The sequence below is a fragment of the Dama dama genome, chromosome 28, assembly GCF_033118175.1.
Source record: "Dama dama isolate Ldn47 chromosome 28, ASM3311817v1, whole genome shotgun sequence".
In the NCBI taxonomy this organism is placed as follows: Eukaryota; Metazoa; Chordata; class Mammalia; order Artiodactyla; family Cervidae; genus Dama; species Dama dama.
In genome coordinates, this window is record NC_083708.1 from 52,254,325 (window position 1) to 52,398,503 (window position 144,179).

At 38.0% G+C, this 144,179-nt stretch overlaps 1 protein-coding gene across 1 annotated transcript; it reads right to left on the reverse strand.

Annotated features, from left to right (window-relative positions):
* Positions 1-36,786: 36,786 nt before the first annotated feature.
* MANEA (mannosidase endo-alpha) lies at positions 36,787-97,714 on the reverse strand. The gene is made up of 5 exons (XM_061131905.1): positions 97,577-97,714; positions 89,012-89,593; positions 64,375-64,484; positions 40,120-40,196; positions 36,787-39,260 (listed from the first exon to the last, which is right to left on the reverse strand). Exons 2-5 carry the CDS (start codon positions 89,553-89,555, stop codon positions 38,591-38,593), a joined length of 1,401 nt encoding a protein of 466 aa, XP_060987888.1. The 5' UTR covers positions 89,556-89,593; positions 97,577-97,714; the 3' UTR covers positions 36,787-38,590.
* Between the last annotated feature and the right edge of the window lie 46,465 nt (positions 97,715-144,179).

Here is a 144,179-nt window from a genome sequence, read left to right on the forward strand (position 1 = left end):
TATGTGCATGTATCTATAAATACTTCTGTATGTCAACACCTATATCTATTTTAAACTGAATAAAAATTAACACAGATATCTCAAACTCAAATCCATTACTCCATGGATTCCTCTAGTGTCTGCCCCTTGCTTATTTGTAATTTCCCACTCCAACAATGAGAAATCTGGTTCTCACTGTATGCCATTCATTAATTTAATTGTTCAATTCCAGTACATAGTTGATCCTCCATATCCATGAATTCAAAATATTTCTCACACAAAAACATTTGAAAAAATTACTCCAGAAAGCTTAAAAAAAAAAACCACAAAACCTGAAATTGCCATGTGCCAGTAACTATTGGTATAGCATTCACATTGTATTTTGTACTATTTATTGGGTTGGCCAAAAAGTCTGTTAGAATGAACTTTTTGGCCAATCCTGTACATAGAGTTACATTGTATTAGATTTTACAAGTAATCTAGAGGTGATTTAAAACATATGGGAAAATATGCATAGGTTATATGCAAATACTATGCCATTTTATGTAAGGAACTTCAGCGTTCACAGATTTTGGTATCCACAGGGGATCTTGGAATCAATACCCCCATGGATACAGAGGGACAAATGTACATGTAAAGCATTATGAGGATAACCAATTCTTCTATGTAAAACAATTTTATCAACCAGGGGACAGTGCTTATATGCAATTCCTTTTGCCTTAGTCATACAGATTCCCCCATTTCCAGAATTATTGCAGTCAGAACCTATCACCCCATCCCCTTCAGTGAGGTTGTTTTGTACATTTAGATCATTTTGGCCACACTTGGCATTCTATCCTGTGGTATCATTTTAAATCTTTTAAATGATTTTTTTAAATTGCACACATGAAGGCTTATTCTCTGCTGTTAAGTTCTGTGGGTTCTGACAAATACCTGTTTTCACCTGTCCCCATTATAGTATGATACTGAAAAGTTTTACCTTCTCAATATTCCCATTCTCTGTATATCAAAGATTCATCCTTCCCCTGCCTCCACTGAATCACCCCTCTCCAAGCCACTGATCTGCTTATTGTCTCTATAGTTTTGCCCTTTCCAGAGTGCCATATAATGGGAGGCGCGCGCACACACACACACACACACACACACACACATGTGTATATACACACACACACACATATAGAAAGAAAGGAAATATATATGTAGAATTTTCAGACTGACTTCTTTAGCAATATGCATTTGCGATACATTCATGTATTTGTGTGACAAGATCCTTCATTTCATTCTAAATTGCTTAATAAAATTCCATCTTACGGATGTAAAACATCTTTGTGTGTGTGTGTGTCTGTATATGTTAATCACGCACACACACATAAGACTGTAGCCCACCAGGCTCCTCTGTCCATGGGATTCTTCAGGCAAGAATACTGGAGTGGGTTGCCACTTCCCCCTCCCGGGGAATCTTCCCAACCCAGGGATCGAGCCCAGGTCTCCTGTATTGCAAGCAGATTCTTTACCACATTATCTATCCTTTTACCTATTGAAGGCCATCTTAGTTGCTTCTAGTCTTTGGTAATTATGAATAAATCTGCTAAAAAAATTTGTGTGTGGCATTTTTTTTTCTTTTATGGACATGTCTTTAAGTCATTTGGGTGAAATCTAAGAACTTGATGGATGAATCATATGTTACGATTATGTTCAACTTTGTAAGAAACTGCCAAACTGTTTTCCAAAGTAGCTGTATCATTTGCATTCCCTCCAGTGATGAATAAGTGTTCTTATTGCTTTATGTCCTCACTAGCTTTTTTAAATGTCACTGTTTCTATTTTATTGATTTTAATGTGTGTATAGTGGTATCTCATTGTAGCTTTAATTTTCATTTCCTTAATGACATATTAAAAAGAAGAGACATGACTTTGCCCACAAAGATCCATGTGCTTTTTCCAGTAGTCATGTATGGATGTGGGAGTTGGACTATAAAGAAAGCTGAGCGCCGAAGAATTGATGCTTTTGAACTGTGGTGTTGGAGAAAACTCTTGAGAATCCCTTGGACTGCAAGGAGATCCAACCAGTCCATCCTAAAGGAAATCAATCCTGAATATCCATTGCAAGGATTGATGCTGAAGCTAAAGCTCCAATACTTTGACTACCTGATGCAAAGAGCAGACTCATTCGAAAAGACCCTGATGCTGGGCAAGATTGAAGGCAGGAGGTGAAAGGGATGACAGAGGATGAGATGGTTGGAAGGCATCACCGACTCAATGGACCTGAGTTTGAGCAAGCTCTGGGAGATGATGAAGGACAGGGAAGCCTGGTGTGCTGCAGGCCATGGGGTCACAAAGAGTCAGACAGGACTGAATGACTGAACAACGACATATGATATTGAGCATCTCTTCACATGCTTATTTGCTATCACTGTATCTTCCTTGATGAGGTTCTCAGCTCTGTGCCCATTATTTACTGATTTAACTTATTTTTGGGTTTTAACAGTTCTCTGTGTGTTTTGGATATATCCTTTATCGTATATGTGTTTTGCAAATGTTTTCTTGCAGCCTGTGTCTTCCCTATCATTTTCTTAACAGTATTTTTTTTTTTTCAGAAAGGTTTTTAATTGTATTAAAAACCAAGTCACCAATTGTTTTGTTTTATGGTTGATTTTTTGTGAGAAGATAGCATGGAGATGAAAGGCAGAAGATGGGGGTAGATGGTGCATGCGCACTCTCTAACCCTTAAGTCATGGTGTTTGAGGCTCAATCCTGCAACTGGGTTTTATGCTAAAGGAAAGACAACATGACTTGCTTATATAAAATTACTTTGTTCCTGTGTAAGTCTTCAACAATTGTTACTAGGAGGCCAGACTGATAGACAACTCCTTGGAAACCATAGCACAGTTATCAAAAAGGCAGGCAGGTGGGCGTGGCGGACGTTTTAAAAACTGGATTCATTATACAGCTAATTCTAAGGTTGAGATACTCTCCTTTGGGTTGGAATTCAGTTTTTGTTGGTTAAAAACCCATCTATCTACATTGTATTAGGTTTCCCTTAAACATAAAATGTGAACACCTGCAAGTGATATTGACATTCTAAAACCCAGGCTGCATAGGAATTGGTGTTATTTTTCATTGTCAGAAATGCCCTTGATCCAGATCTCTCTATGAAGAAAATAGTATATAACAGAGTGAAAAATAAAGCCCACCATTGATGTCTGAGCATGAGAGTACTTTTTAGAAGCAATGAAATGTCACTGTATTGGTAATTCCTTATTGTAAATTATTTTGCAGTAGATATTTGGAAGCTGTAAAATACTGTGATAAATGAAAGCTCCCAGAATACATGGGCTTGTATCCCAGCTCCAAAGCTAATGGGATAGTGATCTTGCACAAGTTATTTAATCTCAGTTTCTTAATCTATATGTAATCATAGTGGGGGCCTAATGTTAACTATGCTCACAGGGAAATACCCAGCTGGTTTAATCCAGTGCTGCTCTGGCCAGAAGTGAGGTTCTTACTTCAGCCCTATGTCTAGCAGGATGCTTAGATTTCCTACCATCTCTTTAAGGGAGGGGCGGGTGGCTTATGAATGTCAGAACAGTGGAAGACTAGGTTGGTGAGGAATTCATGACCCATTGCAGTTCCATCTTGGAGATCTCTCCAAACTATCCAGTTCTTTCTTTAGGTTTTAGATATTATATCATTTCTTCCTCTCATTTAATTTTTATTTTATACTAGACTGTAGCTGATTTACAATGTTGTATTAATTTCAGGTGTGTAGCAAAGTAATTCAGTTATACATATATATGCATACATTCTCTTTCAGATTCTTTCCCCATACAGGGTTATTACAGAATATTGAAAAGAGTTCCTGGTACTATACAGCACGTTCTTATTGACTGTATATTTTATATATAGTAGTGTGTACATGTTAATCCCAAACTCCTAATTTTCCCTCCCCTCTATCACATTTCTGTTTTGGGCACCATAAGCTTGTTTTTGAAGACTGGGAGTCTGTTTCTGTTTTGTAAATAAGTTCATTTGTATTATATTTTTAGATGCCACATGTAAAAATAAAGTGATATCATGACATTTGTCTTTCTCTGTCTGTGTGACTTAGTTCACTTAGTATGATCATCTCGAAGTTCATCCATTTTGTTGCAATTGACAATTATTTCATTATTATTTTTTATTGCTGAGTAATATTCCATTGTATATATGTACCATATCTTCTTTATCCACTTTTTTGCTGTTGGTGGACATTTAAGTTGCTTCCGTGTCTTGGCTACACCAAGTAGTGCTGCAGTGAACGCTGAGGTCATGTATATTTTCAAATTATGGTTTTCTCCAGATACATGCCCAGTAGTAGAACTGTTGGATCCTATAGTAATTCTAGTTTTAGGTTTTTAAGGAACCTTCATACTATTCTCCATAGTACCATGCATCAATTAACATTCCCACCAATAGGGTAGGAGAGTTCTCTTCTCCACACTCTCTCCAGCATTCATCGTAGATTTTTTGATGGTGGCCATTCTGACTGGTATGAAAGGGTATCTCACTGTAGTTTTGATTTTCACTTCTGTAGTAATTAGTAGTGTTGATCATCTTTTCATGTGCTTTTTGACCATCTGTATGTCTTTCTAGAAATGTCTATTTAAATCTTCTGCCCATTTTTTGATTGAGTTTGTTTTTGATAATGAATTGCATGAGCTCTTTGTATATTTTGGAGCTTAAGCCCTTGTCAGTTTTATTTCCAAATATTTTCTCCCATTCTCTGGATTGTCTTTTTGTTTTATTTATGGTTTCCTTTGCTGTGCAAAAGCTTTTAAGTTTATTAGATCTCATTTGTTTGTTTCTGTTTTTATTTTCATTATTCTAGGAGGTGAATCCAAAAAGATATTGCTGTGATTTATGCCAAAGAGTGTTCTGCCTATGGTTTCCTCTAAGAATTTTATAGTATCTGGCCTTACATTTATGTCTGTAATCCATTTTTAGTTTATTCTGTATATGGTTTTAGAGAATGTTCTAATTTCATTCTTCTACCTGTAGCTGTCATTTTCCCAGCACCACTTATTGAAGAGACTGTCTTTTCTGCATTGTATATTCTTGCCTCTTTGAGTAATGGATCATAGGTGTTTGAGCTAATTTCTGGGCTTTGTATCCTATCCATTCATCTATATTTCTGTTTTGTGCCAATAGTATACTATTTTGGCTATAGTACTTTGTAGTGTGGTCTGAAGTGAGGGAGCCTGATTCCTCCAATTCCATTCTTCTTTTTCAACATTGTTTTGTCTTTTGTGTTTCCATACAAATTTTAATAAAGCTTATCTCCGAAAAAAAAAATCATTTTCCCCCATAGGTTGGCTCTTTCTTTCAATATTTCTTTTTTCTTTAGTGTAAAGTGGATGGAAGGGAAACAGCCCCTGGATTACAAATGTGAGAATAGAGGATAGAGAATGAAAGAATTAACTGGATTAATTCATACTTCAGGATATAATTCCTTGATATATGTAATACCATAGGTCCGTTAGTATGGAAACAGACTGGTTACTGTCCAAAATTAATCACCACTATTATGATGAATGACTTAGTTCAAGCTTCTGTAACAAAATGCCAATGACAGAGTAGCTTATAAATAACAGAAATTTATTTCTATAGTTCTGAACTGGAAGTTGGAGATAAAAGTACCTCCATTGTTGGGTGAGGGCTCTCTTTTAGGTCACAGACTTGTCACGTGTCCTCATGTGGCAGAGTGTCAAGGAGCTCTCTGGAAACTTATGAAAACATTGTGTCCTTCAGAAGGACTCCACCTGCATTGCCCAAGCACTTCCCAAGAACCCCACTTCCTAATGCCCTCATTTTGGGGCACTAGGTTTTCAACAATTTGTGGGGTAGGAGGAACACAAACATTCAGACCTTTTAAATGACCCAGAAATTTTCCCTTATTTGGAGTTTGGGAAAGATTACAAATAAAAATTTCTGACTAGAGAGACAAGAAAAAAATAAAAGGGAAAGCCACTCTGACCACTTGAAATAGCAACAAATTATAATAGAGACTGAAAGGAAGAGTGAACCAAGAGATAAAGAAAAGGAATCACAATTTTCCTGAATGCTTTCTTTGGCTCATATTTCATTCTCGATAGCAGCACTTGACCTCAGATCCAGGAAAGACAAAATCAGTCCTGCTCAGAAACCCATATATTTTTGGCAAGTTCCAACAGAAAGTTGCTTAATGAACAGCATGATTAGGTAACACACACCTCTCTTGCATCAGTCGTGACTCTGGGTGTTGGTCTCTTCCAGAACATCATGGCTCCAGAAGGGCCCAGGACAAGCGCTACTGCAGGAACCAGGCTAGGTGACTTCTAACTTATTTCCTTTTCTGTTCAGCAGAAAACAAACTTAACAAATAGGCAGGAAACTCTCACATTTATTAACCAGAACAATAATGTAGTTAAGATATTGATTCCAACCTAAGGATTTAATCAATTTGAGAAATCACTATTTTTAAGCCATACTTGTCAGTTTTATATATTATATCCAGAAGTTACTACTTTTATTAAAATAAGTCAGCAAGTCCACTCCTTTTCCTTCTATTTATTTGAACTTCTAGGATATTTTCTGAAGCTACTCTGAGACTACAGTAACATAATTTTTATTTGTTTTCACTAAACAATCAGATTTTTCACTGAACCTTAGCTTGATTTTTAACGTAATAGTCTATTTGCAGATGCTCTGCATTATGGTGCTGTTCTCTTTGCTATAATGTTGGCACTTCATTATCAAATCCTATATTTTAGGTTTTATAGCATATCAGTGAATATTCCCTGAAGCTAATACTAACCTCAATTATTTATATTTCCTTTTTATATATAGATATATACATGTGTATGTGACTCTGTATTTGTCTGTGTTTGTGTGTTTCCAAAGTTTGGAAATGGTAAAAAGTTCAGGAAGTTTTATATTTTGGTTTTGTTTTCATGTCTTAGTCTCAATTTGAAGTTTACTTCAGTTTTACAATGACTGAGGTTAATGAAACTTCATCAACACTTGTTTTATCATCGCTAGCGGTAGTTTGTGTTATGTATATCCGAAGCTACATTTTCTACATCAAAACCTTCATGTTAAATCATCTCTACCATCTTGTGATTTCTGTGAGTTCTGAATAATGCAACTATTTCTGAGTGGGTTTCTTGCAATCCAAACTGACCTTACCAGAACTATGCTCAGGGCTACCACCGTATAGACTCAACCAGTTTTACTAAATTTAAGAACTGAAGGAGAACATCAAAGCTCCGACATCACTTACTTTCCGAGACATAAAACATGTCTAGTTTCTCTTCTAAATTCAACTTTACTAACTTTGAAGAAAATATTCTAAAAAAGCAATTGTGACAATATGGATTGGTTGTCAAGAGACCCAAGTTCTACCTGGCAGTTTGACAGGTAGAAGTCTCTTAGATTTTTTGGTATTTGGTTCATAGCATAAGGGTTTTGATGAGATCATTCATAGGGTCTTCTCTTAAAATTCTGAGGTTCTAAGAACTCAAATTTCAATGTCAAAAGACCCATGTCCATATCCCAAATATACTCTCACAAACTATCAATTGGCTATTAACCTCCCTCAAGTTAGGCTTTTCATCTGTGAAACAAAAGAGAGTATCTGATCTCCATAGGCTTTCCTTGGTATAACATTTTCCTCAGTATAAATCTAACATAGGTTACTAGATTCATGTGTACTAGCAGCAAAATAAATAATAAAACTTCATGACATGTTGAACACACACATTAAGTTCTGTCCCTTCCTATAATCCCATTACATGACACCAAAATAATGTTCATAAGGTAGAAAATGGCAAAACAATGAGAATGGGCAACAAGATTTGGAAGCTGGAAAGCAGAGGCATATAGAGGAATTGACTGACTCCATGTGCCTGAGAAAACTGAACCTAAAGTCAACAGTGGGAAAAGCAGAGGGACAACTGTATTTATATCATGGAAGCTTCAAAGGGCTCCAGAATTTCATAGTTGACTCTGGAAATGGAGTGAAAATAGGGCTATACAAGGCTGACTGAAAATCCCTTTAAGGTACTGGTACAGACCTCCACATACCAGTTGGAGTTGTGAAAGTTGCTCAGTTGTGTCCGACTCTGTGACCAGGCAGGAATACTGGAGCGGATAGCCTATGCCTTCTCCAGCAGATCTTCCTGACCCAGGAATTGAACCAGGGTCTCCTGCATTGCCGGTGGATTCTTGGCCACCTGAGCAGCCACATACCTCACTGCTCTGCAAACAGGCAATGGCTCTTCCTCTATCCAGCGACTGAAGCTCTACGTTTTAGGATTGGGTCTAACTGACGGTTTCTGGACTAGGGGGCAGCAGACCAAGATGAAAGTGGGGATCCATACAGAAAAGAGAGAGGAAGTGCAAGTGTATGTACTGATTGTTGAGTCCTTGAACTTTTTCACACTTGGCCCCTAGAATGCTAGTATCCAGGCCGGTGATTGAAAGAGTCTTCTCCAAGTAGCCTGGATCATAGGAAAAATAATGATGCTGACGGGAAGTTTCTCAATAAATGGTTCAGATGAATATTTCACATTAAAATGGCACTCAATAAATCCTACCCAGATGTTCTGATCTGGTCTTTATCATTCACTCTGAAATATAAGTGGACAGCCAAAGGTAATCTAACATTTGAGGAATGGATTTAATATGAAAGACATGGCCAAAACTGAACAAAAAAACTGGGTGAAAACATATCTTGGAGGACACAGAGGCTAGACATGAACGGGAAAAAAAAAAAAAAAAAAAAAACTTCAAAATACTTTTTCATGCTCAACTTCTAAAAATATTAAATATTATTAAAAAAGCCAAGTTAAAAAAAAAAAAAACAAGTTAGCAAAGAATGAACAAAAAGATTTGGAAACATGAGGAGGAAGTATAGGGATGGAAGAATGTGAAGGAGAAAGGAGAGGAATAGGAGACCACTCTCTGGGTAATGGATGTAGTGAACTGAACCAAATTTCAATCAGCCAGTGCCCAGAAAGAAAACTTTCTGTGCTAATTGAGCAGTTCATTTTTTTTTTTTTTCTTCAATATGAAGAAATCAAACAAACAAGATAAAAAAGCAGGTAAATTTTAGGTTCAAGGAATATTCAAAGAAACTTCAAAAGTAAGAATTGATAATGAACTTTTATGTAAACACTTGTTTTGCTCATGGTTATTTGGCTTTATGGCCTCAATTTGTTAACAGAATTCTGGCTACAGTGAAACGAACATGCTAAATTCTGTTTTGTTTTGTTTTTTTTTATTGTCTATTTTGGAACTGACCCAGAAGAAAGCCCCAAACAATCCTTTCATATACCTAGAGGTCTTCCAGGGGACCTGCAGGGATAATTATAAAGGCCAGAGTTACACCTATATTGGGAAAAACACCTATATTGGGAAGGCCCATTGGCCTTCCTAGGGCTCTGTGGTGCAGGGCATGTTGGATGTGTAAAGCGGAAGGATCATGGCAAATCTGTCTGAGGCAACAGCAGAGTCAACAGATGGAGAGAACAGAACCACTCTGTGGTCCGGGACCCCAGTGAGGAGCTTCTGGTGGTGCTCCGGAAAGGAAATACAGGTGTACACACACCCATGCGCTTGACCTTCTTCCTTGGGGCATTACCATCCAGCAGAGAGAAACCAGAGCCTGCCCAGTGTGTGACATCCTCAGGCCCAGCTGCTGGCCTTGCAGGGCTCGGTTTCCTGATTTTAACACAGCGCTTGTCCAGACTCAGGAGCTCCCACCTCGAGGAGGAACCTGTACTTTGCGAGGTAGATTGGAGAGCCAGTCAAGGAGGCAGAACATCGCTCTTCTGATATATTTTGCGGAAAAGGAAATCCATATGCTTCCTGTGTTTGTTCCTCGGGTGCTGACTTTTGATGCATAGGCAGGAGGGTAATTATTCTTTCACCAGACACCAATTTTTAATCGATGGGATTTTACCTTGTAACTTCTATGTATGGAAATACTATTTAATTGTATAGTCATCCCTAGTATCTCTTCTTGTTCCAGTATTGTCTACCTGCTTCACAGAGGTGGAAGCGACTGCCACACTTCAGCGGAGGCTGCTTCGTAAGCTGAAAGTGCCAGTTTGAGAAAAGCTGACATTTGAGAAGTCATGCTGTGTTTCCATGGAAACGGCTTGCAGTTTTAAGAAAAACTCAGGTTTTAATCGCAAATGCAAGAAGCACAGAACTATGCATTCTAAATGAAGAAGAGGAATGGGAGAAATGCTAATCTGAAGGCACAAAGTGTTTTCTGCAAATTTAAAACTTTATACAAAAGTTATATTTGTTGTATGTATACAGTTTACCAATACTGTGTCTAGATTTGGTTTTGTCAGCAGTCCAGGCACATTGTAAGTGAAGCATTTTTAGTAAGAGACTCTCATCTTCATTTTTAGGGGGAATTTTAGAATACCATTTAAGAGGGAAAATATAATGAAGGGACAGTTTTGTGATTATGTACAATGGGGTTATGGCACTTTGCATTGACTCATCTCTGTGGAAGCATAACACTATTCTTAGGCACTAAATGACAAATTGGTTGTGTGTTAAAACTTATAAGGATGGGCAGGAGTGTGAGAAGTGTGTTCAACAAATGAAGTCTCAGAATAAGTGAGTAGAACTCTTTTGCAATATTTATAATGAAAAAATGGAGAAGGAAATGGCAACCCACTCCAGTCTTGCCTAGAGAATCCCGTGGGCAGAGGAGCCTGGTGGGCTGCTGTCCATAGGGTCGCACAGAGCTGGACACGACTGAAGCGATTTAGCATAATGAAAAAGAAATGGGGAAAAAAGGGAAAAGCTTTGTGACAATTTCAAAAACATTCATGGGTATGTTGGCACGTACAAAGAATAAGTTGGAAGGAAGTAAGAAGCATTGCCAGCCAGGACAAAGAAAAGGTCTTTAAAAAGTTTTGAAAAATCTTTTTGATGTTTTCTCCATCTGCTAAAGATCAAAGCTAACTAGAGGATTACTGATTAGGTAATGAATCTTACAAAATGCTCTAACCAATTATTTTTCCTTAGTGAAACTGTTGGAACAGAAAAGGATCAATTGATGAGAATTTCTTAAAAGCTTGGGTAAATGCTGCTATGTTACTTTAAATGAATCGTGATGGTCAGGAACAAGGAGAATGGAGACAAAACTCCTTATTTTCCCAGAAGAAAAAATAAACCTATCAGAAATGTGATAAGACCATCTCTACACTAAATAGCTACAAATAAATTGTAGCACATAGGTGATGGATCTATTGCATAACAGCAAACATTTTGATGGAAACCTGCCTTTTCCATAACTCAGCAAATGGTGATATCTTGATACTTTCATTTTCATGATTTGCTGCTGCGCTCATGTTTCACCTACCCCCAGGAACTTGTCTGTGTCGTGAAACAGCAATTAGTTAAACATCCACTAGGACAGGGAACTTACATTCCAGAAAGGAGGCCAGACTCTAAATTTAGCTGTAGAACATTGTCTTTTAGTAAAAGGGCCTTGAAGATGAATGAGGTTGTGCAGGGAGAAGAAGGTGATATGGCTGCTGGTTTACATAGTATACCTGATACCCGGGGAAAGGATTTTGAAACTTTGTGGATAGAGATGTTATTGTGAGGCTGCCAGGGTTTATACCATGACGGGCGGCCTGGACCTAAGTTTTAGCTTCCCCCGAAATGGTAAGATTCCCTACCCCCATCAGGTAACCTGGAGCCAGCCAATCAATATGCGCCCAGTAAGAACAAAGGGAGAGCTGAAAAGCCCGCGAAAGTCTGTACCAATAGAATTGCTTTGCAAACATGTAACCAATCCGCTTAAGCCAGCTACTAATCGCTTTTGCATATCTTATAAATTTGTGTAACAAGCTTGAGCTCGGCGCTTTCTGACCCTGCACCATCGTGATGTTTGTGGCAGAAAGCCCTGGCTCGAGACAGTAATAAACTTCCCTTTTTGCGAGTTGCATTGTCTTGGAAGCCTTCTCTCTCTTCCCGCTCGGGGATTCGGACATCGGGCATAACAGTTATATAAACTGTGGGTAGCAGTGAGCCTTGCAGATATCTTGAGGAGCATCATTCTATGATGGGGAAACAATAAGGGCAAGGGAAGAGGAGGCATGTACCTGCACAGAGTACTCCAGAGAGAGCCAGAGGTCTGTGTAACTGGGGTGGAGGGAACAAGGGAAGGGTGAGGAAGAATGGTCAGGCCAGAAGCAAGGGCTAGATCATGCAGGCTTACATGCCTACTGTATATACTTGGGATTTTATTCCCAGTGCTGAAAGGAGTCACCAGATGGTTTTAAGAAATAAAATATCATAATATAATTTAACATATTATAAAGGGACATTCAGCTACAAAGGGTGGATAAACTGTAAGTTTCCGAAAATAAAAACTCCATGGGAATGTACAGCCAGGGAAGAAAAGGTGGTGGCTTGAACCAAAATGACTTAGGTAATGGAATGAGAAAGGTTCATATTGAGAACACTTTTTGATGATAGAATTAACAGATTATCAGCAAAGGAATGGGTGTGGGGTGGGAAATAAAGAGAAGAATCAAGATTGATTCCAAGGATTGTCCCATGAGAAAGAGAAAGTATGCTGGTGTCACTTTCTGTAAAGTAAATATTTACGGGATACAAGAAATTTAGAGTTCAGCTTTTAAAAAGTTAAGTTCTAAAAGTTACCTGTTAGAAATCCAAATGCAGATTAGATATATGAGCTTAGAGTTCACATGAAAAGTCAGGGCTATAGATATATTTTGGGAAGTGATATACATATCCATGAGACTTATTAAAGCCATAAAACTAGAAAAGACTGCCTAGGAAGGGAATGTCAATAGAGCAGAGAAGATATGCAAGAACACAGCCCAGGGCACAGTGACTTTTAGTGGTTAAGAAAGGCAGAAGGATACAGCAAGGTAGTGAAAAGAAGCAGTCAGTGTTTGAAGGAAAACCGGAAGTGGAGGATGTCACCAAAACTAAAAGGGTGCTTCAAGGACTAGGAAGTAATCAACTATGTCACTGCTGAGAATTTGAATAAGATGGAGACTGGGAATTACCTTTTCAATTGTCAATTTGGAGGTTATTAGGGACCCAAATAAGGGCACTTTGTAGTTGGCTGGTAGGAAAGAAAGATGAATTGAATCAAGGAGAATAGGAGAAGTAGATAAGAAAGTATAAACAACTCTTCTGAAATATTTGGTATATCAGGGAATGAGGGTCTGTAACTGGTGAGAGATGAATTCCAGGGAAATTTTTGTTGTCATTTTATGATGGAGATATTGTACATGCTTCTATGAACATAAGAGCTATCCAATAGAAAGGAAAAATGATGGCAAGGGAAAAATAATTACAGGAGCAGAGTCTTTGAGATGGAGAAAGGTAATTGAATCAAATGCACAATTCAGAAGATGGTTTTAGGAGTATGGAAAGTTCATTCATTTTAACAGAAGAGAAAGTTGAATTATCAAGAAAAAAAATGTAGGTAGATTGGAATACTTGATGATGGAGGTAGGAATTCTCTTCTGATGACCCCTATTTCCCCAGTGACCTCCTGAAGGCACAGACAAGGAATTGGGGTTTTAAGTGTCAATTTGTGGCTCAGCTGGCAAAGAATTCGCCTACAATGTGGGAAACGTGGGTTCAATCCCTGGGTTGGGAAGAGCCCCTGGAGAAGGGAAAGGCTACCCACTCCAGTATTCTGGCCTGGAGAATTCCATGGACTGTGTGGTCCATGGGGTTTCAAAGAGTTGGACATGATTGAGCAACTTTTCGCTTTCACTAGTTGCTTAATGCTGGGAAACATCATCATAATTTAGCAGCTTTAAACAATGAATATTTATCATCTTCCAATTTCTGAGGGTCAGGAGTCTAAGCATGGTTAATATGATTCTCTGAAAGGCAGCAATCAAGGTGGCAGCCAAAACTATGTTCTGTTCTTATGACTTGACAGGGGAAGGATTCTTTTCCAAACTCCTGTGATTGTTGGCAGAATTCAGACTTAGAGACCAATGGATTCAGAGCCTTCATTTCTTGCTGCCTGGTAACCTGAGGTCACCCTCAGCTCTTTGCCATATATTCCAAATGAAGCAGCTTGCTTTATCAAAACCAGCAAGGGGACTTCCCTGGCAGTTCAGTGATTAAGAATTCACCTGGCAGTGCGGGGGGGCACTGGTCTGATACCTGGTCCAGGAAGATTCTACATGCTTAGTGGGGCGAAGAAGCCCATGTGCCACAACTTCTGAGCCTGAGATCTAGAGCCTGTGCTCTGCAACAAGGGAAGTCACTGCAATGAAAAGCCCACACACTGAAATTAGAGAGTAGCCCCTGCTCCTTGCAACTGAAGAAAGCCCACGTGTAGCAACAAAGAACCAGCAAAGCCAAAAATATATAAATAAGTAAAATCACAGAATGGGATAAAATTTTAACAGACAGAATAACAAGCAAGGGAGAGAGTCTTCTAGCAAAACAGACAATACAATCTTGTATATCAAATTCACAGATGTACTATTTAGTCACTCTTGTAGATGTGATACTTAGTCACTATGTATAATCAAGTCACAGGCCCCATCCACACTCAGGGCGAACAGACTATAGGACAACTTGAGTACCAAGAGGTTGGGAAAACTGAAGTTGTCTTAGAGTCTGTCAACTACAGGAAAGAATGGGAGCTTGAATAAGAAGAGTGAGTGCCATATGAATTGAGAAAGGCTAATGGAATTTGGACTTACTATCAGAAGGACTCACATAAACAGGATTATAGCACACAATGTCTCTCATAATGCTAGTATCTTATGGAGAGATGGATGATTAAATTGAAATGTAAACCCTTCTTGGATCTGGTTTAAGGTAAGGCGGGGGTGATTAGAGCTTGGAAAGTCATGGTCAAAGTGAAAGTAAGCCAAGCTCTGTCACCCTCCTCACAATTCAGTTGAGAGGGAGAGTAACGGAGCTAGTGGAAGGTGCTCTTTCCAGCCTCAGTTAGCTTATAGTATGTCATTACAGCACAATTAAGTATACAAGCTCTAGAGTTTTATAAGTCTGGGTTTAAATCCTGGTCCTATCCCTCGTGAGCTTTGCAACCCTAATTAGGTTACTGTTAATATCACGTACTTTAACTAATAGCACATAATTTCAGGAAGTAAGTGCTACAATAATTTGCATTTTATAGATGAGGAAACTAAAGGTGGAGTTAAAATTAGCTCCTTTACCCTACAAGGATGTTCTGAAGGTTTATGAAATGATGAAGTTAAAGCAAAACCATAGACGCTCAGAAAATATTAACCAGAAATATCATCCTCATCTATGATGAATTAGCATTCTCTAATCAAAAATATATTTAGGGAGTGATGCAATTTCAACTATTCTTATTTAGCACTTGTAATTCATGAAAATATGTAGTGGACTATTCATAGTCCATAAAGTTCAAAGCCTATTATAAAATGTAAAATATGAAAATTATTGTAGTGTTTAGATTTAAGATTTGAAAAGAGACTTTTATTTCTCTTCTACTTTTAATTTTTCTATTAATTTCTTTTTAAATTAATTTTTATTGGATTCTTGTTGCTTTACAATGCTTTGTTAGTTTCTTCTGTACGGTGAAGTGAATCCCCCAGGCGTGTGCATACACATATCCCCTCCCTCTTGGGCTTCCCCCCTTCAGGTCACCACTGTGCATTGAGACGCGTTCCCTGTGCTAGGCAGTATGTTCTCGTTAGTTATCCATTTTATACTTAGTACCAACGCTGTATATGCATCAATGCCAGTCTCCCAGTTACTCCCCCCTTTCCCTTTTGGTATCCATACCTTTGTTCTCTACATCTGTCTCTATTTGTATAGAGATCATCTATACATTTTTTGCAAGTAAGATCATCTATACCATTTTTTCCCTAGATTCCACAACTGCGTTAACATATGATACACACACACACGCACACACAATTTGTCTTTCTCTTTCTTCATTCCGTATGACACTCTTTAAAACCATCCACATCTCTACTGATGATTCAGTTTTGTTCCTTTTAATGGCTGAACAATATTCCATTGTATATATGCACTAACTCTTCTTTATACATTCCTCTGTTGATGGACTTTTAGGTTGCTTCCAAGTCCTGATTACTGTAAACAGTGCCGCAATGAACATTGGGGTGCATGTATCTTTTTGAATTATGGTTTTCTCCAGGCATATGCCCAGTAGTGGAACTTCTGGGTCATAGGATAGTTCTATTTTTAGTTTTTTAAGGAACTTCCATACTGTTGCCCATTCTGGATGGATCAGTTTACATTCCCAACAACAGTGCATGAGGGTTCCCCTTTCTCCACACCCTCTCCAGCATTTACTGTTTGTAGATTTTTTGATTTTGGCCATTCTGACTGGTATGAGGTAATACCTCACTGTAGTTTTGATTTGCACTTCTCTAATAACTAGTGATGTTGAGTACCATTTCATGTGTTCGTTGTATGTCTTTGTATGTCTGTAAGTCTTTGGAGAAATGTCTATTTAGGTCTTCCACTGTTTTCACTTATTTATTTATTTTTTTGTTTTTGATTAGGTTTGTTATTTTGATATTGAGCTGCATGAGCTGCTTGTATATTTTGGATATTAATCCCTTGTCAGTTGCTTTGTTTGCAGATATTTTCTCCCATTCCAATGGTTGTCTTTTTGTGTTATCTATGGTTTTCTTTGTTGTGCTAAAGCTTTTAAGTAGGTCCCATTTGTTTTTATTTTCATTACACTAGGAGGTGGGTCAAGAAAGATCTTGCTAAAATTTATGTCAAAGAGTGTTCTGCCTATATTTTCCTCTAAGAGTTTTATAGTGTCTGGCCTTACATTCAGGCTTAATCCTTTTGTGTGTGTGTGTGTGTAGCAGAATTTTATTAAAGTATGAAAAGGGACAGAGAAAGCTTCTGACATAGACATCAGAAGGGGGGTGGAGAGTGCCCCAAGGCTTAATCCACTTTGATTTTACTTTTGTGCATGGTGTTATGGAGTGTTAAAAAAGATATGTCATCCTGCTTTTTTTAAATTGAAGCATAGTTGATTTACAATGTTGTATTAATTTCTGCTGTACACCAAAGTGATTCAGTTATACATACATACATAAATATACATAAGTGTTCTTTTTTATATTTTTTATTATGATTTATCACAGGATATCAAATATAGTCCCCTATGCTAAATAGTAAGACCTTGTTGTTTATCTGTTCTATATGTAACAGTTTGTATCTGTTCACCCCAAACATCTCAATCCATCCTTCCTCTGCCTCCTTCTCCAGGAACCACAGCTCCGTTTTACATGTCTGTGGGTCTGTTTCTGTTTTGTAGGCAGATTCACTTGTATAATTTTTTTTAGATTCCACATATGAGTGATATCATATAATATTTGTCTTCCTCTTTCTGACTTCAGTTAGTCTGATAATCTCTTGGTCCATGCATGTTGCTGTCAGTGGCACTATTGTGTTCTTTTTATGGCTGAGTAATCTGTCATTGCATGTATGCACCACATCCTCTCTATCCATTCATCTGTCAGGGGACATTAATGTTGCTTGTGTCTTGGCTATTGTGAATAGTGCCACTGTGAACCCTATTTCATTTTTTTAAAAATTATAGTTTTGTCCAGATATATGTGCAGGAGTGGTACTGCTGGATCATATGGCAACTCTAGTTTTAGTCTTTTGAGGAACCTCCATACTGCTTTCCATAGTGCCTGTACCAACTTACATTCCCAGCATCAGTGTAGGAGGGTTCCCTTTTATGTATACTCTCCCCAGGATTTTTATTTGTAGACATCTTAATGATGGCCATTCTGACCAGTAGGAGGTAGTACCTCATTGTAGTTCTGATGATGTCCACTTTGGATTCTGATAGTTCTGCCTATAAAAAAATCTGATCTGTAGAAATGTCGTTTGCACACTAAGCTTTTTTTTTAAAAAAGAAGGGAAAAGAGGGAAACTAGGAAGAGAGGGAGGGAAAAGAAGGGGAAAAAGCATAAAGCAAGGAAGAGATAGAGAAAGAAAGTAAAGTATAAAAAGATAAAATTTTTAAAGTTTGAAAATACATTTAGGCTTATTTCCAAAGTGCTTATTATTTTTTTTTAAAGTGTTAGTGCCACTAATGAATTGTTAGCTCACTTGAAGCTAGTTAGGTAAAATACATTTCTCATATTCAGAGTAGAAAATATTTTATTTCCTAGAGCACAGTAATTATCATTAAGAAGGCATGAGGCTTCTAAATGGTGAATAAAAACACATTTTCTGGAGTTCTTGGAAATCTGTGCACAATAAAGAAGAATTATTTCAGCTTATGAATTCTTGGATTTATGCCTACGAAAGTTAAAAATTCAAAAAGACTGAAGTGTTGCGGGGTATCATTAAAGAAAATCAGTATTTTCTCAGCTATTATAATAATATATGATGCCATAATGCTAAGAAACAAAAGAACACTGTCAATTAAAGAGAGATATCTTAATTAGAGAAAAGTTTTGGGAGTTTCATTAATGATAGAGATGACTGAAATCAGTCTACATGGCATTATAATCACGTCTGCAGAAAAGCAGATATTATTTAAATAAAATGAATATTTTATAAGGGCTATGTAGGAGAGAAAAAGTTTAAGAAGCTGTTGCACATAGGGAAAAAAAAAAAACCTATATCAATCGGTATTAGATTTTACTAGATTCTGTGAGCAAATTAATCTGAAGCTCTCTCAAAACTGTCAGCTTTTATAAGACCAAAAGACATCTGCAGAAATACTCACTTTTCTCCATAGAAATTAAAGTTGTAAAACACCTACTACTAGTCAGACATACAGCATTTGAAAATATCACACTACTGTGTCTCAGTTTATTTTCCTTTGCTTGACTAAATTGCATTCATGGATAGAACGCCTGCAATCCAAGCAGTTGTCATGAGTACCATCTGATTCCATGGTTCAGCCACAGTAGGGGAAATCCTTGATTCTCATAAGAAACTGTACAAAATTGTATGTTTTGTTGTGCAGTTGCTCAGTCATGTCTGACTCTTTGTGATTCCATAGACTGCAGCACGTTAGGCTTGCCTGTCCTTCACCATCTCCCGGAGCATGCTCAAGCTCCTGTCCTTTGAGTCGGTGATGCCATTCAACCATCTCATCTTCTGTCATCCCCTTCTCCAGTCTTCTATATTTCCCAGCATCAGGGTCTTTTCCAATGAATCGGCTCTTCACATCAGGTGGCCAAAGAATTGGAGCTTCAGCTTCAGCATCAGTCCTTCCAATGAATATTCAGGATTGATCTCCTTCAGGATTGACTAGTTTAATCTCCTTGCAATCCAAGGGACTCTCAAGAGTCTTCTCCACAACTATAATTTGAGCATCAGTTCTTTGGTGCTCAGCCTTCTTTATGGTCCAACTCTCATATCCATACATGACTACTGGAAAAACATAGCTTTGACTACAGGGACCTCTGTCAGCAGAGTAATGTCTCTGCTTTTCAATATGCTGTCTAGGTTTGTCATAGCTTTTCTTCCAAGGAGTAAAGGTCTTTTAATTTCATGGCTGCAGTCACCACCCACAGTGATTTTGGAGCTCAAGAAAATGGAGTCTGTCACTGTTTCCATCGTTTCTCCATCTATATGCCATGAAGTGATGGGATGGGATGCCAAGATCTTAGTTTTTTGAATGTTGAGTTTTAAGCCAGCTTTTTCACTCTCCTCTCTTTCACCTTCAAAAAAAGCCTTTTTAGTTCCTCTTTACTTTCTGCCAGAGAGTGGTGTCATCTGCATATCTGAGGTTATTGTATGTACTCAGCAATAATAGTTCCACTCAGGCATTAGCAGCCCATAGATAGTAGACTTACAGTCTTATAAAAGTTTATAGTTAATTTTCTCAAGCCACATTTCTGTTTTACCCATTGCTCTCTGGTATATTGTTCATCTTAATTAAACCAAAGTTAGATGATTTCAGGCCCCAAATTGTACCCCTTTATAAGGAAACCCGGGCTTCCCAGGAGGTGCTAGTAAAGAACCCGCCTGCCAAGCCAGGAGACACAGGAGACAGGGATTCAATCTCTGGGTCGGGAAGATCTCCTGGAGAAGGAAATGGAAACCTACTCGTGTTCCTGCCTGGAGAATCTCATGGACGGAGGAGCCTGGCGGGCTATAGTCTCAAGGAGTTAGAAACAACTGAAGCGACTTAGGACACACGCATAAAGAAATCCAATCCACAATGAATAAACTGTGTATTAGTTTGAGTTCTCAGAACACATGGCAAAAATTTCAAGACCTATGTATCATTAAACTTGTTTTCCTGGAATGAAAAAAAAAAGCATACTGTGGAATTTACAGCTGATGTAAACTTGGGCAAGGTATTGCTTTCTATCTCAAAACTGGTGAAAATACTAGAATCTGTTTCATAATATATGCAATGTACTTAAAATAGTGCTTGGCACATAGTGAGAACTCTGTTTGCCTGTATGTTGAGCCCTGAGACTTTGAAACTTCAGTGACTCCTCTGTGAATGTTTCTGTGACCCTTCAGAAGGGACTGAACTTCCTCTTCCTAATGCCTTCTTCATGCGTACATGAGTGCTAAGTCACTTTAGTCCTGTCCGACTCTTTGCTACCCGATGGACTGTAGTCAGTCAGGCTCCTCTGTCCATAGGATTCTCCAGGGAAGAGTACTGAATGGGTTACCATGTCCGCCTCCAGGGGATCTTCCCAAATCAGGGATCAAACCCGGGCCTCTTAAGTCTCCCGCAATGGCAGGTGGGTTCTTTACCACCAGTGGCACCTGGGAAGCCCAGGCCTTCTTCATATCAACCTCTATTTTGAGACTTATGTGACTATATGCAGTTATATTAATCAGGACTCTTTCTGTTCCATGAAATAAACCTAACTAAAATTAACTTGATAAAAAAGATTTACTGGCTAATGGAGTGGAGCCAAAAGGCAGGCAAGGTTCAGGGTAGAACTTGAGGGTTCAAAACACACTCTCAAGGCTTCATTTCTTTACCTGTTGCTTCTGTTTTCTTCCATGTGTTACCTTTATGCTCAGACAGAAACGTTCCATGTCAGACAAAATACATCTATGAAATGTTCCCCGCCTGTATTACTAGAGCTCAACTGAGCTTGGTTCACATGCCTAGCCCTGGAGCTATCACTTAGCAAAGGGAGGAGACTCATTTGCCAGTTGATACCCCATGTCCAACTCCAAAATAGATTAATAATCCTATGAGGGACACAGAGTGGTTCTTCAAATATAAAGGGCAGAGTTGTTATCAGTGGGGTTAAGGGACACTGGGCAATCAGGAACAACTGATAACTTGTGAAGAAATGATTCTTTCAAGTTTGTGAACTCCTTCGACATGGACATATCACATTAATTTCATTCCTCATCATCCAGAAGTAAGCACACTCTGTGTATGTTAAATGGAAATGGGGGGGGGGGGGACATAATCTAAAGTAAAATGGTCAAAAGAGGCTTCATTGGGAAGATAATATTTGAGCAAAGATGTCAAGAAGGTGAGGAATCACCATGGTATATGTATCAAAGCCAGGAACTAAAGTGGGTTGCTTCTGACTTTATTCAGATTTCAACAGTTGTTTCCTTAATGTCTTCTACTCTTCCAGGATCCATCCTAGATACCATTTTCTTTTTTTTTCCACATTTATTTTTATTAGTTGGAGGCTAGTTACTTTACAATATTGTAGTGGTTTTTGCCATACATTGACATGAATCAGCCATGGATTTACATGTGTTCCCCCATCCCGATCCCCCCTCCCACCTCCCTCTCCACCCGATCCCTCTGGGTCTTCCCAGTGCACCAAGCCCGAGCACTTGTCTCATGCATCCAACCTGGGCTGGTGATCTGTTTCACCCTAGACAATATACATGTTTCGATGCTGTTCTCTCGAAACATCCCACCCTCGCCTCCAAAAGTCTCTTCTGTACATCTGTGTCTCTTCTTCTGTTTTGCATGTAGGGTTATCATTATCATCTTTCTAAATTCCATATATATGCATTAGTATACTGTATTGGTCTTTATCTTTCTGGCTTACTTCACTCTGTATAATGGGCTCCAGTTTCATCCATCTCATTAGAACTGATTCAAATGAATTCTTTTTAATGGCTGAGTAATATTCCATGGTGTACATGTACCACAGCTTCCTTATCCATTCGTCTGCTGATGGGCACTAGATACCATTTTCATTTCATATCTATGTTGTCTTAGTCTTCCCTGGTCTATGACAGTTTCTCAGTCTTCCTTTGTTTCATGACCTTGATCGTTTTGTGGAGTTCTGGTTATTTTTCAGAACGCTCCTCATTTAGAGTGAGTCTGTTATGGTTTCTCATGGCTAGACTCGGATTATATATTTGGAAAGAATAATACAGAGGGAGCATGCTTTTGGAAGTTGGAAGAAAATGGATCCTGTTTGGTGATGGGAATCATTCACTAGGAGAGGGTAGATTTAATGACGTAGAAGTGAAAGGGGAACATTGTCAGAGGAATGCCTTTGAGCAAACAAGAGGAAATAGATTTTAGAAGATTACTCATAGTTAAAAGAAGGGTTGACAGAACTTCTGAGCAGATGATAAAAGTAAGAGTGTAGTGTTGGAAGATTGGGCTTATTTTCCTTTGACCAGGTATTAATTTTCTATTGCCGTGTAACAAATTATCACAAATTTAGCAGTTTAAGACAACATACATTTTATTATCTTGGTTTCCATGAGTTAGGATACCTGACATGGCTTAATCTGCTTCTCTGCTCAGGGTCTCGCTTGCTGTAATTGAGGTGTCAACTGGTGCTGAAGACTCGTGTAAAGTTCAGAGCCCTCTTCCCAGCTCCTGTGGTCATTGGGGAATTTCATTTCCTTGAAGCTCTACACTCATGGTGGTTTGCTTCTTTAGGCCAGCAAGAGAATCTCTCTGTCTTCTGTCTTTAACCTCTGGACTTTACTTTAAAGGTCTCAAGTGATCAGGTAGGTCCACCAAGGATTATCTACTGTTCGATTAACTTAAACTCAACTGATTAGCGATCTCAAATTATCCTCCTCAAAAGCTCTTCACCTTTGCCATTTAATAATCACAGGAATGATAACCCATTAACTTTGCCTTCTTCTTTTAGAGGTAAATTATAGATCTTACCCATATCAAAGGAAAGGTGATTCTATAAGGGCATGGCTCACTGGAATCATCTTCAAAAGCTTCTACTTTTAGTTAAGCAAGAAGCAAGATCACACATCTTTTGGATGGAGGAGAAAGTAGTGGAGGTTTGAGGAAATGGAAAAAGGATGAAATACATCTAAGAATGTATGTACTCTGACTCTAAACAATCTCTTCAAGATTTGTAGGGCTTCTCCAGCATGTAGTTTTCTAGTGTAACTGCTTATCCAACCCAATCCTCATACTGTAGCCAGCTACTAAATATTCAAAAAGATATTTGTGGGGCTTTGTCATAAATAGTAAGAATTAATTTTACTGTCCCTAAGGTTTAGTGATCTAGGAGGGATTATGATTAATGGAGAAATGAGGTTAATAGTCAACTCATGGTCTTCTAAATCTTAATACTGATTGATATGCATGTCAATATTTACTTTTAAAAAATTTGTGGTCCATGCTGTTTTAATAGCTGTGTTAAATTTAGCAAAATGTTTGGTGGAAGGAGCCCAGGGATTATGCAAATAACCCAGAAACTATGACTCTCTCAAGCATTATACTGTTAAAGTAAATGACGGATTAAAAGTCTGTTTAACTAGGACACTTCTAGAATCTGTCCCACTAATATGTTAAATCAATACAATAGCCTTACTTTTATGGAAGGAGTGGAGTCTTTGTGTATTGCTTCTGTTTGCTTTATCAAACTTCCCTAAAATTGACTTTGTATAAAAAGTTCATTAAAAATAACATATGGAATAGAGCTACAGTTTTATTTTTAATATCTTAGTTAATGAATAAAATAAAATTACATATGCCAATCTTATTTGCCTAAAACAATCAAATATGGAATGCATTTACAATCTTCTTACAAGAAGCCCAAGAGGAATAGAAAAACATAGGAAATGTTTATCAACACAAACCTTGTGTGAATACCATGTTTTGTATATGCAGAGCTTCATATGAATCTATCTTCAGTTCAACAGACATCTAATTCACGCCTACTCTATGTCAAGCACTGGGACTGTAATGGTGGAAAAGGCCAGTTTTCAAAGCTCCAGGGAATGCTGCATTTTATTAAACTTAGCATTGAATCAATGACTGTATTTTTTAACTTCTATTTTATTATGTTCCGTTTTCTGCATTATGTATTTTTTAGAGATTTATTCTATTTTTCCCCCAATTATTTTTATTAGTTGGAGGCTAATTACTTTACAATATTTAGTGGTTTTTGCCACAGAATTGAAATCAAAGATATTTTCTACCCTCAAGGTGCTTATGGTAAGAGACACACAGGTATGAAACTTCTTTCAAAACACAGTAGCAGAAGTTAGAGAAGTGTACTCTGAGTGCGGAGCCTGGTGCATGTAGGAGAAAGGCTGGGTGTAGGGAAATAATACCACTAAAATTGAATGACAGAGTTTGTTCAGCTCTGTCTCTACTCAACTGTGGGACAAGGGCAACTTCGGTACATATGTTTTCTTAATTATGAAATAAAAGCCAACTGAGAATGTTGGATGAATTATTGTTCAGTCACTCAGTCGTGTCCGACTCTTTGCAACCCCATGGACGGCAGCACATAAGGCTTTCCTGTCCTTCACCATCTCCTGGAGTTTCCTCCAACTCATGTCCATTGAGTCAGTGATGCCATCCAACCATCTTGTCCTGTCAGCCCCTTCTCCTCCTGCCTTTAATCTTTCCCAGCAGCAGGGTCTTTTCTAAAGAATCAGCTCTTCACAGCAGGTGGCCAAAGTATTGGAGCTTCAGCATCGTTCCTTCCAATGACTATTAGGATTGATTTCTTTTAGGATTGACTGGTTTGATCTCCTTGTAGTCCAAGGGACTCTCAAGGGTCTTCTCCAACACCACAATTCGAAAGCATCAATTCTTTGGTGCTCAGACTTCTTTATGGTCAAACTCTCACATCCATACATGACTAGAGGAAAAACCATAGCTTTGACTAAACACACTTTTGTTGGCAAAGTAATCTCTCTGCTTTTTAATATGCTCTCCAAATTTGTCATAGCTTTTCTTCCAAGGAGCAAGCCTCTTTTAATTTCATGGCTGTAGTCACTGTCCACAGTGATTTTGGAGCCCAGGAAAATAGAGTCTGTCATTGTTCCCATTTTCCCCCATCTATCTGCCATGAAGTGGTAGGACCGGCTGCCACGATCTTAGGTTTTTTAATGTTTTAAACCAGCTTTTTCATTCTCCTCTTTCACTTTCATCACAAGGCTCTTTAGTTGCTCTTCCCTTTCTGCCATAAGGGTGGTGGTATCTGCATATCTGAGGTTATTAATATTTCTCCCAGTAATCTTGCTTCCAGTTTGCGCTTCATCCAGCCTGGCATTTCACGTGGTGCACTCTGCATATAAGTTAAATAAGGGTGACAATACACAACCTTGATGTGCCCCTTTCCCAATCTGGAACCAGTCTGTTGTTCCATGTCCCTTTCTAATGGCTGCTTTGTGACCTGCATATACAGATTTCTCAGGAGGCAGGTCAGGTGGTCTGGTATTCCTCTCTCTTGAAGAGTGTTCCACAGTTTGTTCTGATCCACACAGTCAAAGGCTTTAGCACTGTCAATGAAGCAAGTGTTTTTTTCTGGAATTCTCTTGCTTTTTCAATGATCCAATAGATGTTGGCAATTTGATCTCTGGTTCCTCTGCCTTTTCTAAATCCAGCTTGAATATCTGGAAGTTCATAGTTCATGTACTGTTGAAGCCTGGCTTGGAGAAGTTTGAGTATTACTTTGCTAGCATGTGAAATGAGTGCAACTGTGTAGTAGTCTGAACATTCTTTGGCATTGCCCTTCTTTTGCGATTGGAATGAAACTGACCTTTTCCAGTTCTGTAGCTACTGCTGAGTTTTCCAAATTTGTTGGCATACTGAGTGCAGCACTTTCACAGCATCATCATGTAGGATTTGAAATAGCTCATCTGGAATTCGATCACCTCCACTAGCTTTGTAGTGATGCTTCCAAAGGTCCACTTGACTTTGCATTCCAGGATGTCTGGCTCTAGGTGAGTGATCACTCCATTGTGATTATCTGGGTCATGAAGATCTTTTTTGTACAGTTCTCTGTGTATTCTTGCCACCTCTTCTAAATATCTTCTGCTTCTGTTAGGTCCATACCATTTCTGTCCTTTATTTTGCCCATCTTTGCATGCAATGTTCCCTTGGTATCTCTAATTTTCTTGAAGAGATCTCTAGTCTTTCCCATTCTATTATTTCCCTCTATTTCTTTGCATTGTTCACTGAGGAAGGCTTTCTTATGTCTCCCTTCTATGCTTTGGAACTCTGCATTCAGATGGGTGTATCTGTCCTTTTCTCCCTTGCCTTTTGCTTCTCTTTTCTCAGCCATTTGTAAGGCCTCCTCAGACAACCATTTTGCCTTTTTACATTTCTTTATCTTAGGGATGGTTTTGATCACTGCCTCCTGTACGATGTCATGAACCTCTGTCCATAGTTTTCAGGCATTCTATCAGGTCTAACCCCTTGAATCTATTTGTTACTTCTACTGTACAATTGTAAGGGATTTGATTAGGTCATGCCTCAATGTTCTAGTGGGGTTTTTTCCTACTTTCTTCAATTTAAGTCTGAATTTGGCAATAAGGAGTTTAGGATCTGAGCCACAGTCTTGTTTTTGCTAACTGTATAGACCTTCTCCATCTTCAGCTGCAAAGAATATATTCAATCTGATTTCTGTATTGGCCATCTTGTGATTTCCATTATAGAGTAGTCTCTTGTGCTGTCGGAAGAGGGTATTTGGTATGACCAAATTTCTCTTGGCAAAACTATGTTAGCTTTTGTCCTGCCTCATTTTGTACTCTAAGGCCAAACTTGCCTGTTACTCCAGGTATTTCTTGACTTCCTACTTTTGCATTCCAGTCCCCTATAATGAAAAGGACTTCTTTTTTGGGTGTTAGTTCTAGAAGGTCTTATAGGTCTTTGCTGAACTGGTCAACTTTAGCTTCTTAAGTGTTAGTGCCTGGGGCATACACTAGGATTACTGTGATACTGAATGGTTTCCCTTGAAAATGAACAGAGATCAGTCTGTCATTTTTGAGATTGCACCCAAGTACTGCATTTTGGACTCCTTTGTTGACTATGAGGGTTACTCCATTTCTTCTAAGGGATTCTTGCCCACAGTAGTAGATATAATGGTCAACTGAATTAAATTCACCCATTCTGGTTCATTTCAGTTCACCGATTCCTAAAATGTCAGTCTTGCCATCTCCTTTTTGACCACTTCCAATTTGCCTTGATTCATGGACCTAATATTCCAGGTTCCTCTGCAATATTGTTCTGTACATCCTCAGAGTTTACTTTCACCACCAGACACATCCACAACAGGGCACTGTTTCCACTTTAAACCAGCCTCTTCATTCCTTCTGGAGTTATTTCTTCATCCTTCTCCAGTAGCATATTGGGCACCTACCGACCTGGGGAGTTCATCTTGTAGTGTCATGTCTTTCAGTGTCGCTGGAATAACATGGACAGCACTTAACACAGTCCTTGATACACATTAGATATTTGTTAGGAATATTTATTTCCTTTCTTCCTTTTTCTGTTCCATTCTCATCCTCTTTCCAGTAGAAGTCAAGAGAGTCAATATCTCCATTCGAGAGATACCTGGAGTAACAGGCAAATTTGGCCTTGGAGTACAAAATGAAGTACGGCAAAGGCTAATAGAATTTTGCCAAGAGAACACACTGGTCATAGCAAATACCCTCTTCCAACAAAACAAGAGAAGACTCTACACATGGGCATCACCAGATAGTCAATACCAAGATCAGATTGATTAGTCTTTGCAGCCAATGATGGAGAAGCTCTACACAGTCAGCAAAAATAAGACCAGGAGCTGACTGTGGCTCAGACCATGAACTCCTTACTACCAAACTCTGAGTTAAATTGAAGGAAGTAGGGAAAACCAGTAGACCATTAAGGTATGATGTAAATCAAATCCCTTAGGATTATACAGTGGAAGTGACAAATAGATTCAAGGGATTAGATCTGATAGAGTGCCTGAAGAACTATGGATGGAGGTTTGTGACCTTGTACAGGAGGCAGTGATCAAGATAATCCACAAGAAAAAGAAATGCAAAAAGGCAAAACGGTTGTCTGAGGAGGCCTTACAAATAGCTGAGAAAAGAAGAGAAGTGAAAAGCAAAGGAGAAAAGGAAAGATATACCCATTTGAATGCAGAGTTCCAAAGAAAAGCAAGGAGAAATAGAAAGCCTTCCTCAGTGATCAATGCAAAGAAATAGAGGAAAACAATAGAATAATTTGAGACTAGAGATCTTTTCAAGAAAATTAGAGATACTAAGGCAACACTTCATGCAAAGATGGGCAGAATAAAGGACAGAAATGGTATGGACCTAACAGAAGCAGAAGATATTAAGAAGAGGTGGCAAAAATACACAGAACTATACGAAAAAGTTCTTCATGACTCAGATAACCACGATGGTGTGCTCACTCACCTAGAGCCAGATATTCTGGAATGCCATGTCAAGTGGGCCTTAGGAAGCATCACTACGAACAAAGCTAGCAGAGGTGATGGAATTCCAGTTGAGCTATTTCAAATCCTGAAAGATGATGCTGTGAAAGTGCTGCAGTCAATATGCCAGCAAATTTGGAAAACTCAGCAGTGGCCGCAGGACTGGAAAAGGTCAGTTTTCATTCCAATCCCAAAGAAAGGCAGTGCCAAAGAGTGTTCAATCTACCACACAATTGCACTCATTTCACATGCTAGCAAAGTAATACTCAAAATTCTCCAAGCCAGGCTTCAATAGTATGTGAACCGTTAACTTCTAGATATTCAAGCTGGATTTAGAAAAGGCAGAGGAACCAGAGATGAAATTGCCAACATCCATTGGATATTCGAGAAAGCAAGAAAGTTCCAGAAAAACATCTACGTCTGCTTTATTGACTATGCCAAGCCTTTGACTGTGTGGATCAGAACAAACTGTGGAAAATTCTTCAAGAGAAGGGAATACCAGACCACCTGACCTGCCTCCTGAGAAATCTGTATGCAGGTCAGGAAGTAACAGTTAGAACTGGACATGGAACAACAGACTGGTTCACAATTGGGAAAGGAGTAGGTCAAGGCTGTTTATTATCACACTGCTCATTTAACTTATATGCAGAATACATCATGCAAAATACCAGGCTGGATGAAGCACAAACTGGAGTCAAGATTGCCAGGAGAAATATCAATAACCTCTGATATGCAGATGACACCACCCTTATGGCAGAAATAGAAGAATTATTAAAGAGCCTGCTTATGAAAGTGAGAGAGGAGAGTGAAAAAGTTGGCTAAAACTCAACATTCAGAAAACTAAGATCATGGCATCCGGTCCCATCACTTTATGGCAAATAGATGGGGAAACAATGCAAATAGTGACAGACTTTACTATTTTGGGCTCCAAAATCACTGCAGATGGTGACTTCATCCATGAAATTAAGACACTTGCTCCTTGGAAGAAAAGCTATGACCAATCTAGACAACATATTAAAAAGCAGAGACATTACTTTGCCAACAAAGGTCCGTCTAGTCAAAGCTATGGTTTTTCCAGTAGTCATGTATGGATGTGAGAGTTGGACTGTAAAGAAAGCTGAGTGCCAAAGAATTGATGCTTTTCAACTGTGGTGTGGTGAAGACTCTTGAGAGTCCCTTCTACCGCAAGGAAATCCAACCAGTCCATCCTAAAGGAAAACAGTCCTGAATATTCATTGGAAGGACTGATGCTGAAACTGAAACTCCAATACTTTGGCCACCTGATGTAAAGAACTGACTCCTTGGAAAAGACCCTGAACCTGGGGAAGGTTAAAGGCAGGAGGAGAAGGGGATGACACAGGATGAGATGGTTGGATGGCATCACTGACTCAATGGATAGGAGTTTCAGCAAGCTCTGGGAGTTGGTGAAGGACAGGGAAGCCTGGTGTGCTGCAGTCCATGGGGTTGTGAAGAGTCAGACACGACTGAGGGACTGAACTGAGTTGAACTTCCCGTAGCAGTAAACTAAATGAGGAACAATAGGAAAGATATCACTTAAAAAAAAAAAAAAAAAGCCCCCATTCTTCATGTGGTTATAACATAACAAGTTTTGTTTGGCTATCCCTCTGATGGATAATATTATTGTAGCAGAAATTCTGAGGGAAAAAAAAGAACCAGAAGATAAAGACTGTTGATATAGGCATGGAACAGTAATGGGGCATCTTGTATACCTTGTGAAAAATTTGTGCTTTGTTGTGTAGACAGGAAATTGGGAATCACTAAGTAATTTGAAGCAAGAGAATGGCCTAGACTCTGACTCTGGAGGTTGATTTCAATTAGGCCATACTGCAGCTTTATACACTAGTTGAGAAGATATAATAGGCCAGGTGAAAAATGATGATCTCCTGGGTATGATAAGAAACAGTACACATGGAGAATAGCATAAATATTTATGAGGTATGCACAGAAAAAAAGGAAGTAGTACTTAATGTTTGATGGGACTTAAGGCACAAGACTGACCCCAGGTTTCTGGTGGTGTGGCATGGATGACAGTGTGATAAATCCAGAGAATGAGAAGGTAAGTTGAGAAATTCCACTACTAGTGGAAGTGGGATTGTTGGTTATATGGTAAAGATGTGATTAACTTAATAAGAAATTGCCAAATGATTTTTAAAGTAGGTGAAATGTTTTATACTACTACCAGAAAATTATGAGAACTTTAGCAATGTCAGTCACTTTAATTTTAGCCATTGTGTCAGTGTGTAGTAATACCACATTTTGGGTTTTTTAAAATTTTAATATATCAGATAGTTTATCTGTTTTTGTGTATGTTGCTGGAGATGTATAGCTGTGAATTTTGGCAGATGTACAGACTCAGGTAATCACTGTCCAATTAGGATACAGAGTAGTTCCCAATCCTAAACCTTGGTGACCACTAATCTAATCTGTGGGTAGATTTGTCTTTTCCAGAATATCATATAAATAGAATCATAAAATATATAATCCTTGGAGGCTGACTTCTTCTACTTAACATAATGCATTTGGGATTCATCCATGTGGTTGTATGTATCAGTGCACTGTTATTTATTATTGCCAAGCAGTACTGTATGAATATACCAGAGTTCACTTTTCCTTTGACCCACTGAAAGACATTTGGGTTGTTCCTATTTTCAGTATAAAAATGACAGTAATGGCCAACACTTGCTGAACATTGCCATGTTTCAGGACTGTTTAAGGCAATTTATTTATATTAACATATTTAATATTCACAATGGTAATTGAAAGAAAAAGAGTAATAACATATAGGGTGGAAGACAAAAATTAATTTTAAGGTTGGTATAATTTTATAGAATTCTTCCCCCCATGCCAGATTTTATTTCTTGATTATAATAGAAATGAAGACTTTTTTTTCTTGATGCTGTTGATAACATTAACATAAGAATAATTTTAGTGCCGAGTAGCAATCTTAGTCATCATCTAAACCAATCCTTTCATTATAAAGATATGAAAACTGGGCAGATCAGTTTTTAGTAAACATTTTGGTTTATTTTTTGTTAAAGAATGATGAGCCATGGTTAATATACTACTGATTCAGCAGATGGAAATCTTTTTCTATATAAAATTCTGAGCTATATAATTTCACTTTCCCTTCTGGAACTAATGTATATTTGACTCAGTTCCTCTCATTTTGATTATGAGAAAAGTTCTGTCATAGCTGATCAGACATAAGGAATCAGAAAATGTAAACTGCATCACTTAAAATATAATGCTTTATATGTTAAAAACTTATCATGAAAGAAAGCTAGCACCACTGTGACAGAAAGTCAAGAAATATTTAATTAATGAATACTCAAAAATAAATTACATGAAGCACTGCTTGAGGCCCATCCACTCCTTGGGATGGATACAGATGGATGGAGACATAACTGCTATCAGTAAATGGTGCATGGCATGATACTGTAATCATATACCATAAAGATATTTGTAAAAAAAGTCTTATGAAACTTGATCTGCATGCATTTTAGGGAAAGTGCTGATAAATACATCATATAGTAATAGTATCCTCTTTATGAGAGTCCTCAGGAGAAATTCCTCTAAGAGCAAAGCACCTGTACTTTTCTCTTGAGAAATTAATTTCTGTCTTAAATTATAGACATTGCACAATGTGTAGATGACTACATGTCCTTTTACATACTGGCCACTTGAAAGCTTAAATTTGTGACCACCAGTATAGCAGTGTATTTACATTATTTAGTTTTCATTTAATGCTGGGTTCAATATTTTTATTCTTGCTCTCTTTTTGGGAATATATTGCTACATGTTAAATATTCCAGCAGATCACTAATATCCTTTTGGAAACAAAGCAGATAAGGCAGGCAGATGAGCTGAGACTAAGATAGGAAGGTTGAAAGGCAGGCAGGTAGGCAGAGGCAGACGGCGGCAAAAGGACAGAAAATGGGCTTCCCAAGTGGTGGTGGTGCTGCTGGTGGTGTAGTCGCTCGGTTGTGTCTGACTCTTTGTGACCCGTGGACTGTGGCCCGCCAGGCTCCTCTGTCCATGGGTTTCTCCAGGCAAGAATACTGGGGTGGGTTGCCATGCCCTCCTCCAGGGGGATCTTCCCGACCCAAGGATCCAACCTGTGTCTCCTGCCTTAGCAGGGAGATTCTTTACTGTTGAGTCACCTGAGAAGTGGAGACTAGAATTAAACACAATTACCTATAGTTTTGTTTTTTTTTTCCCTACCTACTTGCCAGGCATCCACAATGGATCCATATCTAAATAACAGAATAAAAGTCTTCCAAGTCTCTCTCAGTGAATACTAATTCAAATCAGCTATCCAGAAGTCAAATTAGGAGGAATAATAGAGATGACTGGCTGAGAGATATGTACCTAACTCACTTTTTGATGCTTTAATTTTTGATAAGACCTAGGGAAAGCTATCACATAATCAGAGCCACAAGGATTCAGTTTCACTGACTTGTGTTTTGCTGTTATATACTTGGAATCTATTGTGGAATAATCATCATAATAACTAGTCTTATGGAATTCCCTTGAGTGTTATAAAATGTTGAGGACATTTTTCACGATACAATTTTACCTTCTTTACATCAGAAGTCACAAATTAGTGACCAATGAACTGGTCCAACCAGAAAATATTTTTAAAATATTTTGCAATATTTGCCAACAGGTGTAACTAGAAAAATCCCCACATACGCAGACAAACATCCTCATTTTAGGGATGCAGAGCTACATTTTAGGGGGCAACACAGACAGGAGCTGTTAGCATCTACTCCTATTAGGTTACAATCGTCCACAGTTGCTAGTACTTACGGGGTATAAATCTCATGCATTTACTTACATTACCTGGTAGTTGCCAGTAGGTTTCTGCAGTTTTGGTCCTAGGTATAATGCCTGTTTGAGAAATGTATTTTAAAATGTACTGACGAGGCAAAGTCTGTCTTCATAGGGGAGGGAGTGCTTCTTTTCTGGCAACAAGAGCCATATAACATCTTGCATTCACTGCTCAGAAGCTCTCTCACTACCAAGTGTGTAATCAACCATATACACTAGTATCATATATCTATTCCTTTTAAAATTTCATCACTGATTATATATTAATTTTGTAACGATTTCTTGGAAAAAATATGTCAAATCCTTTCTGCAGAGTCAGTGTGTACATATTCTTATAAGAGGAAACATTAAATACATTTTAGTAGAGATGACTCAAGTAAAAAAATGAAATGACAAAATACTGTGTTAATGGAATATTTTATTTGCAAATTAAATTAAGCCTTAAGCTACAAACACATAATACTCATATGAAGAAAAATAAAATTTGACTTCAACTACTGTTCATAGAATGACTGTCACTACATATTGTTCTTACACGATATCTGAAAAACCAAGAACATAATTTTCAAGAATGTACTTTAAATAAATCTAACAGCAAATTTTCAAGGAAGAATTCAGCAGATTTGCAGTTGACTTTTTACATGATGTCAGATTGGACTGCTCTATCATAATAGTAATAGCTAAATGGTCTGTCATATGGATAATATGGGTGATTAAAAAATGTTATATAGAATGGTGGTCAATAAATATAAATTTAGTGTGCATATACTGAAAAAGTATGGCAGCTACTCTTAGGTGACTCTGTTCAAACATAAATTTCTAAAATGTATTGCATGTATTACAACTGAATTTCCTTTAAAGTATTTTCTCTTTTGAATTTGATATTTTTCAAGATCAGGATAAAGGTCACTTTAGAGACTATAATCAAATTAACATGGTGATATATAGTGTTTTCAAAATGGCTTTTGTAAAACTGACTCAAAAATACTTTTATCCATGAACAGAATTCCTTAATTAACATATTTATTTTAAATGCTATTAAGTAGCTGAAGACTGCCACTTTGTATGGTTTATGACTGTTGTTCAGATTTTTAACCTATTCTTTTAAAAAGTCAAAAACACAAAAGCATGATGATACAATCATAAACTATAAATGAATTATATATAGAATTATTGTTACCGTGGTACATCATTCTTTTGTATAGTGAAATAATTATTTCAATGGGATAGACTCTAAAAGGCATTTTAACTTTATGGTTACATTTATGGTTATATAAATTCAATATATAGGCTACCTTAAATGAAGTTTAGAACATACAATATAAAAGGTGCTACAAGTTTTGAGCTTAATAAATTTTAGATCTGTGACTACTTGCTTATTAGGTCTTAAATTATTCTGTCTTTTGATTCATAAATAGTAATTGTAACAACAGCAAAATCTAGTCACATTGAAAACTGTTCTTCCCGTCATTGATAGTTGGAACATAACAGCACTACGTCTGAGTTCTTTGATTTGACTAAGGATGAATGTGTCTCTGTAAGTAAGCCAAAGTAGTACCTGAATTCTCCAGGACAGTAATCTTATATTAAGCATACAGTAATATTTAGCCTTTATGTGGATATATAACAATCAGTATACAATTTAAAGTACATTTTTTAAAAAAAAGAAATAGCTGAGCCAAAAAATTCTTTTTGGTTCAATTTTTCATTTTGAAATTGTAAATATTTGTAAAAATAACTGAAATTTTGCTGGTAGTAAAAAAAAAAATATATACTGCTTATACACTAGGGGACATAAGTGTCCACCCTTAATTTAAAATTTAGGTAAAAACTTTTAAGGACTGCTTCCACATGTAAGCACTGTAGAGTTTATGAGCAGCCATGGTGTTTAAATTTCATAAGTCTGGTCAGTTTCAAAAAAGGTTTGGTTATGGCTCAGGCAGTAAAGAATCCACCTGCAATGTGGGAGACCTGGGTTGGGAAGTTCCCTTGGAGGAGGGCATGGCAGCCCGCTCCAGTGTTCTTGCCTGGAGAATCCCATGGACCGAGGAGCCTGGCGGGCTGCAGGCCACAGGGTTGCAGAGTCCAACACGACTGAGCGACTCCGCACAGCACAGCGACTGAGGAGTGGTTTGGTGCTTTGATGTTTTAAAGTGAAACTGAAAGTGTTCGTCACTCAGGCTCCTCTGTCCCTGCAATTCTCCAGACAAGAGTACTGGAATGGGTTGCCGTTTCCTCCTCCAGGGGATCTTCCCAACCCAGGGATGAAACCTGTGTCTCCTGCATTACAGGCAGACTTTTTACCAACTGAGCTGGCTCAGGAAAGATCAGTTTCCTAAAGGATGTCAGAGCAATACAATTACGCCCAAAGAATAAAAAATAGGAAATTTTTAAATTTGCGAAATGGTTTTTTTATTTTTCTGTGTATAACACAAATTCACAGATTTTAAAAGTATGTACAGTAAGTATGTATTCTTTTTAAATGCTATAGAGTGCTGACTGAATACTACTTTTTAACTGTTAATCAGAAATTAAACATTTCATAAATAAATAGTTTTATATCTTAGATACAATTTATTCTGTGCATGCTCTTATCAGATGAAAGTTAACTATTTTACACAACAAAATAGTCATTTTTAAATTGTACTTTTAAAACAAAAAAATTAATGTAGAACTGAGATCAACATTAATAACAGCAGTTTTTTACAATATCAGTCCTTAAAAAGGGAGCAGTAAAAGAAAGATTTGGTTTTTATACAGTCAAAAAAATTAGCCTGATTAAACCTTAAAATAATAACAATTCATTTTGATCCAAGCATTATATATATTACACTACTTCTCCCTTTTAATAGTTCCTTTAGTTTATTGAATTAAATAAAAGCAAATAATTTTTGTGATTATACAATCTAAACTTGTTGTGAGTTAAATGGTAATGAATACCTGAGGAAGATTTTGAAAGCGTTCTTCCCTAAGGATAACAAAATCATTAGAGATAATTCTTTCAAATAACTTTTTTTAAAAAAGAAAGTAAACATATTCAAAGAATTATAAATTAGTAAACTGTCTTTAGAGCTGATTCCAAACATTCTTCCCTTGAGAATTAATTTTCTGCAATGAAGACAGAATCTATTTTATCTTAATTTGAAATCTGACTGTTAGTGGCTGGTTGGGGTAGTGTGTTGGGAACCACAGCAAAACTCAGAGGTGCGTCTGCGATCCTAGATGATCGAGATCTATAATGAGGGCAGGAGAGGAAAGTGGTGTCTGTGCTGAGGATTTGCTGACTTTGTTTTACATACTTTCTCTTAACCTCAGAACTGTTTCATAAAACTGTCTGTTACTATGGGTTCAAGCATATAACATAAGCAAAGACAAAAATTCCTGTGGTAGATATCTAGCTAAACTTTAATAAAATATAGTAAGTTATAAAAATTATTAGGTATGGCATATTTAGAGTTTATCCCTAAGAAAACATACAGTGGCAAACTGAGTGTAATAAAAACAAAAAAAAATCCACAGGTTATATCAGCATGAGTGTTCCTATGAAGATGGTTATAATATTATAGCGAGTTATTCTTGTAATTTCCTCTAGAAAGTGAATTTACTAATTACTAATGTACTAATTTCCCATGGTCTGAATATTCTGAGATATGGAAAATTCTCAAGTTATAAATCAGTTTAACATTAATCATGCCTCTTTTCAAAGACATGCTAGTTTGCTTTGAAAGCACTGCTTAAAAATAACTCATTAGACAATGACATTTATGACAAATTCCACTATTTGTTTCTGAATGAACGTCCTTATATCCTGACTATGTGTATTCTGTATTGTTAACATTGAATAAATATCTAAAAAATATTCATGTAAGAGCATATATATTAGTTTTTTTTTCTATAGTTCTAGTTACAAATATTAACTAAAATAACAGAGTGTCTTTTATTCTCTAGCTTTTAAAGAGATTCATTTTTTACAGATGGTCAATTTGTCACAATATGACAGCAGACCACAAGTCTTTAACCTATTAGGTAACATAAAAGCATAATGTTTTTAGATGGGGATATTATTATATACAATAATTTAAAGTCTTTTAAATAAAATATTTCCATTCTTAAATGTTATATCTAATAAAAAGTCAAACTTAGGAATGAAATTTTATTTCCATATCCTTAAAATCTGAAATGCTAAGTAAATTTTCTCTGTTAGCTTTAGTAAAAATAGCTTAAAAACTTAAAAGGTGGCAATCCAATGTTAGTATCAACTTTTCTTAACAATTCATCTCTAATTAACATTAAATTTAAAAACATGAATAATAAAACAACAAGTTAAAGACTGACAAGATAGCCTAAAAATAGTATTTTAGGCATTGTATTTCCATAATACTTGTAAATCAGCTATGTTTTTTCAATAACTGAGAAGCAATTCTTAACTTTTATGAAAAGCCTTTATGAAAAGATTTTCCTTCTGAAGTCTGGAATTCATCATTACAAAGTAGAAACATTAGACATGCCAAATACCTAGCAAGGTCTAGGAAACCAGAAATCTGCCTATGATGATATATATTGTGTTACAGAAAGCAGGCCTCATCTCAGTAAGGCTTAAGGCATATTTTCTTCTGAAGAATTATTGGAATGTTTTCCAGAGTCTGAATGCTAATAGGACAAAGTTGATTAGATCATTAAAAAATGAACCATGTATATTATCTTTTACATCATTGTTCTTCAACAGACATATCAAATATATATACAGTTCTGTTTCTTTGGGTGCAGAATACTAGTAGGATTAACTGTGTGCTAACTACTCTTTGAAACACAAGCAACTGCCTATTGTGAAATAAAAACAGCTATCAAAGCAAGATTTCAATTCCAGTCACAGATTCAGCAAATTTATGCCATAAGGAATATTATTTGCACAACTTTTCTCTCAGTGTAACACTGTGAAAGGTGGCAATGATATTACTATCCTTAACAATGTACAAATTATTTTTATTAGAGATAATGGTAACAGTACATGTTGATTTTGACTGTTTTCTTCCCATAACTCAAAACAAAAGGAATGTACTGAAATTAGGTAATTTCTATAATTATTAAACTTAAATCAATCCATTAAGAAACAGGTTGTGTGCTAAGTTCCTGGTGACCTAATGCATAAATTGCTCTTTCCTTTCTGTATTTTTCAGACCACTTGCGAGTTAGCTCTAGATAAAGACTTGGTTTATGAGGCCGGTAATCCAGGTACACGATATTACTGGTTCTTTTGGGAACAGCTCTTTCAATCTGAGTTCCTTCATGCCACTCATTAAAAGAGGTGATGGAAATTATACTGGGATGGGCTTGGAGTGCAGCTCTCAGAGCAGTCTCATAATATTTCCCGTTGACTCGGTTACGAGTGTTCTGAGAGTTCCACGGTCGGATGCTGGTATCTATGTATCCTGGACCCACACTTGGGATGAACATTAGGTCGAACTGATCACAAAAATATTTTATGTTAGCCCAGTTTTCAAAGGATGAGCCATACGTAAAGCCATTTGTGGCAAAGTATGTGTAAATTCCATCAAAACCACCTCGAAGAATTCCATATCTATGCTTTTTATCTACTAGAAGTGCAATAAACAATGCATCATAAGGAGAGTTGCGAATGCTCTGAGACCCTGAGCTGGTTAACAGATTGGCCCATTTTTGAGATGCTGTGATATAGGAATCATAGATATAAAACATTGGAAGAGCATTGCCGTTCTTAGTCTTGTACCTGTAAAAGGCAGGATGATTTCCATATCTAGAATATAAACATATATGAAAATAAAATGAAAATTCATGACTTATTTACCACAGCCAATTATTTATGTACTGAAAATGAAGGTAATCAGTACAGTTTAAGTGTATTGTTCATCTTCTTTGTGGAATTAGCTATGTAAGTGTAATCATTAAAAATGCATTTTTAATTTTACACATTGGGAAATGAGATACTGGATACATTAAGACATTAACAAACAAGAAAGTAATTACTTATATTGAGGTTTAAAAATGATGACTAACACAATAAAAAATCCATTTTTCTATATGAAAATACTGCTTTTCTATGTGTATGTATTCTAAGTGATACATGTCCCAACTGTTGCTGACATGTTTCTTTATAAGAGTATGGCATCTGTCACAGACTATTATCAGTAAACCCTTAAACAAAATGAAACTGTATTAATAAATTCTTTCCTTGTAAACATACTGAAACATAAACGAAAATATTAGATGTGAATCTACCATATCTAATAGCAATTCACATTTCATATTCTGAACTTTTTTAAAAAAAAAAGACAATTTTACGTTCATAAAATTTACAGAATAATTGTGTAAATTATTTTTGCAAATATGTTACAAACAACTTTGTAACAATTTAAAATTGTTAATTAAACTTAAATCAAACATCATGGTCTAATATACACATAAGAGTAAAAACAGCAACTCGTAATTATTCATAGAGAAACTGAATTATAAGGAAATACAGAAATGTTCCTCAAAATGATTGCAATATTCATTACAAAATTAAACTGATATTAATGTCATACTATGCCATTCAAATCTCTCAAATATCATTTAAATATACTTATAACAGCAATTACAGGAGAGAAGAAACTCACTTGTCTATAATGTACTTGACATTTTGGTACATGCTTTTATCATCTCGATTCTTATATGGTTCAATATGAAAAGTGACCTAAAACAAAAAATATTGATAGAGAAAGAATTATGATGTAAAAATAAAGATGAAATCATATCCCACATTTTTAATAAACTGACAACCTTAAGATGAATACCTTATTGAAGCTGACTTAGATAGCTGAGTAACAATGTGTTCATTACTACTGTACAGAAAAGTGACTCAGTTATACATGTATACATTCTTTTTTATATTCGTATTCTTTTCCATGGTGTATCATGGGATACTGAAAATGGTTGTTTGTGCTATACAGTAGGAGCTTGTTGATTATTTATTCTCTATATAAAAGCTTACATATACTAACCCCCAACCTCCCACTCCATCCCTCCCCACCCTGAAGGACCCAGCACTCTGTTCTCCACGTCTGTGATTCTGCTTCATAGACAGACTCATTTGTGTCACGTTTTAGATTCCACATACAAGTGACAGCATGTGGTGTTGTCTCTTTCTTCATTCTGTATGATAATCTCTAGGTCCATCCATGTGGCTGCAAATGGCATCATTTCATTCCTTTTTAATGGCTGAGAATATCCCGCTGTGTCTACGTACCACATCTTCTTTATCCATTCATCTATTGATAAGATATTTAGGCTGCTTCCATGTCTTGGCTATTGGGAACAGTGCTGCTATGAACACAGGGGTGCAAGTCTCTTTTTGAATTATAGTTTTGTCTGGATATAAACCCAGGAGTGGAATTGCTAGGTAATATAATTATATTTTCAGTTTCCTGAGGAACCTCCATAGCGCTTTTCACAGTGGTTGCACCAAGTTACATCCCCACCAAGAGTGTAGGAGGGTTCCCTTTTCTCCACACCTTCTCTAGCATTTGTTATTTGTAGACTTTTTACTGTTGGCCATCCTGACTTGTGTGAGGCGGCATTTCATTATAGTTTTCATTTATATTTCTCTAATAATTAGTAGGTTGAGTTTTCATTCGGCTACTGCCATCTGTATTTCTTCTTTGGAGAAATGTCTAATTTAGGTCTTCTGCCCATTTTTGGATTGGGTTGCTTGTTTTTCTGTTACTGAATTGTATGAGCTGTTTATGTATTTTGGAAATTAGGCCCTTGTTGGTTGCTTCATTTGCAAACACATTCGTTCTTCCATTCTTTAGGTTTCCTTTGCTATGCAAAACTTATAATCTGATTAGGTCCTCTTGTTTGTTTTCATTTCTATTGTCTTGCGAGACTGACCCAAGAAAATACTGGTAAAATTTACATCAGAGAATGTTCTGCCTATGTTCGCTTCTAGGAGTTTTATGGCATCATGTCTTAAGTCTTTCAGCCGTTTTGAGTTTATTTTTGTGTATGGTGTGAGGGTGTATTCTAACTTCATTGATTTACATGCAGTTTTCCAACTTTACCAGCAACACTTGCTGAAGAGATTCTTTTCCCACTGTATATACTTGCCTCCTTTGTCACAGATTGATTGTAGGTATGTGGGTTTACTGCTGGGCTCTATTGTGTTCCATTGATCCATATGTTTATTTTTGTGCCAAAACCGTGCTGTCTTGATAACTGTGGCTTTATAGTATTGCCTGAAGGGAGGGTTATGCCTCATGCTTTGTTCTTTTTCTTCAGGATTGCTTTGGCAGTTCTGGGTCTTTTAGGTTCCATATGAATTTTAGGATTATTTGTCCTACTTCTGTGAAAAATGTCATGGATAATTTGATAAGGATCACAATAAATCTGTAGATTGCTTTGGGTAGTATAGCCCTTTTAACAATATTACTTCTTCTAATCCTCAAGTATGGTATATCTTCCCATTTCTTTGAATTATCTTCAGTTTCCTTTATTAATGTTTTACAGTTCTCAGAGTATAAGTCTTTCTTGGCAAGGTAAGATGAACACTTACTGAACACAAAAGTTGCCAGAGAATTCTAACAAACAGTAATAATGTTTACTAAGTGCTTTCTCATTTAAATAATGCTCTAAATATTTTATACTTTTTAACTTCAGTTAATTCTCACACCTCTATAAGGTAGTTACGAGCAGTATCTCCATATGAAGCAATCAAAGGTAAGGCAGGTTCAATGAGCTGTCACCCTGCCAGCTGGAGGCAACATAAGCAACCTGAATTCAAAGCTCAAATGTTTGTCCATCCTATATGCATATTCCTTTTAAAGGATAAATAGGAATATATTCTATATTCAGATATATCTTTCTTTAAAAAAAGGCAAAACAAAGTATGATCTAGAAAAACCTAGATTTTTTTTTCATGTGTGAACATTAAGTTTATATTTAAATGCAGTCAATAGCAAATGTCTTTAAATGACAGATTCTCCTATACAATTAAAATAGCATTTTACAAAAGAATCTACATTTAATATGTACTATTCAGATAATTTATAACAAAATTACTTAAAAATCAAAAACATACTATACTGAACAATAATTTTCAGAATACTCATTACTGATGTGGTTTATACATCACTACCAAGAGAGTAGAAAGCAGAAACCAAAAATACTTTTAAAATACTGTGCACAGAAAATTCAATTTTTCTAACCAAGAAAGATTATATATAAATCAAGAAAAACTAATTTTGGCTACCAAAACCATTCTGTAGGTCATTTATTACTAGTAGAATAGACTGTCATTTAAAGAAAAGATCATGTGTACTATCTACTTAAGATTTGCAAAACAACTATGAGCACTTTCATTTTTATTACTAATTTTACTGACTTACCATTAAAAATCTTTATGGAAATCTAATAAACTTATTGATAATATTTTTAGAGTGGTTCCTATGAAGCATGTATGGAATTAGAGACTTATGTGCTACTGCAATATAAAATGTCTTTGTTTTCAGCTACCTTAATTAAAGTGATATGTATTTTGCATTAATCAGTGCTACTAGTTTTCATAGAATTAATTTTAAAGTCAGACAACATTCAGTGTGACTCATTTCCCACTTTTAATAAAATTTCAGTAATATTATACAAAGAAAGGTTTTAGTAGTAACAAAATATACTCATTTCTGCAGTATACTCTAAGTACTGCTAGGGCAGACTTTGCAGTAGCTCTAGTATTTGCACTTTAACTTCAACCAAAAGAAAATTGACAAGGATGCTTGTATTTTCATACTCTTACATAATGTAACCTTGGATAATCTCCCTTTAGATGCAACATTTTCTAAGTAAGTTTCATTTTATATATAAAGGATGCCATATTTAAACAAATATCCTACATTAAAATGAATTTGCTTGTAAAGCTGCAAACTATAAATGGCTTTCTTTCTATAAAATGGAAATCAATACATTTATAGTAATCCAAAAAGCTATTATTGATATACAACACTTAATATTATCCTTCATATTTCTAACTCATTAATGGTAATGATATTTCTTTGTAGGTTTAATTAATAAAGTGATGTATCACCATTTCACTATTCTGTTTGGAAAAAAAACAGAATTATTAGACCAATACTACCACTTTAAAAATGACAGAATCATACATATATATATATATATATATATGTATATATATATATAAAATCAGATGTTTGCAATATCTTTAGAAGGGGAATTAAGAGTCATATAGATATTTCCTCTATATATAGATATAGAGTATAGTATATAGATGTTTCCTCATTTCATGCTTCTAATTTTAACCATGCACCCAAAGTGAACCTCTTTAAGTGAAAACCTGATGATCCTGGAGAGTGGGATTAGAAACATGATGGCATAAAATGTTCCTATTATTTATTCCCTTTTAAATCAACATGAGATTATTCATACATGAGCAAAAGTGCCTCCGTGGTGTTTTAGGACCTAGTGTCTTACGCCAAGGAACCCAGGAGTTGTCTCACCCACCATGAAGATAAGAGACAAACTTCTATTTGAGCTGGGAAACAGAGGAGTCAGCCAAACTGCCTAGACTTTGTTCCTGTCATGCAAAAACTGGGTCAATGAAGACCCAGGCAGGCACTCACATATGAGACAGAGCCTGCCGAAGTCCAGTCCTCCCAGAGAGAGACTTCAGCACATAACTGGAGACCGAAGGTAAGTAAAGAAGTCAACAGAGACATGCTAGCTTGGTGGCAGTGGACAGATTTTCTTAGCATCAAGTGCTGCCCAAGGAAACACCGAGAGGGAAAAGCAGATTGGTAAGGAAGTGCCTGGCTAAGCCAGCTGGACTGGAAGTCGCTGGAAAAACCCATTCTCTCCACCAGTACCTAGAGGACTAAGATATGACATTTACAACTAGGGAAAGGAGGATATTAGGAAAGATGCAAAGAAGAACTTCAGTTGGTGGGAAAGGGATTGTTCTCAGCAGCAGTCCACCTAGGAGCCCTGGGATCGCCCTACTGGGTCTGCAGGCACCCCCAATGTACCCTGAGCTAAACTCACACGTCACTGCCCCTCTACATTGGCTCCATGTGTGGGTTCCCAAGTGCCACTGCCAAGAGGAAGCTCCGGAAGAGGGAGGGAGTGCTCAGAAACTACAAACTGGAGGTATAGCAACCTTTTAAAAAGCAAAAGAGAGGGCAGAAGAGTTTAAAAATTCACTCAAAAGAGGAAACAAAGAAGACTGGAGCAGATACAAACTCACAAACAAAGTAAAAACTCTAATATCAACACTACAGTAACATACCATCTGCTGAAGGCAATAAGAAAAGAGTTAAGAAGGTATCTACCAATTCATATGCAAGAACAAAAGTGCAAATCTAGAACAAATATGAAAAATCAAGGAAACATGGCATCACAGAAAAATTATCTATTTCTAGCGGCCAAACTCAGAGGCACAGAATATTGCAAACTATCTGATAGAGTTGAAAACAGATGTTATGAAAAACTCAACAGGTTACAAGAAAACTCAAGACAATTCAATAAAATCATGAATAAAATATGTGAATAAACAATTCTTTATTAAAGAGAATGAAGTTTTCAAAAGAACCAAAACTTCTAGAACTAGATAGCATGCAGTACAGAGAATATTTAGCAGGAAAGAGAACATGAAGATAGAATGACTGACTTGGAGGAGAGACATTTTGAACTCACACAAAGGAGAAGAGAGAACTGAAAGAGAAAAAAGAGAAAAAGATCAAAGAAAGCCTACATGATCTACAGATATTCATCCATATATCCTGAAAAATGTCAGGATAAACGGGATTCCAGACACAGAAGGCAGGGTCAGGGAGTTAAAGAAATAATAGATGCAAGCTTCCAAAATCTGAGGAAAGACTTGGACATACAAGTCCACTAAAGCTAGTAGATTATCCTATTATCTCAAAGCAAAAAGACATTCTCCAAGATATTAAAGGTAAGCAGGGGGAAAAAAAAAAGAATGAACCCTACAATGGACTGCCATTAGTCTACCAGAAGATTTATCTGTAGAAACTCTAGGCCTCAGGGCAGTGGAATGACATATTTGAAGAACTGAAAGATAAAAATGGTCAGCCAAGAATACTTTATTGAGCAAAGTTATCCTTCAGTTAGAAAAGATAAGTAAAGGCCCTTCCAGAATAAACAAAATCTGAGGGAGTTCACCACTGTATTTGCCTTGCAATAAATGCTGAAAGTTCTTCAAGCTGAAATAAAAACATAAAAAATTACACAGTACTCTGGTAAAGATGAGAAATACACAATTGGACTTAAAACACTGTACCTCTGTAGTAGGATGGTGTGTTAACACATTGTCTGGAAATGTATTAAAGCCATAGGCGTTAGTTTCTGTAAAATCCCCCAGTCAGTAATGTGTTAACTGCTTCCCACGTGGCTCCAGTGGTTAAGAACCCACCTGCCAATGCTGGAGATGCAAGAGATGCAAGTTCAATCCCTGGGTTGGGAAGATCCCCTGGAGAAGGAAATGGCAACCCATTCCAGTATTCTTGCCTGGGAAACCCCATGAACAGAGGAGCCTGGCGGCCTACAGTCCATGGGGTTGCAGAGAGTCGGACACGACTGAGCTACCACACATACATTCAACTATAGTCTAAAGGTTAAATAAAAGTAGGAAAAATAACTACTATAAGTTGTTAATAAATATACAATAAAAAAGGTAAATTGCAACATCAAAACATCAATATACAAAAGGGAGGAGCAAAATAGTGGATAACTTGGTGTTGGAGAAGACTCTTGAGAGTCCCTTGGACAGCAAGGAGATCCAACCTGTCCATCCTAAAGGAGATCAGTCCTGGGTGTTCATTGGAAGGACTGACGCTGAAGCTGAAACTCCAATACTTTGGCCACCTCATGCGAAGAGCTGACTCTTTGGAAAAGACCCTGATGCTGGGAGGGATTGGGGGCAGGAGGAGAAGGGGACGACAGAGGATGAGATGGCTGGATGGCATCACCGACTCGATGGGCATGAGTTTGAGTAAACTCCGGGAGCTGGTGATGGACAGGGAGGCCTGGCGTGCTGCGATTCATGGGGTCACAGAGAGTCGGACACGACTGAGTGACTGAACTGAACTGAACTACGGGGTTATAGATAAGTTTCTATAAACCTAAAATGGACTGTTATATCTAGGAGATGTTTTATATAACCTCCCTTGATAACCACAAAGCAAAAATTTAGAGCAGATCCATAAGAAGTGGGTAGAAGAGCATATCATCATGAAAAATAACCAATTTACAAATGCAGGCAGAAAGAGATAAGGAAAAAAGAAATAATGACAATACAAAACCAGAATGCAATCAATAAGACTAAATATAATAATTACTCTGAATGTAAATATATTGAATTCACTAGTCAAAAGGCACATAGTGACTGGATGGATAAAGAAATAGGACCAAACTGTGTGGTGTGTTATCAAGAGACCCAGTTAAGCTTTAAGGATGCACAGAGACTCAAAGTGGAGGGATGAAAAAGACAGTACATGCAGGTGGAAACTATGGGGTAACACCAATTTCAGAATGCAGATTTAAACACAGGACTGAAAAGTGACCAAGCAGAAGTTGTTTATGGAAAAGTTTCCATGTGCTGTGACAACTGGGATGGTGTATTTTAAAATTATTTTCTGTGTTTCTTCTGGTTATTTTCCTTCATGTCAACATATCTACAATTCACTGTACTTATGATTACAGTTAACTTTCTTGTTTACAAAATTCAGATAATCTCAGTGATCAAATATTTTTGTTTCTTTGTAGTTTTACTGTATAATTTTATTGAAATAACTATATCTCTGTTCTATTAGGAAAAATAAAATGGTTCTGCTTCAAGAGGGTGATGTAGGACGATTCTGACTTACCTCCCTCCACAGGCAAACCAAGTCTAGAGCTTCCTCCAGAAAGAACCTGCTGGAGTGACCTCATCTCATCTGGTATATGAGAGGGAAATCAAACCGAAGCAGGTAGGAAAGGCTGAGACAGGATCTCGTCATAAACCCCATCCCCAGGAGTGACATACAACCCAGAGGGAACTCAAAACCCAGAGCTTCTCCCTGAGGAATAAATAGTTTATATCCCACATCTGGCATACCAATTTCTAAGACCAGCACATGAAAGATGAGTCCCCAAGATATCTGGCTTTGAATATCCAAAGGGATGTAGCTCTTAAAGGGCTTGCGTGCAGACTCACTCAGTCCAGGGACCAGTGCAAAAGCAGCCCTATGGAAAAGTCCCCAGATTTTATGTAAAAGAAACCCATCTGCTAATTTTAAAAGCATTGGTCTGAGAGGCAAAGGCCTGCTGGGATATTCTATGGGGAAAGAGGCGGGAGGTCTCTGTTCACGCTCCGCTTACTAGAGCCAGCAGGTGCCGTCCTTGCACTCCACACCTGCCTCCTCCAGGCAGTGGGCGGCCTCACTGGGCCTCCTCTGTCAGGCTCCAGAGCACATATTTCCCAGGGAGGAGCGTCTACATGCCCTGTGACCTGGATTTAGCAGGTGCCATGAAGGAACATCTGTTGATCACCTGGATCTGGAGGCCGGGGGAGTTTACATTATGGTCCTGTAAGGCTGAATATATTCATACTTGTTAAAACCTGCTGCCTGAGGGTCTGACTTTCAGTCAGCCACAATCAACACGAGGCTTTCAGGCAGCACCTAAAGGCCACTGGTTTCAGGCAGCACCTAAAGGCCACTGGTCTTGGCATACCTTCAACGATTAGAAGCTATTAAAAACAAAATAGGCTGCTTAAACAACCACAAAGGTTTGAGACAGTTAGGGAAGTATTAACTGATAAGATTCATCTTATATACAAGGTCAGTGCTTCAAGACAGAGAAAGGTGAGTGTGTCATTAAATGCACAGAAACTAAGACAGAGTTAAGCAAAATGAAGACACCTATTGGGAGGAATACAAATGAGAGAATGTAAGATAAAACCTCAGAAAAACAAAACAAACTTTAAAGGGTCAGAGATAAGTAAGTAACCTGGTAAGAGCTGAAAGTAGTGGTAATAAAAATGCTAAGCAAATTCAAGGGGGGAAGAAAGGCTGAACACCGTGAAAATGCAACAAAGAGAAAATATAAGAGATCACAGAGCTGAAGAATGTAATAGCTGTTCTGATAAGTATACTAGAGAGGTTCAACAGCAGACCGGAAGCAGAAAGAGAGGGCAGGAGGCTCCTACCCAATCTGAGCAGGACAAACCATGACAGACAGTGAAGACAAATGAAGGGACTTCGGGGACACTTACCCTGTGACGCTATACTATAAAGAGCCGAAAGAGAGAAAGGGGCAGAAAACTTACTGGGAGAAGGAGTAACTGAAAACTCCCCTACCCCAAGGAAGAAAATACATCCAGGTCAAAGAAGCCCAAGAATGCCAAATAAAATAAGCCCAAAGAAAACCACACCAGGACATATTACAATTAAAAGGTCAAGAACCCACACATATACAGTCATGTAATATATAACAGAGGAGCCAAAAACATACAATGGGTAAAGGAGTCTTCAATAAATGGCATTAGAAAACAGTGTTAGAAATACTGTGCTCTGGAGCATGACAGAGGGAGCCCCCAGTGATGCCGCCCACCACCTGGAGTGAGGAGGTGCGGAGCGCAAGTGGCCCCTGCCCTGCTGGCTTTAGTAAGCAGAGGGTGAAGAGAGACCTCCCGCCTCTTTCCCCACAGAATATCCCAGCAGGCCTTTGCTTCTCAGACCAATGCTTTTAAAATTAGCAGATGGGTTTCTTTTACATAAAATCTGGGTGCTTTTCAAAGGGCTGGACAGAATACACAAGAATGAAACTAGATCAAACACAGCTAAGAAAACAAAAGAGAAGACAAAAAAAATCAGAAATGAAAGAGAATAAATTATAACTGAGGGTATGGAGATACATGTGATAAGAGACTACCAGGAATACTTATAAGCCAAAAAAATCAGATAACCTAGAAGAAGTGTACACTTTCCTAGAATCATTCCAAGACTGAACCAGGAAATCACCATAACATTTAAGGAGACTGAGTTCATGAACTGGAAGAGTTAATACTGTTAAAAATACTGCCCACTTGCTCTAACAGATGATAAGCTCTAGAAAGTAGGTGACTGAGAACTAAGTCTCCTTTAAGCCACAATATTTCTGGAATCCTCTCACTCTCCATTGCTTTCCCACTAGAATATTTCTCCTAAATTATCTAACCTAAACACTAAGGTCACATGACCTGGAGGAAATATTATAATAAAGGGATGACTAAGAGATACAAGGAAATCACAAAAAGAAAAAGGAAAAAGAAAGCAGGTGTAGCAATAGTAGGAGTTATGTTAACAGTAGCAAAAGAGGTATGGAAAGTTGAAAGTAGCAATCAAGATAGGGGAATTTTGTAATAGTAAAGTGATAAATTGAACAGTTTATGAAGAATTGGAAACCAAACAGCAAAAGTGCCTGAAGACCACATAATAGCTAAATATGGCTGATTCATCTTGAGGTTTGACAGAAAACAGCAAAATTCTGTAAAACAATTATCCTTCAATAAAAAATAAGTAAATAAATAAAAAAGATATTTTGACAAAAAAAAAAAAAAAATACTGCCCAAACCTAATTACAGATTCAACACAAACTGCATCAGAATACAATGTCATTTTTCACAAAAATAGAAAACATAATCCTCAGACTTGTATAGAACCACAAAAGACCCTGAATAGCCAAAGTCAATCTTGAGACAAAAGAACAAAGTCAAAAAGGGATTAATCTCCAAAATACACAAACAGCTCATGCAACTCAATATTAAAAAAAAAAAAAAAAAACCAATTGAAATAATGGGCAGAAGATTTAAACAGATATTTCTCCAAGAAGGCATACAGACGGCCAAAACACACATGAAAAGATGTTCAACACAGCTAACACGTGAGAGAAATGCAAGCCAAAACTACAACGAAGTATCACATCACATTGCTTAGAAAGGCCATCATCAAAAAATGTATACAAAATAAATTCTGGAGAGGGTGTAGGGGAAAAAGAACCCTCCTACACTGTCCAGGGGAAAGTAAATTGGTACGGCCACTACAGAGCACAGCATGGAGGTTCCCGAAAAAGTAAAAAATAGAGCTACCATATGACACAGTAATCCCACTCTTAGACATACACTGTAGGAAAATCATCACTTGAAAAGATACCTGCATCCCACTGTTCACTGAAGCTCTGCTTACAAAAGTCAGGATATGCAAGCAACCTAAATAAATGTCCATCAACAGAGGCATGGATAAAGATGTGGTGCATATTAATATATACAGTGGTATACTACTCAACCATAAAACAAAATAATGCCATGTGCAGCAACATGGATGGACCAAGAGACTGTCACACTGAGTGTTACAAGTCAGACATATTAATATAAAGACAAATATATGATGTCATTTATATGTGGAATCTAAAAAAAAAAGCACAGAAGAACTTACTTACAAAACAGAATCACAGATGTAGAAAGCTAACGTATGGTTACATGGGCTATGAGGGGGAGGGATAAATTGGGAGACTAGGATTGACATAAACTACTATATATAAAACAGAAAGCTAGTAAGAACCTACTGTTGGGAAAAGGGAACTCTCATTCAATACTCTGGAATGACCGACATGGGAAAAGAACCTAAGGAAAGTGGACATGTGTACACCTGAAACTAACACAGCATAATAAATCAACTCCAATGAAAATTTAAAAGCTATCAATGAATAAATGAATAAATAAAACGTGTCGCACACACACCATGAAGATATATTCAGTCATGAGCAAAAAGGAAATGCTGCCATTTGTTTACAACGTGGATGAACATTAATATCATAATGTGAGACAGACAAAACAATGAAAGACAAGTATTTTATATATCTCTCATAGTGGAATCCAAAATAAAATGAACTTGAAAACACAGAAAGGAATGGTGGTTACCAGAGGCTGGGAGGTGGGGGAATGAAATAGACAGTGTTTAAGAATGTATTTGGGCTTCCCTGATAGCTCAGTTGGTAAAGAATTCGCCTGCAATGCAGAGGACCCTGGTTCAATTCCTGGGTTGGGAAGATTCGCTGGAGAAGGGATAGGCTACCCACTCCAGTATTCTTGGGCTTCCCTTGTGGCTCAGCTGGTATAAAGGATCTGCCTGCAATGCAGGAGACCTGGGTTCAATTCCTGGGTTGGGAAGATCCCCTAGAGAAGGGAAAGGCTACCCACTCCAGTATTCTGGCCTGGAGAATTCCAGCTATGAAATTTTTAGTCTCTACAAAACCAGACTACTCAATGACAGTTAAAACTGCTATAGTACTTGTTCTAGTGAATATGCAGACAAGTATATAAAAGAGCTGATATCTAAATCTTTTTGAAAAATCATGATTTACATTTTACTACTGAGCGACTTTCACTTTTACTCAATTACTCTTCCAAAAGTAATTAGTGTACATTTGTAAAATATAATGTAGAATAACATTTTTATTATTGTCAAAATTTTTTTTGCTTGCTTATGACTTAAAAGGCACTCACTAAATGACTTTCAGTTGAAGTTAATAATAATAAATAAATCAACATTGCAATCACAGTCTATTTAGAGATGAATATTGGTTAAAGCATTATGTAATCAAAACTAATGAGCTATGACAAAAGCTTAACTGTGAGGCTAATTCCTTAAAAACTCTCTATTCCTAAGCAAAGAATGAAAATAAAAACATTTTCATCTCAAAAAATAGAAACAGTAAAACAAACTCAAGCAAAGAATGAGAAGCACATTAATCAAGAATGAAGTAGATATATTATAATCATTAGAATATTTTAAAAGTAAAATCATTGATAAATTGAAGGGCCATTTTGTGGGGGAAAAGGCGAAGTAAATCTATACTAATCAAATTGGGGGAAAGAGCAGGTTATTTCCTTCAAGATTAGCAGGCAAAAAGTGTTAATAATGAACCCATTTATTTTATATTTAAGGTTTCAGGTGTGAACAGTTTTGTGAATTTAGACCCAAGTTTATCAGCACAGAACTCACAATACTATTATTCTTCATATTGCCTTAGAAGTTTCAGTTATTCTAGTAAGTTATTATCATTAATTAAACACTAACTTTTCCTCACATTTGGAAGCAAAGTTTTTCACTCTACAAAAACAAAATTTTAATCTAATTATAAAAATATTGATGAACGCCAACACAACAGAAATTACACAAAAATATAATAAATAAAACCATCTTATCACTTCATCCTGTCATTCTCGAAATGAAGCAGATAAGTCAAAAAGATGAAGTAAGTAATTGAAGATTGAAGTAAGTTAATTGAAGATCCCAGAGTACTCAGCTGGGACAAGAACTCCAGTCTCATGGTTCCTGGTTTATTTTTCGCACTGGATCGAGTTCACTACCAGACACAAGACCAAGAAATGTTTCTAAATTTTTTTGGAAACTATTACCCTGACTGGTTCCACATTTTTCTGATCATGATATATACAGTCTGAACCACAGAGAGATTAAGTATGCTGGTGACCACACCTCTTGGCCACGTTCTCCTGCAGAGGCTTTAATTAGAACCTGCCAGCTATCATCATGCATCAGAAGATTTCACTTTACCTTTAAGAATGTCCCGAAAGTACTAAGATTGCCAGCTCTCTTGAATTGTGGAGGCCTCTTACTTCCCACCTCCCAGGATTATAGTAGAGCCTGGACAAAAAAAGTGGCCTTTGGATCTGCTTTATGGAAAATAAATCATGTTTGTTCAGAATCAACGGACTTCCCTGTGGCTCAAACGGTAAAGAATCTGCCTGCATGCAGGAGACCCAGGTTCAATCCCTGGGTTGGGAAGATCCTCTGAAGAAGGGAATGGCAATCTACTCCAGTATTCTTGCCTGAAGACTCCCATGGACAGAGGAGCCTGGCGGACTCCAGTCCATGGGATCGCAAAGAGCTGGACACGACTGAGCGACCAACACTACACTATTAGCTATGCAGAATCAGACCGGATGCCAGAACCTACAGGTCTGTCTACTCACAGATTTCAAGCACCAATGAGGGCTCACTGAAAGAAACTGAGGACATGGCCCGTGACAGCGCTCGCCAGTCAGCTAACTTAAGAGACGCTTCCTTACCTTCAGGATTATAACGGAGGAGGCTTCATTGACAGGAATAAGAAAATTCTTGCCTATTTAGCTATTTCTCTAGAGTTCCATTTGTATTCTCCAGTAGCTACCGAGTCTTTAAGCTGCAAAAGGAATATTCAGACTAATTTTTCACATTTTTATTTGGACATTAATATTTCAACTCGGATCCATATTCTCTCTTAAAAGAACTTACTCAATTATCTGTATTGGACAAATCAGCCTATGTCCCATTTAGCTCTATAAACTGCAAGAAGTTTTTAAGAGTGAGAGCAACCTCAGGGCACATAGTCTCTAGTTAAAAGATACTCAATTCATGTTTTCAGTAAGATTTGCAAACACTGCATTGAAAAAAAAGAAATTTGAAGAAAGAACAATTTGACAAGCAGAATTATTAGACATGTAAATTAATGCCCAAGGACACAGGATAGATAATTCAAAAAATTAAACCAATATCATATTAAGATCATTAATAAACATTCCTTTTACACCTCACTCTCAATGATTCTTGAATTACATTAGATTCTCATATAAAATGACTTGTTTCTAGACCCTCTATTATTTTCACTGATCTCTGTGTATATATTGATGCTAATGCCATACTCTTAATTTCTGTCATTTTAAAACACATTTTGTTATCTGGGAAGACAAGTTTTAAATATTTAATAAACATTTTTAAAAAGTCTAACATTTTCCTAACATAAATTTGGAATAGCCTGTCAAATTCTTCACTTAAAATCTCACTGAAACTTTTATCTGGGACTGCATTCAATTTACAAATTATATTGAAAATGAAATACAAATGTTAGAGAGAATGGTTACTTTTGAAATTTTGAATCTTTCCATAAAATTCATGTTTTCTCATTTATGTAAATCTTTCATTTCCTTCAATAAAATGCCAAGAATATCTTTGTACATCTACTGCTAATGTTATTCTCAATGTAGTTTTTCCCTTATTTTCTCTTGTCATATATGAAATCCTATTGACTTGCATATTTCTTTGGTTCTAGTTACCTTACTGGACTCATTATATCTACTATATTCACAGGTTTTGTAAACATTTTCCATGTACAAAAATGAAAATTTTACTTAGAATACATTTTTATACTTAAGTTAAACCACTTTGTTCAGACTTTCTATTACAGTATTAAGTGACATTAACTATCGAGGGCATTCTTGACTGATTGTGGTTTACTGAGCATTAAACATTAATGTTTATCCATTAAGTATGGTGTTTGATATAGGTTACTGAAGAGTATCCATTATCAAGTTAAAGAACTTTGGTTATTAAGAATTCTATCAGTAATGAGTTTTTATTCCCTCAAAAGTTTAATATCAAGATAATCATGTTTTAGCTCCTTTAAATAATCAGTAAAACTTGATTCACTTAACATATGCCAGTAACTAAGTGCTTCACATGTATTACCCTATGTAAGGTATTAATAGATTTTGTTACTTTTTCCATTGAGAAAGGAGGAAACTGAGGCATAGCTAGTAAATGGTTGAACTAGGATTGAATGCAGGCAATCTGGATTAAGATTTCATACTCCTGAATCCACTCTTAGACTCTTGTTAATAAACACTTCTCATATAAGTTTTCTTTGGAAATTTTGCATATATTTTCATTAATGAGGTCACTCTCTAAATTTCTTGTGCTATCCTTATTTTTTGAATCAATATTGTGTTATTATTATAGAATAAATTTGCAAGTCTTCCTTGGTAACCAGTCTCCAACATGGCCACCAATGATCCCCATCTCCCGATATTTCAAAACCTGTGCATTTGCCTTGCACACTGGATAGGTTCATCAGCAGAAAAACCAATAAAACAGGGCATACATGATAATCACTTCCTCAATTAGATCACAAAACACTGCACCTTCTATACTGAACTCTCTCAAACCATCATTATGGGAGAAGCCAGCAGCCATAAGGAGACATAGGGCGTCTTGTGGAGAGGCTGTCCACAAACTAAGTCTCATATATCTGAAACACTATAATCGACTACACTTTAATTAAAAAAAAAAAAAAAAAAAAGAGCACTGAGTCTCATTCCAACAGCTAAAAGAAACTAAGGTATGTCAGCTACCACATAAGAAAACTTGGAAGTAGATCCTCTAGCTTCACGTGCCTATAGTACCAGCCAACAGCTTGATTACAACCTTCTAAGAAATCCTGAACCAGACTCACCAGGCTAAACCACTTCTGGATTTTTGACCTTTAGAAACTGTGCGAGATACAAAGTCTTTGTTATTTTAAACCGCCGAGTTTTAGGGTAATTTGTCATAAAGCAATAGATAATGAGAAAACCTTCCACTGTATTTCACTACCACAAGCATCAACTCATTCTGAAAGGTTGAACAGAATTGCTAGGTAAGACCTGGTATTTGAGGAAGATGTACATTCAATAAAAATTTTCTAGGATATAAGTCAATTTAGATTTTTTAAACTTCTCTCTGCACAAAAATCAACTTTGTGTTTTACAAGAATACTATTCATTTTTTATATATTTTAAATATGGAAGCATTAGTCACTCAGTCATGTCCAACTTTTTTAGACCCCAGGGACTGTAGCCCACCAGGCTGCTTTGTCCATGGAATTGTCCAGACAAGAATACTGGAATGGGTTGCTGTTTCCTTCTCCGGGTGATCTTCCCGACCCAGGGATCGAACCTGGGTCTCCTGCATTTCAGGCAGATTCTTTACCATCTGAGCCACCGGGGAGCCCGTATTTTAAATATGGCAATATACAATCCTAAATGGGCCTCTATCTCTATAGGTCTAGTATGCCCTTTCAATTTTTGATATTATGCTTTGGCTATTTTTCCCTTTTTTTAATCTTGCCAGTGGTTTATTTTATTCTTCCCCAGAGTGGAAAAATAATTTATCAAGGCTATTGATTTTGAAGGTCTTGTATTTATTTAATTAATTGCTTATGTCATCCTTATTAATCCCTCCTTGTAATTTTCATTTATTTCTTCATTCATGTCCCACTGGTATTGATAATCTTAGTGCTATTTATTTTTATATCATCCTAAATTTTCACTTTTGATCTTTAAAAGAAGTGTTATTTTTAGTTATAATGTTATAATCAAAATTCTAGACAATTTTATACTAAAAAGTTGAAAAAAAAAAAAAAGTTTGAGGGCTTCCCTAGTGGCTCAGACAGTAAAGAATCTCCTGCAATGCAGGAGACCCCAGTTCTATCCCTGCATCAGGAAGATCCCCTGGAGAAGGAAATGGCAACCCATTCCAGTATATTCTTGCCTGGGAAATCCCAGACAGAGGAGCCCTGCAGGCTACAGTCCATGGGATCAAAAAGTCTGACACAACGTAGCAACTGAATGATTAATGAAACGTTTATTTGGCGTTACTTTTAATGTTTGGTTGAACTGAATATAGACAGAGAATGCAGCCTGTATGGTTATGTTCTTTTGTGAATTTATTAATATTAATGTTGCCAACTACTACATAACCAATTTTTGAAAAGCATCCTTGGATTTTAAAAATAATTTCTATTCTCTTGCTTGCTATTTATTCATTATAAAAATTTCCTTTGTAGTGCTATTCAAAACCCTTTTAATCATTACTTCTATTTGTTTCCATGATTCATTAATTTCTGAAATAAATGAAATTTTCCCACAGTTGTAACACACCTTACTATATGGGTAGAATATAACTGCCTTCAGACTTTCACCTGCATTTTTTAGGTACATGAGTGTGTGTGTGTGTGTGTGCACATACATGTATGTATGTGCTATACAAGGTTTAAATTAAAATCCAATTTTGACAGATTTTTAGACAGTAGTTTGTTTCCTAACTATTTTAGAAATATTTGAACTCATATGGTTAACAAAATTTATTTTTAGTAAATCTCTGACATCCAAGATACTTATATATGTAAATCTCACTAATCATTAGCTTTATAAAAGAACACTGCAATTCCCTCTTTTCTGCTATAATGAAAATAGAACATATACACAAAAATATTAATAGAATGGAGCCACTAGTAAATTATACTCTAGATGAGGCTTGGAACTCAGAAATTTTTCAAGAGAAAATATATTCTTATAAAAGATTCTAGGTCATTATTTTCACATCAAGTTTTAAGTAAAATGACTACTCCAAAAATTGCAATTACTCTCCTCATATCCCAAAGAATAATCCATGAGTATTTTATTATCAAATTGTCTGTAATTTGATAATAAAATACCTTTAGAGGTTCTAGTTCTTGATGGCAATGTAGGGGGATCCATAACTTACCTCCTACCAGGGACATACCAAATCTACAACTATACAAGGAATAATTTTCTCTGAAAGAAATCCAAAAACTAGCTGAGTGACTCCTACATCTGGTGAAAAAAAAAAATAAAAGACTAATATTGAAATGGGTAGGAGAGGCTGAGTCACAATGTAGCCATAAACTCCACTCCTGGTATGCAGACCCACAAATAGGAGGAAAACACACAACTCTTGAGCTTCTTTTTGAGGAGCAAACAATTTGAACTCTATATCTGGTACCTCAACTTTTAAGACCTGCACCTAAGCAACAAATACCCAAAACATTTAACTGTGAAAGTTAATAGGGCTTGTGTCCATGATACACACAAGGCTACAGTGAACTCAGAAACACTACATAGGAAAGTGCATGAGGATTCACTACGCCAACACCCGGGGCCCAGCAAAAAGACAGACAGTTAAAATTGCCTAGTCTTTCTGTAAAAGAGACTTAGACACTTATCTTAAAGCTTCAGCTTAAGTGGCACGCATGTAATTTAGGGCATATGGAGAAGCTTACTGAATACTCTCCAGACACCAAGAAGGCCAGCAAGAGCCACCTTGGTGTCCTCCTCTGTCTCATCCAGGTCACCGCTATCTCCCAGAAAGAAACTTGTGCACACGTCTGGTGACCTGGTTTTGCGCTGAAGCTAAGGCGGGGGTACGACCTTGACCATCTGGCTCTGGCTGTCACAGTGGTTAGCACTTGTGAGCCCACAGGACTGAAACAAATGGAGAAAGAGAGCATAAGCAGCAACAGCTCAGTGGACAAAGCAGAGGTAACTGACAGGCACCCCATCTTCCTGTGAAAGAGGACTATGGCCCTATTTTCATAGATTAGGCCTGCGGGGAGGGCATCAAATTAAACACAAGTCTAGGGCCAGCTGCAATCGTGGGAACTAACTGGACATTAACTTCACAAAGACCCTCCGCCCAGCCCCAGGTCACTGGTTATCTCTGAGAAAGGAGCTTCTGCCCATCTTTGGGGCACCAACTTGTGGTTGCTCAACCCTTGATGCCTGGCTCTAGTGGCGAGTGCGTCTGGAGTTCATGGATCTAACTGGATGACACAAAGGAAGAAATGGTCCTTAACTAGCAGGCAGGACTCAATACAGAGAGAGCAGAGTGAAAGGTCCAGCTCCCAGATGCCCATGGAGAGGGGTATCCATGCACAACCTAAAAGCCACTGCCCAAAGTCTGGCTTCCAATAAGCCCAAATTTAGGCGCTGACTGAGATCCTCCCTTTTAGGATACAGGCAGGTCTTGCTGGGAGCCTAAGACCCAAGTAGGCGGTTTGGACAATCACAAGGATATGAGAGACAACCAAGAAACGGGGCACGGTTAAACATTAAGGGTTATCTTCTGTATGAAGTAACACCTTCACGACTGGGAGAAGAGGTCGTTTTATCTGATACAGCAGTCCCCAAGCTTTTTGGCACCAGGTTCTGGTTTTGTGGAAGGCAATCTTTCCATGGCCTGGGGGTTTCAGGATGATTCAGTCACATTACTTTTACTGAGCACTTTATTATTATTATGTAAGCTCCACCTCAGATCATTAGGCATTAGATCCTAGAGACTGGGAACCCCTGATCTAATACACAGAAACCAACAGAGAATGTCAGGGAAACTGAAAAACAAAGGACAAGTTCCAAATAAAAGGACAAGATAAAAACTTCAGGAATATACTTATTGAAAATGAGATTATCATAATGTAAATTATTTACATGACAAAAAGTTCAAAATAACTAATAAAGATGCTCACCAATGTCAGGAGAAAAAACATGAAAGAAGTGAGAATTTCAACAAATAGAAAATATAGCAAAGTACTCTACAGAAATGATGAGGTTAAAGAATACAACTGTACTGACAAGAGGGGTCAAAAGCAGATTAGAAGCAAAAGACCAATGAATTCAAAGACAGGGCGGTTGAATTCTTCCGACTGGAGCAGCAAAAAGAAAAAGGAACAAGAAAGAGCAAAGGTAGTTTAAGGAATTTATGAGAAAACATCAAGAACACAATTATTTACATGAGTCCCAAAATGAGGAGAGAAAAGGGGAAGAAAATTTGTATGAAGACATAATGACTCAACACTTCCCTCATCTGGAGAAGGAAACGGGCAGCCACATCCAGGAAGCCCTGAAAGTTCCAACCAAGATGAATTTGAGAAAACCCACACCAATATGTAACATAAATAAATTGTCAAAAGTTAAAGGACAGACTCTTTAAAGAAGCAAGAGAAAAACAACCTCTTATCCACAAGGGAACCCCGATAAGACTATTAGCATATTTTCTAGCTGAAAAAATACAGAAGGGCGTGACATGATACATTTAAAGCTCTGAAAAGAATTAAACAGTGAATCAAGAAAACTGCATGGCAAAGTTATCACTCAGAGTTGAAAGAGATTTAAAGCGTTATCCAGAAAAAATAAAACATAAGAGTAATGACCAATAGCCCAGTCCTACAAGAAACGTTAAAGGGACTTTTGAAGATGAAACAAAAGGAAAAAATATAAGCATATAAACCTCACTGGTAAAAATTAACATATAGAAAAATTAGAAAAAGCTAATGTTATAAACAAGATTAATCACTTATATAAAGTGCTAGTATGAAGGTTAAAAGACAAACAGTAAAAATAATTATAAGCACAGTAACTGCAGTGAATAAACAAGGTAAGATGATGTAAATGAAGACTTCAAAAATACAAAATAAGAGTAAGTAAAAACATAGAGCTTTAGGCTGTTATCAAAGTTCATTTGTTGTCAACTTAAAATAGACTATTATAAATTGTTTTACGTAGGCCTTATGGTAACTATGGAGCAAAACCTAGAGTAGGGACACAAAAGATAAAGAATATAGAATTTAAGAATACCACTACAGAAAATCATCAAATCACAAAGAGTAGCAAGAAAAGTAGAAAGAAAAAAAAAAAGAAATTATAAAACAGCTATAAAATAATTAACAAAATGGCAAGAACTCCATACCTATCAATAATTAAGTGAAAATGGACAAAATTCTGGAGGGAGAAAAAAAGCGAAAACCCAGAGAGTGACTAAATGGATTTTTAAAAAGTCATCTTTATCTTACCCACAAGATTCTCACTTAGATGTACAAACACACAAAGACCTAAAGCAAAGGGATGGAAAAATATATCCCACGCTCTTGGAAGCCAAGAGAAAGCTGGGGTGGCAATGCTTATATGAGACAAAGTAGAACATAAAACAAAGACTGCAAGAAGAGAGGAGAAAAGGTCATTACACAGTGATAAAGGGATCAATATAATAAGGGGATAGGACATTTGTAAATATGTTAGCACCTAACATAGGAGCATCTAAATATAAATACAAATATTAACAGACCTAAAGAGTAAAACAGCCATACAATAATAACAGAAGATTTTAACACTCCACAGACACCACAAATAGATATATTTCTAGAAATATACAACCTTCCAAGACTGAATCATTAAGAAACAGAAAAATCTGAACAGACTGGTAGGTAACTTGAAAGGAAATAATCAGTAATCAAAAATCTCCAACAAACAAAACCCAGCATCAGAAAGCTTCACTGGTGAATTCTATCAAATAGTCAAAGAAGAATTAATACCAATCCTATCAAATTCTTCCAAAAATTTGAAGAGAAGGGAACACCTCCAAACTCAAATGGGACAAGCAATATGCTGATACTAAAACCAGTCAGGACACCACAATAAAAGATAATTAAAGGCCAATATCCCTGATGAACAGAGATGCAAAAATTCTCAACAAAAATATTAACAAGCTGAATTGAACATACAAGAAAAGCAGCATACACTGTGGTCAAGTGGGATTTATTACAGGGATGCAAGGATGAATTGACACCAACAGATCAATGTGATACACATTCACAAAATTAACCATATAATTCATATGATCATCTCAAAAAAAGCAGAAAAAAAAAGCATTCAACAAAATTCAACACCCATTCATGATACAAACTCTCAACAAAGTGAGTATAGAGAAAAAATACTTCAACAAAATAATGGCCACATATCACAATACTGCAGTTAAAATCAGACTCAAGGGAGAAAAGCCGAACGTTTTTCCTCCATGATCAACAACAACTCGGGGATACCTACTCTCACCAGTTTTATTCAATACAGCACTGGAATTCACAGCCAGAGCAATAATGTAACAACAACAAATGAAAGGCATCACATTCAGAAAAGAAGGAGCAACTCAGTCTCTATTGACAGACAACAAAATGTGGCATCCTGAAAACTCTTAAGACTTCATCAAAAAACTTAAAATGAACAAATTCAGTAAACTCACAGGATATAAAGGTCAATATACAAAAATCTCTTACATTTCACTAAGAATGAATGAAGAAAGATAAATTAATGGAACAATTCCATTGATCACTGCATCAGAAAGAATAAGCTACCTAGAAACAAGCTTAACTGAGGAGGTGAATGATCTGTACCCTGAAAACTATACGTTAATGACAGACATTAAAAAAAAAAACAAGTAGATGTTAAGATATCACACACTCATGGGTTGGAAGAGTTAATATTAAAATATTCATATTACCAAAAGCAACTTACAGAGTCAATGTAATACTAAAGGCATTTTTCACAGAAATAGAACAAACAATTCTAAAATTTGTATGCAACCACAAAAGACCCTAAAGCCAAAGCAATCTTGAGAAAAAGGAACGATGCTGGAGGCACCATACTTCATTTCAAACTATATTATAGAACTATAGTAATCAGAATAGTTTGGTATTGTCATAAAAACACATAGATCAGCAGAATAGAATACAGCGCCCAGAAAATAAACCCAGGCACCTGTGGTCAATTAATCTGCAACAAAGGAGCTAAGAATATACAGTAGGGAAAGGACAGTCTCTTCAATAAGCAACGCTGGAAAAACTGAACCACCTTACACTATGCACAAAAAAATATCCAAAAATGGACTAAGGTCTGAAGCATAAGATCTGAAACCATAAAATTCTTAGAAGAAAACAAAAGTGGTAAGCTCCCTGAAACTGGTGTTAGCTGTGATTTCTTTGGATTTGACATCAAACCAAAAACAACAAGACTGGAAATAAGCAAGTGGCACTATATCAAACTACAAAGCTTCCATACCGCAAAGGAAACCACTCACAAACGAAAAGGTAACTAATAAATGGGAGAACATACCTGCAAGCCATGTATCTGAAAAAGTGTTAATATCCAAAATATACAAACGAGTCCTATTTACACATTAGCAGAAAAACAAACAAAACCACACTGAGACAAAGCACATTTGCCTGGGCAGTGTGTAATGTTCACACATGAAGTTGGAGAAAAGGGTTGAGGCACCTGGAGTGATTCTCATGTAGACATGGGGCTGGGAGCTGGTAGAGCTCATAGACGTACGTCTTTAGGAGCTTCCGCTGTAGGTGGAAGGACACTTGGTGTCTGCATCCGGGAGAATAGCTCTGGTCACTCTATTTCCATCTGTTCTGTTACTATTCCTAATCTCTTTCCTATCTCATCTTGAGAAGAAAAAAAAAAAAAAAAGAGATGTTGTCTTATAACTGTTTGAATGGCTATTATCAAAAAAAAAAAGAAATAGGAAACAAGAACTAAGTGACCATGAGAAGAAGAGGGAATACTTGTTCACTTTGGTGGGAATATAAACTGATGCGGCCACTATGAACATAGTATGGAGCTTCTTGAAATAATTTAAAATAGAAACATATTATCCTGCAACTCTCCTACTGGGTACTTATCCAAAGGAAGCAAAAGCACTAACTTGAAAATATACCTGCATCATTATTTACAATACCCAGGAAATGGAAATATTTATGCTGGAAGCATCTATAATGATGAATGAATGAGTAATGAAAAATGGTTTCTGTATACACACACACACAAAAATACTATATTATTCAGTCAAAAAAAAAAAAACAACAACAAACCAGGAAATGTTGCCGCCAGTGACAACATCAATTAACCCTGAGGGTGTTATGCTAAGTGAAATAAGTCTGTCAGAGAAAGACAAATACCATATGATCTTGCTTATATACAGAATCAAAAACAAAACAGCAGTCACACACACACCCACAAAACATAAAACAACCAACTCACAGATCCAGAGAACAGGTTTGTGACTGCTTGAGACAGGGGGTGGGTAAAGTGCGTGAAGATAGCTAAAAAGCATAAACTTCCAGTTATAAAATAAGTAAGCTTCCAGGATGTAAAGTACAGCTTCATAACTATAGTTAATAATACTGCATGGTATATTTAAAACTTGCTAAAAGAATACAATTTAAAAATCCTCATCATAGGAAAAAAAAAAAGGAACTATGTGTGGTGATAAAAATTAACTAGACTGTGACAATTATTTCACAATATATACATATATCAAATCATTATGCTTGAACACCTTAAACTAATCTAATATTATATCTCAATAAAATAAATTAAATACCTTCAGATTATATTTATGAGCTTTATCCAAAATAGTTGGTACCAAGTTATCAGTAGGTTCTCCATTCTCATCATTCAAATCAGGTGGGTACCAAGATAGGGCTAGTACACCTAATAGAAACAACCAAAAAGAAAATAAAAATAAACACAGGAATAGAAAAGACTATAGGTATTGTTAAAAAAAATAATAAGACAGATAAGGACTGTATTAACAATAAAAAGAAACATATTCTCAAGTAACATTATTTTGTTACTTTACTTAGATACCAGTTATAGTTAGTTATTCGTGGAGAAGGAAATGGCAACCCACCCCAGTGTTCTTGCCTGGAGAATCCCGTGGGCAGGGGAGCCTGGTGGGCTGCTGTCCACGGGGTCGCAGAGTCGGACACGACTGAAGTGACTTAGCAGAGTTATTCCATTACTTTGTATGCTCAATACTTTAACCTTTTTCTCAGGCATTAGTATCTTTTAATTAATAGATTTTAGTTTTAAAAATAAGTTTTAGATTTATTGAAAAGCTGTACAGAAAATAAGAGTTTCTGTATTCTCCTCTCCTACTTACCATCCTCCATGCCACAGTTTTTCCATTAATATTAACATCTTATATTAGTGTGGTAAATTTGTTACAACTGTGATGAACCAATGTAGATACATCACTATTAACTAAAATCCACAGTTTACATTAGGGTTCCCTCTGTGTATTGCACAGTTCTAGGGCTTTTGACAAATGTATAGTGTCATGAACCCACTATTTATTACATTATCACACAAGGATAGTTTTACTGTCTTCAAAACCCATTGCACTCCACTTAATAATTCCTCTTTCTTCTTTTTAATCCCCCAGAAAATCACTGATCTTTTTACTGTCTCTATATATTTTGCCTTTTTCAGAATGTTATATAGATAGAATCATAAAGTAACATTTTCAGATGGGCTTCTTATACTGTGAAATGCGCACTGAAGTTTCATTCATATCTTTTTTACGACTTGACAGCTCATTCTTTTTATTGCTAAATGACACTTCACTGTATCAATGTGCCGTAGTCTATCCATTTACCTGTTGAAGACATCTATGTTTCTTACAATTTTTGGCAATTATAACAATAAAGCTGCTATAAACATATAAGTGCAAATTTTTGTGTGGATCAGTATCACTTAACATTTGACTCAAAGAATTTTAAAATTACAGTCTATCCCTATGATACCTACTTGCTTTTGAACTAATAAACTACAAAAAGAAAGCTTTGAAAACAATACGCTTGCAAAGAAATTATTAACTAGGGGAAGAAACCTTTGAAATCAACTAATTCAAACCCTCATTACATACATAAAGCAAGAAGCCACTAAATATGGTGAAAGTGAAAGAAAGTGAAAGGTTAGTAGCTCAGTCATGTCTGACTCTTTGCCACCACATGGAGTATAGCCCACCAGGCTCCTCTGTCCATGGAATTTTCCAGCAAAAATACTGGAGCGTGTAGCCATCCTTTTTTCCAGGGGATGTTCCTGACCCAGGGATCGACCCAGGTCTCCCACATTGTGGGTAGATTCTTCAGTCTGAGCCACCTCTGAATCATTCAACAGACTCTTTAAGACAAGGGGAAAAATACAATGTTATCAAAAGACAAGCATGTGGAAATGAAAATAGCGAGCAAAAAAGGCAAAGTTAGAAACTGTCAGAGAACGAAATTTAAGACTTAAACTTTGTGTTACCTATGCCATGTCCCCAGTGGCTCACGGATGAAGAATCTGCCTGCCAATGCAGGAGACATGGGTTCAGTCCCTCGGTCAGAACATCCCCTGGTGAAGTAAATGGGAACCCACTCCAGCATTCTCGCCTGGGAAATCCTCTGGACAAGGAGCCTGGCAGGCTATAGTTCATGGGGTCACAAGAAGAGCTGGATACAACCTAGTTGGATCCAACAAACAAAGCAAATACAAGAAAACCAGTACAGAGTAGTCCCACCTACAGGAACAAAACAGAACTTCGAGGTGAACAGGAAAAAAGGTATCTGTCCCCTATACAATTTTGTTTTATGAAAAATATAAAAACAGCAACAAAAACACTGAGGCAGAAAAAAAATTATAATACATGGGGCTTCAGGGGAGCTTTTAGGGAGCCATGAAAGCAGTCGTTAAAAAAAAAAAAAAAAAAAAAACTGACGAGGAAACTCTGGAGACAATTGATCAAACATTTAATCTGCCAATGTTCCCAGCTTGTAAGAAGTACATCAGTTTTACGTAATGTGATTGTAAACTTCATATAAATTGATTGTAAAGTGTCACCAATGAAAAGCGACATTACACATTTTCTCAACATGGGACCTACCGAAAAACCCTGCAAAAAAAAAAAGAGAAAGGAGAGAGAACATGAGAAAATAATATAAAGGAGAAACATACAAAAGAAAGTTTATGCCACAGAGTTCAGAAAATTATGAACATGGCATGTTTCCATGAAATTAAAAGCAAAACAAGATTCCTGTTTCTAACAGTAGATTACGATACTCAGACCAAAATTCCCAACAAAAACAAATTATTAAATAAAAATGGGAACAAAAACTTCCAAAGGTCAAAGAGCTGAAGAAAGTAAAGAACTAACTACCTGTCTAGAATGAAGTGAAAATGTGAAGTCAGAGAGGTAACTGAGCAAGGAAGTCAGTCTGCCCTAAGCATAACTGGAAGAGGTAAGCCCACCCCCAAAATCAGCAGATAAAATCCCAGGTGGACAACGCACGGGAGGTCCTCTAACTCCACAGAGAATGTAAAGTAGCTAGTATTTCCTACTGTATTGGCAAACACAGATAATAGAGTATTTTCAATATCATAGAAATTTCTATTGTACAGCATTGCTAATACACTGATTCTCCAAACAACTTACCAACTGCTTCTTGTCCAGTGATTTTTCTTCCTCTTTATCCTTGCTGAAGATAATACTCTAAGGCTTAGGGAAAGTGTTCCTTGTTCTTCCTTATCCTATTATTGTATTTCAGCTGTTTTACTGTATCAATTATCACTTCTACATGTTGAATTATATCCCCACATTGTGCTCCATAATCCAATTTATCTTTGTAAAGTGTATTTTGGGCTGTGTTACTCATGAACTTTGAATAAGTAATGGCCTAGGAACCAAGCCAATGATGCTCCTACTTCTGAGGGGAACTGGTCCATTTAAAATGTTAATGAATCCTTCAGAGTAACCTGAGAGGTTTCTCTAAAATATGTTGACCAAGTATAATTTATACATAAAATCTATTACAGCATATTTCTACCATTCCAACTGCTAAGTGAAAAAGGATACTCTTAAAGTCCATTCTTGGAACATTAGTATATTAAATGCAGATCACTTCATAATGATAACATCCTCCCTCCACAGCACTTATCACAAGACCTTCAATATAAGTGATACCCAACAATAATATTTTTGTTAAGCTAAGTGATTATAAAGAGGGGAATACTTAAGAATACAGGTAGGAAACAGATAGACCCAGAAAATCCAGTCCAATTTTGTCATCTGATAGATGTTTATCTTTAGGTAAGTTAGCCTACTTAAGTCTTCATGTTTGTAAAATGGGAATAAATTTAGTCTCACTGTTCGCAGATGACATGATCCTCTACATAGAAAACCCTAAAGACTCTACAAGAAAATTACTAGAGCTAATCAATGAATATAGTAAAGTTGCAGGATATAAAATTAACACACAGAAATCCCTAGCATTCCTATATACTAACAATGAAAAAACAGAAAGAGAAATTAAGGAAACAATACCATTCACCATTGCAACAAAAAGAATAAAATACTTAGGAGTATATCTACCTAAAGAAACAAAGGACCTATACATAGAAAACTATAAAACACTGATGAAAGAAATCAAAGAGGACACAAACAGATGGAGAAACATACCGTGTTCGTGGATTGGAAGAATTAATATTGTCAAAATGGCTATTCTACCCAAAGCAGTCTATAGATTCAATGCAATCCCTATCAAGCTACCAACGGTATTTTTCACAGAACTAGACCAAAGAATTTCACAATTTGTATGGAAATACAAAAAACCTCGAATAGCCAAAGTAATCTTGAGAAAGAAGAATGGAACTGGAGGAATCAACCTGCCTGACTTCAGACTCTACTACAAAGCCACAGTCATCAAGACAGTATGGTACTGGCACAAAGACAGAAATATAGATCAATGGAACAGAATAGAAAGCCCAGAGATAAATCCACGAACCTATGGACACCTTATCTTTGACAAAGGAGGCAAGGATATACAATGGAAAAAACATAACCTAAAAGTCTGTTTTAAAAATCATACATGAGAGAATGCATTATGCAGAGTGGGACTTCTTCCAAAAAGTAATTTAAAAAATTAATAAAAAGAATTATTAAATAAAATATTTAAGACAGTAAAATGGTAAGTAAATTTGTTTTTGTTTACCTCAACAGAGCTCATGATAGTTTCTCTTACATATGGGGAACACACTTGGTGCTAATCTTTCAAACATCTCAAACATTCTTTCAAACTAAAGAGTTAATAGAAAGAAAGGCAAAATGGAAATGCCATTTCCACACATAAACACTATTGCTACTACACAGGATGACAATTTCAAAAAAAAAAAAAATAAGACATTATACAAAGCAAGAAAAATAATGCACAGTCAAAGCATTCAATAGAGAAAGACTGGCTCAGATCTGAAATAGATGCTGACATCATTAAACAAGGAATTTAAAATTATTATTATGATTTAATGTTAAAAGATCTAATAGGAAAGATAGTCAACATGTAAGGTCACGTGGGAAATACTAGCAGAGAGATGAAAACTAAAAGAATTAAATAGAAATGCTGGAGAAAAAAAAAAAAACAAGCAAAAAAAAATCACTAAAGGTAATAATAAAAAATGCCTTCAAAAGCTTCATGAACATCAGAGCTGAGGAAAGGGTCATGTAATTAGGCAAGTCATAAGAAATTACCAAAAAAAATGATTGGGGCAAAAAATACAAAACAAATACAAATGCATCCAGTACCTCTGAGGTAAATTTCAAAGCTCTAATATACATATTTTTAACCTTACCATCTGAGACTGGAGAAGGGAATGACAGACAAACCACTTCAGTATTCTTGCCTTGAGAATTCCGTGAACAGTGTGAAAAGGCAAAAAGATAAGATAAGATAAGGCCCCCAAGTCCGTAGGTGTCCAATATGCTACTTCAGAAGAGCAGAGAAACAGCTCTGGAAGAATAAAGAGTCTGGGTTGAAGTGGAAAAGATGCCAAGTTGTGGATGAGTCTGGTGGTGAAAGTAGAGTCCGATGCTCTTAATAACAATATTGCACAGAAACCCAGACTGTTAGGTCCATGAATCAAGGTAAACTGGATGTTGTTGAGCAGAAGATGTGAAGAGTGAACACTGACATCTTAGGAAGATCTCGGCTCATTTCCAAGGCAAACCATTCAATATCACAGTAATCCAAGTCCATGCCACAACCACTGATGCTGAAGAAGCTGAAGTCACATGGTTCTAAGAAGACCTACAAGACCATCTAGAATTAACACCAAAAAAGATGTCCCTTTCATACTAGGGATTGGAATGCAAAAGTAGGATATCAAGAGATGCTTGGAATAACAGGTAAGTTGGCTTTGGAGTACAAAATGAAGGAGGGCAAAAGCTAACAAGAGTTTTGCCAAGAGAACACACTGGTCATAGCAAACACCCTCTTCCAACAACAGAATGATTCTACACGTAGACATCACTGGATGGTCAACAATGGAATCAGACTGATTATAAACTTTGCAGCCAAAGACAGAGAAGCTTTATACAGTCAGGAAAAAAAGACCTGGAGCTGACTGTGGCTCAGATTATGAGCTACAAATTGAAAAATTCAGACTTAAATTGAAGAAAGTACAGAAAACCACTAGGCTATTCGGATATGATCCAAATCAAATCCCTTATGATTATACAGTGTAAGTGACAAACAGATTCAAGGGATTAGATCTGAGAGACAGAGTACCTGAAGAACTGTGGACAGAGGTTCGTAACATTGTATAGGAGGCGGTGACCAAAACCATCCCCAAGAAAAAGAAAGGCAAAAAGGCAAAATGGTTGTCTGAGGAGGCCTTACAAAGAGCTGAGAAAAGAAGAGAAGCGAAAGGCAAAGAAGAAAGGTACAGATATACACAAATGAATGCAGAGTTCCAGAGAATGGCAAGGAGAGATAAGAAAGCCTTGTTAAGTGAACAATGCAAAGAAATAGAGGAAAGAGTAGAATGGGAAAGACTAGAGACCTCTTCAAGAAAATCAGAGATACCAAGAGAACATTTCATGGAAACATAGGACTGATAAACAAGAGAAATGGCAAGGACCTAACAGAAGCAGAAGAGACTAAGATGAAGTGGCAAGAATACACACAACTCTACAAAACAGCTCTTAATGACCTGGATAACCACGATGGTGTAATCACTCATATAAAGTCAGAGATCCTGGAATATGAACCATGTGGGCCTTAGAATATACTACTAGGAACATAGCTAGTGGAGGTGACGGAATTAAAGCTTCAACTACTTAAAATCCTAAAAAATAACGCAGTTGATGTGCTTTACTCAATATGCCAGCAAATATGGAAGACTCAGCAGTGGTCACAGGACTGGAAAAGGTGATTTTACATTCTAATCCCAATTCTAATGCCAAAGAATGTTCAAACTACCAAACAATTGCCCTCATTTCACATGCTAGCAAGGTACTGCTCAAAATCCTTCAAGCTAGGCTTCAACAGTACATGAACCAAGAACTTCCAGATATAAAAGCTGGATTTAGAAAAGGCAGAGGAACCAGAGATCAAATGGTCAACACTTGCTGGATCATAGAAAAAAGCAAGCAATTAAAAAAAAAAAAATCTACTTCAGGTTCATTGACTACATTAAACACTTTAACTGTGTGGATCACAACAAACTGGAAAATTCTTAAAAAAGAGAGAGGACTACCAGAGCACTTTACCAGCCTCCTAAGAAACCTGTATTCAGGACAAGAAGCAGCAGTAAGAACTGGACATGGAATAATGGACTGGTTTAAAATTGGGAGAGACATACATCAAGGCTGAATACTGTCACCCTGCTTATTCAGCTTATATCATGTGAAATGCTGGGCTGGATGACTGTAAAGTTGGAATCAAGATTGAGAGGAGAAATACCAATAACCTCAGGTATACAGATGATACCACTCTAATGGCAGAAAGTGAAGAGGCACTAAAGGGCCTCTTGATGAGGGTAAAAAAAGAGAGTGAAAAAGCTGGCTTAAAACTCAACATTCAAAACACAAAGATCACAGCATCCAGTCCCATCACTTCACGGCAAATAGATGGGGAAAGCGTAACATTTTATTTATTGGGCTGCAAAATCACTGTGGATGGTGATGGCAGCCACGAACTTAAAAGATGCCTCCTCCTTGGAAGAAAGCCTATGATATGACAAACCTAGAGAGCATATTAAAAAGCAGAGACATCACTTTGACAACAAAGGTCTGTATGGTCAAAGCTATTTTTTATTCCAGTAGTAATGTACAGGTGTGATAGTTGGACCATAAAGAAGGCTGAGCACCGAAGAATTGATGCTTTCAATATGGTGATGGAGAAGACTCCTGAGAGTCCTTCGGACACAAGGAAATCAAAGCAGTCAATCCTAAATGAAATCTACACTGAATATTCATTGGAAGGGCTGATGCTGAAGCTCCAATACTTTGGCTACCTGATGCGAAGAGCTGTCGAACTGGGAGAGACTCTGATGCTGGGAAAGATTGAGGGTAAGAGGAAAAGGGGACAACAGAAGATGAAATGCTTGGATGCCATTGTCAACTCAATGGACATGAGTTTGAGCAAGTTCTGGGAGATAGCAAAGGACAGGGAAGATTGGCGTGCTCTAGTTCATGTGCTTACAAAGAATCGACATGCCTTAGTGACTGAGTAACAATAAAGCAAACAGCAGGCACTAAATGTAACCATAAAAAGTTTAACTAACCCAAAGGAATACAGAATAAGAGAAATAAAGAACGGGAGAAATACCAAGACTGAAAAGACAGCTGATTTCAATCAGTCCAACCACATAAATAAACCATATTATGAGAAAAGAAGAGAAGCGAAAGGCAAAGGAGAAAAGGAAAGCTATATCCACCTAAATGCAGAGTTTTGAAGAATTACAAGGAGAGATAAGAAAGCCTTCCTCAGTGATCAATGCAAAGAAAAAGAGGAAAACAATAGAGTGTGAAAGACTAGAGGCCTCTTCAAGAAAATAAGAGATACCAAGGGAACATTCATGCAAAGATGGGCAAAATAAAGGATAGAAATGGTATGGACCTAACAGAAGCAGAAGATAGTAAGATGAGGTGGCAAGAATACACAGAAGAACTATACAAAAAAGATCTTTATGACACAGATAACCAGGATGGTGTGATCACTCACCTAGAGACAGACATCCTGGAATGTGAAGTCAAGTGAGCCTTAGGAAGCATCACTACGAATAAAGCTAGTGGAGGTGATGGGATTACAGCTGAGTTATTTCAAACTAACGCACAATTGCACTCATCTCACAGGCTAGCAAAGCAATGCTCAAAATTCTCCAAGAGAGGCTTCAATAGTATGTGAACCGAGAACTTCTAGATATTCAAGCTAGATTTAGAAAAGGCAGAGGAAACAGAGAATAAATTGCCAACATCCGCTGGATCATAGAAAAAGCAAGAGAATTCCAGAAAAACATCCACTTCTGCTTCATTGATTACAATAAAGCCTCTGACTGTATGGATCACAACAAACTGTGGAAAATTCTTAGAGAGATGGGAATACCAGACCACCTTCCTTGCTTCCTGAGAAATCTGTATGCAGGTCAAGAAGCAAGAGTGAGAACCAAACAACAAGAGTGAGAATAACAAACTAGTTCAAATTTGGGAAAGGAGTGTGTCAAGGATGTATATCGTCACCCTGCTTATTTAACTTATATGCAGAGTACATCATGAAAAATACCAGGTGGATGAAGTACAAGCTGGAATCATGACTGCCAGGAGAAATAGCAATAACTCAGATATGCAGATGACACCACCCTTATGGCAGAAACCGAAGAAGAACTAAAGAACATCGTGATGAAGATGAAAAGAGGAGAGTAAAGAAGCTGGCTTTAAACTCAACTTTCAGAAACTGAAGATCATGGCATCTGGTCCCATCACTTCATAGCAAATAAATGGGGAAACAATAACAGACTTTATTTTCTTGGGCTCCAAAATCACTGCAAATGGTGACTGCAGCCATGAAATTAAAAGACACTTGCTCCCTGGAAGAAAAGCTATGACCAACCTAGAAAGCGTATAAAAGGCAGAGCCATTACTTTGCAACAAAAGTTCATACAGTCAAAGCTATGGTTTTCCCAGTACTCATGCATGGATGTGAGAGTTGGACCATAAAGAAGGCTGAATGCTGAAGAACTGATGCTTTTGAATTGTGATGCTGCAAAGACTCTTGAGAGTCCCTTCTACCACAAGGAAATCCAACCAGTCCATCCTAAAGGAAATCAGTCCTGAATATTCATTGGAAGGACTGATGCTGAAGCTGAAACTCCAATACTTTGGCCACCTGATGTGAAGAGCTGACTCATCAGAATAGACCCTGTTGCAGGAAAAAACTGAAGGCAGGAGAAGGCAATGACAGAAGTTGAGATGGTTGGATGGCATCACCAGCTCAATGGATATGAGTTTGAGCAGGCTCCAGGAGTTAGTGAAAGACAGGGAGGTCTGGCGTACTGCAGTCCATGGGGCTGCAAGAATCAGACATGACTGGGTGACTGAACAGAACTGAACCATAGGCTGTGTTCAGGAAAGCCACTTTAAGTATAAAGACAAAGATAAGTTAAAAGCTAAAGAATGATAAAAGATACAGGAGACAGAAGTTAATCAGAGAGAGGAGCAGTTGTTATAACAATGTGAATCAATGCAGACTTCAAAACAAAGAATATTGCCAGCATAAAGAGGGATTGTTTTATAATAATATAGGTCTCAATTATCCCCAAAGATATAACAGTCCTAAATGATTATGTACTTAAAAAAGACCTCAAAATATATGAAGCAAAATCTGACAAATCTGAAAGGAGGAATAGATGAATCCACAGTTGTTTTCTGGGGACTTGAAAACTGCTTTGTCAGTAACTGATAAAACAAACAGAACATAGGCAAGGCTAAAGAAGATCTCAACACCACCACCAAGAACATGAGCTAACTGGCATTTATAAGACAGTCCATTCAACGGCAGCAGAACACACACTGTTTTACCAAGGAATCAATGAAACCAAAAGTTGGGTCACTGACTGAGTCAACAATAACAATCATACTCTATGAACACTGACCAGAAAAGGAGAACAGAAACGGATTCTCAAAAGCAGATGTGTAAGAGGCTTTAAAAGCATTAGAAAGAAATAATACATACAACTCTATGTCCAAAAACTAAAAAATTCAATGAAATAGGCAAGTTCTTTAAAAAATGAAAGTATCTAAAGTCACTGTAGAATAAATAATGTGAACAGTCCTATGTCTATTAATGAAATTCATTTTGTAGTTAAAAAAAAAATAATGAACCTACTAGCCCAAGAGAATGGATTTCACAGGTGAATTCTATCAAGTAAGAAAGAAAAAAAAAAAAAATCAGTTCTATGCAATCTCTTCCAGAATATGAAAGAAGGAAGACTTCCTGACTAATTTCATGAGGTCATAAACTAATCTAATAACAAAAAACAAAACATATCAAAAAAGGAATATCACAGACCAATATCGCCAATATTTCATATGAAAAAAGATGCAAAATCCTTTAAAAAGATGAGCAAATAGGATTTAGCAATATACAAATAGGATAACAAATCATCACCAAATAGGGTTTATTTTAAGAATAAAGGATGAGATTCAACATTTGAAAATTAATCCATACAAGTAACTATGTTAAGAGTAAAGATTAAACTGCCAAAAGATTAAAGAAAAAAAAATCATAGGGGAAACTGGAAAACACTTTAGAGATGAACAAAACAAAAATATGATACACCAATATTTATGATATGTGGACAAAGTGATACTAAAGGGTAAGCTAACAGCTGTAAATGCTTACATCTAAAAAACAAGGAAAATCTCAAACAATTTAACTTTACAAATTTAAGGAACTAGAAAAAGAACAAAATAATTCTAAAGCTAGAAGAGGAATAAGATAATAAAGCTTAGATAAGATATATATGAAACAGAAAATAGAAAAACAATGGAGAAAATCAATGAAACCAAACTTTGGTTTTCAGAAGAGGTCATAAAATTAACAAACCTTAGCTGGATGAACTAAGAGGAAAAGAGAGATGGTGGAAATGACTAAAATCAAAGATGACAGAATGTTACTACTGATTCTACAGGAGCAAAATGATTATTATAAAGTACCAGGACAAATTTTATACGAGCAAATTTGATAGCCTAGATAAAATGGGCAAATTCCTAGAAGCTCAAAACCTATCCAGACTGAATTATGAAGAAATAAACAATTTGAATAGACTACCACTATTCAGATTGGAGAAGGAAATGGCAACCCACTCCATTCTTGCCTGGAGAATGCCAGGGACGGGGGAGCCTGGTGGGCTGCCGTCTATGGGGTCGCACAGAGTCGGACACGGCTGAAGCGACTTAGCAGCATCACTATTCAGGAAACTGAATCTATAAACAAACATCTCCTGACAAAGGAAGAAAAAGCCCTAGACAAGATGGCTTCACATGGGTGAATTCTACTAAATATTTAAAGAAGAAATGAAACAATCATTGTCAAACTGTTCAAAAACCAGAGGAGAAAACATTTTCTAACTCATTCTATGATATCTGCATTACCTTAATAGCAAAGCAAGAGCAAAACACAAGAAAACTATAAACCACTATCCCTTATGAGCACTGATGCAACTCTCCAACAGGACGTTAGCAAGTTCAATTTAGCAGCACACTAAAGGATTACACAACATGACTAGGTATGGTTTATCCCCGGAGTGCTAGGATGATGCAACACATGGAAATTGATCTATGTAATATGCTGCCTTAATAGAATGAAGGGAAAAATAAACGGTCATCTCGACGCAAAAAAAGCAACTGGCAAAACTCAACACTTTTTCATGAAAACACTCAAATACTAGGCATAGAAAAAATAAAACAAAACTACCATAACATAACAGAAATTTTATATAAAGTAGCCACAATGGCCAGCATACTCAATAGCAAAAGACTAAAAGCTTTTCCTCAAAGATTAAGAACAAGCCAAGGAGATCTACATTCACCACTTCAATTTAACACAATACTAGAAGTTCTAGACAGCAATTAGGAAACAAAAAGAAGTAAAAGGCATTCAAACAGGAAAGAAAGCAAAATTATCTGTGTTTACAGATGATATGATCTTATATGTAGAAAACTCTAAAGATTCCACACACAAAAAACAAATATTAGAATAATGGACAGAGGTTCGTGACATTGTACAGGAGGCAGTGATCAAGACCATCCCCAACAAAAAGAAATGTAAAAAGGCAAAATGGTTGTGTGAGGAGGCCTTACAAATAGCTACAAAAAGAAGAGAAGCAAAAATCTAAAGAGCAAAGAAAAAAATATACCCATTTGAATGCAGAGTTTCAAAGAATAGCATGGAGAGATAAGAAAGCCTTCCTCAGTGATCAGTGCAAAGAAACAGAGAAGAACAATAGAATGGGAAAGACTAGATCACTTCAAGAAACTCAGAGATACCAAGGGAACATTTCACGCAAAGATGGGCTCAATAAAGGACAGAAATGGTATGGACCTAACAGAAGCAGAAGATATTAAAAAGAGGTGGCAACAATACACAGAAGAACTGTACAAAAGAGATCTTCATGACCCAGATAACCACGATGGTGTGATCACTCACCTAGAGCAGACATCCTGGAATGCAAAGTCAAGTCGGCCTTAGGAAGCATCACTACAAACAAAGCTAGTGGAGGTGATGGAATTCAGTTGAGCTATTTCAAATCCTAAAAGATGACGCTGTGAAAGTGCTGCACTCAATATGTCAGCAAATGTGGAAAACTCAGCAGTGGCCACAGGACTGGAAAAGGTCAGTTTTCATTCCAATCTCAAAGAAGGGCAATGCCAAACAATGTTCCAACTACCAACTATTGCACTCATCTCACAGGCTAGCAGAGCAATGCTCAAAATTCTCCAAGAAGGCTTCAACAATTCGTGAACTGTGAACTTCCAGATATTCAAGCTGGTTTTAGAAAAGACAGAGGAACCAGAGATCAAATTGCCAATATCCACTGGATCATCGAAAAAGCAAGAGAGTTCCAGAAAAACATCTACTTCTGCTTTATTGACTATGCCAAAGCCTTTGACTGTGTGGGTCACAACAAACTGTGGAAAATTCTTAAAAGAGATGGGAATATCAGACCACTCAACCTGTCTCCTGAGCTATCTGTATGCAGGTCATGAAGCAACAATTAGAACTAGACATGGAACAACAGACTGGTTACAAATCGGGAAAGGAGTACTTCAACGTTGTACGTTGTCACCCTGCTTATTTAACTTATATGCAGAATACATCATGCAAAATGTGGGCTGAATAAACCACAACCTGGAATCAAGATTGCTGGGAGAATTAAAAAAATAAAAAATAAAAGATTGCCGGGAGAAATATCAGTAACCTCCGATATCGAGATGACACCACCCTTATGGCAGAAAGCAAAGAACTAAAGAGCCTCTTGATGAAAGTGAAAGAGGAGAGTGAAAAAGTTGGCTCAAAACTCAGCATTCAGAAAACGAAGATCATGGCATCTGGTCCCATCACTTCATGGCAAATAAATGGGGAACAATGGAAACAGTGACAGCCTTTATTTTCTTGGACTCCAAAATCACTGCAGATGGTGACTGCAGTCATGAAATTAAAAGAAGCTTGAAAATCTATGACCAACCAAGACAACATATTAAAAAGCAGAGACATTACTTTGCAGACAAAGGTCCATATAGTCAAAGCTATGGTTTTCCAGTAGTCATATATGGATGTGAAAGGTGGACTATAGAGAAAGCTGAGCATGGAAGAATTGATGCTTTTGAACTGTGGTGCTGGAGAAGACTCTTGAGAGTCTCTTGGATTGCAAGGAGATAAAACCAGTCAATCCTAAAGGAAATCAGTCCTGAATATTCATTGGAAGAACTGATGCTGAAGCTGAAACTCCAATACTTTGGCCACCTGATGTGAAGAACTGACTCCTTTGAAAAGACCCTGATGCTGGGAAAGATTGAAGATGGGAGGAAAGGAGGACGATAGATGATGAGATGGTTGGATGGCATCACTGACTCGATGGACATGAGCTTGAGCATGCTGTGGGAATTGGTGATGGACAGTGAAGCCAGGCCTGCTGTAGTCCATGGGGTCACAAAGAGTTGGTTATGACTGTGTGACTGAACTGTCTTACTACAAGTTCTGTTTCTTCTACTTTTATGTACAAATTTTAAAGGCAGGAGTTTCAGAAATACAAACTGTTGCCTTATTAAAACTGCTAATATTCAGCTTTGTTTCCATCTAGCACTTTTCAAGTACCAATAAAGAAAACAAAGAGAAACCCAGGAGATGTAACTTACTCATCTTGAATGTAGCACAAGGCTAGGACATGGCAGAAACTTAATAAATAAATAGTGCTAACCTGAAGGAAAGGGAAGATAATTTTAAAGATATAGAGTAAATTATGTCTTGCTGAAGTGTATTAGTTTTCTATTATTGCCATAATGAATTAACACAAATTTAATGGCTTAAAACAATGAAAATTTATAACCTTACAGTTTTATAGGTCAGAATTTGACCTGGGTCTACTAGGCTAACATCAAGAGGGTTCACTGAACTACATCCCTTCCTAGAGGTTTCAAGAAAGAAGCTGTTTCCTTGCTATTCTCAGCTTACAGAAGACACCACATTGTTCGGCTCTTGACTCTTGTCTTGGCTCTTGATTTTCAAAGGCAGGCCCCATAAACGAAGCCCTTTTTATTTTTTATTTTTTTTTACTAAGCCCTTTTTAGATGACTTATCTCTAACTTATATCACTTATCTCTTATTTAGATCACTTATCTCTCTTTTCCCTCTCCTACGTTTAGGGACTCCAGTGATTATATCAGTCCTATTTCAAGGTCAACCAATTAGCAACCCTAATTATACATCTGCAACCTTAATTCCTTTTAACTTGCAAGGCAACATACTCAAAGATTCCAGAGATTAGACTGTGTACATCTTGGGGACCATTATTCTGAATATCTGACTATGTTTTTTTGAGCATTTTATAGAAAATTAAAAAATGGAAAGTACTTGTCTATGGTACTTTAAAGACTTGAAAAGGATATATATCTATCAGTGGCTACTTCTATCTGATACATTATTATAATGGTTAGAGTTTAAATACTACATATATACTTCATTCTAATTTCATCATTCTTTTCTCGGGAAAAAAAAAGGTTAGACCACTAATATTTAAAACACATAACACTTTAATTGTAAAACAAATAATTAACCAGCTTGCACTGGGTGATACAAAAGTATAATTATTTCACACAGCAATTTCAATAAAAGGAAAAACAAGGCCATTTATATCAAAGGAAAAATATGAATTTTAAACAAGTTAAAAGCACATTCATATAGCAATTTAAATAGTCTTCACTATCTTCTTCAATTCAAAAGACGCCAGTGTCAGCAGGAAAAGTCCATGAACCAAACTAGTGTTCTATACTCACAATTTTTACAATAAGTCCAGTTATTCTTTGTCTAATAATGATAAGTAAAATAGGAAGTGATATCAGTAACATGGTGGCATAAGGTGGTCAGTGAATGAGACATCCTTTTATTACTTCTGTGGTTATTTTGGGATCTAGTACCTTACTACAAGGGCCCTGTGAGGAATCTCTTCCAATAATGTGGCAAGTAAGAAATAGACAAAGAGGGCTACCAAACCAGCATGTGCTCAGGCACACAGTCATGGCCAGCTCTTTGCAACTCCATGGACTGTAGCCCACTGGACTCCTCTGTTTATGGGATTTTCCAGGCACGAATACTGGAGTGGGTTGCCATTCCCTTCTCCAGGGCATCTTTCCAACCCAGGGATTGAACCCGAATCTCCTGCATTGCAGGCAGATTCTTTACGAGGCCAGTCAATCTGCCCAGACCTCCACTGGCTGCTCTCAGGCAAAAAGTGAGTATCCGCTGTCCCTGGCAGGCACTTAGGCATGGACGAAAACTTGCGTTAAGTCCAGCTTTCACCAAAGGACCTGAATTTGGTCAGAGAGCAGGAAGTATGAAAAACTTTACTGGTGCTGCAAACACTGAACAAGGCTGATTTATCCAGGGGAGGCAACTCCTCCCTCACGGGATGAAGAAAGCACCTGGGCAGGATATGGCTGGAGAAATCCATTTCTCTTCACCTGGAGTACTCAGGTGGGAGCGTCACACCTCAGGAAAGGGGGATAATGGCACAGAGGAGGAAAGGGACACCACGGAGCAGGAAGGCCACCCATGAGCCTGCTGGAAACCACCCACTGATGTGGCTCACCGGGCCTATCGGCACCCTCGGTGCACCTCAACCCTACAGCCCACTCCTCCCTCACTGCACCCCAACCCTACACCCCCGCCATGCACCTCAATGCTACAGCCCCCCTCCTCCCACCTTGCATGGGCTCCTTGCGCTTGCTCCTGAGTAAGCCTCCAGAAATGTATTCTGGCAAACAGGAAGTCCACTAAGAAAGCAAACCACCACAGCCAACGCAGGAGTAGAAACCACAAAACCCCTCATCTATAGTGGCCAGTTTCTTGATAACAAAAGGTTGCCAAAAGCCAGCCTGGGAAAATGTTAAAAGCTGAGTAGGCATTTATGCTTAAAAATTTGCCCCAAAAGGTAAGAAGTATACTGGAGCAGATACAGCTTTACAGGAAAAAAACTAAAATATCAACACTATAAAGATACAATGGATATGAGGAGGGCACAAGCAGAGTTAAGGAGGCATCAGCTGCTTCAAACGGGACAGCTTCAACATGTGCCCACGAGAACAATAAACAAATCAAGGAAATACAGCAGCACAAAAAGAAACTAGCATTGATACTTTCCAGCAACCAAGCTAGAACGTGCAGAACATACAATCCAATAAAGAACTCAAATTAGCTGTTCTAAAGGAACTCAACAAATGACAAGAGAATTTAGAAAGACATTTCAATGAACTCAAGAATAGAAAGATGAGCAAATGATTCTTTATTAAAGAGAAGGAAATTATTAAAATTGTTAAAAAGAACCAAACAAAATTCAATGAGTGACCTGAAGTGTGCAGTGCAACAAGGCCACCACACAGAAGGAAACAATGTAACTTAGAGGGTAGGAATTTTAAAATGATAGCAGAAAAGAGGGAATTTAAACAAAAGAGAACAAAGAAACTCTACGTGATCAATGGAAATCCATCAAAGAGACAAATATCAGGATAATCAGGATTCCAGCCAGAGAAGGGGGAAGGCAGGGAGTTAAAGAAATGATAGGTGAAATTTTCCAAAATCTGAGGAAAGACTTGGTTGGATATATAAGTTTACAAAGCTAATAGATCATCCTGCTATCTCAAAGCAAAAAGACACCCTCTAAGACTTTAAAGGCAGGCAGGAAAAAAAAAAGAAAGGAATGGAAGCTACAATGGACTACCATTAGGCTATCAGCAGATTTCTCTGCAGACACCCTTCAGGCCAGGGGACAGTGGAAAGACATGTTTGAAGAGTTCAAAGATAAAAATGCCCAGCAAAGAATGGTTTATCTAGCAAAGTTGGGCTTCCCTCGTGGCTCAGATGGTAAAGAATCTGCCTGCAATGCGGGAGACTTGGGTTTGATCTCTGGGTCAGAAAGATTCTTCTGGAGAAGGGAATGGCTACCTGCTCCTGGAGAATTCCTTGGGCAGAGGAGCCTGGTGGGCTACAGTCCATGGGGTCACAAAGAGTCAAACACAATTGAACGACTAATTTCTCTACAGAACCTCTTCAGACCAGGGGGATGATGGAGTGACATATTTGAAGAGGTGAAAGATAAAAGTTCCCAACCAAGAATGGTTTATCTAGCAAAGTTATCCCTCAGATACAAAGAAGCAAAGACTTCCAGACAAACAATATCTACCGGAGTTCACCACCACTACATCAGCCTTGTACTTAATGCTAAAAGGAGTTCAAGCTAAAATGAAAACAAGCTAATCAGTCACATGAAAGCACACAAAATTACACAATGCACTGGGAAAGAAGAGAAACATACAGGTAGGTTTAGAAAACTATAACTATGTAGTAGGATGGTGTGTTAACCACTCAACAAGACAACAAAGTCTAAATGAGAGAGTGGGGAAAGCATAGCTACTGTAAGTTATTCACAAATATACAACAAAAAGAGGTAAACTGTGACATCAATAATATGAAGGGAGGAGCAAAATGGTAGATACTTTATTGTTGTTCAGTCGCTAAGCTGTGTCTGTCTCTCTGTGACCCCATGGGATGCAGCACATGAGGTTCCTCTGTCTTCCACCATCTCCTGGAGTTTGCTAAAATTCATGTCCATTGAGTCGCTGATGCTACCTCACCATCTCATTCTCTGCACACTAAGGAAAAATTTTATAAGTTAAAAAGAAATTGCTATTAGCCTAAACTGGGCTGTTTTATCTGTAAGATGTTTTAACTAACCCTTTGGTAACAATAAAACAAAAATCAAGAGCAGATCAATAAAAGACAAAAAAGGAGGAGAAAGAGCATACCATCATGGAAAACAACCTTTACAAATGCAGGTAGAAAAGATAATACTGGAAATACAAAGCCATCACACAATAAGGTAGCATTAACAAATGCTTTTAATTTAATGCCATTCATAAGAAGAGAAGCTAAAGGCAAAGGAGAAAATGAAAGATATACCCATCTGAATGCAGAGTTCCAAAGAATAGCAGGAGAGATAAGAAAGCCTTCCTCAGTGATCAGTGCAAAGAAATAGAGGAAAACAGAATGGGAAAGACTGGAGATACCTTCAGGAAAATCAGAGATACCAAGGGAACATTTCATGCAAAGATGGGCACAATAAACAGAAATGGTATGGACCTAACAGAAGCAGAAGACATTAAAAAGAGGTGGCAAGAATACACACAAGAACTATACAAAAAAACATCTTAATGACCCAGATAACCACAATGGTGTGATAACTCACCTAGAGCCAGACATCCTAGAATGTGAAGTCAGGTGGGCCTTAGGAAGCATCACTATGAACAAAGCTAGTAGAGGTGATGGAATTCCAGTTGAGCTATTTCAAATCCTAAAAGATGATGCTGTGAAAGTGCTGCACTCAATATGCCAGCAAATGTGGAAAACTCAGCAGTGGCCACAGGACTGGAAAAGGTCAGTTTTCATTCCAATCTCAAAGGGCAATGCCAAACAATGTTCAAACTACCACACAATTGCACTCATCTCACAGGCTAGCAGAGCAATGCTCAAAATTCTCCAAGTAGGCTTCAACAATTCGTGAACTGTAAACTTCCAGATGTTCAAGCTGGATTTAGAAAACACACAGGAACCATAGATCAAATTGCCAACATCCACTGGATCATCGAAAAATCAAGAGAGTTCCAGAAAAACATCTACTTCTGCTTTATTGACTACATCAAAGCATCTGACTGTGTGGATCACAGCAAACTGTGGAAAATTCTTAAAGAGATAGGAATACCAGACCAACTTGTCTCCTAAGCTATCTGTATGCAGGTCATGAAGCAACAATTAAAACCGGACATGGAACAACAGACTGGTTACAAATCGGGAAAGGAGTACTTCAAGGTTGTATATTGTCACCTTGCTTATTTAACTTATATGCAGAATACATCATGCAAAATGCCAGGCTGAATGACCACAACCTGGAATCAGGATTGCTGGGAGAATTTAAAAAAAAAAAAAACATTGCCAGGAGAAATAAAAATAACCTCCGATATGGAGATGACACCACCCTTATGGCAGAAAGCAAAGAACTAAAGAGCCTCTTGATGAAAGTGAAAGAGGAGAGTGAAAAAGTTGGCTCAAAACTCAACATTCAGAAAATGAAGATCATGGCATCTGGTCCCATCACTTCATGGCAAATAAATGGGGAACAACGGAAACAGTGAAGAGACTTTATTTTCTTGGGCTCCAAAATTACTGCAGACAGTGACTGCAGTCATGAAATTAAAAGACTCTTGCCTCCTTGGAAGCAAAGCTATGACCAACCTAGACAGCATATTGAAAAGCAGAGAGATTACTTCGCTGACAAAGGTCCATCAAGTCAAAGCTATGTTTTTCCAGTAGTCATGTATGGATGTGAGAGTTGGACCATAAAGAAGGCTGAGCGCTGAAGAATTGATACTTTTGAACTGTGCTGTCAGAGAAGACTCTTTGAGTTTTTGGACTGCAAAGTGATCAAACCATTCAATCCTAAAGGAAATGAGTCCTTAATATTCATTGGAGGGACTGATGCTTAAGCTGAAACTCCAATACTTTGGCCACCTGATGCGAAGAACTGACTCATTGTTAAAGACCCTGATGTTGGGAAAGACTGAAGGCAGGAGGAGGAGGGGACGACAGAGGATGAGATGGTAGGATGGAATCACTGACTCGATGGACATGAGTTTGAGCATGCTCTGGGATTTTGTGATGGACAGGGAAGCCTGACATGCTGCAGTCCATGGGGTCACAGAGTCAGACATAACTGAGTGACTGAACTGAACTGAATAAGTCCTTAAGTATTAATAACTACTCTAAACAAAAGTGGATTGAATTCAGTAATCAAAAGGCACATAAGGGCCTGGAAGGATGAAAAACAAGAGCCAACTCTAAGGTTCCAACAAGAAAGCTTTAAGGATTCTGATAAACTCAAAGTGAAGGGATGAAAAGGCATTCCATTCAGGTGGGAACCAAAAGGAAGCCATGGCAGCTATACTTCTAACAACCAAAAGAGTTGGAAAATCTACAGATACGTGAAAAATAAACAAGAAACTCCTGAATAACCAATGGGTGAAAAAAGAAATCAAAATAGGAACCAAAGATTATCTTAAAATAAATGAAAATAAAATCACTTTTTATTAAACCTATCAGTTCAGTCGCTCAGTTATGTCCGACTCTTTGTAATCCCATGGACTGCAGCATGCCAGGCCTCCCTGTTCATCACCAACCCCAGGAGCCACCTCAAACTCGTCCATCGTGTTGGCGATGCCATCCAACCATCTCATCCTCTGTCGTCCCCTTCTCCTCCTGCCTTCAATCTTTCCCAGCATCAGGGTCTTTTCCAATGAGTCAGTTCTTCACATCAGGTGGCCAAGGTATTGGAGTTTCAGCTTCAGCATCAGTCCTTCCAATGAATATTCAGGACTGATTTCCTTTAGGATGGACTGGTTGGATCTCCTTGCAGTCCAAGAGTCTTCTCCATCGCCACAGTTCAAAAGCATCAATTCTTCAGCGCCCAGATTTCTTTATGGCCCAACTCTTACATCCATACACGACCACTGGAAAAATCACAGCTTTGACTAGACGGATCTGTGTTGGCAAAATAATATCTCTGCTTTTTAATTAGGTTGGTCATAACTTTTCCAAAAAGCAAGCGTCTTTTAATTTCATAGCAGCAGTCACCATCAGCAGTGATTTTGGGGCCCCTAAAAATAAAGTCTCTCACTGCTTCCATTGTTTCCCCATCTATTTGCCATGAAGTGATGGGACCAGATGCCATGATCTTAGTTTTCTGAATGCTGAGTTTTAAGCCAACTTTTTCACTCTCCTCTTTCACTTTCTTACGGGATGCTCCAAAAGGCATTCTGAAAGGGATATTTGTAGTCATAAAATGAAGATGTTAAGAAATGGGGAAACTTACAAAGAAACAATCTGGCTCTACACCTCGAGGAGCTAATACATGACAAGAGTACCAAGAACATCCTTTGGTGCTGGGAAAATTGGATAGCCACACACAGAAAAGAAAGTTGGGTCTATCCTATACTACTCACAAAAAGCACCTTGAAAGAGATAAAAGACTTAAAATATAAGGCAGACCTGATATAAAACTCCCTGAAGTAAACACAGGAAAGATCTCTGAAACTGGTCTTGGCACTGATACTTTGCATATGACAGCAAAAGCACAAATAACAAAAGAAAAAATCTTAAAGTAGGACTATGTCAATCTTAAAAGCTTCTGCAGAGCAAAAGCAAAATAACACAACTAAAAGACATATTACTGATTAGGAGAAATTATTTTGCATATCATGTAATGAATTAAGGGGTTAATATCCATCATTTACAAAAATTTATATAACTCAGTAACAAAAACCAGGCCTTTTTTCAAAGAAGAGTTACAAATGGCCAACAGGCACATGAAAAAAATTACTAATCACCTGGAAAATATTTACAAGTCAAAACCACAGTGAGATATCCTTTTGTACCTGTATCAATAGCTAGCATCAAAAAAACAAGAGATAACAAGTGTTATTGAAGATACAGAGAAAAGAGAATCCTCTTATACTTTAATCAATGTAAACTGACACAGTCATTATGAAGAACAGTATGGAGGTTCCTTAAGAAAACTAAAACTGGAAATACTAGATGACTCAGTAATCCAACTCCTGGGCATACACCTGGAAAAAATGACAATTCAAAAAGATACACGCACCCAGTGTTCATTGCAGCACTAGTTATAATAGCCAGAACATGGAAGCAACCTAAATTTTCCTCAACAGAGGAATGGATAAAGAAGTGGTTCATGAACACAATGGAATATTACTCAGCCATAAAAAGAAACAAAACTGTGCCAACTGTGGAGACACGGATGGACTAGAGAATGTTGCAGAGAGCAAAGGAAGTCAGAACTAATATCATATATTAATGCATGTATGTGCAATCTAGAAAAATGGTACAGATCAACTATTTGCAAAGTAGAAATAGAGACACAGACGCAGAGGACAAATGCATGGACACCAAGCAGTGAGGGGGGAGTGGAATGGACTGGGAGCTGGGATTGACATTCACACACTGTGTGTAAAACAGGTAACTGCTGAGACCTACTATGGAACACAGGGAACTCTATTCAATGCTCTGCGGTGACCACGGGAAGGAAATCCAAAAACGGGGGAATCTGTGTACAGGTATGGCTGATTCACTTTGCTGTACAACAGAAACACTAGAAAGCAACTATACTCCAGTTAAAAAAAACAAGTCATCTTGGACAAAGCTGATATATAATAGATTCACAGGTCTCTGTAGTATTTTGTTCATGAAAAAATCTTGCATGTCTCTCTAGCCATATCAGCTTAACAGTGAGTTGGCACCTTTTGAAGAGTCAGAAAAATTTAAGAACACTCAATTTCTCCTTTTGGCCTTAATGGTAGAGACACAAAGAAAACGGAATCAAAACAGGAAGAGTTTTATAAAGGGGATACTTATGAGTTGAATTTTCATACACTCAGTTACATATTTTTCTATATTATTTACCTGTGGGATATGATTCTATGTAATGGATTGAAGTGCCAGAAATTAGAGGGAAGAAAAAGTTGAAGGGAAGAGGGGAAAACAGTAGGAATACTTTGTGACTTCCCATCAGTTAAAGGTGCATATTGTAAATGTCAGACCAATCATAAAATGAAGGAATATATCTAACAAGTCAGAAAAGAATACAAAATGGACTAAACATTTTCAATACAAGTAGAGGCAGAAAAAATTGGGGTAAAGGACTAGAACAGATGAAATAAATGGAAAACAAGTAGCAAAATGAAACATGTAAAATCAACTATATCAATATTAAAACAAATGAAATAAACAGGTGTTAAAAAAGAAAAGATTATCTTTTTTTTTTTTTAAAAAGACCAAATTATATGCTACATGCCTAAAATTTGAAACAGTACAAATGTGCACCAAGATGAATGCAGAAACAAATCACTATAATTATACAATGGAATAGGACTAAGCAATAATGACTAAATTTCAAAATAGCACGCTGAGTAAAATACTCCCCCCCACACACATACATACACACAAATATTTAATGATTCTATTTTTATTTAATAGTAAAATATTTACAACAACTACTCTATATGATACACAGTTTCCTTGAATGTAGGGAGAGCTAAATAGCAGACAAAAATTCGGGGGTTATAGAATATTTTACTTCATAATTGGGGTGATATTTAAACAGATGTATAACATAAAGTGAGAGAATTCATTGTATCTTATGTCAATCATAATTTAATAAAATTCAGAGTATTAAAGTAGAAATCAATAAAAAGAATACACCCAGAAATGTTAGTGTTAACATGTTATAACAACAGTTTAATCTAGAGTTTGTAAGTTTAAAATTATAAACTTATAATGCGAGACTAATAATTTCTGACCCATGGACTGTAGTCTGCCGGGCTCCTCTGTCCATGGGATTTTCCTAGCAAGAATACTGGTGTGGGTTGCCATTTCCTTCTCCAGGGGATCTTTCCAACCCAGGGATCGAACCCCTGTCTCCTGCATCGCAGGCGAAACGTGCCACTGAGCCAGCAGGGAAGGTTAATTAGTAATTAATGTTCCACAAAAATTTACTTATACCTTCACATACATATCTAAAATACTTACCAATTGAAGCTGAGTGCATTTGTTTCATGTGAGTTTCAATGACAGAAGGATCCCGAGAGCTGTAACTTCCCAACTCAGGATAAAACCTGGAGCCAATGTCATCAGGGGGGTTGTGCTTCCCTTTGGGGTATTTCTTGGTTATCCCAGGGTCCCAGTGTGAGAGAACTGGATGGTTCCAATGTATGTATTTACCATCAAATTGTGGATTTCCATACCAACTGTAATAAAATACATGTAAATAATAATTCAGAGGTGGCAGTTCTTCTGGACGAGGTTCAGAGGCTAAGGAAGCTTTCATAGTGATTTCCTCAGTTTTTAAGTTCTTGATGTTGGTTTCATTGTTGATTTTGTCACTCTTTTGGGAATCAAAAACTTTCATCAAATGAGGAGTTTGTTGCCGAATTTCTGGAAGAAGGTCAAGTCCAAAAGGATCTCCAAAAGCTGCTTGATTTGGTCTCAGCATTTTTAAACCCATCATCAGAGAGAAAAAAAGCAGAATAAAAAGTGACAAAATGAAGCAAGTCTTTCTTCGAAATTTTGCCATGATGTCATCCTTTAAACTCCAAAATGGTAAATGTTTAGCTGTAACGTATTGAAAAACAACTATTAGTAAGTGGTATTAATAATATTTTCCAATATATTCAAAAGGAAAACTAAAATCCATAAAGTTTGTTAAACTGAAAAATTTTAAAGAGTATTATGATGTTAATTATATAATCAAATATTAATAGCTACAGAATCTATACACAATTAGACTGATAGCAGTATTTATTTGGAAATATCACAATTACATTTTTGTTAGATAAAGATTTTAAGCATGTTATTTAAGAAAGTGAATATATTCTTCATCCTTTGGACATATTTTACATATACTGATATAGAAAATAGACATTCCATCCAGAGAGACTAAAATTTTCTAAATATAAAATCAAAGCTTCAGATTTAAAAAGGAAATATTTATGAATATATAAAAAACCTAGTCATTAAAAAAACTTATTATGTGACTGCCTCAATTATAATCACCTTTTTTCCCCACCCCATTTCACCAACTCAAGTGTTAGACTCAATTTGATCCTGTCTCTCATCTTGCATTATGGAATACATTACACACATCAGAATTCTATGTCCCACGTGTTCCTTAAACATTTTTAAAATTTTCCTCTTTTTGTCTCTCCATGGTTCAGTCTGAATATTTTCTTCTGAACTATCTTCAATTTCCTGACTCTTCAGTGGCAACTACTTTCAGTTATAAATTTAGTCTTAAAATTTTCATTTGATTCTTCTCAAAGATATCAGTTTTCTGTTAAAATTCCCTACTCCTTGAGTTTTGTAATCCCATTTATTTAAAGCCTACCTTTAATAACCTGAATTTGAATCTTAGGATTCTATTGCCTGTTTGGTTTTTTCCTCTTAATATCCAGACAGTAACTATTTTTTTTATAGGCTAAATTACTGTTTTTACTAAATGCTATACATAGAATATAAAAAGTTTCAGAGATAATGTGAGGCTCCACATGTCATTTCCTTCAAAGAAAGCTTATTTTTATTTCTTGAAGACTTTTAGGGTAGAGAAAGATTACCTTAGTATAATCACATTGGAAGGGCTGGTGCTGAAGCTGAAGCTCGAATACTCTGGACATGTGATGCAAACAGCTAACTCACTGGAAAAGACTGATGCTGGCAAAGATTGAGGTCAAGAGGAGAAGAAGGCGACAGAGGATGAGATGGCTGGATGGCACCACTGACTCAAACAGACATGAGTCTGAGCAAATTGAAACAGTGGAGAACAGGGAAGCCTAGTGAGCTACAGTTCACGGGGTTGCAAAAAGTCGGATGCAACTTAGTGACTGAACAGCAACAATCACTGATGGAAATCTTCAAAACTGGGTTTAAGTCCTTGCAAATATATGGTGTATTTCTGATTCATCTTTACTCCTTTATAAGTATAACTTGTAAGTACAAGTTCTGAAATCAAAGTCACAAGTCTTTACCAAGATTCCTCCTCTAGGGTGGGCTTTAGGACCCTGAATTACAATTTTGGTCCCCAAAGAGCCATGAAACTACCGAAAGCTCTGTTCATTTTCTCAGCTGCCATTTTTTCCTTATATTTTCAGCTTCTCTGATGCTACTTTTGAAGCAGAGGTTTTAAATAATGCCCCTATTTCCCACCTTAATCTCTCAAAGAATAATGTAAGCTGTAGGGCTTAGAATCATTCAAATATTCATATAATCCCACCTGAATTGGCTTATATCCTTAGTGTAATAAAAGACTTTCTATATCTAAGACTCAAAATTCAGATGCAATAAATTAAAAAAAAAAGATTAATTACATAGATTTTTAAATATATATATCAAAAAACACTACAAAATAAAGTGAAAGGACAACTGACAATCTGAATGAAATTATTTGAAAGATCTTCTGTATCATTCAATATTAGAAAAATGTAAATTAAAACCACACAAATGTATCATTTCTTATCTATCAGATTGGCAAAAAATAAAAATCATGAAACTACATCCTACTGGCAAGAACAGTGAGAAAATAAGCACTCTTATACATTGATAATGAATGAAATCTATACAACCTTTTTTGGGAATTGGGCAATAAATAACAAAATTACACATCCATTTTCCTTTGATTCAAGAATCCTACTTCACAGAATTTACACAGCCAATAGTAAGTACATAAGTTAATATGCAGCATTGTTTGTAAACTACTGAGTATTCAGAAAAAATGAGGAAGAGCTCTGAGATGAAAGAAAGTGATTCTGTGGATATACTGCGAAGTGAAAAAAGCAAAATGACAATAAGAAAAAAATAGATTTTCCCAAGTGAGCAGAAGAAACAGAAAAATAAGAATCTAATAAGGTTGATTATCTACAGAAGGTAACATTCCTTTGCAGGGAAGGTGGCAGTCTCGTGTACATGAATAAAGGGATGATACTACCATTCTGACCCGCCTCTACGATTTGTTGTCCTAAAATTTCAAAGTTGACAAGATAAAAACACTTTCCCTTTACTTAAAGAAACAGAGAATTTTTGACAAGTCATTAAGTAGGGAAAAAAACATGCATGTAACAGGAGCTCAACTATATTAAGGAGACAGAGAGGAAGTGCACTCAAACAAGTATAATGATTACCTGTGGGTAATCAATTACTTAGTGATACTTTCTTATGCTGTCTTCTAAAATTAGAACATAATATTTCATAAGGAGGAAAAATTAAATGCAGTAGGTATTTTATAAGGAAATAATCAATGGTAATGAATATTGACAAATCATAGAGAATGGGAACAATAACTACTCAATTTAGAAATTATAAGATGGATTTTTGAAACACTGATCAGTTGAACAGGGCGAAATTCAAGGAAGAGTCAGGATACATAATGGAAAGAATATTGGTTTGGGAATTTGAAGATCTATGTTTAAATCACCTATGCTGACCTGTGTGAGTCTGAGATTTTTTTAAAACTTGTCTACAAAAAAAATTAACTGTTCTGTCTTCTGACAAATTTGTTCTGTAAATCATGCAAGATAATATATGCAAAATAAAATGTAAAAGGGTAATGTTTTAATCAAATAATACCAATTAATTTAAAAAAGAAAAAGAAAAGTGAAGAAATATATGAAACAGTTCTGAGACCTTTATATATTCGTTAGACCCACTTCTCAGAGCACTAGATGAACACAAAACACGAAATATCTATTTATAAAAGCTGCTGCTCCCTCCTTTACTCTATTTCTCTTTTCCTTTCATATTATTAGTTCCAGTAAGTCTAATCTACCTAAATAAAGACAGGTCTCCTGTGCTTAAAATTTGGACTCTGCAGTCCAGATTCTAGCTGGGCTTTTTTTAGCCTTTTCACCTATATAAGTGACTTGAAATTTTCCCTGCTTTTCTCATCTCTACAATGAGTTATTACCTCACTCAATGGATTTTTATGAGGATGAAAGAAGTTAGTATTACAAAACCCCTGGAATCATTTCTGGCTTAGTGTAATACTGAATGAATACAAACTACTATTTATTTTGATGATGATTGTTATTAAAGATAGGTGTCTGGCAAGCAATCAGTTAACACACAGTTTACTCTAAGTACCTATTCTCTATATGGCTAATTTCTGGACTATTACACTAATCCATCAAGACAAAGCTAGACTGTTGCCTCTTCTTGATACTTCTCCCAATGATTCCAGACTGAAAAATACTCACTTTCCCATATAGTCTATTATGACACTGTTATCTACTTTTTAAATTGGCATTTCTTTATCTATTGTACCACGCTATTTAATGTATTATACATCCTACTAGATTGTTCCATAAGATCCAGAAATGGAGTCCTTACCTTTACACTATAGTAGAACCCAATATACCTTATATTCAGTCAATGACTATTAAATGTTCAACTTAAAAAATTTAACTTCTGGCCCTTTTGTTTTTGACATTGGTATCTATTGGGGCAGTATGTGTACAAACAGGTTCTACAGACTATGCATACAGCTGACATGCCCAGTCTATACTGAACATATTATATAGGAAGAATCATAGCTAAACAGATCCAATAATTTTTAAAATCCATTTTAATAAAAGTTATTGTGTCCAACTTAGCAAAACAATGAAATCTGAGATGCCTAACAGGTCTAATGATCTTTAGTAGAAAAAGTGTGGTAGAACTACTTAATTGGTTTCAACACAAAAAGTTCCAGAAGTCACCTCAGAGGAAAAAAGTTCCAAGTTAATTACAGATGTATAGGTTTCCAAAGGAGAAACCTACTCAATACGCAGAGTATCAGATAAAGGAAAATCTAGCATCTTCAAAGGGCACATGATAAAACGACACACAGAAGTAATACATTTGTTCTTTTGAAACTCTACGGCTTCTACTTTTGTTTTTTGTGATTTGCAGGTCTTTCAATCTGTGAAATGACTGACTTTAATTTGTAGGTCTAGCGAGATATATGAGATCCCGAATCAGTGTGATACTATGATTTCAAAATGGATTAGCTACATCCTGCTATGCAGAAAGACCCCAAAATTTCACTGTTTAATTTTTATTATACAGATTTCTGATTGCTTTCTTTTTCTAGCTGTTTTCCTAACATTATTTTCTAAGAAACCATTGAAGAGAAATATAACTAATTCTAGCTTTAGACTGTGGTGTTGGAGAAGACTCTTGAGAGTCCCTTAGACTGCAAGGAGATCAAAGCAGTCAATTCTAAAGGAAATCAGTCCTGAATATTAATTGAAGGACTGATGCTGAAGCTCCAATACTTTGGCCACATGATGTGAAGACCTGACTCACTGGAAAAGACCCTGATGCTGGGACAGATCGAAGACAGGAGGAGAAGGGGACGACAGAGGATGAAATGGTTGGATGGTATCACCGATTCGATGGACATGAGCTTGAGCAAGCTCAGGGGGATGGTGATGGACAGGGAAGCCTGGCGTGCTGCAGTCCATGGGGTCGCAAAGTGTTGGACATAACTGAGCAACTGAACTGAATTGAAAACACATCTGGAACTTTCAAAATCAGCTTCTGTACTTCAAGTTCTTTGCCCAAGTCAGTTTTAATGTAAACACCTGTATGCTTTTGTTAACAGAAATTCAGTAAAGCATAATCTCATCTCCCCATTTTAATGTTCAAAACAACCTATGAAGTAGAACTTCTTTTTACACACGACTGAACTAAATTACCAAAAAAAGGCACTGCCAAAGAATGCTCAACCTACCACACAACTGCACTCATCTCACACGCTAGCAAAGTAATGCTCAAAATTTTCCAAGCCAGGCTTCAACAGTACGTGAACCATGAACTTCCAGATATTCAAGCTGGATTTAGAAAAGGCAGAGGAACCAGAGATCAAATTGCCAACATCTGCTGGATCACTGAAAAAGCAAGAGAGTTCCAGAAAAATATCTACTTCTGCTTTATTGACTATGCCAAAGCCTTTCACTGTGTGGATAACAACAAACAGTGGAAAACTCTAAAAGAGATGGGAATATCAGACCAACTGACCTGCCTCCTGAGAAATCTGTATGCAGTTTCAAGAAGCAAGAGTTAGAACTGGACATGGAATAACAGACTGGTTCCGATCGGGAAAGGAGTACGTCAGGCTGTATATTGTCACCCTGCTTATTTAACTTATATGCAGAGTACATCATGAGAAATGCTGGACTGGATGAAGCACAAGCTGGAATCAAGATTGCTGGGAGAAATATCAATAACCTCAGATATGCAGATGACACCACCCTTATGGCAGAAAATGAAGAAGAACTAAAGAGCCTCTTGATGAAAGTGAAAGAGGAGAGTGAAAAAGTTGGCTTAAAATTCAGCATTCAGAAAAATTGAGATCATGGTATCTGGGCCCATCATGTCATGGCAAATAGATGAGGAAACAGTGGAAACAGTGAGAGACTTTTTTTTGGTGGGATCCAATATCACTGCAGATAGTGATTGCAGTTATGAAATTAAAAAACACTTGCTCCTTGGAAGAAACGTTATGACCAACCTAGACAGAATATTAAAAAGCAGAGATATTACTTTACCAACAAAGGTCCATCTAGTCAAAGCTATGGTTTTTCCAGTAGTCATGTATGGATGTGAGCTGGACTATAAAGAAAGCTGAGCACTGAAAAATTGATGCTTTTGAACTGTGATGTGGAGAAGACTCTTGAGAGTCCCTAGGACTGCAAGGAGATCCAACCAGTGCATCCTAAAGGAAATCAGTCCTGACTATTCATCGGAAAGACCGATACTTAAGCTGAAACTCCAATACTTTGGCCACCTGATGCGAAGAACTGACTCATTTGAAAAGACCCGGGATGCTGGGAAAGACTGAAGGCGGGAGAAGGGGACGACAGAGGATAAGATGGTGGGATGGCATCACCAACTCAATGGACATGAGTTTGAGTAGGTTTCGGGAGTTGGTGATGGACAGGAAGGCCTGGCATGCTGCAGTCCACGGGGTTGCAAAGAGTCAGACACGACTGAGCGACTGAACTGAACTGAACTAAATTGGCAACAGATCAGTTGCCAGCTTTTTCCCAGTACCTGGGCTAACAAATGACTGAGTAACCCGAGGTTAAGCAATGCGCAAAGAGCAGAGAAATACAGTTCTAGAACTCAAGCTCCTCATGTTTTCACCGCTTCCTACATTTTCGAGAAAGCAAGTTTAGAGAATACACCACCACATATTTTGTGACAGATGAAAACTGCTGAGATGTGATTATGTTTTTGCTTAAAAATGATTATCTGTTAGCACTTACTCATAAACTGTAGTTCAAATTTAATCTGAAGAAAGTTTATTTTCTTACATACTCAATACTCACTGTGTGACTGACAGCAACAGCTCTGGTAATGTTTTATGCATAGAAAAACGCATAAAACTGCAAATCTGCAAGATTCCCTACACAACACCATTTTTTCAAGGTTTACATATAGTTCAATATGAATGGAGTAACATACTGTCATGAAAATGATGTGCAATCGTGTGACTTAATATTACCAATACCTAGACTTTATTTTGTATTTTTCTTTCAACTATTGTCTAAATTTGGTGGTTGTTATTTAGTTGCTGAACACATCCGACTCTTCGCGACTCCATGAACTGTATGTAGCCCGCTCCTCTGTCCGTGGGATTTCCCAGGCAAGAATCCTGGAGTGAGCTGCCATTTCCTTCTCCAACCCAGGGATCAAACCAGGATCTCTTGCACTGCAGGTGGATTCTTTACCACTGAGACACCCAGGAAGCTCCCGTCTTAATACTTTAACATAACCAACTCATTCCAGTCTTACTTGCCTTTTTCTGAATTCATATAATTAACATTATCTTCCCTTGTTTTATTTTTTAACGTACTTCCACACTTTTCCTTAACTCATATCTGCAGGGTCTCTAACTGCTGAAACAGAAACCAACAGTCCTAACTGCCTAAATTTTCATTGGTTCCTCTGGAAAATAGGAAAAGATACTATTCCAGCAGAGTTGCATCCTTCGATTCAGCAAACGCTAACAGTCTAAAACGACAGTGCCAAACGTGGAACAGGTGAATGAAAACGCATCTCTGCGTCGGCCTCCCCACCCTCGCTCTCCTCTCCCCACGGCTCGGCGTCCGGAGACCGGAGCCTGCCACCTTCCTGCTGCAGCCCAAGCCAGGTAGGCCTCGACCTTCCCACTTGCCCCCGAGGCACAAGGCCGAGTTTGGGGACAAAAGGATAAGGCGCTGAAAGGCTTTTCCATCACTCCTAAAATTCCCAACTTCCTGGGGAGGGAAAGATACAGAGGCGACAAGAGGTTCCGCTGCAAAAAAGTGGCGGAGACAAGGCCGACAGGCTCGGGGTAAAGTAGGATAAGAGACAACAAAACTAACCCTAGCAAAATTAGGTATAAGAGGGACGGAGTGGGGTTCCCGCGTTCCGAGACTCGCAGCCGCAGGGCGTTGGGGCGCAGGGTCAAAGGCCATCTGCAGGCGAGCAGATTGGCTGGCGGGTAAGAGCGCAGGCGCTGAGGGTGGCCCCAGTGCTGGCCACAACTGAGCCAGCTGGGCCCGGAAATCTCCAGCTACTCACCAGGGCCCGAGAATCCAGACACCAGGAGAGGATCCGCCGGCGCAGACCTAGGAGCGGAGAGCGCAGGCAGCCGCCGCTGCCCGGCAGAGAGCCTGAGCAGCCCCGCCTCCCGAAGGCCGCGCGCACCGGGTGCCGGGAGCCCCTGGGGGCGGGGCCAGCGCGGGGTGGGGCTCGCGGAGTGGGCGGGGCTCTGGTTTCCCGGCACAGGTCCCTGTGGTCTGTAAGGGGTGGAAAGGGGTGTAGATGCACGCCGGGAGAGGTTTTTTTTTTTTTTTTTTTTGGCGTTTCCTACGATAGGAGCAAAGGGGCAGAGTTGAGTTAAGCTGGACTCCCCCCCTCCCCCCGCCCCCTTTCCCTAACTAGAGAAAACCCATTCCTCTCTTAGAAACTGGTGTTCTAAGGTTCTGCTGGAAAGCTTTGAAAGTGTAAAGTGAAAGTGAAAGTGGCTCAGTGGTTTCCGTCTCTGTGAATTCTCCAGGCCAGAGTGGGTAGCTTTTCCCTTATCCAGGGGATCTTCCCAACCCAGGGCTTGAACCCAGGGCTCCCACATTGCAGGCGGATTCTTTACCAGCTGAGCCACAAGGGAAGCAGAGGTGTCCAAGAGTTCCTTTTAACTGGCTGGCAGTTTTCAAACATTGTAAATTAGAGAACATCTTGCCCTCCAAAAAAAAAAAAAATATATATATATATATATATATATAAAACTTTACTTGGAAGCTAAAAGGCAGAAATGACACTTTTTATTTGCAAACATTATGCAAAATCACGTGTTGAAATACTTTTAGAAATAATTGAGAACAATGAGGCAGCTGTGAAGAAAAAGAACTTTTGAAATAGGGGTTACAGCTGAAAGTTTTCACCTTACATCAGCCTCAGAAGCCAAGAGAATTCTCTCTTTTGTTTGGTTACCTGGTAGCAAGGAAATCCTCATTGACAGTCTAGAAGTTGCTGATACAAACAATTTTGTAAGAGCTCTTCTTTAAATCTCACTGGATTTTCTAAACAAATGTTAATTGTGAAATATATATATATGTGTGTGTGTGTGTGTGTGTGTGTGTGAATGTATCCCATATGTGCACATTTTAAAGGGTAATAATAAAAAAGAATACCCAGGTACTCGCTACAGACCTGACGATCCAGACAAGTGCCAGCATTTTTGAAGCCTTCTAAGAGGCCTCTTTAAAACTTTTTCCATTCCAGCCAAAAATAATTATTACTCTAAATTTTATATTATTCATTTTCTTGCTCTTTTTGAAAATATTTATGTGTGTAATTCCCTAAAAATATAGCTATCCTGGTATTGTATCTTGATCTAATAAATTTACACTACATTTTTTTCCTTTTTTTCAGTGCACATTCAGTTTTTGAGGTTCATCTACACATAAATCCATTTCACATGAATTGGACTATCACATCATTATTTGTAACACCCACACTATTGTTGATTACTATTGTAATCAACCCACACTGATTGTTAATAATCAGATGGTGGTAGCATCTGATTGATCTTTTAATTTGTATTTTCTGTCTTGCTAATGTGGTTGTGCATCTTTATATGTTTAGTGACTATTTGGGTTTCTGTGAAATGCCTGTTCTGATTTTGGTTCATTTTTTGGTTGACTTGTTTTTTAAAATTAATTTGCAGATAATCTTTATATATTTTTAAAGTGTAAATACTCCTCTTTTTTCAGATAATTGTGTTACAAATAGTGTCTCTTAGTTTGCAGAGACTCTCTTGTTGTCTTTTAATTTTTTTTTGTCTTTTAATTTTTTATGGTGTCTTTTGATGACTAAATGCTATATATTTTAAGGTACTGCTAGCTGAATTCAACAACTTTTTAGGTTATATTTTGTGCTCTCTACTTTCTTGTTTACAAGAGCCTTAACAATCAGAGACTATAGCTACACTCTTTTATTTTCTTCTAAATTTAAGTTAATTGTGAAATATTTTAGACAGACGCAGCAAAATACAGATAATATAATGAATTCCCATGCACCCTATCCAAACATTTTGCAAGTCCTGCTTCCGTATGATTCTTCTTTAAAATTGCCTTGGCTATTCTTGGCTCTTTGCTTTTTCATATAAAGATTAAGATGAATCAGCCAAGACCCAAAAATTCTGCTTGAATTTAATTGGAATGGAATTGGCAGAGGCCTACTGAGGTCTATGTAGATAATGACTGGATTGTGCCACCAGACTCCCAGAGTTCCTAGAGAGACTAGTGAGTATTGGTTCTGCCTGGTGTTTCCCATCCTTGTTCACATTTTGCCAAACAGATAAAAAGAATATTTTCATAAAACTTTGAGGCAAACGTCCTGCTTGCAGTGAACATGATGGATCTGTGGCTCTGAATATCCCAGACTCAGGGTTGAGGAGACTCCTAGAGTTGAGGAGACTGATATTTTGGCACACACATTGATGGCACCCTAGACGAGAAGCTCTTCCATAACTAATTAATTTCACTTCACCAAAAGACACCACTAGATAAAGAGTCTCAGGAAACTGGGACTCCAACAATTATGCTGGCAGAAGAGCACGGTGTATGGCCCTGTGGCTTGTGGATGGACTGGGAAACCGTCCATCAGTAACACCCATCTGTGAGGGAGGACTAGGTCTGCACAGTCTCCTTATCAGTTGCTATGTAAGCAAACCCCTGTGAGTCTTCCATGCACTAGTGTTATTCCCCAGCTCTGCATCATGTAATTTTGTTTTATAATTTAGTGCAGGCATTTATTTTCTCTTGAAGTAATGGGGGACTTGGAAAGTGGTGACACATCAGTATCATTTTGGTCATGAGAGATACATTTTGTCTTCTTCCTTTTCTGTTTGGCTAGTGAGTTTATACCATTTCATGCTTTAAACTCCCTATTCTATTCAATTACAGTTTCAAGAGGACTATTTGAATTGTAGCAATTGAATTTTAATCCAAGCCTGGGTATCTCAGGAAGAAGGACTTTCTGAGAGTCCAAGTTGATACATGCCTCAGGGCAGCTGGGTCAAGTAGTAACTAGCTGGGCAGAGTTGATGGCACCAGCCTTTCTACTGTCATTTGTGGAATCTCACTTCCTTGTTTTCTGTACTGTATTATTTTACATAAACTTTTAAATTTATGATTAACCATAACTAGCAAATAGGTATGTATTCATAAAAGAGAGAATGTAGTCCCTTAGGAATTTTTTTTCTTTTTTTTTTTTTTACTTTCATTCTTCTAGTAGTATTTGATACAGGAAATATTACTTAATTTCTATTTCTGTCAATTTCTAAAAGTAATAAATGGATGACAATAATTTGCCTGAGAGAGAGAGAGTTATCTAAATGGTCATATTAAAAACTGAAAGGAAGACGTCCCTGGTGGTTCAGTAGTTAATGTAGAGGATGCAGGTTCAATCCCTGGTCTGGGAAGATCCCACATGCCACAACTACTGAAGCCCATGTGCCCTACACTCTTGTAGCCCATGCTCTGCAAGAGGAGCCGCCGCAGTGAGAAGCCTGCGCACTGCACCTAGAGACTAGTCCCCACTCGCTGCAACCAGAGGAAGACTGCACACAGCAATGAAGGCCTAACACAGCCAAACACAAAAATAAATAAAACTTTTTTTAAATGAAAGAAATTTGTGCCTTGAAATTCACTACTGCACTGGAAAAAGACTAGTGTCTCCTTGACTACATAGATTTTGCCATTTTATCTTTAAGTGTCCAGAGTCAACAAAATTGTTGCCATATAACAAGAATTCAACAAACAATTTTTGGGAATGATGAAAGAGTGAACAATTAGGAGGTCACTTAGTCATTATTGGGCTCCCCAGGTGGTGCTAGTTGTAAAGAATCCACCTACCAAGCAGGAGACATGGGTTCAAGACATGGGATTGGGAAGATCCCCTGGAGTAGGAAATGGCAACCCACTCCAGTATTCTTGCCTGGGAAATCCCATGGACAGAGGAGCCTGGTGGGCTACAGTCCATAGCCAACAAAAAGTCAGACAAGAGGAAGTGCGCGTGCATGTGTGTGCACATGCACGCACACCTAGACACACACACACACACACACACCTCATTATTATTTAACCCTACTTCTTGATATGTACTATTTGTTCTAGTCCCCACACTGTCCTTACTACCTGTCTCCGGAATACAGTTGTTGTTCTTCAGTATCTTCACGGGATTGATTAGTTCCAGAACCACCCCCCACCCCATACCAAAATCTGAGTATGCTCAAGAACCTTATATAAAATGGTGTAGTATTTGCATATAACCCAGGAACATCCTCCCTTATTCTTTAAATCACACCTAATTTGTTTATAATACCTAATCCAATGTAAACGCTATGTAAATAGTTGTAAATGCAATTTAAGTGCTCTGTAAATAGTTGCCAGAGTGTGGCATATTCAAGTTTTGTTTTTTGGAATTGTCAGTACTTTTAATTTTTTTTAAATGTGGAACCTGTGGATAGAGAAGACCAGCTATACTTCAAGTCTGTTTTCCCCCTCCAGTCTTGGAAGTTTTATTAGAATCTCCTAGATTAAATCATGCCATTTTATTGCCATTCACCTGAGATGTCTTTTTGGTTCCTTTTCACATCCTCTCCATTCCCACTGGGTTTTCCTGTTGCATCAGTGTTAAAGAATCTTCCAGTCAATGCAGGAGATACAAGAGACCCACGTTCAACCCCTGGGACAGGAAGATCCTCTGCAGTAGGAAATGGCAACCCATTCCAGTATTATTACCTGGGAAATTCCATGAATAGAGGGGCCTGGTGGTCTATAGTCCATGGGGTTACAAAGAGTCAGATACAACTGAGCATGCATGCATGCCACTCCCATTAGGCATAGTTACTTTTTGCAGAGAAGAGAAACTGAATCTGTCAGCTAAAACACAAATAGACTTTATATGAAAAGCTCTATAGTACTGCATGAAGGTAAAGGCTAGTATCAGTACCTAGGCAATGGCAATAGACAGGAACCCGGAGGGGCTGGGCGTTGGGAGCACAGCCTCATACCACAGTACAGATTAAGGCACTGATAATTTCAGCATGTACTGAACCCTCAAAGTCGTTGATACTGCTGTGAATAATTTCTCAGTTCTGCCTGTGTTATTTCTCTCATTTTTTCAAGATTTAAATTTTGGACTGGAATAATCTGCTTAGCTAAGCCTAGGTTATATATGTGTATCTCCTTAGCTTCCCTATGTGATGGTATTAGAAGGTGGGGCCTTTGGGAAGTTATAAGGTCAGGAGAGCAGTGCCCTCATGAATGGGATTAGTGCCCTTACAAAAAAGGCTTTAGAGAGATCCCTTGCCCCTTTCTGCCATAGGAGGATAAAATGAGAATTTTACAACCCAGAAGAGAATCACCACCTGACCACATTGGCACCCTAATCTTGGATTTCCAGGTGCCTCCAGAACTATGAGAAATAAATGATATTTATATGCCATCTTGTCTACAGTATTTGGTTATAGCATCCCTGAGCAAATTAAGATACTAACTAAATAGGTTAAATCCCTTGACAAAAGCATTTTTCATTCTCTGATTCAAGCACTCTCCTGGGTCCTGGTAGTCCTGACTGACAGAGATGGGAGAGAGTTCCAGTGTCGTAACTTCCCACATAGATGTGGCAGATTGCTCACCTCTGGTTATCTGGTGATGCTAGATGTGACTGCACCAATGCCTGGGTATGGACCAGCTCTCCTGAGGGAGACCCTGTTCCTTTTACAGGAATGGTGGCAGTTGAGACAGATACATGCCTTTAGCTGAAAGTTGGGCCAGCCTGGAGATGCAGCACTTCCTGAATGAAAATACTCTATAGGTTGATCCAGAACCTTTTGGTGTTTTGAGGGGAGGAAGTTTCATGTATTGTGATAGTATATTAGCTTCATACCCTAATCAGCCAAACTCCCAATGTTACACCACTGAATTCTAGATTTTACAGAGTCATTTCCTAAGGCATTAGTGTTTGGGTTTCTTCCTTTTTAGGATGCCTTAGGTTCCTTAACCAAATTGACCCAACTTGTCTTCTTCCATAACACTACCCTCTCCTGACATAAAGCAGGAGCGGTTTATAAAGTCACTGAAAGGGGCAGGGTGGAGGGGGGAAGGCTTGCCATTTCCTAAGACAGATGAGCCCACTCATTCTCTATTTATACATGAGAGTCTGCAAGTAATTCTTCTCAATAGTATCTGCTGCAAGGTGATTTTTCTATGCCTGCTTATTCTAAGAAGTACCTGGCAATTTCTCTTGTTAAAAGAGAAAAAGAAACAACTTGCATTTACTCTCTGATAAAACATTTTTCTGTTAGAGAGCTCAATTAAAAAGAAGGTCTGTGCCTTGTATAATACATCTTGTCTACCTCCCACTGTATCAAGCTCCATCTCTGCAGGTGCAGAGATGTCTGACTCACAGCAGAGACTCCTACATCCAACATATAGTAAGCGCTTTTTGGAAGATGAATTGATGGTTGGTTGGTTGGTTAGTCGCTCAGTTGTCTCCAGCTCTTTGCAACCCATGGACTATAGCCTGCCAGGTTCTTCTGTCCATGCGATTATCCCAACAGGAATACTGGAATGGGTTGCCATTTCCTTTTCCAGCAGGGATCTTCCCAACCCAGGAATCCAATCCACATTTCCTGCAAGTCTCTTGCATTGTAGGCAGATTCTTTACTATTGAGCCACCAGGGTAGCTCAAGAAAATCTACTACATCAAGTGTGGCCCTCTAATGTATCACATTAGAATACATGGGAGAATCAAGGAATGCATCAGTTCAGTTACATTCAATCGCTCAGTTGTGTCTGACTCTTTGCAACCCCATGAACCACAGCACGCCAGGCCTCCCTGTCTATCACCAATTCCAGGAGTCCACTCAAACCCATGTCCATTGAGTCAGTGATGCCATCCAACCATCTCATCCTCTGTCGTCCCCTTCTCCTCCTGCCCCCAATCTTTCCCAGCATCAGGGTCTTTTCAAATGAATCAGCTCTCCACATCAGGTGGCCAAAGTATTGGAACTTCAGCTAGAACATCAGTCCTTCCAATGAACACCCAGGACTGATCTCCTTTAGGATAGACTGATTGGATCCCCTTGCAGTCCAAGGGACTCTAAGAGTCTTTTCCAACACCACGGTTCAAAAGCATCAATTCTTCAGCACTCAGCTTTCTTTATACTCCAACTCACATCCATACATGACCACTGGAAAAACCATAGCCTTGACTAGACAGACCTTTGTTGGCAAAGTAATGCCTCTGCTTTTTAATATGCTATCTAGGTTGGTCATAACTTTCCTTCCAAGGAGTAAGCATCTTTTAATTTCATGGCTGCAATCACCATCTGCAGTGATTTTGGAGCCCAGAAAAATAAAGTCTGCCACGTTTCCACTGTTTCCCCATCTATTTGCCATGAAGTGATGGGACCGGATGCCATGATCTTAGTTTTCTGAATGTTGAGCTTTAAGCCAACTTTTTCACTCTCCTCTTTCACTTTCATCAAGAGGCTCTTTAGTTCTTCTTCACTTTCTGCCATAAGGGTGGTGCCATCTGCATATCTGAGGTTATTGATATTTCTCCCAGCAATCTTGATTCCAGCTTTTGCTTCCTCCAGCCCACTCAAGTGTCATAAAATCAACTTTGATTCTGGGAAAAAGTTAAAAGTCATGGCATTAAAAGAACTAACAATGTCCCTTTGGGCTGAGATGTGGAATATAGATATTCTATCATCCGTGGAAATATTAGTTAAAAGACTCTTTTTGAAGGGCAGATTGGCTGCCTCTGATATAGTGTTATATCTATTCTTTGTATAAGCTATTCTATTGTTAACAATTTCTTCTCCACAGTTACACCCATAATGTGCAAAACTGTGCGCATAAGCCCACTGCTGACCAGGACCTCCACAGGAGACGCTCACACACAGTTCTGTCTTAGTCTCTGTGGGGTCTCTGGGTCCTGATGCACACAAGGTTTGTTTGAGCCCTCTGAGCATTTCTGGCAGGTATGGGGTATGATTCTAAACACGATTTCGCCCATCCTACCGCCTTGCTGGGGCTTCTTATTTGTTCTTTGACGTGGGGTCAGCAGTGGATTGTGACAGGGGCAGGGGCTCTGGGTGCAGCAGACCTGGGTATGGCATAAGCCCTCTTGGACGAGGTCACGACTAACCTCACTATAGAGCCACCAAAACTTACACAGGACTGGGAAACAAACTCTTGGTGGGCACACCAAGACCCAGGCGAAAGGAGCAGTGATGCCCACAAGAGACTGACCCAGACTTGCCTGTGCATGTCCAGGAGTCTCCGGTGGAGGTGGAGGTAGGCAGTGGCCTGCTGCAGGGCTGGGGGCACTGAGTGTAGCATTGCATGCATGGGACCTTTGAAGGAGGTCTCCATTGTCTTCATTACCTCCACCACAGTTTGGCCCCAGGTTAAAAACAGGGAGGGAACACAGCCCCTCCCATCAACAGAAAATTGGATTAAAGATTTACTGAACATGGCCCCACCCATTAGAACAAGAACAATTAGAACAATTTCCCCTCAGCCTCTCCCATCAGGAAGCTTCCATAAGCCTCTTATCTTTCTCCATCAGAGGGCAGACAGACTGAAAACCACAGTCACAGGAAACTAACCTGTCTGATCACATGGACCACAGCCTTGTCTAACTCAATGAAACTATGAGCCATGCCATGTAGGGCCACTCAAGAAGGACATGTCATGGTGGAGAGTTCTGACAAAACATGGTCCACTGGAGAATAGAATGGCAAACCACTTCAGTATTCTTGCCATGAGAACCCCATGAACAGTGTGAAAAGGCAAAAACATAAGACATTTAAAGATGAACTCCCCAGGCTGGTACGTGCCCAATATGCGACTGGAGATCAGTGGAGAAATAACTCCAGAAAGAATGAAGAGATGGAGCCAAAGCAAAAACAACACCCAGTTGTGAATGTTACTGGTGATGGAATCAAGGTCTGATGCTGTACAGAGCAATTATGCATAGAAACCTGGAATGTTAGGTCCATGAATCAAGGCAAATTGGAAGTGGTCAAACAGGAGATGGCAAGAGTGAAGGTCAACATTTTAGGAATCAGCAAACTGAAATGGACTGGAATGGGTGAATTTAACTCAGATGACCATTATATCTACTACTGTGGGCAAGAGTCCCTTAGAAGAAATGGCGTAGCCAGCATAGTCAACAAAAGAGTCCAAAATGCAGTACTTGGATGCAATCTCAAAAACTACAGAATGATCTCTGTTCGTTTCCAAGGCAAACCATTCAATATGACAGTAATCCAAGTCTGTGCCCTGACCAGTAATGCTGAAGAAGCTGAAATTGAACGGTTTCATGAAGATCTACAAGACCTTCTAGAACTAGCACCCCAAAAAAAAAATATCCTTTTCATTAGAGGGGACTGGAATGCAAAAGTAGGGAGTTAAGAAATACCTGCAGTAACAGGCAAATTTCACCTTGGAGTACAGAATGAAGCAGGACAAAGGTTAACAGAGTTTTGCCAAGAGTACACACTGGTCATATCAAACACACAGTTTCAACAACACAGAAGACTTTACACATGGACATCACCAGATGGTCAATAAAAAAATCATATTGATTATATTATTTGCAGCCGATGATGGAGAAGCTCTATACAGTCAGCAAAAACAAGACTGGGAGCTGACTGTGGCTAGGATCATAAACTCCTTATTGCCAAGTTCAAACTTATATTGAATAAAGTAGGGAAAACCACTAGACCTTTCAGATATGACCTAAATCAAATCCCTAAGGATTACACAGTGAAACTGACACATATTTTCAAGGGATTAGATCTGATAGACAGAGTGCCTGATGAACTATGGATGGAGGTTCATGACATTGTACAGGAGGCAGTGATCAAGACCATCTCCAAGAAAAAGAAATACAAAAAGGCAAAATGGTTGTCTGAGGAGGCCTTACAAACAGCTGAGAAAAAAAGAGACGCAAAAGGCAAAGAAGAAAATGAAAGATGTGAATGTCCAAGTGAATGCAGAGCTTCAAAGAAAATCAAGGAGAGAGAAGAAAGCCTTCCTCAGTGATCAATGCAGAGAAATAGAGGAAAAACAATAGAATAGGGAAGTCTAGAGACCTCCTTTAGAAAATTAGAGATACCAAGGGAACATTTCATGCAAATATGGGCAAAATAAAGGACAGAAATGGTATGGACCGAACAGAAGCAGAAGATATTAAAAGGTGGCAAGAATACACAGAAGAACTATACAAAAAAGATCTTCATGACCCAGATAATCACGATGGTGTGATCACCAACCTAGAGCCAGACATCCTGGAATGTGAAGTCAAATTTCCTCTTTGACTTTTAAAGACTCATGAGATTGCATTGGGCTCAATAAATAGTTCAGGATAATCTCTACATCTCAAGATCTTTAAACTTAATTGCATGTGCAAAGTCCCTTTTGTCATATAAGGTAACATAGTCACAGGTTCTGATAAAGAGAGTGTGGACATCATTGGGGGCCCTTTACTAGTTCAGTTCAGTTCAGTTGCTCAGTCGTGTCTGACTCTTTGTGACCCCAAGGACTGCAGCACGCCTGGCCTCCCTGTCCATCACCAACTCCCGGAGTTTACACAAACTCATTTCCATTGAGTCGGTGATGCCATCCAGCCATCTCATCCTCTTTAATCCCCTTCTCCTCCCACCTTCACTCTTTCCCAGCATCAGGGTCTTTTCCAAGGAGTCAGTTCTTTGCATGAGGTGGCCAAAATATTGGAGTTTCACCTTCAACATCAGTCCTTCCAATGAACACTCAGGACTGATCTCCTTTAGGATGGACTGGTTGGATCTCCTTGCTGTCCAAGGGACTCTCAAGAGTCTTCTCCAACCACAATATCTATATTACACTTAATATACGTGTGTGTGTGTGTGTGTAGCTCAGTTGGTAAAGAATCTGCCTGCGGTGCAGGAGACCTGGGTTCAATCCCTGGGTCAGGAAGATCCCCTGGAGAAGGAAATCGCAAACTCCAGTATCCTTGCCTGGAAAATCCCATGGACAGAGGAACCTAGCAGGCTGTAGTCCATGAGGTGGCAAAGAACTGGGCATGACTGAGTGACTAACACACACACACACACACACACACATATATATATATATACATGTATATATATGTGTATACATTTGTGTGTATGTACATTTTTGTTGTTTAGTCACTAAGTTATGTCACACACACATATATATATATACACACAACCACAGGGGTGAGGAAAGAGAAAAATAGAGAACAATATTGATAATAATAAAAAATAAATATGTGTGCATATAGAACAATTTTCTGTAAATACACATACCAAGCACTTTTTAACAGTAATTATTTCTGGGAATTGGAGTTTTAGTTTTTATGTCTACTCTTAAGAATGGTTTGCATTTTTACAATAAGCACACATTAATTTTGCACTTAAAAAGTAAAAGAATAGCAAAGTGATGAATGAGGCTCAAGACACTTAATCAAAATCACCAGAGTTATCTCCTAATGTAAACATCCAGGGAAAGAAATGGTCTCTGAATAAAATGTATGTTTCTTGAATTATTCATGAAAATCAATTGGCAGATACTTTACCACAGGTGTTATATGCCATGAATTGAAGAAATTAACCTTTAAGCTACTAATTGGCTGGATTGCTGCATAACTAAATAGCCATTTTTAGCCTAGAACAATCATATTGGTATCACTAGAATAATAATTCTAATAACACTATTACACCACAGTGATAGTAACAGCGTAAATAATAAACTGTTTATACCTTAATGGTTATATGCTACCATTTTTAAAGCATTTTATAAAATGTTCATTTTTTTAAATTCTCACGACCATTCTAAAATATTAATAGGCAGAGCAGATAGTATTATCATCCCTTTTTGGAAGAAATAATATTCAGAAGACTTAGGAGTTGCCCAAGGTCCAAAAGCCCAAAATTATACAGAAACAAAATAAGTATTTAAATGTTCTGTTAAGGAACTATGTATAAAAATAAGTATGACTTCTGCTCTAATGAAAGTTAGTTAACACATAGAAACGGAGAGAAGACATGTATGTGGGTGGTCATACTCAAGGTGAAAGCTGTGAAAATCACAAAAAGGGTACCTCTGAAGCCTTGTAAGAGTTTAGAGAAAAATAGATTGCTTGAGTATGAAATTATTGGTCAGATAAGCAGCATTTGAACTAGGCTTTAAATAATAACTATGGCATGATTTTACCTAAACAGGAGCTGAATTTGAGGTGCAGGAGTATGAGACCAGGATTGAACAACAGTGGCCCTCTTAGCATCAACGGCAAGGAGAAGCCTGAGGGAAGCAACAGTCATGTGCAATTAGAATTAACATCAGGAAACAAATGAAAGAAATAGATCAAAATGAAGACAAGTTTTCAATTCTGGATACGTAGAATAGTGGGCTTCCCTGGTGGCTCAGAGGATAAAGTGTCTGCCTGCAATGTGGGAGATCTGGGTTTGATCCCTGAGTTGCGAAGATCCCCTGGAGAAGGAAATAGCAACCCACTCCAGTACTCTTGCCTGGAAAATCCCATGGACAGAGGAGCCTGATAGGCTACAGTCCACGGGGTCACAAAGAGTTGGACACGACTAAGTGACTTCACTTTCACTTTCCACTTTTAGCAGTAGTCATTAGAAAAGACCTTGATGCTGGGCAAGATTGAAGGCAAGAGGAGAAGGGGACAACAGAGGATGAGATGGTCGGATGGCATCACCGACTAGATGGACATGAGTTTGAGCAAGCTCCGGGAGTTGGTTATGGACAGGGAAGCCTGGCGTGCTGCAGTTCATGGGGTTGCAAAGAGTTGGACACAGCTGAACGACTGAACTGAACTGAACTAGCACTAGTCATAAGAAACATTTCCTTGCTCTTCATTACTTCCTTAGACCTAATGTCGGATGGTTATGGCTTCTAATACATTTCAGAAATTGCTTTTCTCAGGTTTTCCAGAGGCTTCCTTGCACTAAATACAATAAACACACATCAGTCTCTACCATAATTAATGTCTTGGTTGTATTCAGCTCTATAGCTGGTTTCGTCTATATTGAATAATTTCCTCCTTTGACTTCCTTGACTTTACACTCTGTGGTTTTACATAAACCAATCCATGCAAAGTGCTTATTTTGCACTCTATGCTCAGTGAACATACACAATCAAAATATATTAGCTTAGTCCTGATTCTTCCTGTTATTTTTTGATGACTCACCTTCCCCATCTTCTTTGCAGGCTTCCGTTTCTTGGTTGAGCCCTTGAAGAATCTGGAGCCTCTCTCTTTTCGTGTGGTGTAGTCACTGTTGGAAATCTTCATTAAGGTTCACGCTTTTAATAACCATTCATGCCCTAAGGCTCACTAAGGCAAAGTTTCCAGTTTAAATTTTTCTCTTAAGCTCCAGAACCATTCACTTTCTACTGATTATTTATGCTTATACTTAAGGAAACTCAAGTGCAACATGTTTAAAATTGAACTCAAATTTTCCCTTTCTAAACCTGCTGCTCTTCTGTTCCACTTCTCAGTAGAAGGCTGTAGTATAACAAAAATAAGTATTTGGTCTTTGTTCCCCATTCCTGACACCCAGCTCCTAAAATCCTTGAAATTTCCTGACTGATAAGGGTTATGGAAGCATCTTTAATTCTAATGAGGTAACTCTGATGAAACCTCCATAAAACCCCCTCAACAGCAGAGCTCAGAGAGTTACTGGGCTGGTGAACATGCCAAGGTGTTAAGAGGCTGGTGCGCCTGGAGAGGGCACAGAAGCTATGTGTCCCTTCCCATACACCTTGCCTTACACATTTCTTTCATTGGCTAATCCTGAGTTTTATCCTTTGTGATAAAGCAGTAGTAGTGAATATAGTGTGTTCCTGATCCTCATGAGTTATTCTAGGAAATTATTGAGACTAGAAAATGGCAGATATACATACTGTGGAAACCCTGACTCTCTAGCTTAGTGAGACAGAAGGGCAGATAACATGGTAACTCAACACTTGCAACCGGCATCTGCAGTGAGGGCAAACCTGAGGGCTGAGCCGTTAGGTCTGTGGAGTCTGCTGCTACCTCCAGGGTAGTTAGTATCAGAATTTAATTGAATTGTAGGACACCCAGTTTGTCAGAAGAAAACACACACACACAGATATCCTTATACATCCCATTACTCAAGATAGAAATCATTGTTTTCTCACTCTAAAGCCCCAATTAATAAATCACCATGACCTTCAAAATATATTTTAATACCCTTAGTTTTTCTCCATTGCTAATGTCACTGCTTCAATCAAAGATTTCATCATCTCTCATTTCATTCTAATTGTTCTTTCCTCTGTCTTTGGCCTTTCACTGTGAATGTAACCTTCGCAGTGCAGTCAAAATGATATTTGTAACTTCAAATTTGATCAAATTATTCTTCCTTTTAATCCTCCAATGTTTTCTCTGTCCTTTTAAATAAAGTACAAATTCTTTAACACGAATTAAAGAGCCCTTATGGATTTGGCTCCTGATTCCTTTTCTGATGTGAAAACTCACTATTTCTACCCCATAAGAAGCATCCAGATATAATGAAGATCCCCTGGAGAAGGAAATGGCAATCCACTCCAGTACTCTTGCCTGGAAAATTCCATGGACGGAGGAGCCTGGTAGGCTACAGTCCATGGGGTCGCAAAGAGTCAGACATGACCGAGTGAGTTCACTTTCTTTCTATTTCTAGGCTTGCTTGTGTGCCATGATCTTTTTCTTTTTCTTTTTTTAACTTTTATACTCACTGTCTTCCTTACCTTTTCTCTCTTTTACATGGATAAAATATTACCCGAGCTTTAGCACTTAACTTAGATGTTACTTCCTTTAAGAAGCTTTTCCTGACACCCAAGTCAGAATTAGGTGCTCCCTTTGTTCTTTAATTCTATCCCAATATCATCATGACTTGGCACTTCTCAGGCCATCCCATACTGCTAACTTGTATGCTGCATGCATGTCTCTTGATTCTCTGAAAATCTCCTCAGAGGACTGAACTTCTCAGCTATTTTCACTAATATACATGCAGCAACAAGACTTGATACAAAGGAAGTATTCAATAAATACAACAATGAATAAAGGTATAAACGAACAGATGAGTGAGCATACAGGGAGACAGGCATGGAAAGGCAACAGATATGGAAAGATATGGAAAGAGTTTTGAACATGTTGCTTTGACTTAAAAGCATCATCATAATATCCAAAGCAGGAGTAGACACTTGTCTGAATGGTGGAACCAGAGTCTACGGGAAAAGCACAAGTAGGCAGTGAGATCTGGGTGTATGTGGGTGAATGGGTGGGCACGTGTGTGCACACATGTGTGCACATGTGCTCAGTCATGTTGGGTTCTTTGTGACCCCATGGACTGTAGCTCACCAGGCTCCTCTGTCCATGTGATTTCCCAAGCAAGAATGCTGGAATGGGTTGCCATTTCCTACTCCAGAGGATCTTCCCAACACAGGAATTGAACTGGAGTCTCTTGAATCTCCTTCATTGGCAGGCAGAGTCTTTACCACTGAGCTACCTGGGAAGCCAAGATCTGGGATTTATCCATAAAGTAGAGATGGGAAACTGGATGAAATTATATACAGGAAATATAGAAAAAAGATGAGAGCTAAAAATAAAACAGAACCCACTAGTGCATTAAAAAAATAACACACCACAACACATTTAGATTCATCTTCACAGTGGAATAATAGTTTGACATTAGGGAATTAATTAAAATAGTATGCCCTATTAATTAGTCAAATGAGATAAATATAAAAGTGTCTGTCTTACACTGTCAAAAATTTAGATGTCAAAAAAAAAAGTAAGACAAAATGATAATCAAAATACTAATTTCAAATCCTATAAAAGTCTCTGTACTCTAGGTTTCAAGGATTTTGGCTGAAGATGTGTGCTATAATTGATGCCTTACTCCCTACCACAGGTCAATAACCAGAGACTACTGACTCAACACAGTTAAGAGGAGACAGGAAAGTACCCTAAGGGACACCTCTGTCATACGCCTCTAATCTGGCGGTTGACTGATAGCAAGGCTATCAAGTTTCAATAGAAAAGGGATGTGTAAAGTCCAAATACAAAGGTACATCCAAATTGCTTAGACCAGAGTCCATAAATGAAGGCCTACAGATAAAAAGCTTCAAGTGCAGGTAAAATATACATGCATGCAACTAAGAGAAAGCCAGTAAGGAGGTTTTTGTTTGCTTCTTTCTTTTCAATCTCTTTAAAATTTTCACCAATGTGGCAAGTTCATGACAAAATGAAAGAGTAATCTATATTAAACCCTTTTGTAATAGGTAGTTGATACTGTACTGGATGAAGTAATTTAAAAAGTAAAATTCCCTAGACTTTGGTGGTCTGCGAGTATAGGTCTCGATTCTCTCTCTTTAGGCAGCTAAACAAATGAGTAGGTGGATAGGTAATAAAATCTTACACCCCGCCAATCTGTTAAACTGAAGTTCTTAGTGAATGATCAAATGGGGCCCACTGAATAGAAAACTTGAGAATTCAACCAAATTCTTCTAGCAGAGAAGTCACTCATCTGCAAATTGTAAATGACATTCTGACAAAATACTTGAAGCTATCCTTTTCTTATGAATTCAACTGGCAGCCAGAATACAAGAACCTGATACAGTCCATGGTGGACTTTCCCTTTGGAACAGCATGCAAAAAGGTGAAACACAGACCTCTAGAAGAGAGGACATGATGACCACTAACACGATTAACATGCAAAACAGCCTGCATGGGTTTTTTTTTTTTCCTTCGAAAAGATCAAATCTAAAAGAATAGACTTAAAAATATGTGGGGCCCATAATAAAAAATATATGCTAATGAAACACACATATACACATGTGTTAATGAATAAACACAAATATGGAGGTTTACATCTTGTTTTCATGTGTGCAACGTTACTGTTTGAAGACACTGATGTGTAAAGAAGACAGCTAGTGGAAGCACAGGGAAATAAACTCAGCGCTCTGTGATGACCTAAGGTTGGAATGCGGGGTGGGAGGGAGGTTCACGAGGCAGGGAATATATGTACACATGTAGCTGATTCACAATGCTGTACAGAAGAAAGTAATACAACATTGTAAAGTAATTATACTCCAATTAAAAATAAACATAAAAGGGCATTGATTTATGCAGTTGAATCAACATATTCACTGCTTTTGCAATCAAAATCTGAAGGGTTCCATTACCAACTTGATGAAACAAAAAATACAGGTTAGAAAATTAATGAGAAAATAAACAAAAATTATTGAAAGTAGATGAATGAAAGGAATCATAGAGCTACAGTAATTAAAATAGCATGGCTTGGGGGAAAACAAGTTAGATCAATGGAACTGAATAGAAAATCTAGAAATTTGTTCCTACATTTTTGTTGGCATGTGAAAAAAAATGTAGCATGTCTAATCGTTGGGGAAATATAGATTACAAGATAAATGATATCAGGTCTACTGAATAATTAGTTTGGTGAAAAGAAAATAGAGCTAAAATCTGACCTGAAGTAAAAAAAAAACAAACAAACATATAACAAGATTAAATATTTACATGCAATTTAAGTATAAAGAAAAAATCATATCCATATAAGAAAAATTAGATAATGTTTCCATAATTTAGGCATGAGACTCTAAATTTTTTACAAATCACTGAAAAGATACACTGGTCATAGCAAACACCCTCTTCCAACAACACAAGAGAAGACTCTACACATGGATATCACCAGATGGTGAACACCAAAATTAGGTTGAATATATTCTTTGCAGCCAACTATGGAGAAGCTCTATAAAGTCAGCAAAAACATACCAGGAGCTGACTGTGGCTCAGATAATGAACTTCTTACTGCCAAATTCAAACTTAAATTGAAGAAAGAAGGGAAAACCACTAGACCATTCAGGTATGACCTAAATCAAATCCCTTAGGATTATACAGTGGAAGTGACAGATAGATTCAAGGGATTAGATCTGATACACAGAGTGCCTGAAGAACTATGGGCAGAGGGTCGTGACATTGTCAAGGAGGCAGTGATCAAGACCATCCCCAAGAAAAAGAAATACAAAAGGCAAAATGGTTGTCTGAGGAGGCCTTGCAAACAGTTGAGAAAAGAAGAGAAGCAAAAGGCAAAGGAGAAAAGGAAAGATATACCCAAGTGAATGCAGAGTTCCAAAGAATAGCAAGGAGAAATAAGAAAGCTTTCCTCAGTGATCAATACAAAGAAATAGAGGAAAACAATAGAATGGGAAAGACTACAGACCTCTTAAGAAAATTAGAGATACCAAGGGAGCATTTCATGCAAAGATGGGCACAATAAATGACAGAAATGGTATGGACCTAACAGAAGCAGAAGATATTAAGAAGATGTGGCAAGAATACACAGAAGAACTGTACAAAAAAGTTCTTCATGACCCAGATAACCACAATGGTGTGATCACTCACCTAGAGCCAGACAGCCTGGAATGTGAAGTCAAGTGGGCCTTAGAAAGCATCACTATGAACAAAGCTAGTGGTGGTGATGGAATTCCAGTTGAGCTATTTCAAATCCTGAAAGATGATGCTGTGAAAGTGCTGCACTCAATATGCCAGCAAATTTGGAAAACTCAGCAGTGGCCACAGGACTGGAAAAGGTCAGTTTTCATTCTAATCCCAAAGAAAGGCAATACCAAGCAATGTTCAAACTACTGCACAATTACACTCATCTCACATGCTAGTAAAGTAATGCTCAAAATTCTCCAAGCCAGGCTTAAACAGTACCTGAACCATGAACTTCCAGATATTCAAGCTGGTTTTAGAAAAGGCAGAGGAACCAGAGATCAAATTGCTAACATCCTTTGGATCATTGAAAAAGCAAGAGAGTTCCAGAAAAACATCTACTTCTGCTTTATTGACTACATCAAAGCCTTCAACTGTGTGGATCACAACAAACTGTGGAAAATTCTTCAAGACATGGGAATACAAGACCACCTTATCTGCCTCCTGAGAAATCTGTATGCAGGTCAAGAAACAACAGTTAAAAGCAGACATGGAATAACAGCCTGGTTCCAAATTGGTAATAGAGTTCGACAAGGCTGTATATTGTCACCCTGCTTATTTAACTTATATGCAGAGTACATCATGTGAAATGACAGGCTGGATGAAGCACAAGCTGGAATCAAGATTGCTGGGAGAAATATCAATAACCTCAGATATGCAGATGACACCACCCTTATGGAGGGACACCCTTCGAGGACCCTTGCTCCTCGAAGAAAATCTATGACCAACATAGGCAGCATATTAAGAAGCAGAGACATTACTTTGCCAACAAAGGCCCATCTAGTCAAACTATGGTTTTTCCAGTAGTCATGTATAGATGTGAGAGTTGGACCATAAAGAAAGCTAAGCGCTAAAGAATTGATGCTTTTTAACTATGGTGTTGGAGAAGACTCTTGAGAGTCCCTTGGACTGCAAGGAGATCAAACTAGTCATTCCTAAAGGAAATATGTCCTGAATATTCATTGGACGGACTGATGCTGAAACTGTTAACACTTTGGCCACCTGATATGAAGAACTGACTCGTTAGAAAATACCCTGATTTGGGCAACAATTGAAAGCATGAGGAGAAGGTGACAACAGATGATGAAGTGGTTGGATGGCATCACCGACTCCATGGACATGAGTTTCAGCCAGCTCCAGAAGTTGGTGATGGACAGGGAAGCCTGGCATGCTGCAGTCCATGGGGTTGCAAAGAGCTGGACACCACTGAGTGACTGAACTGAACTGAAAAAGATACACTAAAATTTTAAAAACTTGGTAAAAACCATTGTCAAATAGCAGTCAGAAACAGAAATCTAATTAAAAGGGCTAACATGCATTAAAAAGCCCAGGCTGGAACCAGATTCCTGAGTCTGAAACTTTCAGAGTCTCAGTGAGTCCAAGCTTATAAAGGCCTCATGCTTGGTATAATATTTTTCTGTCACAGGCTTGAAATTCTTAACATTTTTTCCAACAAAGTCCTTGCACTTTCATTTTGCATCAGGTTCTGCACATTATGTACCCAGTTTCAATTAATCTTCACATATAGTCAACAAAATACAATTTAAATGCCAGAGTTCAAAAATTGTTTTCAAATTGAAAAAGATAAAATAACTTTATAGACTATAATATCCATAGTATAGATAAAGCAGCAGTCTCCTACATTTTTTTCATACATTTGTGAACATTCTAAAGTATAGGCCACAATATAAAATACTACCTTGGTCCAATTTTTCCTCCAGAATTAAGTCTATAGAAGTTAACTGGACCAATATGTAAAAATAAGGATAGTTATCATAGTACTGTTTATAATAGCAAAAACCATCAGTAAATCTTTATGTCCATAAAACTATTGATTATATATAGAAAGATATATTTACATAATTGCATGTTATATTTTAATTGAAATATTAGATGTATTGTATATATGTATAAACATATCCATATCATATATAAAGATACAAAATGATATGGAAAGATAACCACGAGTCTTTGCTAAGTGAAAAACAGGCTATTCAATAACAGAGTGAAATGCTATGAGTACTTATAGAATATTTTTTACATATATGTTATGGAGTCATAAAGGAAAACCAAAAAGATATTTTTCTCTGGATTACAGAAAATTTTAATTTTGTTGCTACGTCTTTTATTTTTTTAACAATGAGCTCATCACTCAGTCGCTCAGTCGCGTCTGACTCTTTGCGACCCCATGGACAGTAGCGTACCACGTCTCCTCCGTCCATGGGATTTTCCAGGCAAGAGTGCTGGAGTGGGTTGCCATTTCCTTCTCCAGAGAATCTTCCTAGTTCAGGGATCGAAACCGGGTCTCCCGCATGGCAGGCAGAAGCTTTACAGTCTGAGCCACCAGGGACGAATGAGCTCATAGTTCTATTAAAATTAAGAAAAAACATTTTATTTTAAATTAATATGATTTAGCTCATTTAATTGTGCCTGGCATCACTAAACATTTAAATATATAATTGCAAAAATAATTCTAATTTGGTATAAAACAAGGAAAATGACATAGAACATTTTAAAAGAAAAAATAGGCAAAATTAAAAATTATAGTAAGTTTTAAACAGTATAGTAAGTTGTTTCAATCATGTAGATTATACAGTTAAAAATTAGAAGGGTAAGCCCAATGTATACTGATTTCCTCATCTCGAAATAAATAAATACACACTGCCTTAGTTTTGACATAGATAATTAAGGAAAGATAGATTAAATTTTGTTTTTGCAAGTCTTAAAGGTAGAATTTATAAGGATTTTTAGAAGTATGAAAAATTGTACTGATATCATGTACTGACATGATTTTGAGATAGAATATAAGGTTATATGTCTTGACCTGGAGTAAAGAATAGTATTTAATGTGAAAAATAATAATCGACTTAGATTCAAATTTAATTTAAAAGAGAAGAAATTATATCATACTTAATGAACTGCAGGAAAATTAGGTATTTCATCTAGAAAGAAAACATAGAGTGTAACAGAATCCAGATGCTGTATTACACATTGAATTAATTCTCTATGTTGATTAAAGTAAAGACATAATCTCCAACAAATTGCTTCCTGATAATCCTTTAAGTTGTTTTGCTTGAAAGAAGTTTAAAATGGAGAAAAATAGAGACATCTAAAGTAAATTATGGACCACCTGCAGTTTGACTCTTAGAAGTCTGATGAATGAAGATATTTTAGTCAAGTGTTTGATGTCAAGTCATATTTCTATCACCATTTTTGATTGGAAAGGGGATTCTTGCAGGTTATCCAGCACAACATGTCCATGAAACTGTAGCATAATGCCACTTTTATCTATATAAAACTGTATATTTGTTTTGAGCTGTTAAAACAATGTTAAAGAAAATTAATGGACATTTACTTTTCTTGCCAAATTCATTTACAGTTTATTAAATCATGCTTTCATTCTTTGAAAATATTTGAACCTGTACTGTCAAAGTGGTAGAATAAAAAATTTATATACAAATTGAAAAATTGAATCCATAGTGTCTATATTCATTAAGTTGATAGTTGAATAAAAGAATTTAAACTTTAAAAAAGTTAATTAAAAAATTCATATATTATGAGTTCTCAAAAATAATACTGATTTAATGAATGCTAATTTGTAGAAACCAGTATTTCTTTTAAATAAGGCTGGCCCTGTACTGCAGCAACTAGCTTCGGTGACAAAATTTGGTGACCTTAAGCCAAAGAATGCTGGTGCTAACTTCAGATAATAGACGATCAGATGAAAAACAACAGAAGTAGCTGATGGTTTTTTAGTCAGCATGGACCATCTGCATAAGGAGGACCAGCTGTGACCTTTTAGTCAAAGTGGAAGTGTTCATTCAGATATTTAGGCCCTGGTTCAGGACGACCGAATTCAAATTTCTGAGGTAAAATCCAGGAATCTGCATCTTTGCCAAAACCTTTCCGACACCTTCAAGAAATCTCAAAATCAGTACTTATAGGATGAGAGCAAGAATCTATAGTAGGGGAGGGGAAAAGCAGAGGGAGCTAAACACGGATCACTAGCTGATTCTCTGAGAGCAGCTGACGTCACACGTCTCATACCTGTGATGCATGACTCCGCAGATTCTTTGGAAATTGCATTAGAAAGACGGATATCAGGAGAGTTATTCAGACTTATTTAGATGTCTCAAAATAAGTTGAGAGAGGAGGGTGAAGGAACCTGCTTTATCAGCAGTTTTGCAGATAATATTTAGGAATGGAAATTAAGAAATGTACTCATCTTCTTACTTGCTATATGAATTTTGGTAAGATATGTTTTTATATCTATTTCAATATCATGCATAAAGAATAAAAATGTTTACATTCTTCCAACTACAGAGAAAATTTTTTATGAAAATTAAGTATTTTAAGAAGCTTTGGTTATGTTTACAGAGCTGACTAACTAGGCCCACTACTTATTAAATCAACTGTTTCCTTTCACTAAACTATATCCCACCCCCAATACTCGCCCCCCTCTCTCTTTTTTTTCTTCCCCTATATACAAAGAAAATACTGATAGACTTCCTTGTGGACTAACCTTTTAACACAATACCTAGCATTGTCACCAAGCATCATGCTCATGCTTAGTCATTCAGTCCTGTCTGACTCTTTCCGACTCCATGGACTGTAGCCTGCCAGGCTCCTCTTGAGATTCTCCAGGCAAGAATACCGGAGGGGGTTGCCACTCCCTTCTCGAGGGGGTCTTCCCGACTCAGGGATCAAATGCGGGTCTCCTGCATTACAGACAGGTTCTTCACCATCTGAGTCACCAGGGAAGCCCTGTCACTAAGTATATAATTTTTTAATAAGAGATAGTTAATGTTATTGGTAAATTGCTAACATTTCATTTACATTTCACATTCATCGACCAAATATTTTGAGTCTCTACTCGTACAAGATACTGCTAGGGCTAGTCTGGAACTGATGAACCAAATAACCTCATGAAGTTTACAGGATAATGGCAGAACCAAATATCAGACAAATGTTGAAACTAAGAACTTTTCTAAAAGCTAGAAACACTATTAACAAAAAGTACAGGGTGTTCTCAGAGAATGTAACAGTAATCCAACAGAAAGTTCAGTCTTATATGAAGAGATACTGGTGCCTAAAGGATAAATTTACCACGATTTGTCCACAAGAGTGAAGGTGAAAGGGTTCCAAACACACAGAGGTGTAAATCACACTTTCACAATCCAGAAAGCTGTCCAGTGTGGCTGGAACTTAATGAATGAGAGAGAAAGAGTAACTGGAAAAGAAGTTGAAGCTGAAGGTGTGAGTCAAAGAAAAGGCTCAGAAGGCCTAAGTGAAAACAATGGGGAAGATCCTGAAGGCTTTGAAACAGGGGGTGATTGTATCCTCTTTGCTCTCCATGCAGAAGAGATGGGAGAAGAGATAATAGTGAACTTGGGAAGCACCTTAGAGGCTATTTTATTCTAGGTAAAAGAGAATGGTGAGTTCATCCTGGGTCTTCTAATGGAATTGGAAATATATTTCAGGATGGACTAGCTATGGATTTGGCTGAAAGGAGAGGGAAGGAAACATCAAGCATATCCCAGAGATAAGAATATGTTGTTTATGTGGCACATTCTCATTTTTTAATATGACCAAGTATGGCCCAGGAAATAGAGTTTGGATAATCCTAGAGAAATCCTGACCTTGACCCAGGTATAATGATAATTTTGAAACAGAGTTTGTTTCCAGGAGTCAGGAAGAGTGCATTTTGGGAAGTAGATTATAATGTTAAAAAGAAATCATAATAGACGGCAACTTTAGAGGCTGTGGTGTCAGAGGAAGCCTACTGACAGGACCAGATTTAGAAATTCCAGCCAGAAGGCAGAGAGGCAGACAGGCAGCAGCTGAATGTCCTCAGACCAGGCAGCAGACCTTGAACAGGGCAAGATTACAGCCCCTCCCATAGTTTCAGGAGACAAGTAAACCCAGAGGATTTGAAATGCTGGGTAAGTAACCAAGAGAGGGATTTGAAGCCTCAGGGGAAAACAACAGTGCCTAGTTGTTGTAACTCATATGTGAGAATGAAACAAAGCAAATTTTTCAAAACTACAGCATGCCAGGTGGCACAGGTGACAAAGGTTACTGTCAGAAGCTTGGCTAGAAGTCATTAGAATAGGCTTGTTCTGGAAACTGTAGTGTGTGGGTGGGGTTAGGAGACACCAGTTGTAGGAAAATGGGAAACAAGCTGATAGTGACCTATAGATTAAAAAAAAAAGTTCCGTTTTAAATCACTGGGTGATGATAGTGTCATGCAAATTATTGGAGTAAATGCTACAGAAACCTAAAATGTAAGGATTTGTGCTGTGCATTTAAAGTAATGAGCATAAGCCTCAGAATCAATTCTGTTAGCAATGCTTGATGAAGTCTTCCCAAATTCCAATATGATATCCATAAAAAATTAATATATTCATAACCCCCAAATCAAGACAACCAGTATTATCTTTACAAATTGCAATTTTCTTTGAACTTAGAAAGGAAGCATAAGTAATGAGTGATACTTTGCCTTTGGAAGGAAATAGTCTCTAGAGAAACAGAACCAGTAGCTTAGATAGACATAGATACATAGATTGATTGTAGGGAAATGTCTCATGAGATTATAAAGGTTGAGAAAACTCATAATCAGCCATCTTACAAGGCAGAGATCCAGAAAAATAAGTGGTGTAATTCAGTCTAAATGTAAAGACCCGAGACTCAAGGGAAGTTGGCGATGTAAGTCGCACTCCAAGAGTAAGAGAAGATGAAATGAGATGTCCCACTCAAGCACTGAGGTAGAAAAGAAAGGGCAAATTCCTCACCAGGACACTCTTTTATGTCCTATTTGGGTCTTCTGTGTATCGAATGATGCCAACTATGGGGAAGTTTATCTACTCTACTGAGTTCACAGATTCAGATGCTAATCACATCTGGAAGCAACCTCCCAAACACACCCAGAAATAAATCATCATCTCCTGATCCAGGCAGAATGATACATATAATCAACTATCGCAAGAGATAACTAATGTGCAAACCTAAATGTCATTAGCCTTAGCTTCTAGGTCTCAATGCCCAATGTCTGCACCAGCCACAACACTAAACTACTTTTCCTGTAACATGAAGGAAAGAGCTGCTTTCTAGAACATACACCACCACTCAACCCCCCAGTTTTTCCCATTTTTCTTCCTCTCTGTCCATTCTGGAAATAGCGTTATCATTATTCTCTGTCAGTGGCAGACCTGGAAGGCGCTGGTGGCCTTCAGGGGTGCCGAAGGACCAGTGGGGGGATCGCGATCAGATGCTGTGGAGCGTTTTGCACTATGTGATGTTCCTGCTGCTTGCACTGTATCTGGCCAGGGAACATTGAAGGAACATTTTCAATTATCAACACACAAATGATCCTTTTTGAAAAACAACCAGATAGCCACAAAAGAGAAATGTCTTTTGGATGCAGAAATTTTCATAGAGGCTCTGCATATCCATAAATCTTCTGGCTCAAATCCACCTGAGGGGAGAATGCAATAGAATCAAATGGCTCTCAGTGTTTACGGACACATACCATGTTTGGATGCCTGCAGTCTCAGTTGCTCAGTTGTGTCCGACACTTTGCGACCCCATTGACTGTAGCCTGCCAGGCTCCTCAGTCCATGGAATTATCCAGGCAAGAATATTAGAGCGGGCTGCCATTTCCTATTTCAGGGGATCTTCCTGATCCAAGGATTGAACCCATGTCTCTTGCATCTCCTGCAGTGGCTGGCAGATTCTTTACCATTGTGCCCCCTGGGAAGCCCAACCATGTTTGGATTCATTTTTCTTATCAGGATAAGAAGATATAAAAGATATGTAGATATTGTGACAAATGTTACCAAAAAAAAAAAAAAAAAAAAAAAAAACCAGTATTTAAGCTGCAAAGACATATTTTTGGAAAAATTTATTGTCAGAAACTTAAAGCACTTTTTTTTTTTTAAAGCATACACTTGGCATCCTTAGTACAATTTAAGAAAATATTGAATCTGGTGCAAAAAAAGTGAGGTGAAAATTCAACATATTGAATTTTCTATTGGGAAAAGAGAAAGGGGAAGGACACATTGAGAGGAAGGTAGAAATTAAGTTTTAAAATGCAGTAACAAAAACTCTCCATGAAAAAAAATTGCTCAAAGATATGCATGAATCCATCTAAGAGATGAATTCAAATAAAACACTAAAGAATACTGGGTCAGTCAGTCAGTTCAGTCACTGAGTCGTGTCCGACTCTTTGCGACCCCATGAATCGCAGCATGCCAGGCCTCCCTGTCCATCAACAAGGGACCCCTGGAGTCTACTCAAACTCATGTTCATCGAGTTGGTGATGCCATCCAACCATCTCATCCTCTGTCATCCCCTTCTCCTTCTGCCCCAAACCCTACCAGCATCAGGGTCTTTTCCAACGACTCAACTCTTTGCATGAGGTGGGCAAAGTATTGGAGTTTCAGCTTCAGCATCAGTTCTTCCAATGAACACCCAGGACTGATCTCCTTTAGGATGGACTGGTTGGATCTCCTTGCAGTCCAAGGGACTCTCAAGAGTCTTCTCCAACACAACAGTTCAAAGCATCAAGTCTTCTGCACTCAGCTTTCTTTATAGTCCAACTCGCACATCCATACATGACCACTGGAAAAACCATAGCCTTGACTAGATGGACCTTTGTGGACAAAGTAATGACTCTGCTTTTTAATATGCTGTCTAGGTTGGTCATAACTTTCCTTCCAAGGAGTAAGCGTCTTTTAATTTCATGGCTGCAATCACCATCGGCAGTGATTTTGGAGCTCCCCAAAATAAAGTCAGCCACTGTTTCCACTGTTTCCCCATCTATTTACCATGAAGTGATGGGACCGGATGTCATGATCTTAGTTTTCTGAATGTTGAGCTTTAAGCCAACATCCAATCTCCTCTTTCACTTTGATCAAGAGGCTCTTTAATTCTTCACTTCCTGCCATAAGGGTGGTGTCATCCGCATATCTGAGGTTATTGATATTTCTCCTGGCAATCTTGATTCCAGCTTATGCTTCTTCCAGCCCAGCATTTTCTCATGATGTACTCTGCATGTAAGTTAAATAAGCAGGGTGACAATATACAGCCTTGACCCACTTCTTTTCGTATTTGGAACCAGTCTGTTGTTCCATGTCCAGTTCTAACTGTTGCTTCCTGACCTGCATACAGATTTCTCAGGAGGCTGGGCAGACGGTCAGGTAATCCCATCTCTTTCAGAATTTTCCACAGTTTATTGTGATCACACAGTCAAAGGCTTTGGCATAGTCAATAAAGCAGAAATATGTTTTTCTAGAACTCTCTTGCTTTTCTGATGATCCAGCAGATGTCGGCAATTTGATCTCTGGTTCCTCTGCCTTTTCTAAAACCAGCTTGAACATCTGGAACTTCTCAGTTCACGTATTGTTGAAGCCTGGCTTGGAGAATTTTGGAATTTTAGCATTACTTTACTAGCATGTGAGATGAGTGCAATTGTGCAGTAGTTTGAGCATTCTTTGGCATTGCCCTTCCTTGGGATTGGAATTAAAATTGACCTTTTCCAGTCCTGTGGCCACTGCTGAGTTTTCCAAATTTGCTGGCATATTGAGTGCAGCACTTTCACAGCATCATCTTTCAGGATTTGAAATAGCTCAACTGGAATTCCATCACCTCCACTAGCTTTGTCTGTAGTGATGCTTCCTAAGGCCCACTTGACTTCACATTCCAGGATGTCTGGCTCTAGGTAAGTGATCACACCATCGTGATTATCTGAGTCATGAAGAGCTTTTTTGTAGAGTTCTTCTGTGTATTCTTGCCACTTTTTCTTAATATCTTCTGCTTCTCTTAGGTTCATACCATTTCTTTCCTTTATTGAGCCCATCTTTGCATGAAATTTTCCCTTGATATCTCTAATTTTCATGAAGAGATCTCCAGTCTTTCCTATTCTATTGTTTTCCTCTATTTCTTTGCACAGATCTCTGAGGAAGGCTTTCTTATCTTGCCTTGCTATTCTTTGGAACTCTTCATTCAAATGGGTATATCGTTCCTTTTCTCCTTTGCCTTTATCTTCTTTTCACAAGTAGTTGTAAGACATCGACAGATAGCCTTTTTGCTTTTTTGAATTTCTTTTTCTTGGGGATGGTCTTGCTCCCTGTCTCCTCTACAATGTCACGAACCTCTGTCCATAGTTCATCAGGCACTCTGTCTATCAGATCTAGTCCCTTAAATATACTTCTCACTTCCACTGTATAATCGTTAGGGATTTGATATAGGTCATACCTGAATGGTCTAATGGTTTTCCCTAGTTTCTTCAATTTAAATCTGAATTTGGCAATGAGGAGTTTGCATTCCAGTCCCCTATAATGAAAAGGACATCTCTTTTGGGTGTTAGTTCTAGAAGGTCTTGTAGGTTTTCATAGAACCATTCAACTTCATCTTCTTCAGCATTACTGGTCAGGGCATAGACTCGGATTACCATGATATTGAATGGTTTGCCTTGGAAATGAACAGAGATCATTCTCTCATTTTTGAGATTGCATCCAAGTACTGCATTTCGGACTCTTTTTTGGACTATAATGGCTACTCCATTTCTTCTAAGGGATTTCTGCCCACAATAGTAGCTACAATGGTCATCTGGATTAAATCCACCCATTCCAGTCCATTTTAGTTCGCTGATTTCTAAAATGTCGACGTTTACTCTTGCCATCTCCTGTTTGACCACTTCCAATTTGACTTGATTCATGGACCTAACATTCCAGGTTCATATGTAATATTGTTCTTTACAGCATTGGACCTTGATTCCATCACCAGTCACATTCACAACTGGGTGTTGTTTTTGCTTTGTCTCCGTCTCTTCATTCTTTCTGGAGTTATTTCTCCACTGATCTCTAGTAGCATACTGGGCACCTACCTACCTGGGGAATTCATCTTTCAGTGTCCTATCTTTTTGCCTTTTCATACTGTTCATGGGGTTCTCAAGGCAAGAATTCTGAAGTAGTTTGCCATTCCCTTCTCCAGTGGACCACATTTAGTCAGAAGTCTCCACCAAGACCCATCCAAATAATAATAAAAACATAAGGGAAAAACCTGCCAAATATATATTGTATAAAGGCAAACAAAAGAAAGTGGATAATATTAAAATCAGCTATATTAGAATTTGAGGCAAATAAATCATCACAGAATAGAAGAAATTGATTGTCATTTTATATTGGAAAATGATACATTCACCATGAAGATATTAGAGGCATAAACTTTCATATGACAAATATAAAATATTTGAAGTAAAAGCTGTGCAATAAAACTTTACAAGGAAAAATTGGAAAATAATAATGCAGCTTTGGAGATACATCTTCCAGGTTTTGAAGAACCATGTAGCAAACATGGTAAAAATATAAAGGCTACATAATACTTTCATTTATAATTTATTTAAATGACAGACCAAGTATGTTCTAAATAGGTGGTATGTATATTGTCTTCCAAAAGCTAATGAATCAGAGAAGTTACAACTTACACCACAGAAATAGGAAGGATGATAAGAGGCTACTACAAACAATTATATGCCAATAAAAATGGACAACACAGAAGAAAAGGACAAATTCTTAGAAAGGTTCAACCTTCTAAGACTGAACTAAGAAGTCATAGAAAATATGAACAGACCAATCACAGATACTGAAACTGCAACTCTGATTAAAAACATCCAACAAATAAAAGCTAATGGATCATTTACTGGACAAATAACAGGCCACAAAACAGTTAAATTACAGAAAAGCTGAAATTGTGCATGTTATGATATTAGATCATAAAACAAGAATAGTCATTAATACCAAATGCTGAAAATTAATTATTTGGAAATAAACAGTGCACGGCTCATTTACGTGGATCAAGGGGGATTATTGATTGTTTACAAGACAATATCAATGAGAATATGTTACTAAATATTTGATAGAAGCTCTATGTCCATGTGAAGTTGCTCAGTCATGTCCGACTCTTTGTGACCCCATGGACTGTAGCCTACCAGGCTCCTCCGACCATGGGTTTCTCCAGGCAAGAATACTGGAGTGGGTTGCCATTTCCTTCTCCAGGGGATCTTCCCAACCAAGGGATCGATCCCAGGTATCCCGCATTGGAGGCAGACCTTTTAACCTCTGAGACACCAGGGAAGCACTATGTCCATAAACTCTTTGGCTCAAAATCATAAGATGGGATGTACTAATAACTATGTAAACAGTCAATAACTCCAGAGCAACTCATTTACAATATTTATGGCCAAATACCAGGTGTGAATATACTTTTATCATGAAGAATAAACAGATTTTAAGAGAGAAAAATATGCATGGGTATAGTAGAAAATTAATACTCAGTTACAACTCCCTGGAGACTCAGACAGTAAAGAATCTGTTTGTAATGCAAGAGACCCAGGTTCAATCCCTGGGTCAGGAAGATCCCCTGGAGAAGAGAATGGCAACTTACTCCAGTATTCTTGCCTGAAGAATCCCCATGGATAGAGGAACCTGGCCGGCTACAGTCTTTGGGGTCACAACACTTTCACTTCATAGTAGAAAAAATTAATACTCATTTTGCTGCCAAACTGTTATTTGTAAAATGCTTTAAATACAAAAAAATAAGAAAAGGAAGAAAATAAGCCAGAAAACTGAAGAAAAATATATCAATCATTCCTAATATATTTTAATTATTTAATATATTATTTAATCATTTACTATATTAAACAAGTCACCTACTTGTTTTAAAATGTAGATTTCATTATTTAGTTATGGCTAGGCTAAAAGAAAAGGAGATGATTACTATGAAAAAGATAGCTTACTACTCTCATTTCCCAAGAGGAGCCACATAGCATGATATACAGGGCCATGTCAGGAAGCACAAGGATGGTCTGAAAGCAGAGGTTACAGGAAAGAAACCAGGGCAAGAGCCTTTATTTCCATGTCTGTGTGAAGGGATAGGCATGGCAGAGTAAGCAGGTTTAGGATTGGCTAGTTTGAATAATGTCAGAGGCTTTGGGGCTGTCTCAAACTGTCTCTAGCTCTGGGGTGATTAGGGAAAGGAAACAGTATCTCAATCTGGGACGATTAGGGAAGGGAGGTAATGGCCCTGAGAGAGAGAGAGAGGAGGGGGTGAAGTGTGAGAGCTCCGAGACTGGTTGGTTTGCATACAAAAGTGTGCTCCTGAGCTGATCTTTTACCATCCCTAAGAACTGGCTTGCATATGCAAAGGGCAATCTCTCCAGAGTCAGCGAGACTCCAAGATACCAAAGCATTGGAACTCACAGAAAATAAAGAGGCATGATCAATACACTGCTGATCCCAACAGGTGGTCAAAAGCAGGCTTCCACAGCCATGGCAGATGCCATGATACACTACTGCCTTCCTAATCAGAAACAAATGACTTACCCAGCTGCTGGAAATGCTGCCAGCAGACATCTTGCAGCTGAAGAGTGTCCTCACCTGCATCACTCTTTCTTGAGGCTGACCTACATCTAATGACTAGTCTGTGCTGTAGCACAGGGTTTTCTAACCTTGGGCTTCCCCGGTGGCTCAGATGGTAAAGAATCCACCTGCAACGTAGGAGACCTGGGTTCAATCCATAGAGTGGGAAGAGCCCCTCGAGAGGGAAATGGCTACCCACTTCAGTACTCTTGCTTGGAGAATTCCATGGACAGTGGATCCTGGTGGGCTTATAGTCCATGGGGTCGCAAAGAGTGAGACATGACTGAGCAACTAATACACGTGTATTATTGACATTTTGGACAGGACAATTCTTTATTGTGGAGTTCTGTTCTATGCATTGCAGGATGTTTAGCAGCATACCTGTTCTTTACCCACTAGTCACCAGGGGTACTCCTCTTCAGTCACAGTGATCAAAAAACGTCCAGACACTGCTCAATGTCCAGAGGTGGGGGGCCAGGAGAGGATGAATTTTTTTTTTTTTTTTTTTCTGGCTAAGAATGACTGCCCTAAGACTTTAAATGCTCACCCACTCATCCTAATGGCTCTAACATGAGTTTCATAGAAACTCCATGAGTTTCATAGAAAGCCCGCAACTCTGGTCAAGCTACTTATTCCTCAGGGGTTAATTCATCCATTTCCAAGCATTTGTGAGCATGTATATACAGACAGCTTTCAGATTCATGTTTCTAGCCCAGATTTCTTGCCTAAACAACTTTGTATATATGTAGAGCGAGCACTGTTGTGAATAAAGGGTTACTATCAGTTCTGAATATCAGGCCTCTTTCAGAAAAATCTTCAATTCTCATAGTACTGTTTCCTTGGAAACAGTAGAGTTGAGATAAATGAGGAATATTTTGTCTGCCTCATTTATTGTCTGGGTTATACACATCTGCCTCGGGTTGCAGGGGGCAGGGGGGTGGAGAGCTGTGAGTTAACAAAAAGCCTATGTGATAACTGTGATCTAACACTTGGTGGGAATAGAGGCTGAGAAACCTCTATGTATCAGGGATCCATGTACACCCTCCACACGTACCTTGGCTCTCATCTGTGGCAGCCATCCTGTCCATGTGGTTAAGGCTGCGAATGAAACCTCTTCTTTTGTATACCTGAGCAGCTGCTTAAATGAGATGAAAATGAGATAGAGATGCTGAGCTTACTGCATGTTCGGCATTATGCCCGTGTAAAATGCCAAGTGAAGAAAGTAGGGAAAACCACTAGACCATTCATGTATGACCTAAGTCAAATCCCTTATGACTATACAGTGGAAGTGAGAAATAGATTTAAGGGACTAGATCTGATAGACAGAGTACCTGGTGAGCTACGGATGGAGGTTCGTGACATTGTACAGGAGACAGGGATCAAGACCATTCCCAAGGAAAAGACATACAAAAAAGCAAAATGGCCGCCTGAGGAGGCCTTACAAATAGCTGTGAAAAGAAGAGAAGCAAAAAGCAAAGGAGGAAAGGAAAGATATTTCCATTTGAATGCAGAGTTCCAAAGAATAGCAAGGAGAGAGAAGAAAGCTTTCCTCAGCGATCAGTGCAAAGAAATAGAGGAAAACAACAGAATGGGAAAGACTAGAGATCTCTTCCAGAAAATTAGAGATACCAAGGGAACATTTCATGCAAAGATGGGTTTGATAAAGGACAGAAATGGTCTGGACCTAATAGAAGCAGAAGATGTTAAGAAGAGGTGGCAAGAATACACAGAAGAACTGTACAAAAAAGATTTTCATGACCCAGATAATCATGATGGTGTGATCACTCACCTAGAGCCAGACATCCTGGAATGTGAAGTCAAGTGAGCCTTAGGAAGCATCACTACAAACAAAGCTAGTGGAGGTGATGGAATTCCAGTTGAGCTATTTCAAATCCTGGAAGATGGTGCTGTTAAAGTGCTGCACTCAACATGCCAGCAAATGTGGAAAACTCGGCAGTGGCCACAGGACTGGAAATGGTCAGTTTTCATTCCAATCCCAAAGAAAGGCAATCCCAAAGAATGCTCAAACTACCGCACAATTGCACTCATCTCACACACTAGTAAAGTAATGCTCAAAATTCTCCAAGCCAGGCTTCAACAATACGTGAACTGAGAAGTTCCAGATGTTCAAGCTGGTTTTAGAAAAGGCAGAGGAACCAGATATCAAATTGCCAACATCCACTGGATCATTGAAAAAGCAAGAGAGTTCCCGAAAAACATCTATTTCTGCTTTATTGACTATGCCAAAACCTTTAACTGTGTGGATCACAATAAACTGTGGAAAATTCTGAAAGAGATGGGAATACCAGACCACCTGACCTGTCTCTTGAGAAAACTATATGCAGGTCAGGAAGCAACAGTTAGAACTGGACATGGAACAACAGACTGGTTCCAAATAGGAAAAGGAGTACATCAAGGCTGTATATTGTCACCCTGCTTATTTAACTTATATGCAGAGTGCATCATGAGTAACGCTGGGCTGGAAGAAGCATAAGCTGGAATCAAGATTGCTGGGAGAAATATCAATAACCTCAGATATGCAGATGATACCACCCTTATGGCAGAAAGTGAAGAGGAACTAAAAAGCCTCTTGATGAAAGTGAAAGAGGAGAGTGAGAAAGTTGGCCTAAAGCTCAACATTCAGAAAACTAAGATCATGGCATCTGGTCCCATCACTTCATGGGAAATAGATGGGGAAACAGTGGAAACAGTGTCAGACTTATTTGGGGGGGGGCTCCAAAATCACTGCAGATGGTGATTGCAACCATGAAATTAAAAGACGCTTACTCCTTGGAAGGAAAGTTATGACCAACCTAGATAGCATATTAAAAAGCAGAGACATTACTTTGCCAGCAAAGGTCCATCTAGTCAAGGCGATGGTTTTTCTAATAATCATGTATGGATGTGAGAGCTGGGCTGTGAAGAAAGCTGAGTGCTGAAGAATTGATGCTTTTGAAATGTGGTGCTGGAGAAGACTCTTGAGAGTCCCTTGTACTACAAGGAAATTCAACCAGTCCAACCTAAAGGAGATCAGTCCTGGGTGTTCATTGAAAGGACTGATGCTTAAGCTGAAACTCCAACACTTTGGCCTTATGTGAAGGCCAAACTCCAACACTTTCACTTATGTGAAGAGTTGACTCATTGGAAAAGACCCTGATGCTTGGAGGGATGGGGGGCAGGAGGAGAAGGGGATGACAGAGGATGAGATGGCTGGATGGCATCACCGACTCGATGGACAGGAGTTTGAGTAAACTCCGGGAGTTGGTGATAGACAGGGAGGCCTGGCGTGCTGGATTCATGGGGTCTCAAAGAGTCGGACACGACTGAGCGACTGAACGAACTGAACTGAAGCATACAGTACTATATTAAATCCTCTCTGTGCCTCTTAAGTCTGCTTAGCAACTCATATCCACAATCGCAACTGTGGTGCTAGAGAATGGTGTTAGAAATAGGTTTGGCTTTCAAATCCTTGAGTCACAATATAGTGATGCAAGAAAGAGAAGGGATTCTGCTGAGAATTGATGCCAGGGTAGCTGCATTACATAGATTTCTCTCTTGGATTACTGGTAAACAAAAACAAAGAGAGGCAAAGTGGGACAGGTTCGGAGAGAGGCAGCCAAAGAATTAAAGAAAGGGTAAATTAGATACATTTATTATTAGGTGGTTTCACTTTTCACTTTCATGCATTGGGGAAGGAAATGGCAACCCACTCCAGTGTTCTTGCCTGGAGAATCCCAGGGATAGGGGAGCCTGGTGGGTTGCCATCTATGGGGTTGCACAGAGTTGGACACAACTGAAGTGACTTAGCAGCATTATTAGCTGGCAGTTAGGACAGGGGATAAAAATAGAAGAAATTTAAGGTATTCTTTCAAAAGATTTGCTAGCTCACTAACAATAGTTGGAAAGAGGAGAATCTGCTCCATATCTGGGCAGCTGCTTTCCTTAGTAAATCCCGTGAGATATGCTCCCTTTAACCCATCCTGGATGAATATATATCCAGTGATGCTGTTAGGGAACAATAACAAAAGTTGTTGACTCAGGCTGCTAAATGTACCCTGTGACTGAGGCAGTAGAGATCATAGAGGATTAACGTGAAGGCTAGGACATTTTGCCCTACCCCAGTGGAAATTCCAAGGCCATGTGCTTTGGTTAAAGCAGAATATCCTAGAGTCGGTAAAAACGTTTTGAGATAAGTGGACAGTGGTACATAATGTACTATACATCTCCAGAGAGCAAGAGGACAATACTAAGAAGTCAAAAAAGGAAGCTAAGGAGAGATGGAGATGTGATAGGAGGCACCATGGTCTGAGTAACACTCCTGATGGAAACAAGATAAAGGAAGAAACACCAGTAGGGCCAGTCCCTTGCTTGAATCTCTAAATGGAAAGGATATGATACAGGAACAAAGGTCTTGCCCTTACTGGTCTGTAGCTGAATGTTGGGGACACCTGCCCATTGTCAGGTTTGGATCAGCTTGATGACAGTCCTTGTAATTCCCCTAAACATTTCTTATAGCAAAGACTAAACTGTACCACCTTCTAGGAAGGCAAGAGGAAGTCTTGGTCCTGATTAAAGAAGTCTTGAGATCCAGTGTGCTTATTGAACACTAGTTCTTGCCATCTTAGTCCTGTCTGGCCTGTGAGAAAACCCAGAAATAAAACAACTCTGCCTAAAGTTTCTACTGTGCCAGAGAGGGTAAAAATTATCAGGAAGTTAAGCAGGCCAGTGTTGATGGCATTTGGTCATAGGCGCAGAATCTCCCCAGTATATGAACTACTGCGTGTATCCACACCACAGAGATTATGTTACATATACTTTACCATCTTCCTTTAAGGAAACTCACATTCTGCAGGATTCAGTTACTGCCCTATCTATTGATTCATGAAGCTGATAATATACTTTCCTTCTCAGAAAGGAAGTTGAGACAGGAGGTGGGGTAATTTAAAAACTATAATTGAGATGAGACTGGCTAAGGATCTCTGAATAATCTGGCTAAGACTCAGGGCCCAGCCCGGTCAGTCCTTTTTTTAGAAGTGATCTGGGCTAGGACTACCAGAGACATTTCACAAACTGTGAAGAGCAAATTGCTATCCTTTCTGGGTAAGAGACAGACACAAAGCCTCAAAGGGCTGTTTGAATTCTGGAGGACACATATGCCATATTTGGTGAATCCTGTTGGCCCTGATCTGCAAAGAGACTAGTGAAAGAAATGGGCTTGAATGTGGTCCAGAGCAGAGGGTAGCCCAAGTTGCCCATCTGGGATTTATAATCTTGACATAACAGCTAGGAATTTTAGATAAGGCCACTACTAAAACACACACGGACGTGAGTCCCTGGCAAAAGCCTTAGAAGGCTACTTGAAGGTGATTGCTAGATTTCCAGACCAATACACTCCCTAATATTGTGTCTAAAAAGAGCTCATGTGAGAGTCAGGTATTAATACACCATTTGCTCTAGTAGAAACAGTCCTCATACCCCAGCAGCATCAGATTATACTGAGGTTTGAGTTACCTCTAAAGTCATGGGTTATATCAGAAAGAGATCCCAACAGGAAGGAGCTGCACAAGTTTCCTGATAAAATACAAACAGTGCATTTAGGAACATGTTAGAGAGATCGGCTCTGAGGGAGTGCATAATATCTAAGAGTAGGTAGCATCTCTGCCTCTACAGTGGAGCTCCTTTTACCCACTCTTAGTGTCATTGGGGCTGAAACTTACTGAGGCCTAACACCTGCTGAATTCATTGGTGGGAGTTTTACTGCATGGTGGGACTTGGTACAGAAGGCCACTGCTGCCTGACAGTCATTTGTTAAAGCCCTAGATACAGGGTAAGTATACACAGTGGGCTGAATTGAGAGTAGCTTATGTGACAGATCAGGAAAACCTGGGTTCTTGGCCTCAGGGAAATGTTTGACTATAGAGATGCATATAGAGCCCAGGGCTGTATTGCATAAATGTGCAGGCAAATGGTTCCTTGATGAATACATACATAAGAGAAGCTTGGTGTGAAAGGGTGTCTTTGTGGATAACCCTACAGAAACACCTAGGGAGAACCGTATTTTGGATGTGCACCAAGAGAAGCTGTTTGTGGCACTGGAAAGCCAAGGCAGGTGCCCTGGTCTGCCCCTAGGGAAAAATATCTGGGTATATGAGGTGAGCTGGCACAGTAGTGCTCAAGCACATCCATGGTGGATGAAACAATGGCATATACCAGTGTCATTCACTAGTATGGTGACAGACTGTCCTAAATGCAATCAAGAGAAAAATATGTCCAAAAATGGCACTGGGAGAATTCCACAGGATCAAGGGTATTAATGACAAATTACATAGAACACTGCTCATGGCTCTTGGGGTATTTCATTGGGTCTTTTCTGGAATAGATAAGTGTTTGGGGTCCTATGTTCATATTTCATAGGGAATACATTTCACCATAGCCTGTTTATCAAAACAGGACAAAAATCACAAAATATAATGGGCACAGATTCCTATCAGTTACACAGGAGTGGCTTAATTGAAAATTCAATTGGCAATTAAAACATTCAGATTTGAATGACAGTGTGTGCACATGTTTAGATGGATAAGAAAGTCTGGCTCAGTGAGTATGTGCTTCATTGGAATAGAAAAACCCTTTAGGGAAGGTTTCTGTGTGATAGGAGTAAATGGCTGGGAAGTGAAGCTGTGGCACCAATCTTTGTCTTTCACACCTCACAAAACTTTCCTTTCTTTTGAGTTATCTGATCTAGTGGTTTGGGCTTCCCAGATGGTGTTAGTGGTAAAGAACCTGCCTGCTAATGTAGGAGATATAAGAGACACAGGCTCTATCCCTGGGTCAGGAAGATCCCTTGGAGGAGGGCATGGCAACCCACTCCAGTATTCTTGCCTGGAGAATCCCATGGACAGAGGAGCCTGGTGGGCTACAGTTCATAGGGTCACACAGAGTTGGACATGGCCACGATCTAGTGGTTTAGACCAGGATTGAATTTACTCTTCTTCCAGCTGAATGGAGCATTACTCCTTAAGATACTGCATTCCTTTCAATTTAATTATATTTATTCCTAAGGCAATCCTAGATTAGATGGTCAGTTTGCCTAATGTGAACAAGCTAAGACTCACCTTAAATGTAGCTTTATTGCCCAATGGCAGAAACTGACCTGTTATCTTTTATCTCTGCGGACCTACCTTCTCCTTCCAGGAATGGTGAGAAAGACCTGGTGAGGCTCTGCTCTTACCTGGAGGGAAGAAAACGCCACTTGGGACAATCTGCCCAGCAACAACTCTGGGAAGGGGCTGTATTTTCACCCAGAAGGGCTCTCTACTGTGCTTGATGGCTATTGTGTTTAAAGAACAATGCTGGGGTGTTTTAGAGCCCACACCAGCTATTGAAATGCTAAGGGCCACCTAAATTATAGTAGGGTACTGCTGGAATGCACACTCTTTATCATTCCCTTATTGCATGTGGGCCATGAATTTGAAAGGAGGAAACATTTCATGCTGTACAGTTAGTGGATATGGAGAACAACACCGTGTTCTCTCTACAGGGTAAATGAGTTGTAGTCTACATTAATATGTGGGAACCATTGTCAATAAAAACCTGTTCCTTCACAGATGAGTATGATTAGGCCTCCAGGCCAGAAGGAATCCTGAATTTATTGAGTGCTCTAGTGACCATCCCTGTCACTGAAAATATGTAGTCTATGGGCAAGAGATGATTCTGCTGGGAAGGACTGGGAAATTACACTGCAATACAAACAAATGTTTGGTGTGTTAAGTATTATTGTACTATCTTATTGACTGATATTTGGTGTACTATTAACAAGTGGTTTGTGTGCTAAGCATTGCTTTAGTGTCTCATCTACTGCTATATGGCATAATAAAGTATTTTATGGGCTTACATATGGAAATTAAAGAAAATGAAATGGATCCTAATGATGACCCCCAGGATGAAAAGATATTTTGGGAAACCAATTTAAAACCCCCAATTGACATTACCCCCTAGGAAACTGTCCTGACAAAATGGTAAATTTGGCTTTAGAGAAATAAAACACACATATAAATGTCTCTAATAATTTTTGAAAGATACCAGTACTAGCGAATGAGAGGGCAACATGCAACTGATTAAAAAGTGTCTAAAGATTTAGGAAGCACATTGCTCAAATTAACATATTTTAGGGAAATGTTACCTACACTTTATTGGATAGCACAAATCTTGATGGTTATAGCTCGGCTAGCTTGCTTTTTCCTGCATATAAAACATTAGATGTGTCAGTCAGAAAAAATATCACAGAACACTTAAGGAATATGTTTTGTGAAAATATTGATTTGAGGTCATGGGGGTGAAGCTGAGAGAAAGAATTTAACATCAGCTGATCTGAGGCAGCCTCTCAGAGAACAACCTCAGTTTTCCACAGCACTCTTTCCTTAGAAGGAGTGGAGCTGAGAAAAATGAGAAATGGTATTTCTGTTTGTTTTGTGAAGTCAGCCCTGGGGTGGGAGAACTACATGTTGATGAGCAGGTTTGGGATTGAAGGATGAAACGGTATAAAGAATTGATGGAAGATATAGCTTGTAGCTTCTATGTGACAAGGTGACCCCTATATATGTTGGTTCTCATTAGTGGGACCCAAACATCCTTGTGGTGAGATAAACAAAAATACCTATGCACATGTCATTGTTGAGAGAGAAGATAAGCTGAAGACTTTACAGCCCTGTGTTTTCCTGGCCTGTATCCTGTCATAAAGCTAAATAAACATGAAACCTATTGATATTTTCAGGAAAACATCCAGACTCTTTAGTGAGATGTCCATTCATTATATAATCCTGCTTCATCCTTTCTTATAATTCTCATTCCTAATCTCTGTATACTTACTAACCATAGATAGATAAATCAAAATACTTGTACTTTTGAGGAATAATTTTCTCTTATCCTTGAATATTTGCCACATTTCTCCCTTTGCAATTACCCACTTGCTCTGTGAACCTCACCCCACCCCTGCTCATCTCAGTCTTGAAGGACATCTTTGTTATAAGACAGTGACAAGTATTCAGGCCATGTGCTGTGCTGTGCTCAGTCACTGAGTCATTCCTGACTCTTTGTGACCCCGTGGACTGTAGCCCATCAGGCTCCTCTGCCCATGGGGATTCTCCAGGCAAGAATACTGGAGTGGGTTGCCATGCCCTCCTCCAGGGGATCTTCCCAACCCAGGGATTGAACCCAGGTCTCTCACATTGCAGGGAAGCCCAAGAATATTGGAGTGGGTAGCCTATCCCTTCCCCCGTGGATTTCCTGACCCAGGAATCTAACCAGGGTCTCCTGCATTGCAGGTGAATTCTTTACCAACTGAGCTAGGTGGTAAACCCTATTCAGGCCATATCATGACATGAATGAATTACATCCCAAAACACTCTTTTTCTCTCTAGTCTAATTGTATGGTCATCATGTAATCTTCTAATTATTTTTTATTTTTCAAATCTTTGTCCTGAGCACCCTGATGTGATAAAGGAAGAACCAGGTTCAATTCAGTTCAGTTGCTCAGTTGTGTCCAACTCTGCGACCCCATGGACTGTAGCACGCCAGGCCTCCCTGTCCATTGCCAACTCCTAGAGTTTACTCAAACTCATGTCCATTGAGTTGGTGATGCCATCCAGACATCTTTAGAATTCTGGTGACTAGGCTAATATATCTGTGTCTATGTATTAATAGCAATATTCCAAGTTAACATAAGTGTTTCATGCTGCTGCTAAGTTGCTTTAGTTGTGTCCGACTCTGTGTGACCCCATAGATGGCAGTCCACCAGGCTCCCCCGTCCCTGGGATTCTCCAGGCAAGAACACTGGAGTGGGTTGCCATTTCCTTCTCCAATGCAAGAAAGTGAAAAGTGAAAGTGAAGTCGCTCAGTTGTGTCCGACTCTTCGCGACCCCATGGACTGCAGCCTACTAGGCTCCTCTGTCCATGGGATTCTCCAGGCAACAGTGCCTCAGTAATATTCCAAAACCAGAAGATCTTATAAATATGAAAGAACTGAGATATTCAAGTTTTTTTATTCCATTAACATAAGGACTAGACAAGTGGCACCAAAGCATTTCAACAAATAAGGCCACCTTTCTAAGGCAATCTCCCTCTAACTGCACTCGTCCAGCTTGTTTTCATTAATGTATCTCTCCACAGTCACAATAATATTTACTCTAAAAGCAAGATCAACAATATTTTATCTAATTAACCTAGGTCAAAGAGCTTTGTAAATTGGTATATATAACTTGATGTTAAAATATATAATTGCTCAAGGGAATGAGAAAGATAAGTCACAGATGAGGAGAAAACATATGCCATGGACATCTGATAAAGGTCTGTCATCTAAAATATACAATGATCTCTAAAACTCAAGAATAAAATAACAAATGGCAATATTTAAAAAATGGGCTCAGAGAGCAGGGTCACTTGAGATACTATCTCCTGGGCTTGAAGTTCTAAAAATTCCCACCATATAAAATATAACTCTCAACAACAACAAAAAAAACAAAAGGCCCAAAGACCTTAACAGACACCTCATCAAAGAAGATATATAGATGGCAAATAAGCATATGGAAAGATGATCCATGTCATATCATCAGAGAAATACAAATTAAAATAACAATGAGATACCACTACACATCCATTAGAATGGTGGTCAAAGTCCAGAACACTGATGACGCTACATTTTGCCGAGGACGTGGAGCAACAAGAATCCTCACACATTGTTGGTGGCATTTCAAAGTGGTACAGCCGATTGGAAAGATAGTTTGGCTTTTTTTAAAAATGAAACTGAACATATTCAAACCATACAACCCATCAATCCTGCTCCTTGGTATTTACCCAAAGGTGTTGAAAATGTATGACCACAAAAAAAGGAAGGATTTTATAGCCACTTTATTAGTAATTGCCAAAATTTGGAAGCAACCAAGATGTCCTTCAATGTGAAAGTGTTAGTCGCTCAGTGGTGTCCGGCTTTTTGTGATCACGTGTACTGTAACCCACCAGGCTCCTCTGTGCAGGTGTTCTCAGGCAAGAATACTGGAGTGAGTTGCCATTTCCTTCTCCAGGGTATCTTCCCAACCCAGGGATCAAACACTGGTCTCCTGCATTGCAGGCAGGTTCTTTACTGATTTGAGCCACCAGGGACGCCCTATTCAATAGGTGAATGAGTAAATAAATCATGGTATACCCAGACAATAAAGCATCATTCAGAACTAAAAAAAAAAACTGTGCTATCAGTCAAGAAAAGACATGGGAAAACCTTAAACATATATTATTAAGTGAAAAAAAGCCCATTTGAGAAAGCTACATACTGTATGACTCCAACTATATGACATTCTGGAAAAGGCAAAATCATGGAAACAACAAAAAGGTCACTGTTTGCCAGGGCCTAGGGGGAGGGAAGGATGAAGAAGAGGATGACAGAAAATTTTCAGAGTTGTGAAAATATGCATGATACTAATGGTGAATACACATCATGTCTGTCCAAACTTAAAGAATGTTCAACACCAAGAGCGAACTCTCAGGTAAACTATGAACTTTGGATAATTAGAACAGGTCAATGAGGGGTCATCAATTATAAGAAATGTACACTTTTGTGGGGGATGTTGATAATAAAGGAATATATGCATAGGTGAGGGCAGGGGTATGTGGTAAAACTGTACCTTCCCCTCAATTATCTTGTGAGCCTACAGCTAAATATTCTTTAAAAATAATCAAACACAAACTTTAATTACTGTTCTCACATGAAAGAGTTATATAGTATAGTTGTTAAATCTACAGACTGTGGAGTCACAGAGCCTAAGTGTGTATCTTAGATCCACTTTCATGATGTGTTTCAGCTTCCTTATCTGTAAATTGGGGATTAGAATGAGACACCTTCATCACAGAATCGGTGTAGGAATTAAGTAAAATAATGCACACTAAATGTTAAAAATGTGCCTGAATCATGGAAAGCACCCAATAAATAGTAGCCGTAACATATTTTGAACTCTCTCTTAATATAGGCCTCAGGTTACTAAGGGCATAAAATGATCTTACAAAACAATGTTTTCATCGGGAAGTGAAGATTCAGTGCATGGGCAACTAGGAATTGTGCTTAGAAATGAAAACATTTTATGAATCATATGTACTAAGGAAATACTTCTGGTACTGGCTTCCATTAGGCTGATCAGTCAAGGTCACTGGTTCTTAATTAGTAGAATATTTGCTTTCCTTGCAAAGTAAGTTAATGTGTAGTATGCTGTCAACCGAGCATTTTAAATATGTCGTATTTACTGGGACATGCAAACAAGAATGTCGCTCTGTGTCAGACCACTGCTTTGTCTAAGAGTGTAAATGACTTTATTCAAATATCTATAAGACAATGAAGCACAAATTTAAAAAGAAACATAAAAAGGAAATGGTACTAAGAGGACAGCTATGCAATAGTTAATATAATAATTACAAGAGCGTTGCTGGACTTCCCTTGTCGAGCATTGGATAGGAATCTGCCTGCCAACGCAGGGGACACAGGTTTCATCCTTGGTTCAGGAAGATTCCACATGTGGAGCAACTAAGCCCATGTGCCGCAACTACTGAAGTCTGTGTGCCTAGAGCCTGTGCTCCGCACCAAGAGAAGCCACAAAAGCCATCGCCAGAGAGGCTCCTGCTACGCAATGAAGAATAGCCTCTGCTCGCTGCAACTAGAGAGGGCCCATGCACAAAGCAATGAAGACCCAGTGCGGCCAAAAATAAAAAAAGAAAAAAAGAAAAAGTGTTGCCAAAGACTTCTAGCATTTCAAAGGAACAAGGAAGCTAAGAGTCACTTGCCTAAGTAATAGTTACTTCTTTATAGATCTTCATTCGCTAGACATCTCACTGTCTTTTTCTCGCCTACTTAGAATAATATCAAAATTGTCTCTACGTCTCCAAAATGGCAACCCTCTAATGTTTGCTCGCCAGTGTTATCAGAACAATATTCCCAAAGCCCAAGTTTGTCCATTTGGTTCCCCTTCTTCAAACTCTTCTGACTTTCTTTGTTTCTTATAAAATAAAATGAAAAGTCATTTTGGCTAATGCCTAAACTTTCTTGGCTCTTATAACCTGTCACATTGTAGTTATTTTCCTCATAGCACCCTTCAGGTGAAATAAATACCCAACAGTATAATTTATTAAATAGTTAATTCTGACAACTTAATAGTGGTAATCTGTATGGTATGACACAGATATTTCAGTGTTTCCTCCTGAAATTTAAAGTGTCCCATGGCACTCCGAGGACTTTTCTGTGCTATGCTGGGGTGCCCTGGTGTACAGTTTGGGTACTGTGACACAGTGGCATATTTTTTTTCCCCTCATCATTTAATTCTATTTACTTTGCTTAAAAACTGTCTCCCCTCCTTCTGAGCCTCCATTCCACTCATGGAATCTATTCTTCCACATTCGTTTCTCAGGTATGCTGGAGAATTTAATATATATGCAGTTTTTCTCATTCTGATTCCCTCATACACATTGCTTTTCCTGTCACTGTCTACATGCAGAGTATCTACTTCATTATCAAAGTTCACCTCTAACACTACCGCTTTTATTAATATTCACTGCCCAGGTAGAGTTGACTTCTATTGACTTTGCAATTCACATTATACAGACTTTCATCATAGGAGGTATAATAATTTAACTCTTTCTTTACCACTTTTACTTTCATTTAGACTATAGGCCCTGTGATCAAGAAGTAAAACCACATCTAAAAGCTCACGGCTACATCCCCAGGATGACCTTAATCTTTCTTAAAGTGCCTGCCTGAGACAAGTCGAGGCCATCCATCAACATAATTTAACTGTTTCAGCCAACATCTGAAGATATGACCCCTATGTCCCAATTTCTGTGGAAAGTTAGGAGCCTAACTTTCAACAAATGTCAGTTAGCAAACCCAGGTGGTTTCACATGGGCTGATCTCTTCCTAATTTTTCACTTACATAGCTCTACTGAGTTTGTGTTCAACCTCTTCCCTATTTCTCCATTCTTACTGTAGGATACCCTGTCATTTCCACGCAAATAGAAGCTGAGTTCAGTTCCTTTTGTACTCTTTTCTCTATTTAAATAGTTATTACTCATTAAGATTTGTCATTACTTTTAAGTGAAAGTATCTAGCTTTTTAAAACTTATGACACCATGAAGAATTTTTAAGAATCATTTATAATTAATGCATTTTGTATTTCAAGTGTAACCTGCTAGAAAGATGATAAACTGCATTCTCTTTTCAGTAAGTACTGATCTTATTTAAAACATAAAATTTCATAACAAAACTTGTGTATCCTAGACAAAAAGTTCATCTCTTCTCAAGCTGAAATTTTATAGCTTACCAAGCAAATCTTGTAAATGTGGGAGAGGTTTCGTTCAATATTCAGTTGACTTCTTGTATACTTTAAAACATTTATAGGTTGCATAAGTTATCAGTGTATTAAATACACACTAATTAGTATTAGTTTCTTAATGTGGTTAAAGACCCCGACTTTCCAAATACAAAATTAGATGCTTTTTAAGATATCCACTTTGACAGTGTATTGCACAAAAAGGGAAATATCTTGGCCATGTCCCTGTGTAGTGCTTGCCTCACATAGATATGGTCAAGAAATGAGACTATCTAAATTTCCTTC

Bases quoted from the DNA above. Each gene is read 5' to 3' on its own strand.
- MANEA (XM_061131905.1), bottom strand. From the start codon at position 89,555: ATGGCAAAATTTCGAAGAAAGACTTGCTTCATTTTGTCACTTTTTATT. The intron at 40,197-64,374 runs GTATTTAATTTA...TTTTTGTTTTAG, and splicing joins CTCATAAATATAATCTGAAG to GTCACTTTTCATATTGAACC. The intron at 39,261-40,119 runs GTGAGTTTCTTC...TTTATATTCTAG, and splicing joins GTCAAGTACATTATAGACAA to ATATGGAAATCATCCTGCCT.